Here is a 144168-nt window from a genome sequence, read left to right on the forward strand (position 1 = left end):
GTGTTATTGTTTAAACTTAAGACTTGGCTAGACTGATGAGAAATTTAATCCTTTGGCACAGGAGACCATAATTATCTTCCTAGATTAAACCACTCAATCCTGCCCGTTTTCTACCAATATCTCACTTTGTAAGCACACTAGCCAAATCACTTTGAACCTTTTGGAAAATCTCACTTACCAGGGGTCAATGCTCAAAACCAGAATAAGAGAGAAGGAAGAGAGGGGATACCAGCCATGGTCCATTGGATATACTCTTAGAACCATTAACAGAAGGTTTTTGGTACCAGCCAAAGGGGACAGTTGCTGTATAACAGAAAGTTAGGTAGGAAGGAGATAACTGCAAACTAGCGGAGGGATTGAAAGCAAAGCCAAGTTGTCATTCTAACATGAGCTGGAACAGAGGAAAGCAAAAGACCTGCAGGAGGTGTCACTACAGAGCAAACAGGGTTGCATGAGGCTTGGCACTCAAGGACCCAGCCTGATACTCTTCAGAGTATTGCCAGGTCCAATTACCACATGCCTTTCACACGTGGTTTGGTTGCTCTGAAGTGTCTGGGGGCTCATATGTTCCACAGAGAGCCTGCCCTGCACACTAGTGCCCTTAGCACTCCCATCCCACATTTCCTGTCAGGGTCATCCTCCAGAACAGTAGGCTGAACATTGGACTCACCCGGGGGCTTTTTTAACTTGACCAATGTCCAGACCCATGGTTGTAAAACACCACTCTCTGAGAACAAGCTTTTTCTTATGTTCCAGACTGAAGCCAGAGAGAAGGGAAAGAAACAGGAAGCATGGAAAGCACTTGCAGGGAGGTGGCAACCTTCTGCCCCAAAGCCCTTCTCTTTACATCCACCACCTCCTACCAGGCATGACCCTACAGATCATGACTCATCAGCCAGCAGGAAAGGGGCAGAACTCCAATCCAATTCCAGGAAGGGATTAAGGTCAAAGAGAACCCAAATCAGGGTGTGGACCTGAGTGCAACCCTGTTAAGTAGAGGACTATCAGGTAAAGAAGAGGACATATCCAGGAAACAAATGAAATGAAGTTCTGACCCGGGGCAGGCACCAGCACTGCCAAAAACAAGGCAAAAGGGTCAGACAGCAGCCTGCTGACTCTACTGTGGCTGCCAGACAGGCAGATTCCTTTCTGGCTTGGAATTCCGTTCCTGCAGTCCTCCATCCCCATGCCCCTCCTGTGCCATGATCTACCTGCTAAGAGTAGCTCTGTCTGTGCAGTCTCTAACTCTGTAACAAGGCTCCATCAGACAGATCATAACAGGAAAACCGTGGAACCCCAAACAGGGAAACTGAGCAGGTTTAACAGAAGTACCAGTTACAAAAGTTTGAAAAGGGTGAAGGGAAACCAAGGATGGTGCTGCTTCCTGTGTTGGAAGCATCAAGGGGAAGAAGCAGAACTGGGCCCAGAGAGCATAGCTCTAGGAAGCGACCTTCAGGTGGCAGCTGAGGATTCAGTACAGGGAATCTGCAAACTGCAGAGACTTGGGGGGGGGGGGGGGGGGGGAGAAGCTACTCTCATTCTGTTCTCTATGCCCCAAGAGTGACTGATCCTTCAACAAGGGTCTTTGAATGAGAACTGACCTGCATGGCCACCCACCCAACTGAGCCACAGAGCCTCATATATCCCACCCACCCTCAGCCCGTGTGTAACACAAGACAGAAATGGAAATTTGCTGTAATAACCTAAGGTTGGTTACCCAGCTCATTGGATCCCACCAGAAGGTTCTCAAGTGTGGAAGCCTATAGTCAGCCTCTGTGGTCAGAGCAGGGTTGTGGCAGTGAAGAGTGGGCCTGGAGGGGCACTCAGAGGCGTCCAGCGCAAAAGCCAGGGGTCCTCGTGTCTAGGCATCTGCCCTGGGCAGACATCTCAGTTAAAGGCCCGAGAGATTAGCTTGAGACAGAGCTGGCAGCAGGGTTCCAGGGTCACTGGGGGTCTTCCCAGGCACCTGCTCCTAGCTAAAATTCCCAGTAGCTCATTCTTCCTTGTAGCTCAGCACCTGCCCACAGAGATGTGTATAGAGCCAGGTGTTTCTGTCACATCAGTTTCAGAGGATCGATCATATTACACAGGATCCTCTGGATAACCTCTTAAAAAATAACTTGAACATTTTCCCCCATTGTCAAAATGTTTGTTAAGGTATTGGACAGGTACCTCAATTGGTTAGAATGTTCTCCGGTTAGCCAAGTTCAATCTCCGGTCAAGGCACATACAAGAATCAACCAATGAATGCATAAATAAGTGGAACAATAAATCTCTCTCTCTCTCTCTCAAATGAAGAAAAAAAATTTTTTTTTTTTTTTTAAAAAGAACGTTTGTTGAGCAGAGTGTGATATTGTTACAGGATCCAGGCAGCTGAGACTGGAAAGTTAAAAAAAAAAAAAAAAAAGGCCAGACAATGTGGACAATTTGTGCCAGCTTGTAAATAACAAGCCATTATCTTCCCCAGTCAAGGACAGGGGAAGTAAATGTTTAAAAACCTCCTGAATGAAATAATGCATAAAAGGGAGGGGAAAGAAAAAGAAAAGACAATTTTGCTCCCTAATCAGAGAAACCAGCAGACGCCAAGACTTGGCAGGATAAAGTTGCCAGGTGCTTCTCATGAATTCTGGGAAAACCACATCTCTGTAAAAAGGACCTTGAGAATTAATCGGTATCAAAATACTCAACAAAGGAATTTAAAAACCTATATACAGAAGGTTATATAACACCTTGAACCCTCAGCCAGCCTGCTCTTTAGATTAGCCGAGAGTACGTGATAAACCAGATGTATAGGTTTGCTTGCTTTGCTTTTTCAATAAAGGTGCATGCTTTAATTTTTTTTTAATTTTTTTTTTATTTTTATAAATTGGCTTTTCACAACACAGTCAGTCTTTCGTATAAATTCATTTATATGAGAAGTCAAGGATCGAGGTTGGGGTGTCCGGTAACACCTCTCTGGGGCTGCTGAGAAGTGCCTCTAACAGTATGACTCAGTTAGTTGTATGTGTTCTACCTTGAGTCTGAAGCCGTTAGCACTTATTCTCCTTCAATTTCACAGAAACCAAAATTGTTGAAAGGTTGGTCTCATATGTAGTAAACTATAGAACCCGAAGTTTTGTGGTCAGCCAGGATAGAAAAATCTAGTTTAACCCTGAAATGCGTTATCGGGTATAACTAATTCCTCCAATTTTCTCTTGATTTAAAGCTCTTGTTGGGTAATGTGGCCCTGCATAGATCTGAGAGACTGGCGAAATGCAGAGACTCACAGGTGTGTCCCCAAAAGACATTTTAGTAAATTAGATTTGTGCCTGGAATTTTCTGTGGTCATTATAGTTGGGCATTTCTAGCTCACATACAATTACTTTGTCCTTCAAAGTATAGCAGTCTCAGATTCATCCAAGTGCCTTCCATGAGGGGTTTAACCATAACTTCTTCAAATTTATACTTGTATTCAAAGTAAAAATATTTATTTCAATAAGTAATTTCTAGGTGTATATTAAATGAATGGATGGATGATTTTCTGAAGTGTTTTAATAAGACTTTGGTTCCATGTCCTGTTGTGTACTTTGAGCAATTCATCAAACTAAATACCTTACATGTACAATCTCCTTTAATCCCACAATAGCCCCTGAGGTAGATGTAGATGTTATTTATCCTCATGTTAATGAGAGATACTAGCTAATGTTCAGATATGCTAAGTGATTTGCCTGAGTCAACTTTCATAATATATCCAGAATTTAATCATTTGTCACCTCTCGAGTGACCATTATAGTATATTTCATCCATGGTCACATCCCGTCTCTTCTGCTGTTGCTAGTCTGCTTCCACTAGTCTCAGCATTCCAGAACTTTCCACCTCGTGTGGTGTGAAAGTCTTATAGGTAGGTGAATATACAATCCTCTCAGGCTCTTATTTGGGAGCCAGAACCCCCAGGCCAGTCTGGATTTGAGTTGCCTCTTCTATTGTACTTACTCCAGACAGGTATGTAAATGTTATTTTCTATGAGTGCTAAGTGAAAAAGTTTGGCAGAAACTGATTTATGCAATCATGTAGAAAATTTAACTTCTCAGGTGTATTACTGATAAACAAGATAAGAAGGGTATATAAAAGATAAGTTAGAAATTAAAAGATGTTTTAAAAGTCTCAGACAGCTGCCCTAGCCGGTTTGCTCAGTTGATAGAGTGTCAGCCTGCAGACTGAAGAGTCCCAGTTTTAGTCAAGGGCACATGCCTGGGTTGCAGGCTCAATCCCCAGCTGGAGGCAGTCAATCGTTGATTCTCTCTTATCATTGAAGTTTCTATCTCTCTCTCCCTCTCCTTTACTCTCTGAAATCAATAAAAATATATATATTTTTAAAGTCTCAGATAGTTAAATCTTCTTAGGTATAAAATGGAATAACATTTAATTACATACATTGCAAAAAACTAACAAAGCTTATAATAATTAAAATAATGTGGTATTGGCACAAAAATAGACAAATAGATCAGACTAGTTTGTTGGTTTTTAAAAATATATATTTTTATTGATTTCAGAGAGGAAGGGAGAGGGAGAGAGATAGAAACATCAATGATGAGAGAGAATCATTGATTGGCTGCCTCCTGCATGCCCCATATTGGGGATGGAGCCTACAACCTGGGCATGTACCCTGATGGGTGATCAAACCATGACCTCCTGGTTCATAGGTCAACACAACCACGAGGCACACCAGCCAGGCTGATTAGATTAGATTTTCCTTTCTATTTTTTGAGGCAAATTTCAAGTTTACAATACATTATTTTAACAATGGTCACCATGCTGTTCATTAGATTCCCAGAACTTATTCATTTTACAACTGAAAGTTTATACATTTTGACCAGCATCCCCTGCCCTGAGACCCCATTTTCCCATTCCCATCTCCTGGCAACCATCATTCTACTCTCTGTTTCTATGAATTTGAGTATTTTAGGTTCCACATGTAGGTGAGATCATGCTGCATTTGTCTTTCTTTATTCGGCTTATTTTACTTAGCATAATGTCCTCTGAGTTCATCCATGTGTTGCATATGGCAGGATTTCTTCTTTTTAAAGTGTGTATGTGGGAAGTGCCCGGCTAGCTCAGTCGGTAGAGCATGAGACTCTTAAAGTGTGTATGTGTGTGTGTGTGTGTGTGTGTGTGTGTGTGTGTGTGTGTTGTTTCCTTTGCAGAAAGTTTAAACTTTGATTTGATTTTCACAGAAACTGTTTTTTCCCCCTTTCCCTCTCCCTTTCTCTCTCTAAAATCAATAAAAACATATTTAAAATTATCTCATAAAAAAAATAGGTCTAGCAGTTCCGAATGATTTTACTAAGCTAAGAGCCCATGCTCAGTCAGCAGATTCTAAAAGCACAAAAACTTCTTTTAAGAACCTCTCATACCAGACTTAGCTAGGTGAATCATGGGTCCTGTTATAACCCAGTAACTACTCAAGCTTCATTTGATCAACAGTTCAGAGCTAAATCCGATAAACTGAGCGTTAGTAAGGACAATAAGTTCAGCAGATTGAAACATACCGAATATGTTTAAAACTATGCATTCATGATCATGCAAAAAATCTTATTTGATTACCTTTGAAAGGTGCTAGAGAACCAACTGATTATTCTGAAAAGTGGGAAAGAGCAAGAGTCAAGAATTTATCCTGCCTTTATAACATAGACCCTGCTACTGGGTGACTAAAGAGCAGACGAGAGAAAGTTTCTCTTGATATAATGTGCCAACAAATAAATGAAAAAGAAATTATAGAATTGGAAAACAGAATTTTGCATATGTAGTGAATTAAGGATCTAAACATTAAGCATCAATGGCTGCTAACAATTCAAAGCATGTGCTACTTGGTGCACGATACCGTCTGTGAAGCAGACTTCATTCTAAAAAATCAAGCTTGATTTTTATTATCTTTTAGACCCACCTATCAATTATAGGAAATATAGAGGACAGAGATGCATGCTTGGATAGCAAAGCTATAAATAAAAGGAGTGATTAATGTAAAGGTTAGGACTGGCTATTCTTAGTGGGGTCTTGCACTTGTGTTTGAGAGGGAGCTAATGGAGAGCTCATGGGATGGATGGCAAGGTTCTATATCCTTCCATGGGTGGTGGCTAAAGGGACTTTTTATTTATAATTCATTAAGTGGTACATTTGTTTTTTGTATGTGTTAATTTAGCAATAAAAACACTTTAAAATATCATTAAGTCCAGCCCTGGCTGGTGTGGCTCAGTGGTAGAACATCAGCCTGCATAGCGAAGGGTCATGGGTTTGATTACAGTCAAGAATATCTGGATGAAAGGTTCATTCCCCAGCCCTGGTTGGGGCATGTGTGGGAGGCAACCAATCGATGTGTCTCTCTCACATCAATGTTTCTCTATCTCTCTCTGCCTATCTCTCTCCCTCCCTCCCTCCCTTCCTCCCTCCTACTCTTTATCTCAAAAAAAGAAAAAGAAAAAAAAAAAAGAGTAATTAAACCTGAAAAAGGTTATGGCAGACTGAGATTTGCAGTGACATGTACCAAGAACAAGACCAAAAATCAGTTCCAGAAGGGCAGGGCAGAGAAAGAGAACACGGTAGACAGAAACATCATGTGCAAGGCTGCTTCCAGGAAACACAGCAGCTCAGTCACTAGCTGGAAGGTAACATCCACACTCTCCAGCTAAAGCTCTAGGACTGAAAGAGGACAGAGGAATTCTGGGAATCCTTGAGCTAGAGAGAAATTGGTGCTCTATTGGCTGGCCAGGTTCCCTGTTGGCTGCCCTTCAACTATTTTCCACTCTCTTCTCTTTTTTTCTCTTGTTTCTGAGGCAGCTATTCTAGTCTCCAGGGGAAAGTCCTTCCTTCTATTAATTTTGCCATTTTCCCTAAATACTTTAATTTATTTTTAGTCTTTGAGTTTTTAGGAACCAAATCAAGAAATAGATGCTTTATTTTTTTTATTTTTTAAAAATATATTTTATTGATTTTTTTTTACAGAGAGGAAGGGAGAGAGATAGAGAGCTAGAAACGTCGATGAGAGAGAAACATCCACCAGCTGCCTCTTGCACACCCCCTACCAGGAATGTGCCCTCAACCATTGTACATGCCCTTGACCGGAATCAAACCTGGGACCCTTCAGTCCGCAGACCGACGCTCCACCACTAAGCCAAACCGGTTTCGGCAAGAAATAGATGCTTTAGACGCAGGGGTCTTCAAACTACGGCCCGCGGGCCACATGCGGCCCGCAGAGGAGTCTGATCCGGCCGCCAGGTTTTTTGGGCAGTGAGTGCAGCCAAGGTGTTACAGTAGGAATTAGTAGTTCATATAGTCTGGCCCTCCAGCTCTCTGAGGGACCATGATCTGGCCCCCACTTTAAAAAGTTTGAGGACCCCTGCGTGAGTGTGTTGGGTAATTTGGGGACGGAGTAAGAAGAGAAGGGAAAAATATATGGGAAATAGCAAACAAAAGAAAGAATTTAAATAAAAATTTTAAATACGATTCCAGTGTATTTTGGTTTAAATTAGTGTATTAGCCATCATGTTTGTCTTTCTATTTCAGTAGTCCTAATTTTTGCAGGATACCTCAAGGATATTTTTGTGTTTCTCCAGCCAACAAGTAGCAATGCTTCGTTCTTTTCCCTGGAGTCATTGGATGTATGTTCTTTGGTGTGTGTGACTCATTGTAACCTTATCACTGTTGTTAGTGTGGTTTTAGTCATGCTTTCTTTTTATCACAGCAATGATTATAACAGGAAAATGGCACTGCTTTATAAAAACCTGGGAGGCTGGTGTGATAGAAAAAATTATAAAATGTTTTCTTTTCTTGTACTTATGCTCTTTACAATATTACTTTACAATCACTCTTATAAAGAGGTAGGATCTATTTATCCACCCCTGAATCTGTACTGGCCTATGACTTGCCTAAACTTCAGAAGTCTCCATTCTGGTTCTATCTAAGCCTAAGCCTCAGAAGTCGTATACATTTCTGCTCTCTCTCTTGCTTCTCTGCCTTCACCATGGAAGCATGCTGGAACTAGCCGGTTGGAGGATGAGACACATGGAGCAGAGCATTTATTCCCAGCCAAAGGCTATCCCAGATCAGGCAAAGGCCAGTCAACCACTCAATAGGTGAGTCCCAGCTATGACAGAAGCCCTGCAAAGATCAGCCAAACCATCCTTCCTACCCATAGACTTAAAATAAATGGTTGTTCTAAGCCACTAAGTTTGGTGATTGTTTGTTATATAGCACTAGAGACCCTGTGTATGAAATTTGTGTACGAGGGTGTGTGTCCCTCTGTCCAGCCTGCACCTTCTCCAATCTGGGACCCCTCAAGGGATGTCCGACTGCCTGTTTAGGGCTGATCCTGGTAGAATTGGGCCTAAATGGGCAGTTGGACATCCCTCTCACAATCCAGGACTGCTGGCTCCCAAATGCTCGCCTGCTTGCTTTCCTGATTGCCCCTAACCACTTCTGCCTGCCAGCCTAATCACCCCCTAACCACTCCTCTGCCAGCCTGATTGATGCCTAACTGCTCCCCTACCAGCCTGATTGCTCTTAACTGCCCTCCCCTGCTAGCCTGGTCCTCCCTAACTTCCCTCCCCTGCAGGCCTGGTCACCTTTAACTGCACTCCCCTGAATGCCTGCCCCTCCCCCAAATGCCCTCCCCTGCAGGCCTGGTCCCCCCCAACTGCTGTCCCCTGCTTGCCTGGTGCCCCCCAACTGCCCTTCCCTGCAGGCCTGGTCACCCCTAACTTCCCTCCCCTGCACACTTGATCACCCCCAACTGCCCTCCCTTGCAGGTCTGGTCCCTCCCAACTTCCCTCCCTTGCTGGCCATCTTGTGGCAGCCATCTTGTGTCCACAAGGGGGCAGCCATCTTTGACCACATGGGGGCAGCCATATTGTGTGTTGGAGTGATTTGCATATTACTCTTTTATTAGATAGGATTATTGTGACAATAGATAAGTGCTTCAACTGAGTTTTTTAGTATCTTACAAGGTTCCTAGTTTGGGACATTTGTTTTTAAAGCTCACCCACACCAGTATCTTGCTTCAAATCCCTTAGACTGAGTTGAGAGATTAGAGTGTGTCAGTCGGTCCCCGTCTGCCCAAGAGATAAGGACTCTGGAGACAGACCAGGCCAGGGGGAAAAAGTTTAAAAAAAATAGTCAGTCGTAACTCAGTGCCGGGAATTCCTTTGGGGTGGGGCATGCAGACCTCCCTCCGGATCTGGCTGGGAAATTGGGGTCATAAAAACCGCAGCATCCTGCACTCCTATTTGGAGTCAGAACAGACATTCTGTTTGAAGCAAAACAGGTCAGGTTGTGTAAATCACCTAAGGAATAGCTAAGGACGGCCAGTTGTTTGTCCTGAGGGGCCAATCAGGGAGTGACAGACCAACAGTGGGATGGGATGGGAAAAAGAGGTATAAGAGGAGGGACTGCCCCTCCATCGGGGCTCTTGCCTGGGTGTTTGCCGGCTGCTGCGTCAGCCAAGGTTTGAGCCCGGATTCGAATCTGTAATAAATTCTTGCATGCTTAATCAAATTGGCTCCGGTGGTTCATCTCTTGGGGACTTGCTTTGTAACATAGAGCACTCCACCTCAGGGTAGGAGTATAGGAGCCAGTACCCTGAGATTCCCTTTGGTCTTGTGAGTTGGGAGGATCTTATCCATTTGAAATATGGCAAAACACTGTAAGTCTTTCCTTAAAGCCCCAAAGTTTAATAATTCACCTCTGTTCTTTTCTCTTTGGTCTGAGAAAGTGAAGTTGTGAAGTTGCTTAAGTAAAGTGAAGTTGCTTATTTTTAGCAGAAACACCAAAGTGGATGCTGGAATCACAGACCCTAGTTTGAAATCACTTTATAACAATCTATTGTTTTCTTTTTCCTACTAATTTGGGTGCTCTTAAAGAAAGAAGTCCATTCTTCTGTGTCCCCAGAACCCAAAACAATGTGTAGCATAGAGAAGATACTTAGTAAATGTAAAAGGATTAATGAATCAATGAATTTGGATTATCAAGACATTCAGATCCAGCTATGAAAAGTTGTATAGAGTGGAAAAGGAGAGTGTGGGTTTTCAGAGATCAAGGATAGTGGGACTAGCTCACAAACGGTACAAAGAGTATATGGTCTTTGATCTTAATAGTAATTCAAATTTGAAGTATAATGATTTATTATATGTATAATAAACCCAACACTGAGACCCATTAAAGTATGGTTATCAACCTTTTTAATGCCACGACCCTTTAATACAGTTCCTCATGTTGTGATGTCCCCCAAACAAAATTATTTTCGTTGCGACTTCATAACTGTAATTTTGCTACTGTTAATGAATGGTGATGTAAATATCTGTGTTTTCCAATGGTCTTAGGCTCTACGGAAGAGGTTCTCAACCTGTGTGCTGTGACTGCTAGCAGGGTCGCCTAAGACTATCGGAAAACACAGATATTTACATTACAATTCATAACAGTAGCAAAATTACTGTTATAGCAACAAAAATAATTTTATGGTCACCACAACATGAGGAACTGTATTAAAGGATCAAGGCATTAGAAAGGTTGAGAACCACTGCAAAGCATTGGGCTTTAAGAAAATGGTGGTAATGATTCAGAAAGAGAATAATAGTAGTTAATGTTTATTGAGTGGTTAGACATTATTTTAAATACTTTGTAAACATTAACTAATTTAAATGCTTTGTAAGTATTAACTCAGTTGATTTCTTATAAGGTATGTGCTGTTGAGTCAGCTTTGCCTCCTGGAGACCTTGTGAATGAATGATGTTCACAATGTCCTGTTCTCAACAGCCCTGCTCAGCTCATGTAGATTTTTGTCTATGGCTTTTTCTATGAAGTTAATCCACTTAATATTTTTGTCTTCCCCATATTTTTCATAGCATTATTGTCTTTTCTAAAGAATCCTGCCTTCTCATGATATGTCCATATTATGACAGCTTCAGGTTTTTCATTTTGTTTCCAGTGATGTTTCAGGCTTAATTTGCTCTAGGACCCACTTTTTATCTTTCTGGTTGGTAGTCCAGGATATCTGTAGAGCTCTCTTCCAACACCACATTTCAAATGAGTATTCTTTTATCCTATAAAGTAGTAATTATTATTATACCCATTTTCTAATAGATCAACTGAGACATGTAGAGTTAGTAATTTGCTCATTTATCTGCCACCAGTAAATCACAGAGACCCTGCTTTTTTCTATTAAAACTGGATTTTTGTTTCTGGATGATATATCTTATTCACTTTTAAAAATATATATATATTTTATTGATTTTTTTTGCCCCCTTCCTTCCCTCCCATACATACCATTCTTCCCCAGAGGGGTATGTATGGGAGGGGGGCACCTCACACCTCACTCTGCTTATTTTCTATTTAAACTGGATTTTTGTTTCTGGATGATATAGCTTATTCACTTCTTCCCCAGAGTTTTATGTCCATTGGTTGTACTTATATGCATGTATACTAGTCCTTCGGTTGATCTATTATCTCCCCCAGATCTCCCTCCCCTCCCCACTGTAAATTGACAGTCTGCTTGTTGCTTTACTGCCTCTATATCTATCTTTTGGCTCATCAGTTTATAATATTCTTTATTATCCATAAATGAGTGAGGTCATGTGGTGTTTCTCTTTCATTGATTGGCTTATTTCACTCAGCATGATGCTCTCCAATTCCATCCAGGTTGCTGCAAATGATGAGAATTCCTTCTTTTTTATGGCAGCATAGTATTCCATTGTGTAGATGTACCAAAGTTTTTGGATCCAATCATCTGCTGACGGGCACCTAGGCTCTTTCCAAATTCTGGCAATTGTATATTGTGCTGCTATGAACATAGGGGTGCATATATTCTTTCTGATTGGTGTTTCTAGTTTCTTGGGATATATTCCTAGGAGTGGGATTACTGGGTCAAATGGGAGTTCCATTTTCAGTTTTTTGAGGAAACTCCACACTGTTCTCCACAGTGGTTGCACCAGTCTGCATTCCCACTAGCAGTGCTCGAGGGTTCCTTTTTCTCCACAACCTCGCCAACACTTGTCGTTTGTTGATTTGTTGATGTTGGCCATTCTGATCTGACAGGTGTGAGATGGTACCGCATTGTTGTTTTGATTTGCATTTCTCGGATAATTAGAGACTTTGAGCATGTTTTCATGTGCCTCTTGGCCTTCCTTCTGTCTTCTTTTGAGAAGATTTTGTTTAGATCCATTGCCCATTTTTTAATTGGGTCATTTATCTTCCTTTTATTAAGTTGTGTAAGCTGTCTGTAGATGTTGGAGATTAAACCTTTATCAGTGATAACATTTGCAAATATATTCTCTCATACAGAGGGCTTTCTAGTTGTTTTGTTGATGGTTTCCTTTGCTGTAAAAAAGCTTTTTATTTTAATGTAGTCCCATTCGTTTATTTTCTCTTTAGCTTCCATTGCCCTATGGAAAGTATCAGTGAAGAAGTTCTTTTGGCATATGTCTGAGATTTTGCTGCCTGTGGATGCCTCTAGTATTTTTATGGTTTCCCGTCTTATGTTTAAGTCCTGTATTCATTTTGAGTTTATTTTTGTGTATGGTGTAAGTTGGTGATCCAGTTTCATTCTTTTGCATGTATTTGCCCAATTTTCCCAACACCATTTATTGAAGAGACTGTCTTGACTCCATTATATGTTCGTGCCTCCTTTGTCAAATATTAACTGAGCATAGTGATTTGGGTTGATATCTGGGTTCTCAGTGGGGTATTAAAATCTCCTACTATGATTGTATTGCTATTAATCTCTCCCTTAATGTCCTCCAGCAGTTTTTTTTTTGTTGTTGTTGTTTTTTTTTTTTAATGTATTTGGGTGCTCCTGTATTAGGTGCATATATATATTTATCAGGGTTATTTCTTCCTGTTAGATTGCTCCCTTTAGTATTATGAAGTGGCCCTCATTATCTCTTGTTATGTCCTTCACTCTGAGATCTAATTTGTCAGATATAAGTATTGCTACCCCAGCTTTTTTTTCATTTCCATTTGCCTGGAAAACCTTTTTCCATCCCTTCACCCTCAGTCTGTGTGCATCTTTTTTTCTTAGGTGGGTTTCTTGTAGACAACAGATGTATGGGTCTTGTTTTCTTATCCAATCTGTTACCCTATGTCTTTTGATTGGAGCATTTAAACCATTTACATTTAAAGTTATTAATGATAGGTACTCATTTGACGCCATTTTTATTCTATACTCCTGTGTTCCTTCTTCGCTTCCTATTTCTTTATTTTTACAGTAGACCCTTTAGCATTTCTTGCATTGCTGGTTTGGTGGAGATAAATTCCTTCAGTCTTTTTTTGTCTGTGAAGCTCCTGATTTCCCCTTCAATTTTGATTGATAGTCTTGCTGGGTACAGTATTCTTGGTTTCAGACCCTTCCTTTGCATGACTTTGTATATTTCATCCCATTCCCTTCTGGCCTGATAAGTTTCTGTTGAGAAATCAGTTGCTAGTCTGATGGGGGTTCCTTTGTATGTAACTTTCTGTCTCTCTCTGGCTGCTTTTAGGATTCTTACTTTGCCGTTGTTGTTTGCCAATTTAATTATAATATGCCTTGGCGTCTGTCTTCTGGGATTCATTTTGCTTGGGACTCTGCGAGCATCTTGGATTTGTGTGGGTTTTTTCTTCTCTATCTCAGGAAAGTTTTCTGTCATTATTTCTTGAAATACTTTTTCCATGTCTACCTCAGTTTCCTTTCCTTCTGGAACCCCTATTATTCGAATATTATTTTGTTTTGTATTGTCCCAAAGCTCCCGTAGGCTCTCCCCCTGCTTTTTAATCTTTTTTTTCTAGAAGCTGCTCTAATTGGGTATTTTTTTCCATCTTGTCTTCTAGCTCACTGATGCGGTCCTCTGCTTCATCTAGTCTACTCTTGATGCTTTCTATTGAGTTCTTCATGGTAGCGATGTCATTTTTTATTTCTTCTTGGTTCTTCTTCAATTCCTCTTGGTTCTTCTTCAATTCCTCATGGTTCTTCTTCAATTCCTCATGGTTCTTCCTCATTTCTTCTTGGTTATTGTCAAATTTCTCTTCCATTCTTTTTAGCCATCCTATGATCATTATTCTGAATTCTTACTCTGGTAGGCTGCTTGCCTCTGACTTGTTTACTTCCTTTTCTGGTGATGCCTGCTTTTCTTTCACGTGAGGGCTATTTTTTTTGTCTCCCCATGGTCTCTCTTTTCAGAATGTCTGCTTATGTGGTGTTTCTTCTCCTGCGTTGATTTAAAGGTACAAAATACAACACTACCAGGTACAACACAAGAGGCACTTAACAGGAATGTATTTACAATATCAATAACCTCTAATAAAGGTGACCACTAGAGAAAGGCAAATTAGGGGATAGGAGAGAAGGAAGAAAGGTAAAAATAAAATAAAGAAAAATTAAAAAAATAAATAAAATAAGTAACTAAAAAAAAAAGAGGGATAAAGAGATAGAAAAAGAAGAAAAAAAGTAATGACAAAATGAAGTTGGAAAACAGGAAAAAAAAGAAGAGAGAGAGAGAGAGAGAGAGAGAGAGAGAGAGAGAGAGAGAGAGAGAAGAAGAAGAAGAAGAAGAAGAAGAAGAAGAAGAAGAAGAAGAAGAAGACGACTAAAAGAGAATTGGGAAACAAACTATATATATGTGGAGAAAATTCCCATAGAACAACCACTAAACCCATCCAATGCCAGTAACAATACTTGGAGATTAATACAAACTACAATATCCACTATTATTAAGTAAGGCTATGATACACAGAAGTAAAAAACCAAACAAAAACAGAGGATTTTTAAAAAAATACAAAGCAACAATAACAACAGAGGAATAAGCATAACAATTTCACTAAAAAGCATAAAAATTCACAATAATCAATATTCACACAAACAATGAGAAAAGAATATAGGGGAGAACAGGTTTTTTTGTTTGTTTGTTTTTTAACTAGTTAATATAGTGCAGAGAGTGGTATTTATACACTTGGATCAGGGGTTGGAACTTAGGTCTATAAGTATAGTGAGAGCTTTAGCAGGGGGTATACAGAAAGAATAGAGGAAAAACTAAAACCGGAAAGGGATAGGATAATCAGGAGACTAAAAAGGGTAGAGTTTAGTAAGAGAGTGATGGTGTAAAGGTCGAGTTGAGATAGGGTTGAATGATGCTATAGTAGAGATTAAAATAGAATGAAGGTTACTCCCAATGTAAAATAAAGAAAAAATAAAATGGTACTGGAGAGGAAAAAAAAAAAAAGAAACAAACAAAAATTGCAAAATAGCAGTAGTAAGTGATGATAGAGATTGAAAAATGTAATAATTGAAAAGGTAAAATCAAGTAAGGAAAGAAGAAAAAAATTTGTTTCTTAAGTAAAAGATGTAAAAAATGAAAATTAAATAAAAGATGTAAAAAATGAAAATAAAATAAAGAATAGTAAAATTAGCATAAAAATGTCCAGTACTGGTCATTCACTTCCTCTGTTATTGTTTTTGGCATGCCTGTTTCTCAGACCAGACAGTCTTGTAGTTCCCAGCATTCCACTGCACCTCAGTTTTGTAAGTTAGTCCTTAATTTTAAGTAGGCTATATCTTAGTTATTTGTGTCCATTTATTTTTGATTAATTAAAAGTAAAAGTAAAAAAACAAAACGGCAGTTTGTAATTCAGCCCTTAGGTGTCAGTGTTTCCGGTTTGACCTCCCAGTCTTTTTGGTTGCTCTGGCCTTTCTCTATGGCTCTAGCTGGCAGAGTGCCCACTGGCTCCCAGATGATCTCTTCTGGCTCCGATCCTTTGTTTCCAGGAAGGCAATTTCCCCCTGCAATTTCCCAGATATGCCCAACTGGGCAGTCCTTCTCTAGTATTCAGAAGCAAGGGGGTTAAGGGGATCAGGCGCCAAGGTGTCCAGATGTTCCGCCCTTGGCGGGACAGCCGCAATTCTTAACAATCTGTCCCGTGTCCCCTGGCGTTTTAAAAAAGTCCCGCTTCTGGGGAAGATTATGCCAAACCCAGCACTGGGTCTCGCTGGGCAGGATTCTCGCTGCAGCCTTCTTTGGGCACAGCTCGGCGCGGCGGCTGTGCTCCGCGGCTACAGTGGAGGCGGGGCCTCGTGGGAGCTCCACGGCTACCTTCGGAACCCAGAACCCTCGCGCTATCCCCGCAAACTCTGACCTTTCCATGGGTGATTGAAGAACTCCCTTGAATCCACGTGTTTGCGCCGATTGGGGCGTCACAGCTGCTCGATGGTCTCCGCTGCTGTGGGTTTTCCAGGCCTCAGAGAAGATCCTCCTTTCCTGGTAAGATGGCGCAGCCTTCCCTCCGAGCCCGTAGCTCCGGGAGAGGTCGCCGCCGCCGCAGTGCTGGCCGCTTGGTCAGGAAATCCTGTCCAGCGGACCCTTCCTTCCCTTCCTTGAGAGTTCCGCTGCTCCTTAGCTGCCAATCAACATTCCTTGAGCGACTCAGACGCTGCTTTTATCTGTTCTGGGACCGGGGTCAGAACAAGTCCGTCTGTTCGGTCGCCATCTTGTCTCTCCTACCTCTTCTCAGCTTATTCACTTTTAACTCCCCGGTGTTAGCACAATGTCTGGTATTTGTTAAAATAAACAAACAAACAAACAAACAAACAAACAAAATGAAGAAAGAAAGAAAGAAAGAAAGAAAGAAAGAAAGAAAGAAAGAAAGGAAGAAAGAAAGAAGTAGGTGCAATGATGGTAGAGGTTTAAACGACCCTAAATTTTTCTTCACATTTGTTGATTTTCCATTTAAAACCAAGGATCTAGGCAATTAAATCTAAGAACTGAATGCAGTTCCTAGTCAAAGGCTTCCCTCCTCTCACAGACTGGCCTATGAACATAGGGAGGACTTGGCAAACCCTCAACTCAGCTGCTTAGAGAACACAATATAAGCTGAAGGTTTGAGTTGCCCTTACAAAGGCCATTTTACCCACTGATATATTATGACTCTTTCAACTTGACTACACCATTGCTGCCATAATTTTCTGGCCCCATTATCCCCTTCAATAAGAATGCTCCCAATATCAAGATGGTCTTCCAAATGGTCAATTCTTCCAGCAAGTGGAGTTATCTGGTTACTACAGTGCTATAGGGTTGGCTTGAGAGAGGATGTGGAAAGGGAATAGAAACAGTGACACATGAGCCCTGTCCTGTGCATGCCAGGAATAGCCTCCATGACTTCAGGGATCAAGGGTCTCAGGTTGCTTCTATTTGCTCTAAAGTAGGTGGGGTTATTTCCTGCTTTCTAAATTTCTACTATCTTTGGAGATTAACCCATTGGTACATGATTCAGGAAAAAAATAAAAAATCTTTAATCCTTTTTAACAATTTAGTTTAAGCCTTTTTCACTGTGCCCATACTTAGTAGGGCATGAGAAAGCCTTCATTTCACCTTCATCATTCATTTCTCCACTTGTCTAAATTATGTTCCTTATAGCAGGAAATGATATAATATTTTGTGTCTATACTCGGGAATTATTAAATCAATATGTGTCATGCAGGAACAAATTTCAACTTCCATCCCCTTTGTAGATAAAGGTAAGTCTTTTCATATTGAACTCAAGAATGTTGATTGTGTTAAAGCCATGCTAATCTATGGCCTTAGAAGAAAATTAACTTTTATAACTTATTGTATTGATTTCCATGCCCACCCCCACCTGGCAAGTACTCACTCATGGGGAAGAATAGAGGGAAACAGATACAGGTCCAGAATCTTTTTAAGAATTTTCAAGTTTCTTTAATTTAATTTTTTCATCCATTCATTTGTTCATTTAATAGATAATAACCATTTTCTATGTGCTATATTTTTCTGTGCCAGCTGGATCTGATTCAAGCTGCACATTGGTTCAGGTGAGCTCCCAGCACATGTTTTTTTTTTTGTTTGTTTGTTTTTTCCTTATGGTGTTGATAGAAGTGCAAAAGAGCAAGCCCAGTTGCATAAATATATTTCTGGTCTCTGCCTGTGTCAAGTCTACTAACGTCTCATTGACCAAAGCAAGTCATATAGCTAAGCTCAAGATCAAAAGACAGGTATATACACTCTGTCTTTAATGGGAGAAACTATCAATATAAAGTTACCTGGCAAAATGTATAAATACATGAATGAATAAATAATTGGCCACCGATATACAATCAATGACTCTGACAAAAGACATCATGATAAAGTTTTAAAAAGCTCAATGAACCCCAAACAGTATAGAAAACCTAAAAAGTGAAACTTAGGCAGGTCATAATAAAACTTTGGATAATAAGAACTAAGTGTTTTAATATCTAAGTTCCAATTATTATTATGGTATGGTGTGGGAAACAGATCAGGAGATAACTGCCAATGAAGATAATTATTACTCATAGTTCCCAAAAGAAGGAGGCATGCCATGCCATGTAGAGTCACATGGGGAAGCATCAGGGCCAGCCAGGAAGCAGAAAGTGTGAGGGGGAAATGTGGGCAAGAGTTTCTATGGTTTCCGTGAGAAGGAATGGGAAAGACTGTGGGAAGGAATTAGTAGGTTGGGATAGGCTACTTTGAATAATTTCAATGGGCTCTAGGATGTTGGAATGGTCTCCACCTGTCTAGTAAGTGTGGTGATTAGGGTAGAAAGATAGTGACTTGGTATTATGAGAGCCCAGAACAATTAAACCAATGGAACAGAAACAAGAACCCAGTCAGAGAGCCACACATATATGATGAACATCTGAACAATGATAAAGATGGTATGGCAAAGCAGTGGGTAAGTATGGTCTTTTCAATAAAGGTTGTTGGGACAATTGGATACCCTAATGGAAAAAAAGAAAAGGAAAATATAACCTTTACCTCACACTACATATAAAAATAAAATTTAGATGCTGTATAAATCTAAATATGAAAGATCATAATAAAGCTTCTGGAAGAAATTATATGGTAATGCTTTTGTAAACTTGGAGAAGAAAAAAATTTAAAGCAAGATATAAAGAGTACCAACTACAAAGAAATATTTTAAAATATTCAAATATTCCATCAAAATAAAGTTGAAAGATAAGCAATAAGTTGGGTGAAGATATATGCAATCTATATTACCAAAAACTTGTACTTAGAATATAATATATACCTATATTTGTACTTAGAATATATACAGAACCCTTAAAAATCAATAAAGAGAAGAAAACTTGAAAATTGGTCAAAAGATCAAACAGGTATTTTTATTAATTTTTTAAATTTTTAAAAATATTTTATTGATTTTTTACAGAGAGGAAGAGAGAGGAACAGAGAGTCAGAAACATCGATCAGCTGCCTCCTGCACACCCCCTACTGGGGATGTGCCCACAACCAAGTTACATGCCCTTGACCAGAATCTAACCTGGGACCTTTCAGTCTGCAGGCCAACGCTCTATCCACTGAGCCAAGCCGGTTTTGGCATCAAACAGGCATTTTTAAATGACCAATAAATATATGGTAAAGTGGTTTATTCATAATTGCTAAAGTCTGGAAATTACTCTAATAAAAACCAGTTAGTGAATGGAAAAACAAATTTTGGTAACTCTATACCATGGAATATTATTCAGCAATAGAAAGGAAAAAAAAAGAAAACTATGAAAATATGAAACAACATGGATAAATCTCAAAGCATTACACTAGGTAAAAGAAGCCAGCCACAAAATTCCACATGACAGAAGTTCTCTCAAAAGAAAGCACCTAAGCCAGAAACTCTTGAAAATATATTTTTCATGTGTTGAAAGAGAATAATTGCCAAACCAAAAAATTCCATGTCTAAAGAAAATATCCTTCAAAAAGAAAGACCAGATATGATGGTTAATTTTATGTGTCATCTTGAATGGCCACATTTGACTAAATATTTTTATGAGTGTCTGTGATAGTGTTTGTGGATGAGATTCACATGATAATCAGTAGACTGAGTAAAACAATTTGCCTTCCCAGATGCAAATGGGCCTCATCACCTGAAAACCTGAATAGAACAAGAAAGCCAATAAGAGGGAACTCTTCCTGCCTGACTGTTGAGCTGGGATACTGGTCTTTATCAGTCCTCTGAGTTGGGTTGAGCATTGGATCCTTTTGGATCTTGAGACTGTCAGCTTTCAAACTGGAACTTACTCCATCAGCTCTCTCAGTTCTCAGGCCTTCAGACTCAGACTAGAACTACACATCTGTTCTCTTAGGTGCCCAGTTGGCTGACCACAGATCTTGTGACTTTTCAGCCTCCATAATCATATGAGCTAATTTCTTATTATAAGTACTTTGTAGAACCCTACTTAATACACTGGATAAGAGCATTTTCAGATTAATAAAATCCTGGAGAATCTTTAATTGCTAAAGTACCGTATATACTAAAAAAACTTCTTCAAACAAACAAAAAAAATGAGCCCAGAGAAATTCACAGAGATGCAAAAATCCTTATTTCATGCATCACTGTAATGTCTATTTTCCTTCTTGTGTTTATAACATTTATTATTAAGTATAAAATACCAAAATAGAATAGAATATAAAATTATTAAATATAAAAATTAAATGGTTTTATATTTGGAACAACTGGATATCTTTGGGGAAAAAACTGAGCTTTGATTCCATGTCCCACTATGGATCATAGACCTAATTTTGAAAGTTAAAAGTATAAAGCTTCTATGGGTAAAAAACCACAAACAGTAGATTATCTTGAAAACTTCAGTGTAGGCAAAGATTCTTAGGTCATAATATTCAAATAAAATTAAAATATTAAAAAACTAGACATGACTAAAATTAAAATTTTCTGTTCATCAAAAGTTATCATTAAGACAATAAAAAATGAAATAAAAGGTATGCAGATTAGAGGAAGAAAGAAAACTACCCCTATCTTTATATGACATGATTGTGCATATAAAAAATCTAAAAGAACCTGCTTAAAAAAACACACATTAGAACTAATAAATGAGATCAGCAAGGTTGCAGGAAAATATACAAGTTACATAATCTGTATATACATACTAATAAACAAAAACCAATGTTATTTTTATATAGAAGCAATGAGAAAACAAAAAGGAAGCAATTCCATTTCTAAAAGCATTAAAGAGCATAAATTACTTAGAAATAAATTTAATGAGAAGCTGAAAAGTGATTATTAAAATTATAAAATATTGTTGAAAATTTTAAAGAAAATATAAAGAAATGGAAATATAGCCATCTTCATGTGTTATAAGGCTCAGTATTAAGATGCCACTATTCCTGCAAATTGAACTATAGCTTCAATACAATTCTTACCAAAACCTCAACTGACTCTTTGCAGGAAATGACAAGCCAATTCTAAAATTTTTATGGAACTACAAGGGATCCAAATTCTTTTTTCAATATTGAAAAAGAATTTAGTAGCCAGGAATAGATCCTCACATTTATAGTCAATTGAATTTCAACAAGGATGCCAAGACAACTTAATGGAAGAATGAATAGTCATTTCAACAAATGGTACTAGGACAACTGGATATTAATGAACAAAAGAATAAAGCTGGACTGCTATCTTATTCAATATACAAATATTGATTCAAATTGGTTATGGACTTGATCCCTAGTATAAGGTGTGCAGGAAGGCAGCTGATCAACCATTCTCTTTTATCATTGATGTTTCTACCTCTCTCTCCCGCTTCCTTCCTCTCTGAAACATATATTCTAAAAATAAATAAATAAAATAGATTGTGGTGAAGGTTGCACAAATTTGTGAATATACTAAAAACTATTGTATACTTTAAATGGGTCATTTATAAGGTATATAAATTCTATCTTAATAAAGCTGTTTCCTAAAGGAAAAGAAAATTATGTCACAGACAATGAAGTCACAAAGAGAAAACATTGCAGTACATATAGGGTGTCCCCCAAAAATGTATATACACTTTAACAGCTGATAGCTCAATTTTGAAAATGAAATGTATTTTAATAAACACCACTTTTATAATTACTCAAAGTGTGTGTATACACTTTGGAGGACACTCTATACTGGTTAAGACTTATGCTAAGAACAAAGAAAATTTACAAATCAATAATGAAAAGACAAGCAAACCAATAAAAATGTAAACAAACAAACAAATACTTGAAAAAGCAGTTTACCTCCTTGATTCACTTACTGATGGTGGGATTGTAAAATGCTATAATATTTGGAAATCTATTTGGCAGTTTTTAATAAAGTTAAACATGTAATTCTGTTTTGATACAGATTTTCCTCTATTATGTAAGTAGTGGAAATAATTGAGAAATAATGTTTATGTCTACAAAAAGATGTGTATATAAATAATTATAGCTGCTTTATTTACAATAATCCAAAAGTGGAAAATGCCTAAACATCATCAACAAGTAAATGAATAAAAAAAGTCATGGTTCATTCATAAAATGGGTTACTATTCAGCAATAAAAAGAAATAAATTACTGATGCATGTAGCAATAGGAATGAATTTCAAAAACTTGTGAAATAGGCAGCCAAACACAAATGAGAACATATTGTATGACTTCATTTTTTCTTTATTTTTTTGAAAATCACTTTTTTAAGTCTTTTTTTCAATTTAATGTTTTAAGTATTACAAATAGTAGTATATATGTCTCCTTTTTTTCCCATTGACCTTCCTCCAGCCTCCCCTACACCCTCCCCCAGAATATGCCTTTACACACACACACACACAGCCTGCCCCCAGTGTCTTGCGTCCATTGGTTATGCTTATATGCATGCATACAAGTCCTTCAGTTGATCTCTTACCTCCATCCCCTCAATCCTTCCCACCTTCCCACTGTAATTTGATAGTCTGTTCAATGCTTCTCTGCCTCTATCTTCTTGTTCATCAGGTTATAATGTTCTTTATTGTCCATAAATGAGTGGTATTTTTATTTTACTGACTGGTTTATTTCACGTAGCATAATGCTCTCCAGTTCCAACCATGCTGCTGCAAATGGTAAGAATTTCTTCTTTTTTATAGCAGCATAGTATTCCATTGTGTAGATGTACCATAGTTTTTGATACAATCATTTGCTGATGGGCACCTAGGCTGTTTCCAAATCTTAGCTATTGTAAATTGTGCTGCGATGAATATAGGGGTGCATATATCCTTTCTTATTTGTGTTCCTGTTTTCTTGGGATATATTCCTAGAAGTGGTATTACTGGGTCAAATGGAAGTTCCATTTTTAAATTTTTAAGGAAATGCAATACTGTTTTCTACAATGGCTATACCAGTCTGCATTTCCACCAGAAGTGCACGAGTGTTCCTTTTTCTCCACATCCTCTCCAGCATTCGTCATTTGTTGATTTGTTGATGATAGCCACTCTGACAGGTGTGAGGTGATACCTCCTTGTTGTTTTGATTTGCATCTCTCAGATGATTAGTGACTTTGAGCATGTTTTCATGTGTCTATTGGCTTTCTGAATAAAGGAAAATAAAGAGAAAAGAAAATGAAACCTTTAAAATAAGGTAAAATGATAGTAGTAATAATAATGATTAAAAATAAAAATATAATAATTAAAAAGGTAAAATCAAGTGAGAAAAAATTTTAAAATTTTAGTTTCTTAAGTAAAAGATAAAAAATAAAAATGTGCAGTAGTGAAGGTTATTCACTTCCTCTACTGTTCTGTTTGGTATACCTGTTTCCTGTCAGGTAGTCAAGACAGTATTGATGTTCCCTGAGTTCCACCGCTCCTCTGTGTTATAAGCCATAATCCTGTTTTCAAGCAGTCAGTATTTCTGTTTCTCAGCCTGCCTGTAGTTGTATTTACACAAGAGTCAATTTCTGATTTAACCCTTTGGTGGCAGAGTTTCTGTATTGACATCCTTGCCTATAGGTCCTCTCTGCCCAGTATTTAGATTTTGTTTTCCCTGCCACACTTAATACTGGTTTGGGGGAATGGACTGCAACAGAGCTGGTTTCCTGATCATTTCTCCCTGCTCTGATCACCAGGTTCCACAAAAACAACTTTTCCCCATAATCTCTGAGAGTTTTTTTAATTGGGTAAGCCCTATGTTCTGGGCATAGTAATCAAAAACAACGATTTAAAGAGGGGGAAAAAGCCAGAGCAAGCATGCGAACTTGTGCCTTTTCCCCTGGCACAACACAGCCAGTATACTGGTAAAACTTCAGGCTGTCTTTTTGTGTTCAGCCCAGTTATGGGTTGATTTCTAGAGTTCCCTTCTGCCAGCAGCCCTGTGGATCCCCTTCCACATTCACGGACCCTGCTGGCCCCAATGGCCACAGATTTTGTGGGACACAGACTTCCTTTGAACCTCTAGATCCCACAGCATCCGTTTCTCCCTCTAACCTGGATGGCAGACCTCACCTTTCCATGAGAAAGGTGCAGAGCTCATCTGAGTCTGCATTTTCACGCTGCTTGAGACCTGGTGTTCATGGGTTCCCAGCTGGTCTCTCTGGACATTGTGATTGTTGGGTCTCTGTTTCTTCCCGGTTGAAGATAAGGCTAGATTTCCGATCACATCCACTCTTCCCTTCAAGGTAGCGTGGTCTCTGCAGCAGAGCCAGTCCCTCTGGGAGCGATTTCAGCAGCAGTGGAGGCTGCCAGGTCAGGGGAACCCTGTCGGCAGTTCCTAATAGTCCCTTGGAATATAGCTGTACCTCGCTCCCCATATGTCCACACGCTCTCCTTTCATTCTCTCACTCACACACTGTCTTTCAGCCTGCCTTCCCATTGGCAGCCATCTTCAATCTCCATGACTTTATTTTTTTATATTGATTTTTTTTTATTGATTTTTTTACAGAGAGGAAGAGAGAGGGATAGAGAGTTAGAAACATCCATGAGAGAGGAACATCGATCAGCTGCCTCCTGCACACCCCCTACCGAGGATGTGCCCGCAACCAATGTACATGCCCTTGACCGGAATCGAACCTGCGACTTTTCAGTCCTCAGGCCGACACTCTATCCACTGAGCCAAACCAGTTTCGGCTCATTTTTAAAATGTTATTTAAGGACAAACAAAAGAAATCTATTGTGATAAAAATAGGTATTACAATAGAGATTGCTACTGGGGTGAATGTGGAGATGTATACTTAAGGTTGGTTTGTATATTTTATGATATGTAAAGTACACCTCAATAAAATATGGTTAGCCAAAAAACAAAATTAAAAACTAAAAGAAAAAAAATTATTGTATTAAAATTCAGTATAGTACTATTTTATTTAAGAAATAATTAGGAATCAATTTCCAGCATGACAGTGTGAGGAGCTCTGCTGAAAAAAAAGGGGGGGGGGGGCACATACAGAAATGGAATTTTTCAACTAGAATACGTGGTATTCCCCTGGGCAGACTGGTTCCTAGGGACCTAGGCTCTTGTTCAGTGGTGTCGAAGAACGAAAACCACTATGGAAGGTAGTATAGCAAAGGTGGAAATTTATTGAAGAACTAATACAGATTCTAACATGGAGAAGAGGAAAGAATCTCACAGCATAGACTCCCACGTGGTGAGGGAGAAAGAGTCCCACAGAACGGAATCCCATGTGGGGAGGGGGAAAAGTCCCACTGAGTTCCTTTTCCCTAGGACTAAGGCTTATAAAGCCTGCCGATCTTGTTGCCTTGATACTTCCTCTAATTGGTCACTATTTCCTTGGACTGGTTACTATAGTAACTTCTCAGCTCAAAGGTTGAACCTCACATGGGACGTGTAAAGTTTTCCTCCCCTCCTTCCTTATTGTTTTCCTATTCACTTTGCAGTTTCTTCTTTTTCTGAAAGAAGGACTTCCTTTTATTTTGTAAAGATAGACCTTTGGCTGTTTCCAGCCCCCTCATTCTGTGGAAATTTACCTGTTGCAGCATTTCAGCTTCCCTATTCTATGAATCTTCTGCTGCTCTGCAGCCCTGTGCTTCTTCCGTGGTCCTCTTAATTTCTAAAATTTCCTAAATCTGTCTTTTTCATCCTCCAAAATTACTATTTCTATCTAAACCTGACAAACTCACAGGGGGCCTGCATCATGGCCTTCCAAAGTTAGAGACCTAAAGTAACACATAGGATGCTCTGAAATTAAAGCTTCCTAACCAAAAGCTAGTCATGGCGGGTAGCCATGTGGTAGCCCAGTACCTTCCTTAACAAAGGCCAGTGATTACCATAGTGAGCCTGTCTATTGTCTTTTGCATCTACTATAGCAAACCTTTGCAATGTCTGAGTAATCCCCTTTTCCCAGACCCCTCATGGCACAATCTCCCACTAGAGCTCCTGACCAGGAAACCCTCATTGTTAGTTTGTTGCCCAAATACCATCTTTGTGATTCATAAATGTTAATTATTAACTATCCTGTACCCACTAATGTAAAAGAAGTATGTGTCTATCCGGTTTACTCTTTATCCAATCTCAGAGATTTTCCTACTTTGCTTTCTCCTGCCTCCCTAATCTACCACCAGTGGATTTCATGTAAACCTCCCCCCGCCTTACTTCTCTTCCTTTTATTATAATGTACAAAATGAAGTGCAAAAGTGATATTCTCTGGAACATTTTTCAATTCATTGAGATTTTGTTCCCCAGAAAATGTCGTCAGTTTGGCTCAAATAAACTCATAAAAGTTCTGTACAGGTTTGTGCATTTTTTATATCAACACTTCCATCTCAATAACACTGGCGAAAATTATTTTTTAAAAGAACAAAATATTTATAAATGTAAGGAACATTCAAACCTATGCCAGTGTCTTCTCATTCTTGAAAAGTCTTAGATCTCCCCTGTAGACAAAGGCAAGTTTTGGGGACAGGAGTAGATGTCCATTCACAGTCAGGTGCCTTTTTTTTTTTTTTTTTTTTTTAAATATATTTTATTGATTTTTTACAGAGAGGAAGAGAGGGATAGAGAGTTAGAAATATCGATGAGAGAAAAACATTGATCAGCTGCCTCCTACACATCCCCAGTGCAGGTACATGCCTTGGGCCGGAATCAAACCTGGGACCCTTGGTACATGCCCTTGACCAGAACCAAAGGTACATGCCCTTGACTGGAATCAAACCTGGGACCCTTCAGTCCGCAGGCCAACACTCTATCTACTGAGCCAAATCGGTTTTGGCTCAGATGCTTTTTTTAAAATGAGAAAAGTGAATCCATGTGTTAACTACTTTGAGTTTGGCTGCTCATGGGTTAGTTAGTAATAGTTGGTAAGGTCCCCTCCAATAGTTCAAATCTCCTGGTTATAAGCCAGGATCTTTGAAATATTTGTCTCCCAGGAGTGCACTGTGAAATAAATCGGTTACTAATTTATCAATTTCCTTAAGCTGGCTAATAAGCTGTTGCCAATAATGTAGAATGTCTGCTTTTCAGAAGGAAAATAGGTGGGCAACTTTGGGGACTTATAGCCTAGTTCAGTATCTAGTTAAACAGTAACCTTACTTCCCCATTCTAACTGACTTCGGAAGAGCTACAAAGCCCACCCCGAGGGGCCCACCACAAGAAGACATATATATCAAAGCCTGCCCACGTTGGCAGTTCAGGCTTTGGATCAGAGTCCCCTTGGACTAGCAGCACTGCATAATAAAGGTTTACTTTCCTGATTCCTCTGGGTGCTGGCTGTCATTTCCTGGGCCATTTGCCACAACACTTTTTAGCAAAGATAGTTCATTTGCTACTTCATCCAGATACATAGGGTGGCCAGTGACTGTTTCATAAAAAGTTTATGTTTACCAAAAGGAGATCTCAGGTTGAGGAGTCCTATAGGGAGAGCTTTCATCCAAAGGAGATAAAAGGCTTTTGAAATCTCAGCTAGCTGAATATTTATTATACCATTGGTACATTTCACCAATCCAGAGGCCTGGGAGTGATAAAAATGCTGTAGAACATGCCAAATGTTACAGATAGATTTTATTTTCCCAGTGAAATGGGTACATGGGCCACTATGCAATTTAGAGGGAATTCCCCAATTGGAAATTATTTTTTCTAATAACAATTTACCAACTATTAAGGCAAGGGAATGCTTCAATCCAGTGAGAAAACATACAACTCATAACTGATATATATTTGTATCCCTGAAAAGGTGGTATTTGGTTTAAGTCCAATTGCCATATCTCAAAAGGACCTAAAGAAAGTGGAAAATGTCCTTGGGACACATGAAGTGGTTTTCATGGGATATATTTTGAACAGATAGGACATTTGCTGTATACTTTATGAGCAACAGTAGGAGAAGATTTCCAATAATATTGTTGACTCCATGAAATTATATTTTCAGGAACCCAATGTGTTAGCTCATGCACACTTTAAAGGGAGTTGGGCCCCTATAGGTAAAATAGGTTTCTGATTGGGTTCAAGTCATATCTGTTTCTTTGGGTCAAAGGTTTTCCCCTTTTGTTGCTATATCCTCTTTTCTTCCCCATAGCTGTCTGTTGAAACTGCAAAAGATAATATTTTATAGTTGATAGAAAGCAAAGAACATTCTCCGATCTGGATAACTTGACTGTTCAATGCCATCTGCCTAAGTGCACCGTTGGCAAAATGATTTCCTTTTTGCTTCCATAGTGGTACCTTTAGAATGTCCTGGAATTTCAATAATTGCCAATTGTTTTGGTTGCTTTATAGCATTTAATAATTCTGCTACCAGTTTACCATTTTTTATGGATTGCCCTGAGGATGTTAAAAAGCCCACTGCTTCCATAACATTCCAAAGTTATAAGCTATATCAAATGCTTAGCGACTATCAGTATATTATTGGCTTCTTGATCTTTGGCCAATTGACACAGCAATTAGTTCAGCTTGCTGGGAAGATTTTATTTCAGGTAGATAAGAACTTTTAATTGTGTCCACCATGGAAGTTTTTGCATATCTAATTCAGTAATGTTCCTGTTCATCTTTTATAAGACCCGTCTGTAAACTGAATTAAGTCATTATCAATAGCAGTTTCCTGTAAATCATCCCTAGGAACAAGAAGATGGTTAGTAAGCTAAACATAATTGTGGTTATCTTCATCCTATAAAGTGGGTAACAAAGTTGCAGGGTTAAGACGATTACCCTGAGTTAAAGTAATATTACATGCAGAAAGCAGGAGCACTTCATAAGCAGTCAACTGACTGACAGAGAAATGTTGATTGTGATGAGATCTGGTGCACAACCAATGCATTGCAGTTTCTAAAGAGAGTTGCAGTCAAGGATTCAAGCAAGCTCCCTTTCCAGCCCTGCTCTTGTTATATACATCTGCATTCCTATTCCAGCATCTCTTTTTGGAGATCTCCTTATCAGGGACCCTGGAAGACACTTTTTTTTACTCTGCCACAGTATTCAGTATTTTCCCACTCCTGGCCCTCCTTCTTCTTTTCTCTCTGTTTTGACCCTACAGACTATAACTCTGTAGGAACCTTTTGTTTGGTGATCCCTCAGCAATGAGTCAACCTCACCCTCACACTATTCCATGGTGGAAATTGAAACGGAGGGAGTTGACACTTTCTCTGGTTTTGTTTTAGCCTCTTCCTTGTACTATTGTAGTAACTGATTAAAGACTTGACTGTTATTTTCATTTTGGCTGATTTTTAATCAGTTACTTCAACAGATGAAAACTCAGTTAGTTCTCTCCAGTTCAGTTGAGATCCTGTCAGAGAGAAGCATGTGGATTCCAAGATATTTTAAAAATAGAGTTGATGGGCTTGGCTATTGATTTGCATCAGGGTGGGATGGGTAGAGGACAGTTAGAGAAGATAAAATGACAAGGAAGCTAGCTGCCTAGGGTTTCTTTTTTGTTCAACTGAGTAGATGATGTTTCCACTCACTAGAACACAAAACAGGGAACAGGAGCAAAGCAGAAAGGAAATACTTCCAGTAGGGTCTGTGGTCATGTTCAGTTAATAGATATGTAAAAAGATATTTAGGGGAGAGATCTAGATTATAATGTAGATTTAAGAGCCATTGATTTATAAAAAGTAATTGTGGCTATGAACATGAATAAAATGGCCCTGGGAGAATATATAGAAGGAAAAGAAAAGATGGCCTGAGACTAAAGCCCACCATGACCTCTTCTTACAGCTAACCTCTTGGGGTTTTATAGATAGTTCTCTAATGATGTGTTTTTATATGATTCTATCAAAGCCCTTCTGACTTACTGATTAAAGTAGAGATAGCAGGTTATAATGGAGAGCCAACATTTAGAGTCAGCCCCATCATCCCTCTTCTCTGGCCTCCACATCCCCCACCTCTACCTCCACAAGCTGGAGGATGATGAACTCAACTAAGCATCTTACTCAAGGAGGAGGCATTGTGCCTCTGAAAAACTGCAGAATAATTTCTTGATTCTTTAAAAAAAAATTTTTTTAATTGGCAAACTGAACTGGGCAGAAGGTTAAATTCCTAAGCATCCAGAACCTTGGGAAATTGAGTGCTGCTGTGTATAACTTCAACCAGAAATGTTGATATTAAAGCATTTTTATAAAGATAGGATTTCCTGATTATTTAGTTTGTTTATATCATTACATCCCCCTTTTTTTGTTTAAAATTCACTTTTGAAACAAAAAACTGGCAAGAAGCCTGAGTAGAGTCTCTAATCTCTCTTCTACTTTCTATGTCCTCAGAAGGCAGCACAGACCTCAAAGCTCTATGAAAAGAACACAGGTGTTGAAATTAGGCAGTCTTGGGCTCAAATGTGAGCTGCATTAACCAGATATATGACCTCAGATCAACAACTTAACTTCAGTGATCATTAATTTTCTATCTGTGCATTGAGAACTTCATTAGCATCCTGATATCAATTAAATAAAATAATATGAATAAAGCCCAAAGTACATAATAGGTGCACAATAAATGGCAGCCAAAATGATATTAGAATATTATTTAGAAATATAAAAAATGAAATACGGATACGTGCTATAACATGGATGAACCTTGAAAACAATAAGTTAAGTGAAAGAAACAAGACCTAAAAGACCAAGTATGAGTGATCTTTTGTGTGAGTCCATTTATATGAAAAGTCCAGATTAGAAAACTCCATGGAGACAAAAAGTAAGTTAATGGTTGCTAGGGTCTGGGATAGGATTTAGAAAGAAATGAGTAATGACTTCTAATGGATACAGGGTTTCATTTGGGGTCATAAAATATTCTAAAATTGTGTGGTGATAGTCCCACAACTCTGTAAATACATTATAAATCATTGATTTGTATATGTATAAATAGGGGAATTATACATATTTGAATTATATTTCAATAAAGTTGTTATTTTATTTATAAATACTAGAGGCCAGGTACATGAAAATTCATGCACTGAAGGGGAGGATCCCTCAGCCCAGCCTGCCCCCTCTCACAGTCCGGGAGCCCTCAGGGGTGGGAGGTGACCCGGCAATCAGAGGAAGGCTTGAGACTGGCAAGAAGCCTGAGTAGAGTCTCTAATCTCTCTTCTACTTTCTATGTAGAAGAGAGATTGGCCGGCCTTGGCCGGCCCTGGTTACCTGAGCCTCAGGTGGCCCTGTGTGGCTGGGAAACCACCATCTGAGGCTTGTCTGTGCCTCAGGCCAGCCCGGGGTGGCTGGATAGCCACCATCAGAGGCTTGCCTATGCCTCGGGCTGCCCAGGGCAGCTGTGGGGTTGAGGGGCCTGGGTGACTCTGAAGGCAGGCGCGAGGAGCAGCCAGGCCTGCCTGGGGCAGCCTGGCCTTGCCACACCTGCCACCCCAGTGGGGCTGAGGGGACTGGGCACCGCCATCTTTGAAGGTGTAGTAGTCAATTAGCATATTCCCTCTTTTTGGCTGTAGGCGCCACCAAATTTGAGGGCAAGGCAGTCAATTAGCATATTCCCACCATCTTTGCAACAGCATGAGGGTCAATTAGCATATTCCCTCTTTATTAGATAGGATATTTTTACTGATTTCAGAGAGGAAGGGAGAGGGAGCAATAGGAAAATCAATGATGAGAGAGAATCATTGATCGGCTGCCTCCTGCATGCCTGCTAGTGGGGAATGAGCCCACTACCAAGGCATGTGCCCTTGTCTGGAATCGAACCCAGGATCCTTCATTCTGTAGGCTGACACTCTGAACCAAACCCTCTAGGGATAAAGTTGTTATTTTAAAATAATACAGCAATAGCAAGCACTCAAATGTCTTATTTCTTAAGTTACTGCCATTGCTACATCTCTTTTATTCCTCTTGGCCTAGATCCTGTGGTGATGATTTCCAGCATCGCTTGTCATCACATTCAAAGAACTGAGGGAGCTAAATTTCCTTTCTGGCTATCTTTTCAACTCTCAGATTGTCGAGCTTATTCTTTAAGCTCTCCAGAAGTATTAATTCCATAGATAATCCTTAGTAAATTAGTATAAGATGAAAATATTTACTTTAAATCTTTCTGCCATACCTACATATTTTCTTTGTTAATATCCACCATGACATACTAAATCATAGGAAATGTGAATTTTCTGTACAGATAAGTAAAATATAATTGATTCCATCTTCCACATGATGAAAACATCCACAGTGTATTTAGGTGGCCAAATTTTCTCTTCCAAATTGATATCTAATTCCCATGCTTACATAGGAACATCATTTTCTGAGTATGATTCTATATATACACTTTGAATTAAGTTGTCATAAACTAAGGGCTTTAATTATATTTTTTGGGGGGCATCATATTTCTCTTCTAAAAAGCATACTTTATGGAAGTCCCATTTATAACTTCCTATCAGTAACCACTTAATTTTCCCTGCATATCTTGCTTCTTATTAAATAGTCCATGTCTATTTTACTCTTGTTTTTGAGATAACCTTAACAAAAGCAAAAATCTCTGGAATATGTGCTCATGCATGCAAACCATTACGATGCTGGTTATGGTTATTTCACTAGGGAGGGTATCACACCACTGTTTCAAACCAGAAGTCCTGTTTTATTTCTAAATAAAGGCATTAAAAATAACTTTAGGACCTAGAGATCTCCATAGGAACTAGAGAAGATCTAGAGAAGATCAACTGAAATGATTATAAAGATAATTATACTAAAACAGACTTTCATTTAAAAACAAAAATACTGAAGATAACTAATTAATGCTTATAAAGTAGTTAGAAGCACATGCCATCAGACTATTCCACCCACAACTCTTCCCATTCCTTCCTTATTTCAGTTACATATCATCCTCCTCGTTGATCCTTCTTCATTTAATATTAGATACAGTCTTTCTGGCTAACAGTCTTTCTCTTCACCATTCATCTTATCATCCTTACTGATTATGCTAATATTTATTAAGGTAATCCAAGCAATTTATCTTCTAATCCACTGAATTATTCACTCTCCTAGTCATGTTTGAGATCAATTATTATATCATTAACACAATCTCTTTTTGAGCATACTGCTTTATGATCACCACCACCTTTCTTTCCAGCTTATCCTTAGTCCAAGTCTTTGACCTAACCAGCACCTTCAGCTCACTGATTTTACCACCTTTACACTATCACATCAATCATGCTCTCCCCTTTCTCTCATCTAGTTGTCAGACCATCATTAGTCATTTTCATCATTTCTTTGAATACGTCTTTATCTCCTTTGCTCCTATCTCCCTCCATCATTCTCACCCAACATAATCCTTTGTGTGTGTGTATAAAACATCTTTTTATCCAGTCATCTATTGATAGACTTTTAGATTGCTTCCATATCTTGGCTATTCTACCTAATAAAATAGAAACATGCAAATTAACTATACCTCTGCTATGCCCACAAGCCATGCCCACCAGCCAATCAGAGTGAGTATGCAAATTAACCCAACAAATATGGCAACGGCCAAAGAGCTAGAGCAAACAGGAGGCTTGGGTTGCCCCCAGTGATGGAGGAAGCCAAGCTTCTCGCCTGCCCTGGCCAGCCTTGGCCTCTGCTCAAGGCTACAAAGTTTCAATTATAGAAGATAAATAAATTCCGATACCAGGGCCTCCACTTGGGTCACCAGGGGGCGTGGCCAGCCTGCAAACCACCACATGACCCTTACCCAGGCCACCCCACACCCCAAGGGAACCCCCACCCTAATCAGAGACACCCTTCAGGACAAACCATCCGGCCCCCACTCGTGCACCAGGCCTCTATCCTATCTAATAAAAGAGTAATATGCAGGTTGACCATCACTCCAACACACAAGATGGCTGTCTCCATGTGGTCAAAGATGGTTGCCCCCATGTGGACACAAGTTGGCCACCACAAGATGGCCAGCAGGGAGGGACCAGGCCTGCAATGGAGGGCAGTTGAGAGGGACCAGGCCTGCAATGGAGGGCAGTTGGCGGGGAGGGGGCAGGTCTGTAGGGGAGAGCAGTTGGGGGGGGCAGGCCTGCAGAGGAGAGCAGTTGAGGGGGACCAGGCCTGCAGGGGAGGACAGTTAGGGGTGACCCGGCCTGCAGGAGAGGGCAGTTAGGGGCAATCAGACTGGCAGGGGAGTGTAACAGGGTATTAGGCTGGCAGGCAGAAGCAGTTAGGCGCAGTCAGGAAGGCAAGCAGGCAAGCAGTTGGGAGCCAACAGTCCTGGATTGTGAGAAGGATGTCCAGATTGGAAAGGGTACAGACTGGGCTGAGGGACAACCCCCCTCCCTCCCAGCCTATGCATGAATTTTGTGCACTGAGCCTCTAGTTACTAATAATGCTACAATAAACATAGGGGTGCATATGCCTTTTCAAATTAGTGTTTTTATTTTCTTCAGATAAATACCCAGAAGTGGAATTGTTGGATCATATGGCAGCTGTATTTTGGATTTTTTAATTTAAGATAAATCTTATTGTTCAGATTATTACAAAGAGTTGTTCCTCTCCCCCACCCCCCCATAGCTCCACTCTACCCTGTTCCCATCCCACCCCCTGCCCTTACCCTCCTCATCGTCCTCGTCCATAGGTGTAAGATTTTTGTTCAATCTCTTCCCACACCCCTACACCCTCTTCCCCCAGAGAATTCTCAGTCCACTCTCTTTCTATGCCCCTGATTCTATTGTATTTACCAGGTTATTCTTTTCTTCAGATTTTTTATTCACTTAATTTTTAGGTTCCCTTGATGATAGATTTGTATTGTTGTCACTTTGTTGTTCATAATTTTTATCTTTACCTTTTTCTTCTTCTTCTTAGAGAATACCCTTCAGCATTTCATATAATACTGGTTTGGTGGTGATGAACTCCTTTAGCTTTTCTTGTATGTGAAGCTCTTTATCCGACTTTCGATTCTGAATGATAGTTTTGCTGGGTAATCTTGATTGTAGTTTCTTGCTATTCATCCCTTTGTATATTTCTTGCCACTCCCTTCTGGCCTGCATAGTTTCTGTTGAGAAATCACCTGATAGTCATATGGGTGCTCCCTTGTAGACAACTAACTGTTTTTTATCTTACTGCCTTTAAGATTCTCTCTTTGTCTTTTGTTCTTGGCATTTTAATTATGATGTGTCTCACTGTGGTCCTCTTTGGCTTCCTTTTGTTTGGGGTTCTGTGCGCTTCCTAGACTTGTAAGTCTATTTCTTTCACCAGGTAGGAAAAGTTTTCTGTCATTATTTCTTCAAATATGTTTTCAATATCTTACTCTCTCTCTTCTTCTGGCACCCCCATAATTTAGATGTTGGTATGCTTGAAGTTGTCCCAGAGGCTCCTTACACTATCTATTTTTGGATTCCTTTTTCTTTTTTCTTTTTTTTATTTTCTGGTTGGGTGTTATTTGCTTCTTTGTATTTCAAATTTTTGACTTGATTCTTGGGGTCCTCTAGTCTTCTGTTGGATCTCTGTATATTATTCTTTATTTCAGTCAGTGTATGCTTAATTTCTGATTAGTCCATTTTCATATCCTTGAGGGTCTCACTAAATTTCTCGGAGGTTTCTAGAAGATTCTTGAGCAACTTTATAACTGTGGTTTTGAACTCTATATCCAATATTTTGCTTTCATCCATTTCTTTCACTTGTGACCTATTTCTTTGTCTTTGCAATTGGCTGCTTTCCTATGTTTGTTTCTATGTACGGGGTAGCTGTTAAGTCTCCTTGAGTTGATAGAGTGGCCTTGTGTGGTTGGTGTCCTATAGGGCCCACTGGCTCAGCCTCCGCAGTCACCTGAGGTGGAAGCTCTTGGTGCAACCTTTTGTGGGCTGTTTTCACAGTCTTGTTGTAGTTATCCCTTGATTGCTGTTGGTGATATCCAAGGAAATACAAGGTCAGCCATTGTCTGGGGCTGCCCAGCAGGAGCTACAGAGACATCTACAGATTTCTTGTCTTTGTATGGGATTTGGAAGTGCCCAGACAAGGCCTAGCTGTGAAGCAAGGCTGCTGCTGCCAAGCAGTGGGCCTTCTTTTGGAATCTCTGGTGCTCTCTGACACAGTTTGTTTTAGGGACAGGCCATTCATATGCAAAAGCCTCTGCTCAGAGCTTGGGTGGGGTTGCAAATTGGGTGGGGCAGGGTCTCTGGGTATCACCACGACAGAACAAACAGCAATGGCTGCCCTGAACCAGAAAAGTTCTTGGTTCTCCATGTCCCTTTCCCCTGTGCAGGAACAATGATCACTGTGAGCACTTCTAGGAGTAAGCCACCCTCGCATTCCTGTCCCAATTCCAGACAGTCCAGTTTCACCCCTTATGTGCCTGGGTCCCCCAAAGTCTCGCCCAGAACTGGAGTTCAGAGCAAGCGGGAGCTTGTATCTCCCGGTTTAAAAAGCAGCACATCCAGGTGCCAACACTTTCCAATCTCCGCACTTCTTACCAGTCTCAATGCGCTTTCTTCACCTCTCTAGTTGTGGAACTTCCACTCAGCCAGCTTTCCCGCAGTTCTGGGTGGTAGTTGTTCTACCTTTTAGTTGTGGTTTTGATGTGGTTGTGAGAGGCAGCAAGTATAGGTGATTACCTATACCACCATCTTGATTTCTCCAGATTTTATTTTGGATTTTTAAAGAAATCTCCATATTGTTTCCCATAGTAGCTGCACTAATTTATAATCCCATAAACAGTGCAGGAGGGTTCCCTTTTCTCCATATCCTTGCCAACACTTTTTATTTGTTGGTAAACTCCTAATGAGACTATTACTTTTTTAAAAATATTTTTTATTGATTTCAGAGAGGAAGGGAGAGGGAGAGAGATAGAAACATCAATAATGAGAAAGAATTGTTAATCGGCTGCCTCCTGCACACGCCCACTGGGGATCAAGCCTGCAACCCAAGCATGTCCCCTTGACCAGAATTGAACCCGTGACTCATCAGTCCACAGACCGACACTCTATCCACTATGCTAAACCAGCGAGGGTGAGTCAGTTACTTTTAATCATGTGGAAATTTCAATTCATTTTATTTTTAAAATTTAATTAAATTTAATTTTTTCCCTTTATCATTTATCCCCTCTATGCCCTCTTCCACCTCCTCTGAATCCATGCCCCCAATCTCCAAACTGTTGTCCAGGTCCATTAATTCTCTCCCTTTGTTTTATTTTTTGCTCAGTCCCTCCACCTCCTCAACATTCTCCCACCAGAGCTGTCTGCCTGCTCTCTATCTATGAGCTTGTCTCTAATTTGCTTAATAGCTCAGTTTGTTCATTAAAATCCACATATGAGTGAAATCATATAGTTCTTGTCTTTCTCTGACTGGCTTATCTCAGCATAATATTCTCCAGGTTCATACATACTATCACAAAGGATAAAATTTTCTTCCTTTTTAAAGCAGAGTAATATTCCACATATCCAATAATGGGCATTTGGGCTGCTTCCAAGTCCTGGATATTGTAAATAAGACTACAATGAACATACAGGAACATATATTCTTTTGAATTAGCATTTTGGGTTTCTTTGGATAAATTCCCAGAAGTGGAATCACTAGGTATAAGAGAGTTCAATTTTTAATTTTTTGAGGTAACTCCATACTGTTTCCCACAATGGCTGCACCAATCTGCATTCCCACCTACACAAGGGTTCCCTTTTCTCCATATCCTTGCCAACCCTTGTTGATTTATTAATGATAATCATTTTGACAGGTATGAGGTGATATCTGATTGTGGTTTTAATTTTTATTTTCTGATGATTAGTGACATTGAGCATCTTTTCATATATCTACTGGCCATCTGTACTAATATGTCCTCTTTGGAGCTATGCATGTTGAGATCTTTTACCCATTTTTAAATTGGTTGTTTTTTGTTTTGGTGTTGAGTTTTATAAGTTCTTTATAAATTTTGGATGTTAAACCCTTGTCAGATGTATCATTGGCAAATATGCTCTCCCATTTAGTGGGTTGTCTTTTAATTTTGTTGATGGTTTTCTTTACTGTGCAAAAACTCTTTAGTTTGATTTAGTCCCATTTGTTTTTGCTTGTTTGTTTATTTGTTTCTCTTGCCTAAGGAGATATATAAGAAAAAATATTGCTATGAGAAATGTCTAGGGTTTTTATGGTTTTGAGTCTAACATTTAAGTCTTTCATCCATTTGAGTTTATTTTTCTTTAACTATATTTTTTATTGATTCCAGAGAAGGGAGAGGGACACAGAGATAGAAACATCAGTGATGGGAGAGTATTATTGACTGGATGCCTCTTGCACACTCCCTACTGGGGATCAAGCCCACAACCTGGACATGTGCTCTGACCAGGTAGGAATCAAACTGTGACTCCTGGTTCATAGGTTGATGTTCAACCACAAGCCACACCAGGCTTGAGTTTATTCTTGTGTGCAGTGTAAAAAGATGGTTTCTTTTCTTTTCTTTTCTTTTCTTTTTTTTTTTTTTTTTTTTTTTTTGCACGTATCTGTCCAATTTTCCCAGCACCATTTTTTGAATAGACTATCTTTATTCCATTGTATGTTTTTGCCTCCTTTGTCAAATATTAGTTGACTATAAAGGTGTAGATTTACTTCTGGGGTCTCTGTTCTGTTCCATTGATTTATATGTCTGTTTTAATGCCAGTACCATGCTGTTTTGATTACTATGGCCTTGTACTATAGTTTGGTATCAGGTAGTCTGATTCCTCCAACTTAGTTCTTCTTTCTCAAGATTGCTGCTGCTATTCGGAGTCTTTTGAGGTTCTATAAAAAATTTTGAAAAAGTTGTTCTAGTTCTGTGAAATGCTCCATTAGTATCTCTGTAGATTACTTTGGGTAGCATGGACATTTTAATGACGTTAATTATTCCCATGAACATGGCATATGCCTCCACTTATTTGAATCTTCTTCAATTCTTTTCTTCAGTGTCTTATAATTTTCTAAGTAAATGTCTTTTACATCCTTGGCTAAATTAATTCCTAAGTATTTTATTCTTTTTGAAGCAATTGTGAATGGGATTTTTCTCCCCTTTCTGATAGTTCATTATTGGTGTATAAAAATGCAACTGATTTCTGGATATTTATTTTATATCCTACTACTTTACTGAATTCATTTATCAGTTCTAGTTGTGTGTTAGTTTGTTTTTGTTGTTGTTACATCTTTAAGGTTCTCTATATTCAATATCATGTCATCTGTAAATAATGACAGTTTTACTTCTTCCTTTCTAATTTGGATTTCTTTATTTTCTTCTTCTTGCCTGATTCCTGAGGCTAGGATTTCTAGTACCATAAGAATGGTGAAAGGGATATCCCTGACTTGTTCCTGATCTTCAGGGGAATGCTTGTAGTTTTTGCCTAATATGGGCACAAAGGATACATACTATTTGAATATGATGAGGTTCATTAAGGAGCTCACACCTTATAGATGCAATGGAAACCAAACGTTGCACTTCGCTGAAGTATCAATGGGAGCAGGAATGTCCATCAGTAATAACAATGGGACATAAAAACCACCATACTCAGTCGAAGAAAGACAAATACCATATGATTTCACTTATATGTGGAATCTAATGAACAAAATAAACAAAATAGAATCAGAATCAAAGATATAGAAAACAGATTGACAGCTGTCAGAGGAGAGGAGGCTTGGGGGCTGAATAAAAAAGATGAAGGGATTAAGCAAAAAACAAACTCATAGATATGAACAACAGTACAGTGATTACAAGAGGGAAAGGAGAATGAGGAGGAGGGCTTAATGATGACAAAAAGATTTGATGTTAGATGGTGAGCACACAATACAAGATACAGATGCTGTATTACAGAAGTGCACACTTGAAACCTATATAATTTTATTAACCACTTATTAACCAATGAAGAAAAAAGAAGCCACCACATTTATTTGTCAATATGGCTTTCAGGAGGACACAGCTATGATTCTCAACATTTTGCACCTCTCACAATTTTATTTTTGAGTCCCTCTGCATAGTTAAATCATCCAATAATAGCTTCAAGTCAAGCAAAAAAATTGATAACCTGATACCAGGTTTCAGGGTTGAACTTAGGTTTTTTTCTGTCTTGAATAAACTCAGGCTTCTATTGTTTTTAACCAAAGGAAGACTGACATTTAAGCAATGCTGGTTTCTGTGGAATTAAAGGAAAACAGGAAATCTAAGAGCTGGAAACTCAAGATGGAACATTTACAATAGATAGTTGAGAAGCACATTGTTTAAGTCATACCACATTCTGGCCATTAAATATTTTGACAATGAGGACAGAGCCTTTTCAAAGTAAATTTTCAAAGATATTAATTCCAGAGGATGTTATATGAGTTGGAAGAGAAATAGGGAAATTATATAATATAATCCTGTAAAATTAGTGGGTTGGAAGTAAGTGTTTCTATGGGTCAACACCTACATCTTTTTACACCTCCTATGAGCAAGTGCTGCACCCAGAGAATACAAAGAAAAATGAGGCACTCCTAGAGATTTCCTCCAGGAGGTGATGTCTGCCTTGGGGACCACCCAGTGACCCAAGGATCATGCCACCAGCTCTGACTCAGGCTAGATTCCTATCCTTCGAAGCGACATAACTACTGAAAGAAAAAGCCTAAAGAAGGGGACCTCCTGACCTTTGGGTTGTATGCCTCCTAGTGCCCCTCCAGGCCCACTCTCTACTACCTACAACCCTGCTTTGTGACTACAAAGGCTGATATTCTAGGCTTCCCCGCTTGTTTCCATTGCCTTCAGGTTTCTGGTGAGCTTTCACTAAGTGATGCTGTATAGCCAACAACCTTAGATTATGACAACAAATATCTGTTCCTGTCTTGTGTTACATAAGGACTGATTTTAAAATCTGCTGTCAAATATAAGTCATAAAGATTTACCCCTATATAATCTTCTAAGATTTTAATACTTTTAGTCCTTAAATTTAGGGTTTTGATCCTTTTTTATGTATTTTGTACATTGTGTGGTAGAGGTCCAACTTTATTCTTTTAATTGTGTATATCCATTGTCCCAGCCTAATCTGTGAAAAAGATTATTCCTTCCTCCATTGGATAGTCTTAGCACTGATGTCAAAAATCATCTCATCATATATGTGAGGAATTACTTATGAGCTCTCTATTCTATTCATTGTTCTATAAGTCTGTCTTTATGCCAGTATAACATTATGATTACTGTGCTTTGTAATAAGTTTTGAAATTTGAAAGTATGTGTCCTCCAATTTTGTTCTTTTTAAAGATTATTTTGCTATTCTGGGTCCTTTGCAATTATGCATAAATTTTAGAATCAGTTTGTCAGTTTCTATAAAGAAATTAGCTGAAATTCTTGTAGGGATTTTGTGCATCTATAGATCGTTTTGGGGAGTTGTGTCAACTTAATAATATTAAGCCCTTTAATTCACAAACATTGAATGTCTTTCCATTCATTTAGATCTTCTTTAATTTCTTTCAACATTTTGTAGTTTTCAGTGTATAATTATTACACCTCTTGTAGCCAAATTTATTCCTAAGAATTTTACTTATTTACTAGAGGCTAAGTGCATAAAATGTGTGCATGGGAGGGGATTCCTCAGCCCAGCCTTCAATCTCTCCAATCCAGGACCCCTTGGGGGATGTCCAACTGCTGGTTTAGGCCCTGCATGATCAGGCCTAAACTGGCAGTCAGAAATCCCTCCCACACTCCAGAACTACTGGCTTCTAACTGCTCACCTGCCTGTCTGCCTGATCGCCCCAAACCACTCCACCTGCGTGCCCAATGCCCCTAACTGCTCCCCTCCCTGCCTGATCACCCTTAACCTCTCTGACTGCCAGCGTGATCAACCCTAACTGTCCTCCCCTGCCAGCCTAGTCGCCCCTAACTACCCTCCTGGCCACTCCTAACCACCTCTGCCTCAGCCCCCACCACCATGGATTTGTCTTGAAGGATGTCCAGATGAATATTTTGGAAGATGTCCGGTCTAATTAGAATATTACCCTTTTATTAGTATAGATTTATTTCAGAGAGAGAGTGTGTAAGTGAGGAGGAGAGACACAGAAACATTGATGTGAGAGAGACACATCAATTGGTTGCCTCCCACATGGACCTGACCAGGGCCAGGGATTCAGCCTGAAACCGAGGTATGCGCCCTTGACTGTAATCAAATTCAGGACCCTTCAGTTACAGGCTGATGCTCTATCCACTGTACCAAACCAGCTAAGGCAGTATTTTATTCTTTATGACACTATTGTAAATACAAATTTTTTCTTGATTTTTATTTTTATTTATTGCTGTGATGTAGAAATACAACTGATTTTTATGTGCTGATCTTATAACCTACAACTTTGCTAAATTTATATATTAACTCTAATAACTTTTTGTGAAGTCTGAAATTTTCTACATATATGATCATGTATCTTGAAATAGAGATTTTACTTCTTTTCCAATTTAGAAGTCTTTTCTTTCTTTTCCTTGCCTGGTTGCACTGGCTAGAACTTCCAGTACAGTGTTGAATAGGAGTGGTGAAATAAAGCATCCCTGTCTTATTCCTGATCTTAAGAATAAAGCTTTCAGTCTTTCACTATTGAGTATAATGCTAATTGTGAGTTTTTCATAAATGCCCTCAGTTTTGTTAGAAAGTTTCCATCTACTCCTATTCTGGTGAATATTTGTATAATTAGTGGTAATTGGTTTTGTCAAAAGTGGTTTGATGGGTCTTTTTTTTTTTTCTTCTCATAAATCAAAATAACCATGTGATTTGTTTGCTTTTTCCTTCTTTCTATGAGTTTGATTTTCATACACTGAATCATTCTTGTATTCCTGGTATAAATGCCATGTAGTCATAATGTAGAATCTTAATATGTTGTTAAATATGTTTAGCTAGAATTTTGTTGAGAATATTGACATCTTTATCTATAAAGAATATTAATCTGAAGTTTTCCCTTCTTGTGATTTAAAAAAAATACATATTTTATTAATTTTTTACAGAGAGGAAGGGAGAGGATTAGAGAGTCAGAAACATTGATGAGAAACATCAATCAGCTGCATCCTGCACACTCTCTACTGGGTATTTGCCCATAACCAAGGTACATGCCCTAAACCAGAATCAAACATGGGACCCTTGAGTCAGCAGACCAACGCTCTGTCCCCCAAGCCAAACCGGGTAGGGCTTGTGATTTTTTTTAATATGACATTGACAGAGTATTTCTGGTCTCATAGAGTGATTTAGAGCGTTCCCATTTCTTCTATTTTTTGGAAGAGTTTAAGAAGAATTGGTATCAATTCTTCTTTGAATAATTAGTGAATTTCACCAGTGAAGCCATTTTATCTTGAATTTTTCTTTGTTATATGTATGTTCAGATTTTCTATTTCTCCCTCAGGCAATATTAGTAATTTGTCTATTTCATCTAGGTTATTTAATTTTTTCTCTTCTATTTGTAGTTCAAATAAACAGTTCTTTCTCCTTCCCTTCTTCCTCTCTTCCTTCCTTCTTCTAATTTTTTATTGAATTTGTTGGGATGACATCTGTAATAAAATTATGTAGATTTCAAGTATACAATTTTATGATACATCATCTGTGTCTTATACTGTGTGTTCGTTGATATATTATTGTTCATGGTATTCTCTTGTAATCCTTTCTACTTCTATAAGGTCTACAGCAATACACTCACTTTCATTTTGGGTTTTAATAATTTGAGTGTTCTCTCTCTCTCTCTCTCTCTCTCTCTCTCTCTCTCTCTTTTTTTCTTCTTGGTCTGTCAAGCTACAGTTTCATCACGTTTGTTGATTTTTTCAAATAATTAACTTTTGGTTCCAATGAGTCCCTATCTTGTTTTCTTCTCTTGTTTTCTTCTCTATTTTATTTATCTCAGTTCTTATCTTCATTATTTCCTTTCTTCTATTAGTTTTGGATTGAGGTTGCTCTTCTCTTTATAGTTTCTTAAGGTTTAAAGTTAAATTATTGGTTTGGGCTCTTCTTTTCTTGCATAGGCATTTACAAAATGTATTTCATAATTTTTGTCTTGTTACACTTTAATTTTCATTCATTCCAAATTATTTTCTAATTTCATTTGTAATTTATTTTTTAATATTAGTGTATTAATTTCCTCATATTTGTAAATTTTTCCATTTTTCTTCTGTTAATTCCTAGTTTTATTCCATCATGCATAGAGAAGAAACTTTGGGTGATTTTAAACTTTTTAACTTAATTAAGATTTGTTTTGTGGCCTAACATTCTCCTGGAGAATGTTCCATGTACACTTGAGAAAAAAATATGTATTCTACTGTTGTTGGGTGAAGTGTTCTAAAACTCTAGTTGCTCTATAGTGTTAAGTTCTATATTTCTTTCTCAAACTGTCTGTTGTTTTACTCATTATTGAAAGTGGGTGTTGAAATCTTTAGCTATTACTGTTGAATTGTCTGCTTTTCCCTTTAATTCTGTCAGTTTTTGCTTCACATACTTTTGGGCTCTGTTATTTAGTGTATTTGTTTATAATTATTAATTTTCTCAACAAATTGACCCTTTAATCAATATATAATACCAGTGGCCTGGTGTACAAAATTCATGCATGGGGGGTTACCTCAGCCCAGCCTGAACCCTCTCTAATCAGAAACCCCTTGGGGAATGTCCGACTGCTGGTTTAGGGGATCGGGCCTAAACTGGCAGTTGGACATCCCTCTCGCAATCTGAGATGGCTGGCTCCTAACTGCTCACCTGCCTGCCGGCCTAATCTCCCTAACTGCTCTCTGCTGCCAGCCTAATCATCCTAATTGCTCTCCCCTACTAGCCTGATCACCCCTAACCACCTCTGCCTCGGCCCCGCCACCATGGCTTTGTCCAAAAGGACGTCCAGAAAGTCGTCTAGAAGTTCTTTGGTCTAATTAGCATATTACACTTTTATTAGTATAGATTCTTACTCTCTTGTTATAATTTTTGCCTTATAGTCTACTCTGTCTGACTTTAGCACAGCCACACTATAAATCTCTTTTGGTTACTATTTGCATGGAATACTTTTTATTATCCTTTTACTTTCAACTTATCTGTGTCTTTAGATCTAAAGAAAGTTGTTTTCATCTGTTTAATTATTTTCATTTTTAAAAATTCTCACCAGAGGATATTTTTTCCATTGATTTTCATAGAGAATGGAAAGGAGGGAAGAGGGGGAGAGAGGGAGAGAGAGAAGGGAAAGAGAAAAATATACATATGAGAGGGACACATCAATTGGTTGCCTTCCACACTTACCCTGACCAGGGCTGGGAATCAAATCTGCATCCCAGATATATGCCCTTGACTGGAATGGAACCTGTGTCCCTTCAGTGCACAGGCCAACACTATAACCACTGAACTACACCAGCCAGGGCATATTCAGAACTTTTCATCATGCCAAACAAAAGCTTCGTACCCATTAAATAATGATTTCCTTAAACAACTACAGCCAAAATTAGAAAAGAAAAAAAAAAATTACTGTTCCACCCTGGTTGGTGTGGTTCAGTTGGTTGGAGCATTGTCCCATACACCAAAAGGTCATGGGTTCAATCTGGGTGGAGCACATACCTAGGTTTCAGGATCAATTCCTGGTTTGGGCGAGTTCTAGAGACAACCAATCAATGTTTCATTCTCACAACAATGTTTCTCTCTCTCTTTCTTCCTCTCTTTCTAAAAATCAATAAAGGCATGTTCTTGGGTGAGCATTAAAAAAAAAATTACTGTTCCAATTTTTGCAGAGTGGTTTTATATTGGGCATGCCTTCATAGCTTAGCTACATATTTTTTTTAACTATACAATAGCCTTAACTTCATGTTAGTATGGAGCCTGAGGGTCACCCAGAGGTGAAAGTGTAAGGTCTTCTCAGGCCTGCTCTAAGCAGGTGTCCAGCCTTAAGTATGAGCATAATATTTGGATTCCCCAGTTTACATGGGAACAAATGTTTTTACTCTCCCACATATCTCCTTTCTCAACTTCTTCCTTCCTAGAATTTAAAAAAATTTTGTTTGTTTATTGCTTTTTCTGATTTTTTTATCTCTTGCCCCAGACTGCTGCAGCAAATACTTTTGCCTCCAAATGCTTTCTGCAAACACTGCCTAGGAAGCCACTCCAGCCCTGGGAACACTTCCAATCAGATTAAACAAAAGCAAGCTTTTGCACCAGTCCTTTCAGGTGCAAAATAGCTTAGCTACATATTTTTTTAACTATACAATAGCCTTAACTTCATGTTAGTATGGAGCCTGAGGGTCACCCAGAAGTGAAAGTGTAAGGTCTTCTCAGGCCTGCTCTGAGCAGGTGTCCAGCCTTAAGTATGAGCATAATATTTGGATTCCCCAGTTTACATGGGAACAAATGTTTTTACTCTCCCACATATCTCCTTTCTCAACTTCTTCCTTCCTAGAATTTAAAAAAATTTTGTTTATTGCTTTTTCTGATTTTTTTTATCTCTTGCCCCAGACTGCTGCAGCAAATACTTTTGCCTCCAAATGCTTTCTGCAAACACTGCCTAGGAAGCCACTCCAGCCCTGGGAACACTTCCAATCAGATTAAACAAAAGCAAGCTTTTGCACCAGTCCTTTCAGGTACCCCCCAGACAGGTAAAAAAACACACACAACTACAGTTATCTGAGTATAATGTTCGATCATCTTGCTCCCTCTGGCACTAGCACCTGCATCAGGTGTGTAGGCTGCCATCTGCATGGCTGCAATTACTTTGGGAGATAAGGGATGGCAAGTTGGCAATTTAAAATAGCACAGCACTATCCCACTGCAATGCATCAGCTTCTTTCTTTACTAAGCGTTCTGTGGTTGTAAGTCTAGAATGCAGGGTTGTGAGACATTTATTCCAACAGTTTTTACCAGTTTATTAGTTGCCTTTGTGGAGGGATTCCCTACTCTGATATACTCAGTGACATAAATTGAAATAGTTTTACAACTTACTTTATGAACAAAAATATGTTTAATTTTATGAATGTTCCTCGTGTGCCTAAAGAGTATGTAAACTCCACTCTTAGATGCAGTATAATTTATAGATTTATATGATGCAATTTATTGATGGTATCATCCAAAATTTCTATATTCTTACTGTTTTCTCTGTCTAACAATCATCGTTAACATATATGTATTTTATTTCTCATTAGAATAATAGATATGTGTATTTCCTCTGTAATTCTGTTCATTTTTGTTTTATATACTTTGGACTGTGTTAATACGGTGTTGGTTAGCTTAGATATATTTCTTCCCAGTGAGTTGAATATTTTGTCATTATTCACTAAACTTCTTTATATTTAATGTTCCTTAATCTTAAAGCATAACTTGAATGGAACAATATCAGCTTTCTAATGATTAGGATTTGCCAGTATATATATATATATATATATATATTGTCTTTTAACTTAAAGATTTGTATATGTCTCTTAAAAACAGGATATAGATGGGCCTTTTCTTTGCCAGCCTAATATAAGTTCTTTGATCGGAGCATTTAATTTGTGTAATGAAATTAAAGATATATTGGATTAAATCAATCATATTTTGTATTTTCTCTTGTTTTGCCTTTCCTATGTTTTTTTCTCTCTCATTCCTTGATTTTTATTTTATAGATTATTTTTTCCTCATTGTATTTTTTCCTTCCAATAGCCTGGAGATTAGCTATGTGCTCAATCTTTATTATTTTGAAAAAAATCTCCTAGAAAATGCAATAGGCATGGTTAATGCATAAGAACCTAAAATTCAGTAATATTTTTATTCCCTTCCTGACCAACTCATAATCTTTGGGAACACTCATTCATATCATCACCTCTCCAGATGTATGGGCTACTTTCATCGTGTATTTGGCTTTACCTTGTTTTTCTTAATATTACAAAATATTATTAGCATTATTTACAGTTATAACATTACCTTCATATTCCACCATGAATCTCAGACTTAACACCTAGTGTCATATTTCTGTTTGAAATATGTCCTTTATAATTTCATGTTTTAAAGTCTGTTGGTAGCAAACTCTGTGTTAGCTTTTTTTTCTTTCTGAACAAAATAACATTACCAGATGTATCCATGGGTCAGCAAACTTTCAAATATCATCTGTCTACCTTTAATCTACCCTGAAAGGAGGCAGTTGGTAGGGCAGATTTAGTATTTGAGAATGAACCAGTAGTAGAGAAAGAACTACAATATATAAAAATCATAAAACATGACTAAAGTGATCATATTTCAGTGTTGATCCACTTTGGGAGAGACCTAATTATTAATAACATTCTTCATTTCAAAAGTTTTATGGTTTGGATAATAAGTTCCATGACCTCTTGAATCAAGCCCAAATGGAGCCATGCTTTCATTTCTATTTAACTCAAATTTCTAGGGATTTTCACTTCTGATGAAATGGAGATGTTTGTGGCAGTCCAATGATTTAACTTGAGAAGAAGCAGAATGAGTAGATAAAATACCAAAAGGAAAAAGAATTACAGGCAGGAGAAAGCTGCTAAAATCTTGGGCAAAAAAACAAAATTCCAAGGTAGAGGAACTGGTGCTTACAGCTGCTTCTTCTCCAGAGGCATTTGCTAATTCTGTGTGTGTGCAGCACGAGGCAGGGAATCTAAATTTTGTCTAAGAAGAAGCCTTGTTGTTTTATGGGGCTGGATAGACAAAACTGGAGGCTTAATGGGCCAAGCATTCATAAACCTCTTTGCATGCTAAGAGTTTTCTCCTTAAAATACTTACCAAATTATACAGCTGCATGAGGCAGATTCAAAAAATAAAATCATAAAGCCTCTTAAAAGCAGGGTTAAAGTTTGTTTTCCAGTGTTACTCTCCTTAGGAGACAGTGATTATAATGTATGACTACCAGGGGAAGATTTCATGGTTGTGGGGCTTGCTAAGCCTGCACGTATTTAACTAACAGCCCCAGCACAATGTCCTTCTAAGTACAACAGCAGTCTTTCTTCTGATGTGTGATCTTAGAATGCAGAAACAGCCCAAGTTTTTAAAAAGCATCTCTCAATCCTTTGTTTCCTGCTGTTATTATATTACAGATGCCAAAAGAGAGGGAGAGGGGGCATGTAACAGTAAAATTTCTCATGAGGTAAGAAGAGCTGGGATCTATAGTTCAGTATTCACTCTTGCAAGAAAAAGCAATATATTCTGTGAGATTTGGAGGATAAATGGAAATGGGGAGCAGAGAGGCAGGTCAGGTATGTTAAGATGCATGGAGTATCTGAGAACTTCCATTTGCAGATGAGCAGTATGTTACTGATATCCAAGTGAGTGTGACTATGCATCAAGGAATTTAGAAGAATAAGCTGATCACTTAGTGAAGGTTGCAAGTGAAGAAGCCAATTGCGGAAAGTGTAAATATAAATGGCCAAGAGTTTCAAAATAACAGCACTGAAGGTGAAGTTGTGAAGTTGAACTCTGAAGAAAGCCAAGTTGAAATTTGTAGGGGGCAGAGGAAGATTGTGAGCTGGATATGGGATGAGGATTTCATGTGAAATGATTCTGATGTGGGTTGTAAGTAAAACACACACACACACACACACACACACACACACTCACAACCAAACAAAACAAAAATGCAGAACATAAAATCTGTAATTGCTGTATTAATTTTAAGATGAATATGGGGAGAAAGCAGTGAATCTTAGATGTTGACAGGATTGATCCCTCTATTGGCTTTTTACATGTAATTCAAGACTAAATCTCATCCACTCAGATTTCGCCTCTGCGGCAATTTGGTTCTCTACCAAGTGTTGGGTAATAAATAGAGTCTGCAAGTTCTCTGAGAACAGAGCTGCAGCTTTTCAGGGAGAATTCAAAACAAGATCACAAGGTAAGAATAAAACCACTATTTTGATAGATTTTTGTCACATTTTCAAACTAAGATATTGGAAACATGAAGAACTGTTTTATATTTATATAGAATAAATGAGGCTAACTTGCTATTATTATTGCAAATAGCAATATAAATTGATTATGATAGTTGCTACCAACTTATAATACCACTTTGATTTCCTTTGGGTGATTTGGAAAATCAATTAATTGCTAAAATAGATTGTAATAGACTTTATAGTAAATGTTCCCTTCCCTCACCACAAAATTTCACAAAATAAGTTAGTGATTCTCCTAATGTTTATCCAAGACCAACTTACAATTGTTTAGGTGCCATTTCCTCAAAATCATCTGTTAAAAAACAAACCATTTGTGAGGGGAAAAAAGAAAAGGAATTGACATCCGAATAGGATAAATACAAAAGCTCATTAGTTTTGCTACTTTTCTTCATTTAAATTTTCCTTTAAAGTTTTGCTCTCTTTATTTCTTTCTATTTCATGGCATTTTTTTTTCTTCTTGTCTATTTTTCTGCCTTATCTTTCCATGCATGAATATATGCCTCCAGACTATTTCAATAATGAAAGTAAAGCAAGTCAGAAGCAGTCACTAAAGGAAACTGTTGTTAATTACTGAACATGCACTAACTGTAAGATATGTTTCCCACATTACCCCATTTGCTTCTTACAGTACCTCTGTGATAGAAATATTGTCTTTTCCCTTTATTAAATGTCTATTCAAAGTTTCCATCATTATCAAACATAAAATATATTAGTGAGATGACATTAAAACCTGACACCTATGTTCTTTAGGGCTACATTCATAGCTATATGAAAGAAAGAATGCCCTGCCAGGCACCATTCTTGTATGTAACTTTCATCTACCATTCCATTGGTATTGCCTGAACCAAGAGGAGTCCTCCCACAAAACTGGCTAGGTGCTTCACTTTTAAATCAGCACACTAGTCTACATCTAATTCCCCTTCACTTTATAAGTTGGATGATCGTCAAAATTTTTCCTAGTGCATCTGAGATATTTTGTACAAATGTTTTGCTCATTATGACTTGGATTTCCTAGGCAAAGATTCAAAATTTTTTTTATCCTTACCCAAGGACAAAATGTTTGTCATTTTGGCTCAAATAAATTCTTACAAAACTTATTTTCAGTGGTTTTATAATTCTCATAAAACTTATTTTCAGTGGTTTTGTGGGCACGGCAACCAATCATCATCATCATCATCTCTCTCTCTTTCTCTCTCTCTCAGTGGTTTTATAATTCTCATAAAACTTATTTTCAGTGGTTATGTGGGCACGGCAACCAATCATCATCATCATCATCATCATCATCATCATCATCATCTCTCTCTCTCTCACTCTCTCTCTTCTCTCTCTCTCTCTCTCCTTTCTCTGTCTCTCTCTCTCTGTCTCTCTGTCTCTCTCTCTCTCTCTCTCTCTCTCTCTCTCTCTCTCTCTCTCTCTCATACACACACACACACACAGAGAGAGAGAGAGAGAGAGAGAGAGAGAGAGAGAGAGAGAGAGACAGAGACAGACAGACAGACAGACAGACAGACATGATTGATTGCTGTGCCCACGTGCACTGACCAGGGATTAAATCTGCAACCCAGGTATGTATTTTGACCGGAAAGTGAACTGGCAACCTTTCAGTGCACCAGAAGATGCTCAACCAACTGAGCAGAGTTAACTCTGGCCAGGCTAAATATTTTCTTAAAGTGTTTGACAGAACTTCATTGTTGTTCATGTCTGCTGGGTTCAACTCTAAACTACTACTCAAATATCTTAGCCTGTTGGCTCTATCAATGGTGGTTATTTAAGAAATACGATTTAAGCAGTTCTATTTTCTTTATAAAGAGGAGATTATATGCTGTTTCCCATCTATATATGAATGCCCAAACCTGTAAATATTTTTTTTATTTATGAGAGAGAGAGAGAGAGAGAGAGAGAGAGAGAGAGAGAGATTGATTTGTTTTTCCACTTATGAATTCATTGGTTGATCCTTGTATGTGCCCTGACCACTGACAATAAGTTTTATAAGAATTTGTTTGAGCCAAAATGACAACAATGCCAGGAAGCAAGATCTCAAATGCTCCAAAGAATGAGTTTTGCAACTTCCTTTATAACTGTGGAATGAAGGAAGGAACATGAGGAAGATTACATGAAGGTGGAAGAAAGCAGGTGGAGATTGAATTACAGGATAGTTAACAAGATTATGTGCTCTCCTGAGAGTAGTTACACCTTGAGAGGGGTATTACTTCTGGCATTTCAAAGGTGTGCTAACCTAGATGCACAAGAACAATGGACAGGACTTGTTAAAAACCTGTCCTGAGATGAGACTACCCACCATGGCCTGAGATGAGACTACCCACCATGACCAGCTCAGTGAGGAATTTATAATCACATCACCCTGTGAAGTTACTTTTAGTTCCATTTAGTATAGTTCTCTTTTTTTTTTTCCACACCCCTTTGTTCTTTCACTTGGGGCTTATTACATCAAAACATGAATTTTTCTCTACCTTGAATTTATTAGTTCTAAAGTTTTCCCTCCTGAGGTTTTATTTTTTTCCATTATCATGTATACATTTTTATGTATTATTTGTCCACATTTTTTAACAATCCTTTTTAAACAATACTTCATCAGTAGTCAACATGATTGGTTCATAGCAGTAAATTAGTGGTAGTAGTAGTATTAAGTTTCCTTGAGTAAGATTTCTTTATAATCTTTTTAAAAGTTTCAGTCACAGACATAGATGCCAACATTCATTCTAAAATAGTTTGGTGATTATCTTCAGCTTCCTCCTTTTTTTTTTTTTTTCATAGTGGAAAGGAGAAGGAGAGAGAGATAGAAACATCAATGATGAGAGAGAATCATCAATTGATCAGCTACCTCCAGCATATCCCACACTGCGGATTGAGCTCACAGTCCAGGCATATGCCCTGACTGGGAATCAATCTGTGTCCTCCTGGTTCATAGGTCAACAACACTCAAACACTAAGCTATGCTGGCTGGGCTTCAGCTTCCTCTTTTTAAAAAATGTATTATCTATCCCAGTGGTCGGCAAACTCATTAGTCAACAGAGCCAAATATTAACAGTACAAACATTGAAATTTGAGAGCCAAATTTTTTAAACTTAAACTTTTTCTAACGCCACTTCTTCAAAACAGACTCACCCAGGCTGTGATATTTTGTGGAAGAGCCACACTCAAGGGGCCAAAGAGCTGTATGTGGCTCTCAAGCCACAGTTTGCCAACCATGGATCTATCCTATCTAATAAAGATGGAATATGCTAATTGACCATCACTCCATCACAAAGATGGCTGCACCCACAACTGAGGCCAAGTTCCCATAAGGAGTCTTAACGAGCAATCAGCAGGGACCTAAGGCTACGCCCTCCCCTGCCCCCGTGGGGCTTGACAGGGGACCTCAGGCTGTGCCCCCCACCCAGCAGAGCTTGACAGGTGATCTAAGGCCAGGCCTCTCACCCCAGTGCCAGGCCAGGGGACCTGAGGCCACACCCCCTGCCCAGTGGGGCTTGACAAGGGACCCGAGGCTGCAACACTCTCCTGGTGCAGGGCCAGGAGACCTGAGGCTGTGCCCCCCTGCCTGGCGGGGCTTGACAGAAGACCTCAGGCCATGCCTCCCACACAGCAAGGGCTTGACAGGGGATCTCAGGTTGTGTCTTCCACTTGGCGGGGCTTGATGGAGGCCCTCAAGGTATGCCCTCCTCCCTGGTCTGGGCTGGGGGACCTAGGGCCACGCCCCCTGTCCTGGCACCAGGCCAGGGGATCTGAGGCTATGCCTCCTCCCTGGCAGGGCTTGAAAAAGGTGGGATTGGACAGGTCTGGATTTAGCCCAATGGGGTGGGGCTGGCCGGGGCTGGGTCTCATGTGATTTGAGGTGCATGTGGGTGGGTAGGAACTTGACTCTGGGTCCCATGGTATGCCCCAGACTCTGACAGGAGGAAGGTTTTCATATACATTTTACTAATTTTCTTTCATCTCTGACACTTCTATTATAGAGAGAGGGCAAATAGCAATATCAAATTATTTCCTCTAATTAATCCCCTTTTAATGTGCATGAATTTCATGCATTGGTCACTAGTGTATATATATGCCTAATATGCAAATTGCCCCCCTGGGAGTTTGATCGGAAGACTGGGAGTTCCTCTATGACCTGCACTGATGACCAGGGGATGGCGTGGAATGAAGGGAGGCCTTGGACAGCTCCTGGAAGAAAGGCTCCAGCCAGCACCTGGAAGGCCCTGATTGGCCCTGATCACCAGACAGGCCTAGGGATCCTACTCATGCACGAATTTCATGCACTGGGCCTCTAGTGACTTATATAAGATCCATATTACCTGAATGTATATGTAACATTCTTTTATCAAAAAAGGGTGACTTACTCAAGAGCCATATGGTTTGTGAAACCATATTTTAATTGTCACTATGTGGTGGTTGTTAGGATAAAGTAGATGTCATTAACTCAAAGGAGCATGAGCTATTTTACTAAGAAATTTTGGAGAGTTCCGTGCCTAAGACATGGCATGTAATGCTAACATCTGGCTAACCAATTATTATTAACCTTTATTATGTCATGTGGAAAGATTTCTCCTTGGTACTAGACTCAGCATTAGAAACATTGAAGTCATTTGCATTGTGAGTGCCAGTGTGAGTAGGGGGGGAGATATTGTTTATAAATCCTTATATCTTTTAATTCATTATAGTATAAAATTAGCTAGAAGTCCATTTTTTTTAAGTACCATCCAATTGTTTTTGACAAATGTTCCTAAAAGAGTATCTGGATTTAGATTTAGAGATTCTCCCTACTATCTACATAGAATCTCGCAGTGACTACTATAACCTCTAGGGTTGTAGTTCATTGTTAGTTCCAGATAACTTTTATGCCTTCAGTATGTAAGACCTCTTCTTGGCAAAGGAAGAGACACCAGTTACATTCTTTTGCTCTGGATTGTTGAGTTAATCAGGAAGAGGTCATATCTGGTCAGAGGAAAATGAAGTCTTATCTTGGAGATAAACAAGACATAGAAGACTGTATTTAGCAATTTTTCCATTTTAGTAGTTTTTACCTCAAACTCAGCTACTAGCTTACCAAGGCTGAATCCCATGTAAAAACTATTACATCAGCTGAAGTAGGCAAGGTGGGAGACAAAGGCTTGTCATACCATGGTGGACAAGTTTCTAGACCTCTGAGCTGTATTTTCTGTTCAATCACATGGAAGCTCTGTTTAATCTTTTATTAAGTATCCAGAGTGTGGATTGTGACTTAGTTTATTCCGGTCAATAGCCATCTATGAGTGGAAAACTTCCATACTCTTAATTTTTAAATGTCTTCTGAAAATCAAATTCACTATTACCTAATGCTCTATGTGGTAGTTGTTTCATAGAATAAAGAAGTTGCAGTTTATTACTGAGTGGTGATCATATTTTTTATTGTGAAAAAAAAAAATCTCATGGCTCATCCAGGGGTAATGTTCAAAATAGTTAATAACTGGTATGTATGAGCTTAGATAAATGAAAGAGAAACCAGTCACATGGAGCATGTGTCCATTTCCTGTCTGACCATTTTGCAGTCAGCTCAATTCATTCTTCCTTTTAAAATATTTTTTTAATTTTTCAATTATACTTAGCATGAAATATTATATTAGTTTCAGATGCACAACCCAACAATTAGACGATTTATATAATTTAAAAGTGATGACCCTGAAAAATCTAGTACCCTTCTGACACCAAACCTAGTTATTACTATATTATTGACTATATACCTTATGCTATTCTTTACATCCCCATGATCATTCTGTAACCATAAATTTTTACTTCTTAATCCCTTCACCTTTTTCATCCCTCCCCCAAACCTCTCTCACTTGGCAATGGTCAAAATGTTCTCTGTATCTATGAGTCTGTTTTTGTTCTGCTTGCTTATGTAGTTTTTTAGAATCCATATATAAGTGAAATTATATGACATTTGTCTTTCTCTGTACACTTATTTCACCCAGCACAATACCCTCTAAGTCCATTCATGTTATTGGGGATGGCAAAATTGCATTCTTTTTTTTTTTTAATGGGTAAAAAATGGGCACAAATCATGACTCCACAACTTAAGGACTTGTCACAAAGTAAACAAACCTAAGTAATTGTATAAAGAAACAGAAGAATACGGAATTTCAGAAGCCTCTTCATGCTACTCTATCTTGAGAATAGCCACTGTTATACATTCTAATATCCTATATTTAATTTGCTGCTATGGTTTCTTAACTATTTATAATTGAATTCATAAATTATATACCCTTCTGTGTCTGGCCTCTTTCACTCAAAATTAGGTTTCCGAGTTTCATCTGTGTTGTTGTACATAGAAGTAACTTGTTTATTCTCATTACTATTTAAAATTCCTCTAAATAAATGAGCCATAATGTATTTGTTATACTGTAGATTGATATTTGTGTTGTTTACAGCTTAAAGTGATATGAATAAGATGCTATAAGCAATTCCTTATATGTATTTGGAGATATTTTTATGTCTTTCTATTGGGTATGCACCTTGAGGTAGAATTGTTGGGCCAAAAGCATGCATATGTTCAGCTTTAGTGGATACTACCCAATTATTTTCTAAAGTGGTTGTAGCAATTTATACTCTCATCAGCCATGTACACAAATTCCAGTTATCCTGAATCCTTGCAAACTAGTATTTTCTGTTTTCCTAAATTAGCCATTTTGATAGGTGGGCATTGTGGTCCTCTTCAACTTTAATGCATACATTAAAGTTGAAGGAATATATTATGTCAGATTCAGACAACTAGTACTAATTCCCCATACTTGAGTTACATAGCAAACACACTTTAGAAGAAAAAAATCTTTTCTGGGATTATGATTTTGGAGCTGAGGCACTCCTTTGTTGTGTCCCCTCCTAGTTGCAAGGCAACATTAAGTAGAGAAGAAAACATGCCATTATATTGCATTTGGATTTCAAAATAATAGCCAGGAACCACATTTTTAAAAACTATACTATCTATAATAATAAAAGGGTAATATGCTAATTAGACCCGATGTCATTTCGGACGTCCTTCCTGATGAATCCAGGCCCAGTTCCCAGGTGCCTGCCCGCAGCTTAAGGAGGGAAGCCCGGGTCCTGGGTGCCAGAGAGAAGTCAGTGCCAGAGAGAAACCAGTGCCAGCAGCAAGGGTAAGGAAGACCTGCCTACTCTTGCACAAATTTGCATGCATCAGGCCTCTAATAATAGAATAAAAAGGATAATCTCTTAATCCCATGTTCGGAAATTGAGTTTTTTTACATTTTTACTACAACATAGATTAAAAATTTAGTATCACAAGCATTTGATAACTTGATCATCTAGAGCAGTGGTTCTCAACCTTTTTAATGCCATGACCCTTTAATATAGTTTGTCATGTTGTGGTGAACCCCACAACATGAGGAACTGTAGGGTCTTAGAGCCTAAGACCAGCGAAAAACACAGATATTTACATTATGATTCATTAACAGTAACAAAATTACAGTTGTAAAGTAGCCACAAAAATAATTTTATGGTTGGGGTCACCACAACATGAGGAATTGTGTTAAAGGGTCGAGGCATTAAAAAGGTTGAGAACCACTGCTCTAGAAGATCAAGTTACCAAATGTTTGTGATACATCACACAAGGTAGATACTTTGTTAAATTATATGTTATTTGAACAATGTTTTAATTAAGAAAATGAACAAGAGTGGATTATTTTTAGCTCATAATGATTCAACAATAACTTGACTAAATTTTTAATCTATGTTGTAGTCAAAGTGTAAAAAAAACAGAGATGGTACATTTTGATATGTCAGCATTGCCTACCCTTGCAAGTTGTCTTCTTTTGTGGATCCAGGTGTAAACATTTAGAGATCAAAACAAGCCATGTCTAAAGCAGTGAAATGAATTAAAATAGATTAGATTTTATCTAATATTGAGTTCTGATTTATTACTTATGACTCAGATATACACGCATGCTTGTTCCTTGTCTATCTCTCACCAAAGCCTTTGTCCAGGTGGAGATTTTGCCCCCACCCTTTGTTCCGTTGCCACCTTCTTCTGTAGCAGAATGCTGTGCCAGAACTATTTGCTATGACTCAGTTTTAATCACATCTTCTAAAACCTTTCTCTATCTGCATGTTCTCTTACAAGCTAGAAGGAAACAAATCAAAGCAACAACTCCTAACCCATCCAAAAAAAGTGAGCAGTTTTATTGGTTCCCAGAGATGGCACACTGCATTGTGTAAGAATGTTTTCAAACAGCTATTAAATTCCATATATGAAAATAAGGACAATGCCAAAAATTTTCCTGATTAACTGAAACTATTCCCTGTACTTTCTTCACTTTTTGTTTCTCTTTGCTGTTAATTAGTATTTTATTTTTTAATAAATCTTTATTGTTCAGTTTATTACAGTTTTTACCCCCCATAGCTCCTCTCCACCTGATTCCCACCCCACCCATGTCCTTACCATCCCCACCGCCCCCACCCCGAAATGTCCTCAGTCATAGGTGTAAATTGTGCAATCTCTTCCTGCTGTACACCACACCCACTTCCCCACCCCCACCAGAATTGTCAGCGCACTCCCTTTCTATGCCCCTGATTCTATTATAGTCACCAGTTTATTTTGTTCATCAGGTTTTTTTATTCATTTGATTTTTAAATTCATTTGTTGATAGATATGTATTTGATGTCACTTTGTTGTTCATAATTTTTATCTTTACCTTTTTCTTCTTCCTCCTCTTTTTAAAGAATGCCCTTCAGCATTTCATATAATACTGGTTTTGGTGGTGGTGAACTCCTTTAGTTTTTTTTGTTTTGTTTTTATCTGTAAAGCTAAAACTGACCTTTATCTGACCTTCAATTCTAAATGATAGCTTTGCTGGAGAGGTAATCTTGGTTGCAGGTTCTTCCTAGTCATCATTTTGAATATTTCTTGCCACTCTCTTCTGGCCTGAATAGTTTCTGTTGAGAAATCACCTGATAGTCGTATGGGTGCTCCCTTGTAGACAACTAACTGTTTTTTATCTTACTGCTTTTAAGATTCTCTCTTTGTCTTTTGTTCTTGGCATTTTAATTATGATGTGTCTCGCTGTGGTCCTCTTTGGCTTCCTTTTGTTTGGGGTTCTGTGCACTTCCTGGACTTGTAAGTCTATTTCTTTCACCAGGTAGGAAAAGTTTTCTGTCATTATTTCTTCAAATATGTTTTCAATATCTTACTCTCTCTTCTTCTGGCACCCCCATAATTATGATGTTGATACACTTGAAGTTGTCCCAGAGGCTCCTTACACTATCTTCATATTTTTGGATTCTTTTTGCTTTTTGCTTTTCCCAGTTGGGTGTTATTTGCTTCTTTGTATTTCAAATTTTTGACTTGATTCTTGGTGTCCTCTAGTCTTCTGTTGGATCTCTGTATATTATTCTTTATTTCAGTTAGTGTATGCTTAATTTCTGATTGGTCCTTTTTCATATCTTTGAGGTTCTCACTAAATTTTTTAGAAATTTATAGATGATTATTTAGTAACCTTATAATTATGGCTTTGAACTCTATATTCAGTAGTTTGCTTTCCTCCATGTCTTTCATTTGTGACACGTTTGTCTCCACATTTTGACTGCTTCCCTGTGTTGATAGAGTGTCCTTGTGTGCTAGGTGTCCTATAGAGCCCAGTGGCTCAGCCTCCCCAATTACCTGAGGTGGACATTCTTGGTGCACCCCTTTGTTGGCTGTGTGCACAGACTTGTTTAGTTAAACCTTATTGCTGTTGGTAACACTGGGAGGAATTGACTTACTGGTCAATTGGCTGTTAGGACCAGCTGTCTCTACAATGAGAGAACTACTGTGCTGAAGACACTCTTATGGGGCAGGACTTGCTTCAGTGGGGCTTTGGTGCTCACTGAGTCTAACCCTTGAGTGTGTTGCTTATGGGTGTGAAGAGTGTAGTCTGGATGATCTCACACTGATCAGTGGGTACACTGGCTCTTGGATCTCCAAGGAGGTGCAAAGTCAGCCACTGCCTGATGCCACTCAGCAGGAGCTACAAAGAGACCTGCAGATTCTTCCTCTTTGTTTGGGGTTTGAAAGTGCCCAGATGAGGCCCAGCTGTGACACAATGCAAGCTGCTACTGTCAGGCCTTAGGCCTTTTTTTTTTTTTTTTTTTTTTTTTTTTTTTAACTCTTTAGAGCTCTCTGACCCAGCTGCAGTTTGTTAAGTTTTAGGATGCAAGAGAAACAGGCATTCATATGCAAAAGCTTCTGTGCACAGCTTGGGTCATATTGTAAATTGGATGGAGTGGGGTCTCAGGGAATCACCAGGGCGGAGCAAATAGCAATGGCTGCCAATCTGACCTCTCTTGGAGAGGTCCTTGGGTCTACGTGTCCCTCAGCCCTGGGCAGGAACAATGATCACTGCGAACACCTCCAATAGAAAGCTGCCCTCGAGTTCCTGCCTGATGCCAGACAGTCCAGTTTTTCCCCGTACAAGTCTGGGTCCCCAGAGTCTCGCCTGGAACTTGTGTTCAGAGAATCGAGAGCTTGTATATCCCTCCTGATTAAAGAAAAACAAGAGCACACCCAGTTGCCAGCCTGTTTCACACACCTCCATACCTCTGCACTTCTGCACCTCCGCACCTCCTACCATGCTCAATGAACTTTTTTATTTCCTTCTAGTTGTAGAACTTCGACTCAACCAGGTTTCCCATAGTTCTGGATGATATTTGTTTTGTCTTTTAGTTGGAGTTTTGATGTGGTTATGAGAGGCAGCAAGTACCGGTGTTCCCCTATACCGCCATCTTGGTTGTCCTAACTAGTATTTTAAAGAAACAGTATCCCCCTAGCTGATTTGGCTCAGTGGACATTGACTTGCAGACTGAGGGGTCCTGGTTTGATTCTGGCCAGGGGCATGTGGCCAAGTTGCGGGCTCCATCCCCAGTGGGAGAGGGGGTGGGGGGTATGCAGGAAATAGATGATCAATGATTCTTTCTCATCATTGATGTTTCTCTCTCTCCCTCTCCCTTCTTCTATGAAATCAATAACAATATATTAAAAAAGAAGAAACAGTAGCAAGATACAGAAGAAAAAGCAGTCACAGGTACCCTTTGAGTTGGGAAACCTGAGTTCTGGTCTTGACTCCACCCTATACCCACTCAATAACTTCGACTTCGAATAAGATCTGCTCTGAATGTCACTTCCCTCATCTGTAAAATAAGGAATTTTAAGTCAGCTGTGCAGGTTTTTTTTTTAATGTGTATATATATATTTTTAATCCTCACCCAAGGATATTGATTTTAGAGAGGGAGGAAGGGAGGGAGAAAGGAAGAGAGAGAGAGAGATGAGAGAGGAACATCAATCAATTGCCTCCCGCACATGCCCCAAGCAGGAATTGAACCCACAACCTACGTATGTTCCCTAATAGGGAATTGAACATGCCACCATTCAGTGTACAGGACAGTGCTCCAATCAACTGCACCACACCAGCCAAACATATTAAAATTAGTTTATTTATATATCATCTTTTAAATTTTTTTTAATTCCAGAGATAAAAGGAGAGGGAGAGAGAGATAGAAACATCAATGATGAGAGAGAATCATTGGTCAGCTGCTTCCTGCACGCCCCCACTGGGAATGGAACCCACAACCCATGTATGGTGCCCTTAACTGGAATCGAACCTGGGACCCTTCAGTCCACAGGCTGATACTTTATCCACTGAGCCAAACCAGCACAGTGGTTCTCAACCTTTCTAATGCCACAACCCTTTAATACAGTTCCTCATGTTGTGGTGACCCTCAACGAAAATTATTTTTGTTGCTACTTCATAACTGTAATTTTGCTACAGTTAATGAATTGTAATGTAAATATCTGTGTTTTCCAATGGTCTTAGGATCTACAGCAGTGGTTCTCAACCTGAGAACAAAGGGCTGAGGCATAGCTTGCACATTTCTCCAAGGGTGGTATATTTTGGGTGGGCAAGGGGCTGGTACAGCTGCTTGTGTAGAAGTGGCCCAGGAAAAAAACTGAGTCTATACAAGAGCACAAGAAAGAGAGTCAAAAGATGGGAAGACTCTGGCTTTCTACAGCCTCCTCATTTTTGAGCTAAGAAGACTGAGACCTGCAGAGATATGGGTCTAAGCTTGGGAATGGCAGGGGGCTGAGAGGGGTAGGTGTCAACCATTCTACCTCTGCGTCTTCAAAATCACTAGAGACAGTCCAACACACAGCTGATTCTCCCAAGTATGTGAGGCATGAGGAGGGGCACTGAAGGAGAATAGAACAACACATTGGAATGAATAATTAAAATGTTTTAATCTAAAATGTTTAATGACACTAAAACTACAGGGCCATAGGCCAAATAGAAGATCAGCTTCTTTAATGTTTTAGAAAGAACAATGACCCAAGAATGAGAAGACCTGGGTTCTATAGGTGACTAAGTTGTTTCCAAATTGCTAGCTGTCCAGCAGAGGAAGTAGAGAAACAAACATGGTTGAATATAAATAAGAAACTAAGAAAGGAAGCAATAAATCTGCCTGATTGTTGGTGGATGAGGAGACAAAGGCATTTGAATTTGGCTCCAAGGTTTAGCTAGCAGCTTTTTAAGCAAAGAGGACGAGGTATCTATAACAAGAGGAACAGCTTAAACAAAGTTGTGAGCATGTAAAGGTGTGTGATGAATTGAGGAACAGAGTGCAGTCCAGTGGTTCAAAAATGTACAGGGTGTGGGTCGTTCCAAGACGGCTGACAGGTAAACACCTAGCCACAGCCACACACAATAATTTCTTTTCTTTTTTTTTTAAATATATTTTATTGATTTTGTACAGAGAGGAAGGGAGAGAGATAGAGAGAAACATCAATGAGAGAGAGTCATCGATCAGCTGCCTCTTGCACACTCCCCACTGGGGATATGCCCGCAGCCAAGGTACATGCCCTTGACCAGAATCGAACCCCGGACCCTTCAGTCCCCAAGCCGACGCTCTATCCATTGAGCCGGTTCCGGCTGCACACAACAATTTCAATAAAATACAACTAAAATATAAAATGGACATTACCCAGAACTACAGGAAAGTCGACTGACTGGAAATTCTACAACGAGAAGCAAGGAGAAAACCAGAAGGAAGCACGGAGGAGCTGTAAAAGCCTAAGGTACAGAGACACGCGGAGCGCGCGCGGAGAGGACGGAGCCGGAGAGGAGGGAGGCTGAGTGCCTGGCTGGTGTTCCCTAGCGGGAAGGAGATAAACGCTCCGACTGTGCTGGGCCCCAATTCTGACTGCTCTGAACCCCAGTTCTAGGCCAGACCCCGGGGACCCAGGCTCATCCATAGGGAGCTGGGCTGTAAGGCGGAACCCCGGGGGAGTGGCAAAAGGAGGTCCCGGAGGCGCACACATTGCGCTCAGAGAAGGGACGGCTGGCTGTGCCGTGGGATTGCCCTGGCGGGAAGGAGACAGGGACTCCAAACTGCTCTGAACACTACCTACAACTCCACTTCCAACTGAACTGAACCCCAATACCGGGCTCATTGGGGGAGAGCATAGACTGTTTGGCAGCAGGTGAAAATCGAGGGCACCTTTCTCTCAGAGGCGCTTGCAACGAGTACTGAAGGACCCTGAGACCCAGGAGCCGCATAGGGCGGGGCTGACGGAAGCCAAGGCTGTAGGCTCCACCCTGAAACCTCGCCCCATCCAAGCAGAACACAGACTTTTAAGGCTACCAACTCAGGAAAACTGCGAAAATGCCGAGACAAAATAGATCACAAACGAAAGAAATGGAGGACAAAAAGCGACTGGATATAGAGTTCAAATCTACGCTTATAAGGTTTTTCAAGAATTTCCTAGAAAAGATGGATAAGACCTATGAGGATATGAAAAGGGATCAACTAGAATTAATAAGGAATCAACAAGAAATAATAAGGGATCAACAAGAAATAAAGAATACATTGACTGAAATAAAAAATATTATACAGAGTCCTAAAAACAGAATGGAAGATCGCAAGAATCAAGTCAGAGTTGGAACATAAAGAGCCAGAAGACACTCCTCCGCAGAAGCTAGAAGGCAAGAGAATACAGAAAATTGAAGATAATGTAAGAAACCTCTGGGACAACTTCAAGCGAACCAACATCAGAATTATGGGGGTTCCAGAAGATGAGAGAGAGCAAGATATCGAAAACATACTGAAAGAAATAGTGACAGAAAACTTCCCCCACCTGGTGAAAGAATTAGACTTACAAGTCCAGGAAGCGCACAGATCTCCAAACAAAAGGAATCCAAAGAGGACCACACCAAGACAAATCATAATTCAAATTCCAAGAGCAAAAGACAAAGAGAGAATATTAAAAGCAGCAAGAGCAAAGAAGGTAGTTACCTATAAAGGAGCACCTATACCACATGTGTCAAACACAAGGCCCGCGGGCCAAATCCAGCCCGCCAGGCCTTGCAATGTGGCCCGCACCGCGCTGTCATCACTGCACTCTGCTGTCAGTTTATGACATTGTCAGTTTATGACTGTTCAGTAAACCATTCGGCCCGCGATTTAGGCTGGATTTTAGATTTTGGCCCCTTCTCTGATTGAGTTCGACACCCCTAACCTATACGATTGTCAGCTGATTTCTCAACAGCAAAGATAATCTATCCAGCAAAGCTATCACTCAGAATGGGTCAGATAAAGAGCTTCACTAATAAAAAAAAAAAAGCTAAAGGAGTTCATCACCACCAAACCAGAATTATATGAATTGCTGAAGGGGGTTCTTTCAGAAGAGAAAGTAAATAAAGATAAAAATTATGAACAACAAATACGTAACTATCAACAAGTGAATCTAAAAACCAAGGAAATTTTTTAAAAAATCTGATGAACAATATTAACTGTTGAATATAATAGAATCAGAGGTATGGAAGGGGAGTGAACTGATGATTCTTGGGGAAAAGGGGAGAGGGGGATGTGGGAAGAGACTGAACATAAACTGTGCACCTATGGATGAGGACAATGGGGAGTGGGGAAAGGACAGAGGGTGGGGTGGGAACCTGGTGGAGGAGAGAAATGGTGGGGGGGGGGAGGAGAAGGAACATTTATAATAATATGAACAATAAAAATTTATTTAAAAAAATGTACAGGGTGTGGAGAGAGGGGCTGTGTGAGGCTAGAAAGACTGAAGGGGCAGGTAGTTTCAGTGTATAAAAATGATTAGATCAGACTGCATCCAGGAAAACTGTGGAAAAGCATAGAAGTGCTGTATAAATGCTAAGGGTTTTTCACCTTGGAGATGTTAAAGTCATTTTCCCTAAAAATTCATACTATCCCTCCTCTCCTCTCACAAGGTGTTGGCTTGAGTCATAGAATGATTCACCAGATTCATTTATTCAGTATTCCCTTTCTCTAGGAGAATGTTTTCTCTTAGGTCCAGGTAAGTGACACATAGGAACTTTCAGAGTGGTGAAGAGTGGGGGGACAGGAAGTGATTCAGATTGGGTAAGAAGAGTGCTATCTCACTTCCCCAAACTTCAGCCTCCCCTTCTTCCACATCACTTGTTCTGATCTGTCCCAAGAAAGAAGTCAAGCCACTACACCAAGGGAGCAGAGAATCAGTGTGAGCACCCTCCTTTCTCACCCTGTCCTTTCTGCTCCCATGCAAAATCTCCCAGAATGAAGTCATATAGTATGGCCAAGCTTAATCATGCATCCCATTTCCTCTCTCTCCTACCAGCCAGGACCAAACAGGCAGACATTTAATCTCATCTCTAAAATGGAGACAATCAGCTTTGCCAGCGTGGTTCAGTTGATTGGAGTGTCGTCTGGTACACTGAAAGGTGGTGGGTTCAATTTCCGGTCAGGGCACATATTCAGGTTGTGGGTTCAATTGCTCAACTTTTTTTAGGCGAAGTATCTATAGTAAGAGGAACAGCTTGAACAAACCTGTGAAGATGTGAAAGTGTGATATCAATCCCTGGAACCAAGAGGCGACCAGTTGGATACCAGTCAGAGCTCAGAGCACATGTTCAGGTTGCAGGCCAATTAATGATGTGTGTGTGTTTGGGGGGCTGGGGGGGGGGTAGGGAGAAGATGGGGGTGGAGGCAGCCAATTGATATTTCTCTTTCATTGATGTTTCTATCTCTCTATTCCTCTCCCTTCCTCTCTCTCTAAAAATTCAATAAGACAGCTTTTGTTGTTGTTGTTTTGTTGTTGTTAATCCTCACCAGAGTATATTTTTCCATTAATTTTTTTTTAGGGAGAATGTAAGGTAAGGAAGGAAAAGATAGGGAGAGAGAAACACTGATGTGAGAGAGACACATCTGGTAGCTACCTGCATGCACCCTGACCAGGGCCTGGGATCTAGCCTGCAAGCGAGGTATGTGCCCTTGACCAGAATTGAGGTGGATGGTCTATCCACCGAGCAAAACTGGCTAGACCAAATAGGAGATTTTTATAAAAAAGAAAATGGAGACAATAGTACTCAAATACCAGGGTCATGGTGACAATTACAAATCATGTATATAAAGCATCTGGCCTGCAGAAGAGACACAAGACACTCTAATTGTATCACCATTATTATCATCACCAAAAACGCCATTATTTAGAACTTGAATTAATGCAGACTCTTTGATTGTTTCATTTCTTCCCCATTACTATCCTTACATAGCAGCCAGAGCACTCTTAAAAACCTCCCATATTACTTCTTTGGCTTCCCATTGCACTTTGAATAAAACCAAGCTCCTTCTCCTCATCTCCAGGATGCAGCGTTCCTCCCTTTCCCTTTTATTTCCACCTTCATTACATTATACTCTCCCCATTGCCCACCTGCTTCAGCCACACAGGCCCTCTCAGTTCCCTAAACATTACACGGTCTGTCAGGTCCTTTGCGCTTGAGATTTTCTCTGCCCAGAGAGTAACCTCTGTCACCTCCTTTCCATATGTTCTCACACCCTTCGGTTACAGCTTAAAGCCACCTTCTGTAGCCATTCCACTCCTTCATGTTTTTTACCAGCCTAATCCTTATTTATCACTGTTCGTAAGTGATTTGTTTTGTGATTATTTGTTCAATATCTGCCTCCCCCAAAGGAAATAAGCTCTAGGAGGGCAGGAAAGAGTTAGCTATGTAACCCCAGCACCTAGCCCAACCTGAGACAAGTGTTCGTGTTATTCTTGTTGTTATAACAAGGCAGCACTCGGTGCTATAGTACAAATACCAATCCAGCATCATTTGTGACCTCAGGACCTCAGGGAGATTAGGATTTCCAACAATGATTACTAGTTACGTTCCTTTCAAAGGACTTCACTACTTACTAGGGCAGTGATTTTCAACCTTTTTCATTTCATGGAACACATAAACTAATTACTAAAATTCTGGAGCACACCAAGAAAATATTTTTTTGCTGATCTGACAAAAAAAAAATATATGGGTATAATTTTTATTTATTCACTCCTAATGGCTATTGTTGTGTTGGCTGTTGTCATTTTTTTCTTTCTTTTTAAATCCTCACCTGAGATGTTTCCATTGATTTTAGAGAGAGAGGAAGGAAAACAGAGAAAAAACATCAGTATGAGGGAGAAACATTGATTGGTTGCCTCCTGTACACACCCCTACTGGGGATCAAACCCTGCTACCCAGGTATGTGCCCTGATGGGGAATTGAACCTCCAACCTTTTTTGGTGCATGGGTCAGTGCTTCAACCAACTGAGTCACCTGACTAGGAATAATGTCATTTTTTTAATTTGACAGTTTAATGGAAAAAAGGTCAGTGTCCCAGACTAAAAAGTTAAGCATTGCATGTTATAAAAATTCTTGCAGCATACATGTTGAAAATCACTATACTAGGGCATCAAAGGTTGAACTTTCAATTTTCTGTAATGTTCAAATTTTCCATAACAACATGTATTTTTTTAAGAACATGTATTTTTAATTAAAAAAAAAACAACTTGTAAACCCTGTATTTTAACAACAAGGTACCTCACAGGAAAAAAAAAAAAAAAGATTAAATGCATTTATTTTAAAAATAAAATTCACAGTAAGATAAGAAAGACCAACAATGGCCATGGCAGCATGGCTCAGTGGTTGAGCGACATCAACTTATGAACCAGGAGGTCAAGGTTCAATTCCCAATCAGGGCATATGCCTGGTTGTGGGCTTGATCCTCAGTGTGGGGCATTCAGGAGGCAGCCAATCAATGATTGTCTCTCATCATTGATGTTTCTATTTCTCCCCCTCTCCCTTTCTCTCTGAAATCAATAAAAATATATTTTTAAAAACACTGACCGACTTAACATATTTATGGGTATTTTAAAGGACAGAAATTGCTAAACAAAGAGCATTGTCTGATGTGTAAAAGAAGTTTAGTGATTCAATAAGTGATTTTCCATTTGGTCAAATGTAGATAATATGACAAAGTGAAATGTTTAGTGTCCCTTGGGTTAAGGCTGATGGAATACATAGTCCCTGGCAAATAATGAGCACTTAATATTTGTTAAATGTAAGTTTCTGGAAGCAGTTTCCAGTCAAAGAGGTAACCACACATGTAACTTTGGAAAGGACTATATCCCCATATATTTTTCTTGTTGCTCAGGGGTGTATTACCAATTACAATTTCTATTTACAATTTCATTTCTATTTAATTTTGATAAATTAAAATCTTCTTTTGGGTTTAAAAAATAATAATTTAAATGTATGTCATCTCCTCTGTAATATTCCCCTCCCACACAAATGCATACTCCTTACCCACTCCTTCCTCTTTTCTTAAAAAGCTCCTATTTCCTGTGATTATCTAAAATGTGATTTTCCCTTGGTGATACCATTATTCTCAAAACCCACTCCCTTTCCTTGTATGCTCATCTCCCAGGGCCAATAGAGAGAGTGACACATTTCTCATTTTCCACTGCCCTTGCTAATTCCAGCCCTGGGCCCAAGGACTTATGTTCATTTCTTTCTATTCTAGTCATCAGGGACCCTGATGTTCTTTTCTATTCCATGTTAATTCTGCTGTCATCACCCTTGATAACTTACTTTAGTGCCTGTCTTGATGACTTGCTCTTCTACCTGTATTCTGTCAAAATACCATTCTCTCTTTTTTTGTTTCCCTTTCACTATTGCACTTCTTGAAAAAGTCTCATTTCCTCCTTCTTCAGACTGTGCCGTCCACTGTGGTTTCTTGGAGAGCCCCTCATGCTGAAAGGACTTTGTCCAAGGTCTCTCATCTCCAGCGGGGTCTCTAGTGCTCCTCACCAAATATTCATTTTTGAGAAGTTCTTCTCCCTTAGCCTTCATAATAGGACCTTTCTTTTTTTTTCCTGCTTTTCTTTTTGATCTTTTTCCTACTTTTATTAATCCTCACCAAGATATTTTCTATTGATTTTTAGAGATAGTAGAAGGGTTGGGGAGAGACAGAGAGAAAGAAACATCAATGTGAGAGAGACACTTCAATTGGTTGCCTCCCACATGTGCCCCAACCTGGGCTGGGGATCAAGCCTGCAACCAAGGTATGTCCCCTGACCAGAATCAAACCCCGCCCTTCAGTCCACATGCTGACGCCCTATCAACTGACCCAAACTGGATAGGATTGGTCTTTGTTTCTAATTCTTCTCTTATCTCTTAAATGTTATATTTCTTATAGTTCCATCCAGAACAAGCATGTCAAACTGAAAGGCTAACACAGGCCAAATAAACAAGGTTTAAGTTTATGTGGGCAGCAAAAAAACCCAAAAGCTTCAATTTTCATAGAAATGTAGGTTTATTTCGATAGAGATGTGCTGAATACAGAGGGCTAAAATAAATGAGTAATTATTAATATAAAAGAACATTTTAATAAAAATTAATATTTTTCTTGGACATTAACTTACCAGACACTGAATAACTGCACAAATTAATAAGTGTAATGCAAATAAACCTATATTTCTTGTTCTCTGAAAGTGAAATATTTTCTGTTGCTCACACCAAACAAGTCAGTATAAGACTAATGGCATGGTAATCAGCTGCTAAAATATTCACTGCTACGGTAGTAGTGGAGAGAAATGGTGCGCCTGCGTGTAAAGCACGTAAGGGAAATGAATTGCAACACGATTATAGTAATCAGTCATTAGCGAATGTTGTAGTTCTTTATTAATAATTATGTATAACAGGATATTATAAAAATTAAGTTACAAAATTTTTATTAAAGCATTTCTTGCATACCGTTATATTGGCTGGGCCACAAAAATATTCCTTGTGGACTGCATGAGGACCTTGGGCTACAAGTTTGACATGCTTAATCTAGAAAAACTATGCTTTCTCTTCCTGCTCCACACTCAGTTAATACAATCTCATTTATTCCTACACTATCTTCAGTTCTTATGCTTTCACAATGAAGAAGAAATGCACATAACTAAATCTGGCCTCCTGCTCCCATAATTTAATTTCAGCTCCCTGCCAAAATGTCCATATAATTGTTCTTCAAGAATCTCAAATGTCATCTGTCCCACATATACTCATTACCTGTCCCTGCCAATGAACTCCACACCTGAGTTTCCTACCCTGAACCACTGGCACCACTTTAACTTCCCTTCATCTCCCCCAGTTCTGAGCTGATACACCCACATCCAAAAAGTGCTGTGGAGGCTCTCTGGCAGACACAACCCAGAATTGGGAGTGAAACTTAGATTGTAACCTTACCTACCCATTAGGGATTGTGTGATTTAGTGGAGGTGGAACAGAGATCTCTGGGACCCTTTTTAGTGAGACAGACTAGTAAACCAGGACAAGTGGAATAGGGAAACTGAGACAGATAGTTAAACAACCAAGTGGTTTACAGCCATTCTAGTAAATTGCAAAATCCTAACTCCTCTACCCAAGGACACTTAAGAGTAAATGACTACCATCAACAAATCAACAAATGACAAGTGCTGGGTAGGATGTGGAGAAAAGGGAACCTTATACACTGCTGGTGTGAATGCAACTGGTGCAACCATTATGAAAAATAGTATGAAGTTTCCTCAAAAAATTAAATATGGAACTGCTATTTGACCCATTGACCCCATGTCTAAGGATATATCCTAAGAAACCCCAAACACCAATCAGAAAGAATGTATGCATTCCTATGTTCAATTTACAATAGCTAAGATCTGGAAACAGACCAAGCATCCATCAATAAATGAGTGGATCAAAAAGCTGCGGTACATTTACACCATGGAATACTTTGCAGCAGTAAAAAAGAAGAATCTCTTACCCTTTGAGACAGTATGGAGGGACCTGGAGAGCATTATGCTAAGCGAAATAAGCTAGTCAGAACAAGACAAGTATCACATGATCTCACTTATATGTGTAATCTAATGAACAAAATAAACTGATGAACAAAATAGATCTAGAGACATAGAAGCATAGAACAGACTGTGGAATCTCAGAAGGAAGGCAAGGGAAGGGCAGGCTAAAAGGAGTCAATGGGGGGGGGGGAGGTGTGAAGGGGACATATGTAATACTTTCAGCAATAAAGATTTAATTTTAAGAAAAAGAGTAGAGATCAACCAAAGGACTTGTATGCATGCATATAAGCATAACCAATGGACACAGACACCAGGGGGTGAGAGCATGAGCGGGGAAGGGAGGAGGGAGGCGGGCGGAGGGAGGCAATGGGGGGATAAGGACAGGATACATATGTAATACCTTAATCAATAATAAAAAAAAAGAACAACAAAATGTGTAACAACTAAAAAAGAGCAAAAGGTTTACACTTCTCCTCAACCAGAGGGTAAATAGCTTAAATCACCCTACTCAAGGGAGATAGATAGCAAAAATTCAATTAGTGCCATTTGCCAACCACACCCAAGGACTGATAAAATTAAGGGAATAAATCTCATTTTGGTGTATCTACATAAAGCTGTTGAATATTTTATTGAGATTCTCCTCTAAGACCTTGCCTAAACTCCCAGCCTTTAAATCCCTCAAGATGCAGGACCCCGAGCATGAAGAGCATGCTCTTTTTCCCAGGAGCATGCTCATGCCTTTCCATTTTCCTTCTTCTCTCCTCACAAACTCTCTTAAACTCTAAGGGAACTCATGAAACTTGCAATCAGGGGAGCCATGGGCAGTGGCAGTTTGTCCCAGGCTAACCCCCTGAACCTGTTTCCATGGCCCTTCTTTCTCTGACTTTCCCGTGAGCTGACAGATGCCCCACCTCGACTCACTTCTTTACCGTGACTTTCATTTCTCAAGTGAGCCAAAGCAGCCCCGCCCAAGCTCCCTCCTGTTTCTTCTTCTGTCCTACACCCTTCCTTGTTTCACTGTCCCCACTTTAATAAGCATACTCTCAAAATCATCTGGATTTGTGCTGTGAAATCTTTTCTGCACAAATCAAGAACCACACACTACTGGTGCCGGCTCTGGGCCTGTTTTATGTCTGGTAACACTAGGACTGTATAAAATGCTTGCAGCTCTCATCACCTTCATTCCCTCCTTATCAGTCTCACTAACATTGCCCTGGCCTGTCCTCACTACTTTTTGTCAAGCTATTTTAATGCCCTCCTAACTGGCCTAAAGTTACATTCATAAAACACATTTTTCATTATATCTCACTTGCTTTAAAAACCTTTAAAAGATTCCAGTTGGCTATAGGATAAAATTCAAAGTTCATATTGTTGTACTCACAGGCCTCTACTTTCTGTCCCCTGCATAACATGAAATTTACCTTTGTCTAAATTGGATCACATATGTAATTAGGATAAGCACTTAGGGAGTAAAAAAGAATCTAACCCATTCTCTTTTTTATATATATATTTTATTTATTTATTTCAGAGAGGAAGGGAAAGGGAGAGAGAAAGAGAGAGAAATATCAATGATGAGAGAGAATCATTGATGGGCCGTCTCCTGTATGCCCCACACTGGGGAACAAGCCTAAAGACCATGCATGTGCCCTGACCAAGAATAGAACTGTGACCTCTTGGTTCATAGGTTGATGTTCAACCACACAGTTATGCCAGCCAGGCCTAACCTATTCTTTACACTAAATGTAATAGTTAGACAAAAATTTAGATTTTAAATAGTAAGCTATAAGAGTTTTAGAAAATGTCATAATCCTATCTAATTATAAGGGAATATGCTGCCGAAGCCGGTTTGGCTCGGTGGTAGAGTGTCGGTCTGCGGACTGAAAGGTCCCAGGTTCGATTCTGGTCAAGGGCATGTACATTGGTTGCGGGCACATCCCCAGTGGGGGATGTGCAAGAGGCAGCTGGCCGATGTTTCTCTCTCATCGACGTTTCTGGCTCTCTATCTCTCTCCCTTCCTCTCTGTTAAAAATCAGTAAAATATATATATATATTTTTAAAAACGGAATATGCTAATTGACCCTCATGCCCATTGCAAAGATGGTAGTGCTCAGAGCCAATAAAGAGAGAATATGCCAATTGCTCCACCCTCAAAGATGGCAGCACCAGTCCCCTCAGCCCTGCCTGGGCAGGCACGCAGCAAGGCCAGGCCCACCCCAAGGTGGGCCCAGCCGCTCCATGCACCTACCTCTGGAGACTCCCAGTCACCTCAGCTCCCCAGCCATTAAGGGCCAGCCCGTGGCACAGGCAAGCCTCAAATGGCAGCTTCCCAGCCGCCCAGGGCTGGCCAGAGGAGCAAGCAAGCCCAACCACCTAGGGCCGCCCGGGGCTCAGGTGGCCAGAGCTTGCAGAGGCCTGCACTGCCGACAGTGACAACAGCAGAGGTGTGATGGGGCATCACCTTCCCATCATCACCAGGTCGCCTCCCACCCCTGAGGGCTCCTGGACTATGAGAGGGGGCAGGCCAGGCTGAGGGATCCCCCTCCAGTCCATGAATTTTCATGCACAGGGCCTCTACTTTATTTATAATCTTTGAAGAGAGGAGGGAATTTTTTAGAAGCAGGACACAAAATCTAAAATTTCTAAAAGAAAACATTAATTAAATTTTACCTCAGAATATTTGAAAAATGTGTGGGAAAAAATACCATTAACAATGTCTAAAGATAAATTGTAGTGGAAAAAAAATTTCAACACATATCATAGGCAAAAATTTAATCTCTTAATTTACAAAGAATTCATATAAATCAATAATTATTTAAATTGACAACAAATATATTTTTAAAAAGATCCTCAAACTCACTAAATAATAAAGTAATTTGAAACTGTGAAGTATTGTCCTCTCTTTAGAAAGACAAACATTTTAAAGGTGATAACACTCATTGCTGCTAAGGCAGTAGAGAAAAAAGCATGAGCCTGGATTGTTGAAATAATTATAAATCAATACAAACTACTGGAAGTTAATTGGGTAATATCTATTAAACTATTAATAGAAGATGCATTTACCTTATGGTACAGCAATTCTCCTGCTAGGATTTATTATTTACCTCTCATCAATGACAAATTCTAATTTATGCTACCAATTAACTTACAAAGATTTACTAAGAATCAGAAACACACACACACACACACACACACACAGCTGTCAGTTGCAACATTGGTGATGTTAGGGAAAAAAAAAAAAAAAAAAAGAAGGGGTAAAGGGGACAGGAAGAGATTAACCAAAGAACTATATGCATATATGTATAATCCAAGGGGCCTGAGGTGGGGCAGGAGCTGGGTAGAGGAGTCAAAAATGGGTAAAATGGAAGACAACTGAAATACTGTTAAAAATTAAAAAAAAAATTTTAAAGAGAAGAAAAGAAAAACTAGAAACAGCCAAAGTGTTAATCAATAAACGATTAGTTTTGGCATACTTATATGATTGAATACTATTTATAATGCTTCCTGTAAAATAATATTTCTGACATCTCAAGTATTCATACTGTTAATTGGAAAATGAGAAAAGTCAGCTTACAAAATATTTGTAGTGTGATTCTACTTTTTTTTATAAAAAATAGATATGCACAGTATTTCTACATTGAAAGAAAGCTTCAGAATCTATAGCATATATGTTTTCTTGTCAATTACACATTTTCTAAGTACATATACATAAATTTTATAAACAGAAAAAAATACTTCACAAGTTTTAAACTTTGTAGAAAAGAGAAAGGCAATTAAATAATCTGTTCCTTTAAATTCTGTAATTCAATAATCACTAACTAGAGTCCATATCATAGAAGCTTGATAACATTAATGATTAACTGAGAAGACTCGTTGAAAGTACGGCAACTAAAATTATGTAAAAGCTCTGTTTAGGATTTTGCTGTGGGAACAAAACATTCTTATTCATTCTAACCTACTCAACTGGCTCTATTTGCATTGCATCATTCATCAAATGCTGTCACTTGATATTGCTTAATCCAAGTGTATGTATATAAGTAGAGTTGGGATATAACTGCCTCAACTACTACCAAGTGTTAACAACAGGAAACCTCATCATTTGAAACCAGCCCTGCATGTTTATAACAGGTGAGTATCATAAACTGTGCAAAAATATTTGCCATAAGTTATTGGCAAAGCAGCACAAAAAAATGTTTATATTGTGATATAGTCTGAAATATTTTTATTTAAAAATAGGAGAGTAAAGAGTAAACTTTAAGTCTGAAAAAATAGTGAAAGGAGTGATGGTATTTTTTTTTTAAAGTAAAAGATTTGTAGGTTGTTTAAAGAGAATGCTTTGTTTTTTAGAATAGGATTTTCTGATTCTTGGTAAATCTTTGTAATTTCATTGGTAGCATAAATTCCTAACAGTAGAATTGCAGTAGAATGTTTCCTGACTATGCTTTTGACTTATCATATGATTCTTAAAAAACAGCCAGCTTTCTCTGTGTTAGTGACTCAAGCATAAGTGTAGTATTGCAGTTTCTAATATACCTTGCTTAACTCTGCAGAGGTTTAGAGCAGAGTTCCTCCAAGTATGTTCTCTTAAACTAGTCCATGGGGGTATTAATAGAGCAAGTTATTATTTACAAAATCAAATAATTACTGAAAATAGTTAAACAAAGATACCATGATTCTTCAATGAAGGACTGTCAGCACCTTAACTATACTAATGTAAGTTCTGACTTCCCAAGAGATGGAATATAGATTGGGACATTTTGCAGATTTATTTGAAAATGCAACATTTTATGTTTGTTTGCTTTTTAATGTGTATCCAGGGGAATTATTTTTATAGGGCATAATGATCCATGGATAAAAGAGAAAAAAAATCAGCACTGCAATTTTCATGTTATCAGTAAAGAAGTATTCCTGAATGCCTACTATGTGCAGTTACCATTTGACTTATTTTCTGTACAATTTAAAGTTTAACTACAATAAGGTTACTGACCTGCACTATCCCATGTTATGATTAAAAATTAACTACCATATTCAAAAATTTATTATTTCAAAGAAGTTGGACAACCAGCTAAGCGTTTGAAGTTAAATTCCCAGTTCTGATTCTTTTATTCCTACATTTGGATGGGGAAGAAAAGGAGACAGGGTAGGGAAGCTCTGGCGTAACAGATAAATTCTGGTCCCAGTTCAACTTTTGTGATCCTGAGCAAGGCACCCAATTTTTCAGTTTTACTTGGCCCACTCATCTATAAAGTTAGGAGCTCAGTAAAATGATGTCTAAGGCTCTATACTTCTAAGTGTTCTTGATTAGTGAAGGTGAGAAAATCAGAGAAAGAAGATAAGGATTTATGTGAGGCCCTCAAGCTCTGTGAGGATAATATTCATTCTCAGGGGCAGAAGAGGGAGTCCTCAACTGTCCTACCATTAAAGGATTTTGTTCATGAAACTGTCTGAATATAGTATGGCTGCATGGAATATTCTCCTACCATCTAGACAAGAAAGTTTTAGCCTATTTGGGGTTGGCCAGGGACAAAAATAAAGGTGCTTGAAGTTTATCTTCCAATGAGTCCTTTGACCCAAGAACTCAATGCTGCTTCCTTGCCCTACCAGAAAAGCTGAGCAATATGAAGAGATTTCAATGGTACCCAATCCAATAATTTGGATTTTATTTTGTTTAACCTAGAAAATAAAAGGCAATGCTTAATAAAGGAAGCAATAATTTCTAGTAGAATTCAGCAATGTCAGAGAGATTTTAACACTAGAGAAGAAGTCCCATTTTCCCCACAAACCACAGCATCACTTGTCTTACCTTGATGATGAAGCCAGGTTGCAGAACCCTACTGAAAGAATATGGAGCTTTCTGAAATTTATGTCAGCGAACTCCAGGGTCTTTCAGTAGAGTACTGCAGTCCACCGATGATCAAATATTAAATTGGGGACTGGAAGATGGTGATTTTTCTAATTTTGTCATTTGTTCTGTAATAAATAAATTCCTCATTCACTCTTTCTTGATAAATTCTATGTACTAGTGGGTTTGTTTGTTTTTTGTTTGTTTTTTCATCAAATGCCTTATAGTCAATTACCATCATGATTCCTTTTGATGTCAAATTGTCCCAAATTTGGCCAGCAGGAGAATCTTCATGCTTCCTTTTGACATAACCTCACTAGTTTTTGAATGATTCACTGCCCTCTGGCACAACAACATATTCCATGTTCACTTCTACTTTCCCAGCCCACATTTAGAGTCCCAGTTCCCTTTAGTGAAAAAAGTACTTAGAAACTAAGATATAGATATACCAATATTACTGATTCAAATTTAACATCATAGGAATTTCTTCTTGGATTCTTTTATTTTATATTTGTCATTTCTCCTATAGTGAAAATCCTCTATCCAATGTCTACTTATTTGCTGTATTGTAAGGTATAACAAATGGTCTCAGAATTCCAATACCAATATTACCATCAACAAAACCACTAAGTAAAGTTTAAGATTTCTTTGCAGTTCTTTTTGTCTTATATTCCAGCATAGATACATACTCAGAAAACTATGTTCAAATTTTACTAAAAGAATTATTTTCTCTTCGTGGTGTGTTATCAATTGTATATTGACTTAACCACAGTTATTTCTGTTTGTTTTAAAGTTGAGACAATTGAACTAATACTATATTTAATCCAACAGAAGCCTGAAAAAAAGGACCTGAAATGAAGTGTTCAACTGCTAAAGTTCCCCCTGCAAAAATGAACAACTCAGCAGGAAAAGTCTCAGTAAAATCTCCCAGGTTGAGAAGTAAGGAATTAAGCATTTCTGATTACTTTACACACTATTTTTATCTGTTATCAAATCTTTATTATCAAATGTTCATACATTCTACTTTATCAAAAGTTACTAAGAATACAAGAGCTGAAATTGAAAGGGATGGCTCATAAGTGTGCAGTACAGCAGCATTTGGTTTTAAACAGACTACATATGGCCAACTTTTATTTGATACATCACAGGACAGGAATGGTTCAGATAATTTAAACCTGCTTATAGTAATAAACATAGTTATAGCCCTTCATATCAATCCCTTCTTTCCACCATACCCCCTACCACCAAATCCCAAAAAACTTTCCCCCAATTAATTAACAAAATTTAAATTGACCCATTTTCATTCAACAAACATTTATTAAGACCTTTGGTGTATCAAGCTTGTGGTCTTAACTTGCAATTTTTGATAAATGAGAGAATATGAGTGAAGATATTTGAATAATCCAACCCCCAAAGGAAGCAGATTTGACCAAACAATGCTCAATTCTATTCAGTTACAAACTCAAAGGGTTTGTACTAAATTGAAGGGTAAAAAGAACCAAGTAGAAGCCATAGCTTTCGGATGAAAGGGCTATATACTTCTTTGATCCTTATATTACCTATCCTAGGCAATAATTATACAGTTTTATACTTATGTTTTTTCATCATAAGGAACAGTTATGCAAAAGAGTTAAGAGAGCCCTGGTGGGCTAGAGCCAAAACAGAGGATGAGGAATGATGGTGGAGACTACATATCCTATGTAATATAGTAGGCTCCTCTCCATTTTGGGCTCCTCTCCATTTCCCTGAACATCTCTCAGGCTAGAAGAGAAAGCAGTGTTAAAGTACATCATTTCTATTCTCCCTAAGGCTCTGGCTCACCCACAGTGTTCTTTAGTAACCAGGGAAAAAACTAATTTGGCTGTGATTTCTAAATGGCCAGGAAATCACAGTTGTTAGGTTTTTTTGTGTTGTTGTGTTTTTTGTTTTTTGTGTTTTTTTTTTTATCTGAGTCTGAGTCAAACTGCTCTATGTAGAAACAGTGACTCAGTGGAAATGACTCTGCACCCCAAATTCCCTCTTAATAAATAATGTATTGTCTTTGTACCTCAGGAGATGTAGACTCTTTAAGATACTGGAATAAGGGAGCAGGCTGGAGTTTACAGCAGAGTTAGTGGCACTGATACAGAAGTTAAAATGTAACTTCTTCTTTAAGGTTGCAGTGGCTTATTTACAACATTTAGAAAAACAATAATGAAAGTATCCCCAAATCACTTATATTAATATCATATTATTTTAATTGTCCCTTAGCATATCTTCCTTATCAATAATATTGGCTCTATTTAACACTAAAATTGTCATAATTTATTAGTAAACACTCCTGGCCCCAAACCTGAGAGCTGTGAGGTGTGTAGCAGGTATAAACCACTTCTCAAAATCCAGGGTGCAATAAATGTCACATTTTTCCAAAGAAAATGCTCTGAGCCCTCAAGCAAAAAAATTAAAATTAAAATTAAAACTAATTTTAATTACTTTTCCTTTCTTGATCTAACATGATCTGACACAATCCACAGCTCATAATGCCACAAAACTCATTATCTAACCACTATAGGTATCCACACAGTCAGGTTCCCTATGAGTTCTAGTCACCACCACGCCATTTCATTTTTAGTGCCAAGGAGATACAGGAACACTTCATGAGCTCGGGGAAAGCCCCTCCTAAAAATCATCCCATTCCAAGTTTACAGGAGGCTACTCCCCAAAGTCAGTCTATTCTCCTCTGCTACTTCCTCTTCTCCCCCATCCATCAATTCTTTGCCTTCCCTGACAATCCAGCTTTTTGGATGCATACAGCCAGAGGTCACAATATAGAGAGCCTTGAGAGATTCACCCAGCAGAAGTATTTTATTTGGCCTGAATGCTATTATTGATGTTTTTTAATTGAGGCAACAATTATAGATTAGGATTTTGTATAAAAATCTGAATTGTGATTTTGAAAAAAAAAATCTGAGTAGTAGTTTGTGGACAGTAGAGAATCATTGGAAATGTTTAATTGGGGGGAAATACAAGATATTTTTATTTTAGACAAGTCACACTGGTGGTGGTGTGAAGAGAGACTGAGGGGAAATGCGTAGAAACTAAGACTTGTCAGAAGTTTACTACATTCATCTAGAGGACTAATAATGAGGGCCTGACCTAAAACAACAGAAAGTAAAGGAAGGACTAAACTTCACATACTGTCAGAAGGTGAAATCATGAAGACTTAGTGACATATAAAAGAAATTAAGAGAGAAAGAAGGAAAAATGGATGTTTCTCAACTTACTGATTTAAGAATTGGGCAGACAATGGTAGACAGTGGTGCTGTTTTTCAAGATAGTGAATTCAGGAAGAATATATTGGGGGTAGGAAAGGGTACAAAAATTATTATTGTGAATATAATTTTAATTTGGAGGAGGTATAGATCATCCAGGTAGAGGTATCCAGAGTTAAGGAGGCTTTATATGGATAGAGATGTTTTATGGTAGCTGAAGTCAAAATGCCTTGTGGAGAAAGAGCAACAGATATAAAACTAAGGAGAGAGAATAAAGGTAGAGTTACAGTTTGAGGAGTCATCAATATATAAAAAGATGACTGAAGTTGTTGAAGCAAGCAAGATTGCTCAGAAATAAAAGTCTAGAGTGAGAGGAAAAGGCAAAGGGCAAAATTCTGAAGAACACCAATATTTAGGATCAAGGTAAAGAAGAAAGAACAGAGAGACCAAGACGGACTGATCAGAGAGGAACAAGAAGAATCTAAGGAAACTGTTGACCTGACAATAAGGGAAGAAGGATGTGGTCCCTAAAGTCAAATGCCACAGACAGGTAAAAGGTAGTAAGCAATGAGAAGACACCATGGTGAAAAGTGTTTGGGGAAGAAATGAAAGATGAAGTGATTTGCTTCTATAGATCCTGTCAGCCGTAGTCTGGGTCTCCAAGTGGCAAAATTACAGGCAGATTTCCAAGCCCCTCCCCATTTACTTCCCAGAAATGCCTGAGAATTTCAACATGCTGATGCTATGGTGAAATTAGTTATTTTCTTAAAAAGCTATAATAAGACACTGCCCTCACACAGCAAATATGATGGAGATTGAGAAAGTGGCAACAGCCCTTACGTAAGCTTGACCTGGGCCTTTGACCCCAATGGAGCACTCTCTCCTACACTGTGCCAGGGCCATGTCAGCTATGTGCTTTCCTCCTGAGAACACAACCCATATACCCCATTTCCAGCTGCCCTGAACACCAAAGTATATCTTCTTTCAAATATTCCATGTAAAGTATCTTTAACACAACTATAATCACCCCCAATGAATTACAGCCATTGTTTGTCCCACTAGATGCTAGCCTGTACATCCATATCTTTAGCCTGACTCTTCTTGTACATCCACAATACTTTAATATCTTGATCCTCACTTCTAACTACCCAAGACCCATATTCCACTCCCCACAGAGTCCACTCTGAATATAAGACATGTCTGTCATGTCCCTATGGGATACTGATAAGCATATAAGGAATGAGAATACTTGCGGTATCATCTTATACCTTTTAGCTCTGAAGAGAAAACTGACACAGTAAATAAAATATTGTATTAAATTAGTTATCAGGAGACCAAGTTCAATGCTGGCTCTGGCACAGCTTTGTAAATTATCTTTGTTAACTCTAAAAACATTATATTAATGTGCAATACCATAGTTGATATTTCTGAATTTGAAGCAATGTTAAGGAATTCCAGGGTGGGTATGAGTACAATTAAGTGATCTTGCCCTGTTCAGACAGTTGAAGATTCTTAAAGGTAGATGCCCATCTAAATTGGAGGCAAAATATAGATAATTCAAAATGGTAGCTAACAAATGTTTATTCTACTTGAGTTTAAAAAGCATACTAGTAATGCAAATATTAGAGAATAAAAAAAATCATAAAATGGATCCCAAAGTCACAAGTAATTATTTTCATTTTCTGAAATTGCTTGATAACTCATTTACTTACTATAATGTTGAGAGTTGAGCTCCTTTGACTCAGGTGTTACAACTTTCTTTTCTACTTGACACTGAAAGTCTTTTTATAATTTCAAAGTAGCAATTTTTTTATTTTAGACTTTAATTTTTCTTTGGTTAATTAAATTAAATTCTAATAAAATTAGAATTACTGGATAATTAATATTTTTAATTCAAATGATTTAATTTGAGCTTATATTTTGTTAGTCCCTAAAATTGTACTGTAATATTTTCTTAGACAGAGGCAGATGGAAAGAATATATTTTAAATATATATATATATATAATTACATATATAATTGATTTCAGAAAGGAAGGAAGAAGTAGAAAGAGATAAAAACATCAGTGATGAGAATCATTGATCGGCTGTCTCCTGTATGCCCCCTACTGGGGATCAAGCCTGCAACCCGGGCATGTGCCCTGACCAGGAATTGAGCTGTGACCTCCAGATTCATAGGCCAATGCTCAACCACTGAACCACACCAGTTGGGTGTAAAAAGTATCTTTGATATTAGATACACTTGAGTCACAACTTCTCACCAGACCTATAACTTTGGTAAGTGTCATGACTCCTAGATCATCATCTGTAAAATGAGAAGGATAATACCTGCTTTGCTTGCTATATTATTATGAAGGATTACATGACATAGTAGGTAAAATTACTGGCACAATTATTTGGGTTGATTCACTGCAGACACTTAGTAAATGACAGCTATTTTTAAAATCAATAACCAGAAAAGATTACAAACTTTATATGATATAAGAATCTCCCCTCAGTGAAGCAAAGAATAATATATGTTGGATGTAGGTCCATACTCCCTTATATGGAATTCTGAAAAACAAATTTTTTTTCTAAAGACCTAAAGTCTTTTATAACTCTTTTGACAGCAAAATATGACCTAAATTCACTTAACAGTTAAAGCCTGAGCTGAATCACCATGAGGTCTTTATTCCACCTTATATACAATTTTCCATATTCCACTACAATATTATTAATTTTTTATTTGGGTTATTGCCCTAGTCCCTGCTGGGAGTGCTAAATATATGTTCCACATGACAATTCTAATATCTAAAAAACTCTAAATCTTGAAACACAAATGACCCAAAAGTTTCTAACAAAATACCATGGATCTGCAGTTTCTTTCTTGGTCTGCTACACTCAGGGTTTATTAAAAAATGAAAGTGGATGAATGCCCAGACAATGTAGCTCAGTGGTTGAGTGTTGACCAGTGAACCAGGAGGTCACAGTTCGATTTCTAGACAGGGCACATGCCAGGTTGTGGGCTCGATACCCAGTGTAGGGTGTGTAAGAGGCATTTAATCAATGATTCTCTCTCATCATTGATATTTCTCTCTCTCTCTCCCTCTCCCTTCCTCTCTAAAACCAATAAAAATATATTTTAGAAAAAGAAAAAGAAAATGAATGGAATGAAACAATATCACTTTTTGTTTGTTTGTTTATTTAGAATCCCAACAGAAGGGCGAAGAAATTTGCCAGGTTTACTTTATGCAGCTACGCTCTGGCCTTATCATAGAAAAAAAGGCTTGTTACTTTAGGAAAGAAACCACCAAAAGGCATTCTCCAAACTCAGGTAAGGGAAAACTACAATTCCTGGTAATTCTTTAATATAGTGATGAGCATCTTTTTGCCTTCAATTTCTACATCTAGGTATGTAAATTTTTTCCCTCACACAAATTTTCCTTCTGGGAAAGAGTAAAGATAATAAATTCTTTTAAGCCATTTTTAAAAAGGCTTATAAAGAGTTTTTAATATAATGGGAGGAATATTTATGTTATAATGTTAAGTGAAAACAGAGGACATAAAATAATATATATAGGTATACCTCGAGAATATGCGAGTTTAGTTCCAGACCACCACAATCAAGTAAGTTGTAATCCTTCACTGGTAGAGGGCCTTGCCTTCAATTTGTAAGAAATGCAACATCTGTAAAACACAATAAAGCAAAGTGCAATAAAGTGAGGTATGCCTGTATATTAACAATATCTCTTAGGTGATTTTTTTTTTTCATTTAAAGGAAGTACAATAAACTAAAATGTTCATAGCGGTTGCCTTTTGGGTGCTGAGACATGGGTAACTAGTTTTTTCCCACCTGGACTCCAGTGGGTGGTGCCCTTTTGGAGTGTAAGAGGGCCAAGAGGTATTGAGCTCTTCCAACCATGGGGTGGCCAAAGTCCTGGGGTCAGTCACCACTGTCAGCAAGCAGCCATGACTGTGACTCTTCAAGTGGGGTAGAGAGAGTGGGGAGGGGATCTGGGCAGAGTGAGCACTTATAGTCCACTCCTAACTCCATCTGTCTTGCAGCTGAAGATTACAATGAGCAAAATCGGCTACTCGCTACCTATCAGACACGCCTGGAACAATTTGGACAATCGACAAGGGGCTTTGCCTTTAGTGCCCAAGGAAATACTAGAACAAGGGATGAATCATCAAGAATCCTAGGTGTGACTGGTTACAGGGGTGGTGTGGGTGAGAGGAGGGAGGTAGGAAGCAGCCCCAAGTCTATGTCTTCAAGAATATTATAAACTTTTGTCCATTTTCTGCTGATGTGCCCATTAGGTGGTTATCTAAAATAAGTGCAGGGCAACTGCTCTAACAATGCATATACATTCTATAGTTAGCACTCCATTGTTATTTTGAAATGTCTGCTATGGATTGGAATTCCATATACATTATTCCCTGGGAAAATACATTATTCTTTGTAGGGGAGGGGGAACCCAATACATTATTCCCCAAAATTTCAACATTTTGACAATAAAAAAGAAGGGGCTATTAAGTCTTTTAAGTATAATTTCAACTAAATAGTTTAAATAGTTGTTAAAATTATTTTAAGTTGCATCACCAACTGAGCAAATTAAGTCCAAATTGACTGTGACTATCAAGAAGTGAAGAGATCACTGAGAAACTTGACTAGGAATTGCAGTTGCCATTTCAAGTATTATTCCTGACATAAATGTCTTAAATTCCCAGAAAAATACTGAAATTGTTCCCTAAGTATTTTTAATTCATTTTACTTTAGAAGTTTACATACAAATTCAACATTTAACATACTCATTAATATTTTGTATATTTTTCTTAGCATAATTCTATAATGTAAAGAAAATATAATATTTTCTTCTCCAGGACCCATATAGATAGTTTCTAAATCTACTTCAGTTTACAACATTGAAATATTATAATTTTCCATGTATGTTGGAACATTTTAAAAAGTTGGGAGTACTGCTCTCAGTGTCTCTGTTATTTTGCCAGAGGTCAGAAGGGGCCCACAACGGTGTTTTCCAGGACTATTGCAAGTCTCAGAACAACTCCACACCTTACAGATGGGTATTTATTTATCCATGTCTATTTAAATTCTGTCCCTTCTTACCTACAATTCCTTAGTCCATGGGGAACCAGGAAGCTGGGGTTTCCTCAGCAATGCCTGTCACTTTTCCAGTTTCTTTCTTCCCACCAAAACCTCCCATAAATATACTCGCATGGCCTCCCACAGCCTTTATGCAATAAATTGGTGCCTTTAATCCCATTCAGGTGGTACAGTTCAGCTTTGAGCTATATTAAACTTGCACCAAAGGTTTTTATCCATCCAACAGCAACGGACAAAGTACAGCTCAAATAACTATAATAAAAAGCCTTTGGGGAGGCATTTTTTTTAAATGCTAAATGATTGTTTATGAGAACAAGTTTTTGCATTCTTAATGACAAGATTTTTACTTGTTACAGAGCGTTGCGTTTCCCTGAGCACATACAATGATCAACCCATTACTTTTGTTTTTTCGGATGGAGGTTACGAGATCTATATTGAAGACTTGAGGGGAAAAGATGAGAAAGGTAGAATATTTCCTTTTGTCTATAATAATATAGTGATTACTAATAAGTAAAAAAATAAATTTACCAAACCATTAATAATGGATTAACTCAGATATGGAAAATGGATCTTATGTTGTGTGCGAACTGTGATGAGTTGGCAATAGATGCTTGAATATCACTGTGTTGAGGAGGATTACAAAGCTTAGTAAGCGTTCATCAGGAGGAAAGAACACTGACATTGAGAAGTGGTGTCTGTTGTGAAAGATGGAAGGAGGACCATATATATTTGATATTGCTAAATTACTTACTAGATCTATCTAATCTTATCAATGTCACCAAAGTAAATCCTCAAATATGAGTATGTCTGCCTTAGCTGGGTGGCTCAGCTGTTTAGAGCTTCGTTCTATACACCAAAATGTTGTGGGAGGTGGGAGAAGGAGGAAAGAAGTGGGGAGGGGTTCCTGATCAGGACACATACGTAGGTTGTAGATTCTTCCTCAGTTGGGGTATGGAAGGCAACTGATTGATGGTTCTCTCTTATATCAATGTTTCTTTTCTCCCTCTCTCTCTGTCTCAAATCAATAAACATATCCTTGGGTGAGGATTAAAATATATATATATATATATATATATATATATATATATATATATACACACATATATATATACATACAAGTGCTATGAACAATATTTTAAGTATTTTATGGGGAATTCATCAGAATATACCATTATTTTGATTTTATGCATTCTCTTTCAGACAAAGTTTTATTTCATTACTATAACCCACAGTCACCTGCAAGTGAAACAGGTAATTTGAATAGATATAATGTTTGAATTCTTGAATTTGACAAAAAATAGATCCAAAAATGCTCCATGTAGAAAGGGAGGCTGTCTCTGAAGGTTCTCTCCAGCCAAGCTCATAGTGAAATCTTAAGATTCTTAGAGGATTTACTCCATTCCAACCATTTTGCATTTTTATAGGATAAATGTTTAGCTACATTTAAGAGACCCAGAATAATGGGTGCTAAGCTACACAAACTTTAATTCTGTCTAAACTAGGGCTGAGATGGGAGCTCTATTGAATAGGATGTCCATGAATTTAGCTCCTACTCTCTTTGTGGCTCTGCTAACACCTACATCAGGGGTGAGGAATCCTTTTCTTCCATGGGTCATTTGAGTATTTAAAACATCATTTGAGGGGCATACAAAATTATCAACCTAAAATTTAGTCTGCTATAATTGGTCAAACATTTAATTAACTCACCCCTAATGCCTTGTCAGGGCTAGATCAAATTATTTCTGGGGCTTATACTGCCTATCGACTGGACGTTCCCCACCCCTGATCTACATGTTTTAAGATTACTTTAGCCCTGGCCAGTTTTGCTTAGTGGTTACAATGTCAGCCTTCAGACTAAAAGGTCTTGGATTCAATTCATGTCAAGGGCACATACCTTGGTTGCAGGCTCGATCCCTGCCCTAGTCAGGGCATGTGTGGGAGACAACCAATCTATGTCTCTCTCACATCATTGTTTCTATCTCCCTATCTCTTCCCCTCCCTTCCACTCTCTCTAAAAATCAATGGGAAAAAAATATCCTCAAGTGAGGATTCACAACAACAAAAAATTATTTGCCCCCATGACAATATCCAATTAGATGGGCAGAGAAAGATGGGTATGTGAATTCTCTTTCCCTTTTAGGACACAACCTAGAAGTTACACCTGACATTCAACTCACCTCACATTGGTCAGAACTTAGTCACATTGCTACACTTAGCTACAAAAATATGTTCTATTATATCACAAGAAGAGGAGTTGAATGTTGGGGACAACTATCTGTGGCTTTACATGCAGACAGACAAACACTCAGAGAAATACTCATTAGAGTTCCAATTCTACAATTAGAAAGCATGTAAGAAAACTAACCTCTCTTCTTCAAGGGGCTTGGAATTATCCCCTACTTACTCAATGACTCTTTAGTTTCATTTAGGTATAAATTTCTAAGAGACATGTTGCTGAATGAAGTAGTTATTTTACATGACATTGTAAACTTGTTTTCTGGTTGTTAAGTTTGTTTAAGTTAAAATTAGTTACAATCTTTAACTTATAATTTACATTTTTTTAATTGCAAGGTGATGATGTTGATGGTCACAAATTAATGGTAAGGATAAGTCCTGCAAATAACAAAGACTTCTTGCTGCATGCCAACAACAAGGAGCACTCTGTGGAGGTAACAGAAATATGGACTTAACTATTGTGATTAATATCAATAGTTTGTATGGATTTGGGTGTTTGGATATTTTGAAGAAGGATTTTTGTTTGTGCTATTGTACAATAGTTACTACCAATATCTTGCTCTTGGAGCTACTTAAAGTCTGGTCTCTGCCAGCAGTATAGCCTCCCCTGGGAACATGTTAGAAATGTGGAATTTCATTGTCAAGGAGAAAGACCAAGCTGTAGTAGGAAAAACATCACTTTCATACTCAAAACAGAAATACTTTGCATGCCACATACGGTCAACTGCCATTTAGCATTTATGCTTGACACCCCATAGGATCTGAAAAAGGAACACTATATTTCTCAGATGCTCTTATAGGTAGGGTTTTTGTTGTATATAAAGAACTGGCATATGTATGCATTCACAAGAGATGTAAAATGTGAAAATAAAACAGTTTTTTTTTTCCAAAAGTTTTTTTGCAAAAAAAAATGTGGAATTTTAGGCTCCCTCACAACTGAATTAGAATCAGCATTTTAACAAATCTCCAGGAGATTCAAATGCACACTAAAGTTGGAGAAGCACTATTATATAGAATGATCTCAATCCTTCCTATTTGGCTTTAGGAAGTATTGTGTTCTTCTTGGAAGTGTTTCTTTGTAAGATACAGTTTTGTTATTTATAGAGTATAAATAACTTTATACTCTAGTCTAAGCCTACTAAAGGGAAGGTCATAAACATTTCCATATGCCAAGATTTATAGGTAGCATAACAATCTACATTCTATTCATAGGATTCACTGCATAGTCTTCTTCAGTTAGTAAATGGCAGTGTTATATTGGTCATGAAGAATTATAAACAGCCCAGCTGGCATGGTTCAGTAGTTGAGCATCGACCGATGAACCAGGAAATCACAGTTTGATTTCCTGTCAGGGCACATACCGGCTTCCCTCTGGCACCTGGGAATCGGGCTTCCCTCGCAGCCCTGGCTTCATCCAGAAGGATGTCATTCTAATTAGCATATTATGCTTTTATTATTATAGATTAAGTAACAAAGAAGCCAAAGGTGGAGACAAGTAAGAAAACATGAAAGTCTAATATAGAAGATAAATTATATACACAAAATTATAAAGCTAACTCATACAGCCATGTAAGGTATTAATATAAACACTGATGGTGCCGGGACCAGTTTGGCTCAGTGGATAGAGCGTCGGCCTGCGGACTGAAAGGTCCCGGGTTCGATTCCGGGCAAGGGCATGTACCTTGGTTGCGGGCACATCCCCAGGGGGTGTGCAAGAGGCAGCTGATCGATGATTCTCTCTCATTGATGTTTCTAACTCTCTATCTCTCTCTTCCTCTCTGTGAAAAATCAATAAAATATCTTTTTAAAAATAAAAAAAAAAAACACTGATGGTAACTAACATCTCCCTTAACAAAAAATTCTTGAGTATATATAACAGTGTTTGGCATATAATTACTCAGCAATAAGAGCTGACCCATACTGAGCTCTATTATATATCAAACACTATGCTAAATGTTATATAACTACTATATCATTTAATTCTCACAGTAACTATAGTAGAGTTACTGTATTGGTCAGGTATTGCTGTGTCATCATCCCAACACTTAGTGGCTTAAGATAATAATCATTTTTATCACTCACATATTTGTGGGTAAATTAGGGGTTGACTGATCTAGAAAACTAGGTAAGTTTTATAAAAAATAAAAAATAAAAATGAGGCCTGAGAAGTAAAGCAATGTGCCCAGATCTCAGACTTAATATGTGGCAAATCAGGGGTACAAATCCAGTACTATTGCATATAGATCCAGTCATTCTAAGCCATATATCTCTCAAAGTATATTATTAGTAAATCAAATCAAATTTTCCCACTTTGACCCTCTACGTCCACCCCTTCCATCCCCTGCTCATTAAGCAGATTTGCTAAAAACACCAAATTATAAGTAATTATTCCCCTTTATTTTCTAATACAGGGCTATGGAGTTGACTCTGGACTTCCTACTCACATTTTGGTTGCTTTCTCTCTTGTTTCCACAGCTACAAAAATATGAAGACTCGTTGCCAGACCAGACTTTATTTCTTCTTCATACAGAACGCGGGCCCTCATCATGTGTTTCCTTTGAATGTATGAACAATCCCGGACTGTTTATAGGAGTAGAGAATAACCATCTTAGTCTAATTAATTTAAAGGACAAAACTGACCATTTAATAAGAGAGAATATCAGATTTAAGCTCTCTTAAATGCAAGATGTTGGAAAGTTGTGAATCCTGGGTTGAGTAACCCCAAGAGCTACCATTGAAGAGATTGTAAAAAAAAAAAAAAAGAGAGAGAGAGAGAGAGAGAGAGAGAGAGAGAGAGAGAGAGAGGGATAACATTTAAGGGAAATGGAGAGTGCTTAACATGCTATGGAATGTTTTATGCATTTTATGTTAAAATTGTATATATTTGTAATCCTCAGTTCTGTTTTTTATTTCCCTCTGTATCACTGCATATTCAATACAAATATTCGTATATTAAATAGGGTATTGTTAAAGCAACCCGCCAATATTCTAAAGACATACAGACCTTTACTTTTTTCTACTTTCAGTCCAGAGAGAACTTTATATTTAGAGCTGAGATCTCTGGAAAGAAACAAGCTTTAGCTCAAGTCTCATTTTAGACATAGATCCATTTTAAAGAGCTACATATGGACAAACTTTTCCCAGGTTCCAAACAATGGGCTCAAACACAATAGCTGCTAGTAAAAAACAGATGCTGCATAGAGAGACTATTTCACAAATTCCAAATTAGTATATGCCCAAAACTTTAGGTGCCTACATGGCTAGGCAGGTTTATATATATATATATATATATATATATATATATATATATATATATATATATATATATATATATATATATAGTTAAGATAATTTCAAAATTAAGAAAAATAAATCCAGTACAGATTTGTGAAGTGGGTGATTTCACTACTAATTTTTCATTTTAAAAATTCTTATTTTTATAGACCAAGTTAACTATAAATAAAGCAAGGCATTCTTGCATTAGGAAGTGAAATAAATTTTAATTCAGACCTATAATTAGAATCATTAGGAATAAACTAAAACAGTTTTTTTGAAAAAGCACTAAGCCACAATTTAGGGTAGGGCATCCAAGGATCATGGTGGGGCCAAAAGTCCAAGATGAAACACAAAATCAATATTACACAATATTACAATTTCACTAACTGGCTAGCCCTCATGTTTGTGGCATACCATGTCATTCTGACCCAAACTTCCAGAGATCAATGACTTTTTATATACTTGTCAACTTGGATAAATTCCTCCTAACCCTTTGTTGTCCAACTTACAAATGACCCAACTTACAATGAAATATGTATTTGATTTCTATTTTACCTTCATTTCTTTTGACCAACTGTGTTCTTGATATACCTTTGGTATCCCAAGCTTAATTTCCAAATCACCTGACATATGAATGCCAGAACCTTTATTCTGCTTTGTCTAGCTGATATAAAATTTTACATAAATTTATTGATAGCAATATTTTTAAAACATTTTTGTGTTTTACTGTTACTAAGGTAGTAAAATAATTTATACTCAACCATAATAACATTTCCACTACTAATGGAATAATTTCTGCTTATCTTAAGGCATTAACAATTTCTACTACAATTTTTCATATGCTTAACACTGACAATAAATGATAAACATAATAATGGAATACATATGAAATATGACTTTTTCTCAAACTGTAGGCTCTTTGATTTCTAATTTGTTTAAATCTACTGGATATAGTATGGGAGGGGAATTGGTAAGATATGAACACATATAATACCTTAATAAAAAATGAAAGAAGAAAAAAAAAATCTACTGGATGTAATTGCTGGTGGAACATAAGATAAAAAGGTTGAGAACTGTAATATAGGGACAAACAAGTGTAGAACAATAAAACTTTGTTTCATTACTTTGCCAATAATTTTACTACTATAGAGATTTTTTTAAAAAAAAAAAGCAAAATCTATACCATCTCCTCTGCAAAAACTAAATATTGACTTTGTGCATTTTGTATGACATACTTAAAATTATTATTATTATTATTAAGTAACCAAATATATCCATTACATTATTTATATTCTTAAATAAACTATATTTTTCAAAAGTATGTAAAGCCATAATGATTTTTTTTCATAAAACAGTTCAATATTTGAAAATTCTTACGCATATCACAATACGGCAATATTGGAGTAGGTCATTTGTCTGATACTTTTGGTGATTCAAAAGTAAGTAGGATTTTCCAGAGTAGGAATTGTATCTTTCTTTACCTTTGTACTCCAAGTGCCCATCATGGTGATCAACACATGGCAGGAATTCAGTGACTTTAACCCAAGATCAATTAGCCAACATGTATCTGCATTTAACCTGAGACTTTAACCTGAGACTTCTGACTCCTTATTTAGATACCTTTCAACCTGGCTATCTTTTTTAAAAATATTTTTCCATCACCACTTTAGTAGGTGTTTTTTGACTAAAGTATTAAAATGTGTAGTGGCCTTTTGTCATTCACTTGCATGTGTTTTGATGGTCCACAACAAATTACTGGAAGCAGCCTGTCCATTTATTATATCAGAAATGACAATTATGTCAAAACTTATTTTCCTTTATTTTATGTATATTCTTTGGATCTTTTATGTATTTATTGAATAGCTTGAAATATTGTCAATTAAATTTTTTCTGAATGAGTAAAGTTACTTGGAAATGGAAAATAAAACAGAGTTGAAATTTGGGGGAATTGGGTATAAAATTGATAATTTAATTAGAGCATTAAAAGATTGATTCATAAAGTCTTAAAAGATTGATTCATAACCTCTACATCTGTGGCGCAAAACAAGCCAAAAATAATAATAATTTCAACTTGTACAATATATAGTAAAACTCCAATTCTGCAGTACACAGTTACACAAAGGTGAGAGAGATCAGTGTGCGTTTCTCCTTAGGGAAAGAAATCAGACTGAATTCTCTATCCCCATACCCTAGTGCTCATCCCTGTTCTATTCATATATCTATTCTCAAGGTCATGTTAAACAGGTTCCTTCTTCAGGGGTCAGGCAGAAGGGAGAAAATTTAGTTGTTCCAAATCTTAATAGCCAGGGTTGGGTCTAGGGAGCTAAGGAATCTGAGGAATGAATGAATGCAAGAGATAGAAGTGAAAGGCAATTGGTAGAGATAGAATCTATGATCTATTTCCTGTTAAGGTGCCAAGGTGATGAAACACTTGTCTGAGTCCAATTATAATCCCAGCTCAGAAGACACTCCTATAAAGAGAATGCATGAATCACTAACTAGCATATTAAGAACATAGGCTTGGTTTACTACTTAATAGTCTGTACAACTTCAGCAAATTATGTAAGTTCTCTCCATCTCTGTTTATTCTCTGTAAAATGAGGAGGTACCAAATGTTGTGGTAGCTTACCTAATATCCATTACTACCAATCCTATTTCCTTACCATCAGAACCTCATTTTTTTCTGGGAAGCAATTTGCCCAACTAAAAACACACTCCTTCCCAGACTCCCATGCAGTTGATGTGGTAACCATTTGACATTGTTCTGGACAATAAAATATAGATAAGATAATGGTTTAAGAAAAAAAATTTTAAAGAAGACATATTCAACTCACATGTCCCTTTTCACCCTCTCCCCTTCTTCCTACTTAGACCCTAGATATGGGGCTGTATGTTGAAGAGCCAACTTCTGATAAAGAGGTAAAGAGCATGGGGACAAAAGCCTACACATTAAAAATGGCAGGAGGGAAAGATGGACGCACTCTGAAGTAGTGAACAATGTTGGTATTCTGCCCAAATCCCATTGGATGCCTTTATACTGTATTCTTTTATAAAATTTCTATGGGTACCACACACCCACACCACTACCACCACCATCTTTTATGTGCTTTCAATATCCAGCACTTGCAGCTCTTCTTAGAAGGGTTGTTATTACGTACTGGTGCTGCTTACATAAAAAGGTTTAAGTTTTTGTAAGTCTGAATTCTTCCCATCAGCTTCGCAAGGTTTCTGAAAGCCCAGCTCCCTTGTCTTGGGTGAAAAAGTTCTGTCCTCATTTTTACTCAAAAATTCCCCTCCAGTGTTCAAAAATTCCTGTCTGCTATCCTTCAGCATTAGATCACCTTCTTGCTTAGATTCCTGTCCATTCTTGCCAAACCCAACTCCCTTTCTTGGGAATATTTCCTAGTAAATCACATGCTCATACTAGTAAATCCTTAACTCAGGGTCTGCTTCTAGGGAGTCTAATGCAAGACACCACATCACATATGACAGTTTTGTTGCCATACTAGTCTTGCAGAATCAACTGCAGACTTTCTTGTTAAAAGGGAAAAATAATCCCATGTGTGCTAAATTGGGTTGGGTTTTCTGTTGCCATGTGACATTTAAAGCAAACTTTGCCCATAGAAGAGATAATAGTAACACTGATAAGATGGGTACACTGATAAGAATTGTCTTGCACATAGCAACATTCAGTGAATATTAGCATAGAAAAGCAAGCAAACCTGATTGGTATTAAATGAGAAAAGTTTTTCTTAGTTTCAATCAGAAGATAAGAAGACACAAGGAAATCCCTCTATTACTTTAAGAAAAGTCACCCTGTAAGAGATAAAGTGGAGGAAAGAATCAGAATAGATGAGATCTTATAGACATGGAAGTACTCCAGCAAATGAATAGGTATACATTAGATTATACTTCTTAACCTATAGTTTTCAGATGTATCAAATACCACATTATAAATATTAAAAGATTTAATCATAAAAACAAAAAAGTATCTATATTCCTCGAAAAGTTCATTGTATATATAAAAATAGTCATGGGGATATAAAGTACATTATAGGGAATCCTATATAACAAAAGGCTAATATGCAAATAGACCAAACAGTGGAACAACTGGAACAACTAAACAACTGAACAACCAGTCACTATGACTGCACTGACCATCAGGGAACGTGCGCAGAATATGGCAGGCATTGGCCACAGAGGGATGGTGGAGCAGGTGAGCAGGTGTGCCAGACCAAGGCAGGGCAGCAGTCACTGTCATCAGGGCAAGCCTCTGATGGTTACTGAAAATTCTTTGCTCCCATGCCCCACAGTCCCACCCAGCGGTCACACCTGCTGCTGGTGCCAGCCCTGCTTATACCCACTGCTAGTACCAGAGCCGCCACTCGCATCTGCTGCTGGTGCCCGGCGTGGGTCCCAATTGCTTGGTGCCATCAGCAGGTGCAAACAGCCGCTGCTGGCCCTGATCACCCCTGAAGGCTTCTCCACCACCCCCTGCTTCTGAGGGGTGATCGGGACTTGTACCTGCTGACAGCACCAGTCCCACTCGCAACCGCTGCTGGTGCCGGTCCCAATAGCTCTGCACTGTCAGCGCGTGGGGGTGGCAGGGGTGGGAGCAGGGCTTCTGGTAGACAGAAGACTCGGGGCCGTGACAGGAGGGACTAGGTGGGGGATACAGAGACTCACCCCTGTGCCTACTGCAGCCTTGCTGTCCACAGTTCCTTTCAAGGTGCATGAATTCATACAGTGGGCCCTTAGTATAGTCAATAATCCTAATATATAAAAACCCTGGATCTGTCACATCTGCAACAACTGGGAGGCTCGACCATTCACCAGGCTGCATGTGCAGCAGTCTAGCAGGCTGAACTGCTGACCTCTCGGAGAGAGAGAGAGGTGGGGCTGATCAGCAGTAGCAGCAGCTGCTGGCGAGGCTGGGAGAGAGAATCAGGGTAATCAGACTCTGCTTCTGTCTCTCTTGCCAGCAGCCAAGCCTTTCTCTCTCTCTCTCTCTCTCTCTCTCTCTCTCTCTCTCTCTCTCTCTCTCTCTCTCTCTTTCTCTCTTCCCCTCCCCCCCAGAGGTCAGCAGTTCAGCCCCCTTGCCAGCAGCCTGGACCAAACACCAGGCTGCACAAACAGCAGGCGAGCAGCTGAACTTCTGACTTCTCAGAGAGAGACAGAGAGGCAGGGCTGATCAGCAGTGGCAGAGGCTGCTGGTGAGGCTGGGAAAGAGAAGCAGGATGATCAGACCCTGCTTCTCTCTCCCTCACCAGCAGCCAAGCCTCTCTCTCTTCCCCAGAGGTCAGTAGTTCAGCCACTCGCCAGCAACCTGGGGCGGCTGTTGATCAGACCCACCTTTATGATCAGGCTTGGAGATAGTAGGCCTGGAGATGCTGACTGGCATAGAAACTGACCAATCAGAACCAAATCTGGGGCAACTATGAGGAGCTAATAGCTGCCTAGGGGTGGAGCTTCTGACACTGACTGCCATAGAAACTGACCAATCAGAACCAAATTGGCCAGCAAAGAAGGACAGTTAGGGGTGATCAGGGTGGCAGAGGGCAGTTGGGCGCAACCAGGCTGGCAGGGGAGGGCAGTTGGGGGCAACCAGGCCAGCAGGGGAGGGCAGTTGGGGGCAATCAGGCCAGCAGAGGAGAAGTTAGGTGTTAATCAGGCCATCAGGGGAGTGGTTAGGGGGTGATCAGGCTGGCAGGCAAAAGCAGTTAGGGGCAATCAGACAGGCAGGCAGCAAGCAGTTAGGAGCCAGCAGTCCGGATTGTGAGAGAGAGTCCGACTGCTGGTTTAGGCCCCATCTCTACCAGCAATTGGACATCCCCCGAGGGGTCCCAGATTGGAGAGGGTGCAGACTGGGCTGAGGGGACAACGCCCCACTATAATACTAGAGGCCCCCCAAATTTTGTGCACTGGGTGGGCCTCTAGTATTATAATAACTATGTATGGTGCCATATGGGTACTAGACATTGGTGTGATAACTTTGTAAGGGGTATAAATGTCTAATCACTATGTTGTATACCTGAAACTAATATAATATAGTATATTAACTGTAATTGAAAATTAAATTTAAAATTTTTTTAAGATCATTGGATAAAAGTACAGATGTTTTAAAATACAGAAGTAGGATACACAAAAAAATTATGTACAGTAATTATTTATTATTATTACTTAATAGGTCCGAAAAATAATAGAGAAATCAATGAAACAAAAAGCTGAGTATTGGAGAAAACTCAATATAATTGAAGCCATTAGCAGGCTGATTAGAGGGAAAAAGAGATAATACAAATTAACAATATTAATAATAAGAGAGTTAGCACCCTAGTTGGTTTGACTCAGTGGATAGAGCATAGGCCTGCAAACTTAAAGGTCCCAGATTCGATTCCAGTCAAGGGCACATGATCTCCAGTGGAGGACTTGATTCTCTCTCATCATGGATGTTTCTATCTCTCTCTCCCTCTTCCTTCCTCTCTGAAATCAATAAAAATATATTTTTAAAAAACACAAATGTATTTAAAAAATAAGAGAGCATCACTATAGATTCTAAAAATATTAAAAGGGCCGAAACCGGTTTGGATCAGTGGTAGAGCGTCGGTCTGCAGACTGAAAGGTCCCGGGTTCGATTCCGGTCAAGGGCATGTACCTTGGTTGCGGGCACATCCCTGGTAGGGGGTGTGCAAGAGGCAGCTGGTCGATGTTTCTCCCTCATCGACGTTTCTGGCTCTCTATCTCTCTCCCTTCCTCTCTGTAAAATATCAATAAAATATATTTTTAAAAATATATATTAAAAGGATAAAAAGGGGACTATTAATGGATAATATTTTGGCAATTTTAATAAAAATAGACAAATTCCTTGAAAGATAAAAACTATCAAGAACTCATTCAAGAATAAACAGACAATATAAATAGACACATATGCATTTTTAATGTAAATTTGTAACTTAAAATCTTCTCATTTAAAAAACAAACAAACCAGTATTTATTGGTGAATTCTTCCCAACATTTAAGGAAAAGATAATACCCATTCTAAACACACTCTATCAAAACATTAAAGAGGCCCTAACTGGTTTGGCTCAGTGGATTGAGTGTCAGCCTGTGGACTGAAAGATCCCAGGTTCAATTCCGGTCAAGGGCATGTATCTTAGTTGCAGGTACATTCCCCGTAGGGGGTGTGCAGGAGGCAGCTGATCGATGTTTCTCTCTCATCGGTGTTTCTAACTCTTTATCCCTCTCCCTTTCTCTCTGTAAAAATTCAATAAAATATATAATTTTTTAAAAATATTAAAGAGGAGTGAATTCTATTGAACTCATTCTATGAGGCAATCATTACACTGACATCAAAACCAAAGACATTATAAGAAAACTACAGACTAATATTTTTCATGAACATAGACACAAGAACTATAAAAATTTTAGCAAATGAAGCCCAACAATATAGAAAAAGAATATATAATATGTATAAATGATATGTATATTAAAAGAATATAAAACCACAACAGAACTTTTATAGTGGGGTTTATACCAGAAATATAAGGTTGTTTACTATTCAAAAAATCAATTAATGTAATTTACCATTTGACAACATTATTCTCTCAATAGGAGCAGAAAAAGTAGTTGACAAAATCTAACATCTATTCCTGATAAAAATACTCAATAAACTAAGAATAGAAGGAAAGATTCTCAATCTGATAAAGGGCAGAGACTAAACCAAATTTATAGCTAATATCTAATTAATAGTGAAAGACTAGCAAAAGACTGAATAAGATCAAGAACAATAAAAGAATGTCTACTCTCACCACTTCTATCTAGTATTTTCCTAGAGATTCTAGTCATTGCTATAAGGCAAGACAAATAGGTAAATAAGAAGTAAGGTTTCGGAGAAGTGTCGGCGGAGAATCCAAGATGGCTGCTTGGGTAGGCACCTAGCCGCAGCCGCACGCAACAATTTCAATAAAATACAACTAAAATATAAAATGGACATTACCCAGAACTACAGGAAAGTTGACTGACTGGAAATTCTATAATACAACGAGAAGCAAGGAGAAAACCAGAAGGAAGTGCGGAAGAGCTGTAAAAGCCCAAGGTACGGAGACACGCGGCGCGCGCGCGGAGAGGACGGAGCCACAGAGGAGGGAGGCCGAGTGCCTGGCTGGCGTTCCCTAGCGGGAAGGAGATAAATACTCCGACTGTGCTGGGCCCCCAACTGCTCTGAACCCCCGTTCTAGGCCAGATCCCGGGGACCCAGGCTCATCCAGAGGGATCTGGGCTGTAAGGCGGAACCCGGGGAAGCGGCGAAAGGAGGTCCCAGAGGCGCGCACACTGCGCACAGAGAAGGGACGGCCGGCTGTGCCGTAGGACTGCCCTGGAGGGAAGGAGACAGGGGCTCCAGACTGCTCTGAACGCCATCTCCAACTCCACTTCCAACTGAACTGAACCCCAGTTTCGGGCCCATTGCGGGAGAGCCTAAACTGTTTGGTAGCAGGCGAAAATCGAGGGCACCTTTCTCTCAGAGGTGCTTGCAACAAGTACTGAAGGACCCTGAGTCTCAGGAGTCGCATAGGGCGGGACTGACAGAAGCCAAGGCTGTAGGTTCCACCCTGAAACTCCGCCCCATCAGAAAAGCTGCCTGCGAAAATGCCTAAACCAAATAGATCACAAACGAAAGAAATGGAGGACAAAACGCGACTGGATATAGAGTTCAAAACCACACTTATAAGGTTTTTCAAGAGTATCCTAGAAAAGGCCGATAAAATAAATGAGACCTATGAGGATATGAAAAGGGATCAACAAGAAATAAAGAATACATTGTCTGAAATAAAAAATATTATACAGAGTCCTAAAAACAGAATAGAAGATCGCAAGAATCAAGTCAAAGATTTGGAACATAAAGAGCCAGAAGACACTTCTCTGCAGAAGCTAGAAGGCAAGAGAATACAGAAAATTGAAGATAATGTAAGAAACCTCTGGGACAACTTCAAACGATCCAACATCAGAATCATGGGGGTCCCAGAAGATAAGAGAGAGCAAGATATCGAAAACATACTGAAAGAAATAGTGACAGAAAACTTCCCCCACCTGGGGAAAGAATTGGACTTACAAGTCCAGGAAGCACACAGAACTCCAAATAAGAGGAATCCAAAGAGGACCACACCAAGACAAATCATAATTAAGATTCCAAGAGCAAAGGACAAAGAGAGAATATTAAAAGCAGCAAGAGCTAAGCAGGTGGTTACCTATAAAGGAGCACCTATACGATTGTCAGCTGATTTCTCAACAGAAACCATGCAGGCCAGACGGGAATGGCAAGAAATATTCAAGGTGATGAATAGCAAGAACCTACAGCCAAAAATACTCTACCCAGCAAAGCTATCACTCAGAATCGAAGGTCAGATAAAGAGCTTCACTAATAAAAAAAAAGCTAAAGGAGTTCATCACCACCAAACCAGAATTATATGAATTGCTGAAGGGGGTTCTTTCAGAAGAGAAAGTAAATAAAGATAAAAATTATGAACAACAAATACGTAACTATCAACAAGTGAATCTAAAAACCAAGGAAATTAAAAAAAAAAAAAATCTGATGAACAATATTAACTGTTGAATATAATAGAATCAGAGACACAGGGAGAAGGCAGCCATCTACAAGCCAAGGAGAGAGCCCTCACCAGAAACCAATCCTACTGGCAACTTGATCTTGGACTCTGAACCTCAGAACTGTGAGAAAATAAAATTCCATTTTTTAAGCCAAAAAAAAAAGAAGTAAGGTTTCTTTTATTTCAAAACAACATGAACATCTATGTAGAAAATTTGATGGAATCTATAAAGAAGCTGATAAAACTAATAAATGAGTTTAGCAAGAATACAAGATGCTACAAAATTAATACACAAAAATCAATTATATTTCTATATAATAACAAAAGGCAATTGGAAGTTAAAATGTTTAAATACCATTTATAGTTCAATTACAATTTTTAAAATATTTAGCAACACATCTGACAAAAATGTCCAAGACTTGAACACTGAAAACTACCAAATATAACTTTCAGAAATCAAAGAGAAGCAAATAAATGGAGAGACATAGTCTGTTCATGGGCCAGAAGACCCAATATGGTTAAGATATCCATATTCCCCAAGTTGATATATAGGTTTGGTGCAATCCCAATTAAAATTCTAAGCTGATTTTAAAACTTATATGGAAATTCAAAAGGTCTAGAATAGCCAATACAAATTTTTAAAAGATACTAGCTGTCTCTACTATTTACTTTCAAAATCTATAATAATAAAAGAGTAATATGCTAATTAGACCAGACATCCTCCTGGACGACCTTCTGGACAAACGTGGGGCTGCAAGGGAAGCCCAGGTCACAGGCACCTGCCAGCGACCAGAGGGAAGCCTGGCCAGAGGGAAGCCCGGGTCCCGGGTGCCAGAGGGAAGCCAGTACCGGCAGCTAGAGGAAGGAAGGCCTACTCTTGCACAAATTTCACGCATCGGGTCTCTAGTTTACTATAAAGCTACATTTATGTAGACAATGTGGGATTTCCATAAAGATAGACAAATACATGAGTGGCACAACCTAGAGAGTTTAGAAATAGACTCAATGATATATAACAACTGATGATTTACAAAGGTGAAAAGGCAATTTAATTTTTAAAAAATAGTCTTTTCATCAAAGGATGATGAAACAATTGTATCTGCATGAAAAAAGCAACAAAGCAAACAAAACAAAAATCCGAACTTCAATTCATACCTTGCTCCCTATATAAAAATTAACTCAAGATGGATCACAGACCTAAAAAGTAACACCTAAAACCATAAATCTTCTAGATAAAAACATAGGAGAAAATCTTTGTAATATTCATTTAGGAAAATATTTTTTTATATATGACATCAAAAATATAATCCATATGTTTGGCTCAGTGAATAGAGCGTCGGCCGATGGACTAAAAGGTCCCAGGTTTGATTCCAGTCAAGGGCATGTACCTTGATTGCAGGCACATCCCCAGTAGAAGGTGTGCAGAAGGCAGCAGATCGATGTTTCTCACTCTCTATCCTACTCCCTTCCTCTCTGTAAAAAAAGCAATAACACATATATATATATTTTTTCCAATAATATATTTTTTCAAAATAAATTCCAATTTATTTTCTTATGGAATATATTCCATAAGAAAAAATTAAAATAATATATTTTATAATATAAGAAAATATAATATAATAAAATAATATAAGAAAATTATATAAGAAATATAATATAATAAAATAAAATAATATAAGAAAAAATAATAATATATTTTTTCAAAATAAATTCCAATTTATTTTCTTATGGAATATATTCCATAAGAAAAAATTTAAAAATTCTACTTTTATAAAGACACTGTTTAAAAAGTAAAAAAGACAAGCCACAGACTGTGAGAAAATACAAGAGTGGACAAAAGTAGATTTATAGTTGTTCATAAGGAAAATAATAATTAATAAAAAATATAATAATAAATTCATGTACTCATAACTATAAACCTACTTTTGCCTACCCCTGTATTTTCAAAATATAGCTGATGAAAGACTTGTATTTATCCAGAAAGACTTTATGATCCAGAATACATGAAGAACTCTCAAAACTCAATAATAATAAAAACCCAACATTTTAAATAGAACAAAATATTTGCATAAGATACCTCATCAAAGAAGATATATGAATGACAACCTCGTGAAAAGATGCTCATCATTCTAATTCGTTAAGAAATGTAAGTTAAAACTACAATGAGAAACTACTTCACACCTACTAGAATGACTCTAATCAAAAGACAAAGAATAAAAAGCATTGATAAGGATACAGAAGAACTGAAACTCTCATACATTAATGGTGGAAATGTAAACTTGTACAACTATTTTAGAAAATAGTTTGACAGTCTTTTTTAAAAATTCCCTAAGTCCAGTCGGTGTGGCTGGCTCAGGGGTTGATCATTCACCTATGAACCAAGAGGTCAAGTTCGATTCCCAGTCAGGGCACATGCTCAGGCTGTAGGCTCCATTTTCTTTTTTCCATTTTTAATTAAATCTTTATTGTTGAAAATATTACATATGTCCTCTTTTCCCCCTCTTAGCCTGCCCCCATGCCCTGCTCCAGGCCTTCACAGCCTGTTGTCTGTGTCCATGGGTTACGCTTATACACATACAAGTTCTTTGGTTGAGCTCTTCCTGTCCACCCACCCATTTCCATCTTCCCTCTGAGATTTGACACTCTGTTCCATGCTTCTATGTCTCTTGATCTATTTTGTTCAGTTTATTTTGTTCATTAGATTCTACATATGAGTGAGATCATGTGTTATTTGTCTTTCTCGAACTGGCTTATTTCACTTAGCATTATACTCTCCAGGTTCCTCAATGCTGTCTCATAGGGTAAGAGATTCTCCTTTTTTTTACTGTTGCACAGTATTCCATGGTAAATGTTCCACAGCTTTTTTATTCACTCATCCATTGATGGGTAGGTCGACTGTTTACAGATCTTAGTTATTGTATATTGAGCTGCAATTAACAGAGAGCATATATATTTTTTCAAATTGGTGTTTTGGGTTTCTTAGATACATTCCTAGAAGTGGGATCACTGGGTCAATATTTAATATTTTTTGAGGAAACTTCATACTGTTTTCCATAATGGCAGCACCAGTCTGCATTCCCACCAGCAGTGCACAAGGGTTCCCTTGTCTCCCCAGCACTTGTTATTTGTTCATTTGTTGACAGTAGCCATTCTGACAGGTGTGAGATGATACCTTATTGTCATTTTTAATTTGCATCTCTCTGATGATCAGTGGTTTTGAGCATTTTTTTATGTCTCTTGACCATCTGTATGTCCTTTTTGGAAAACTGTCTATTTAGGTCTTTTGCCCATTTTTTAATTGCAGTTTGTCTTCCTTTTATTAAGTTGTATGAGTTCTTTATGTATTTTAGATATTAACCCTTTATCAGATGTATCATTGCCAAATATGTTCTCCCATACAGTGGGCTCCCTTTTCGTTTTGTTGATGGTTTCTTTTGCTATACAGAAGATTTTTATTTTGATGTAGTCCCATTTGTTTATTTTCTTCTTATTTCCTTTGCCCTAGGAGATGTATCCATAAACATATCACTATGAGGATAGCTGAGATTTTACTGCTGCTGGTTTCTTCTAGAATTGTTATGGTTTCACGACTTACATTTAAGTCTTTTATCCATTTTGAGTTTATTCTTGTGTATGATGTAAATTGGTGGTATAGTTTCATTTTTTTGCATGTATTTGTCCAGTTTTCCCAGAACTATTTATTGAAGACACTGTCTTGACTTCACTGTATGTTCTTATCTCCTTTGTCAAATATTAATTGAGCATAATGGCTTGGGTCAATTTCTGGGATCTCTGTTCTGTTCCATTGATCTTTATGACTGTTCTTGTGACAGTACCAGGCTGTTTTGAGTACAATGGCTCGGGGGTATAATTTGATATCTGGTATTGTGATTCTTCCAACTTTTGTTCTTCTTTCTCAAGATTACTGAGGCTATTTGGGGTCTTTTTTGGTTCCATATAAATTTTTGGAATGTTTGTTCTAGAACTGTGTACTACGTTCTTAATATTTAATAGGTATTGATCTATAGATTACTTTGGGTAGTATGGACATTTTAATGATGTTGATTATACCAATTCATAAACAAAGCATATTCTTCCACCTGTTTATATCTTCCTCTATTTCTTTTTTTAACGTCCTGTAGTTTTCTGAGTACAGGTCTTTACCTCCTTGGTTAAGTTTATTCCTAAGTACTTTTTTTGTTGCAATGGTAAGTGGGAATATTTTTTCAGTTTCTCTTCCTGAGAGTTTACTATTGGTATATAAAAATGCCATCAATTTCTGGGTATTAATTTTATATCCTGCTACTGGAGTCTTTAGGATTTTCTATGTACAATATCATATTATCTGCAAATAATGACAGTTTTACTTCCTCCTTTCCAATTTGGATGCCTCTTATGTGTGTGTTTTTCTTGTCAGATCATGTAGCTGTACTTTCAGTAGTATCTATAATAATAAAACATAATATGCTAATTAGACCAGACTAATTAGCATTTCTGGATAAAGTTGGAGCTGCAAGGGAAGCCCGGGTCCTGGGTACCAGAGGGAAGCCAGTGCTGACAGCCAGGGGAAGGAAAGCCTACTTTTGCACGAATTTCATGCATCAGGCCTCTAGTGTTAAGAGTGTGAATACAGACATCTCTGTCTTGTCCCATTCCTAAGGGAAACACTTTTAGTTTTTGTCTATTGGGTATGATGTTGGGTGTAGATTTGTCATATATGGCCTTTATTATGTTGAGGTACGATCCCTCTATTCTCACTTGGCTGAGAGTTTTTATCAAAAGGTACACCACATTAATTTAGATTTGGGCATATTGCCATTTGACCTGTCTTAACTTACAGTGACTCCATATTGGATTTTCAAAAGGTGTCCAAAAAGTCTGCTCTACTCTTGCTCTATACACATGCATTTATAAAAACCCACAGTACTGTGCAACTCAAAAGAGTGAACTCTAATGTCAACTATGGATTTATGTTTCAATATTCGTTTTTCAATTATAACAAATGTAACATATTAATGCAAAATGCTACTAAGAGAGGAAGCTGGCCAGAACCGGTTTGGCTCAGTGGATAGAGCATCAGCCTGCGGACTGAAGGGTCCCAGGTTTGATTCTGGTCAAGGGGCATCTACCTTGATTGCGGGCACATCCCCAGTGGGGGGGGTGCTGGAGGCAGCTGATTGATATTTCTCGCTCATTGATATTCTTGCTCATCAATGTTCCTAGCTCTTTATCCCTCTCCCATCCTCTCTATAAAAAAATCAATAAAATACATATATACATGGCCTTGACCGGAATCGAACCTAGGACCCTTCAGTCTGCAGGCTGATGCTCTATCCACTGAGCCAACCCGGTTTTGGCCCTCCCATAGATCTTTAAAGCTAAACTCTACTTCCCCCAGGAAACTTTTGTTTGTGGACTCAGAAGACAAGGCAAAAAGCAAATCAGGAAAGGCATCTACACATCTTACCCCTTATTCTCCTCTTCATCGTGCATCTTTTTGCTCTCCACCCAAATCAAGGCCTTAGTTAACAGCTACTTTGCCCAAAGGTCAAACTATCCAGTGAAGCTACTGAACAGTCATTAAAAAAAAGAAGAAGAAGAAGAAGAAGAAGAAGAAGAAGAAGAAGAAGAAGAAGAAGAAGAAGAAGAAGAAGAAGAAGAAGAAGAAGAAGAGAAGAAAAGAAAAGAACTCTCTCTCCCTGGCCAGATGGGATTGGTTAGACTAGAGCATTGTCCTAGATACCAAAAGCTTGCGGGTTCGATTGCCAGTCAGGGATTTGATCCCAGTTGAGAAATGTAGAAAAGGCAACTGATTAGATGTTGCTCTCTCACATTGCCTTGTCTTCTGATGTCTGTCTGTCTCTCTCTCTCTCTCTCTCTCTCTCTCTCTCTCTCTCTCTCTCTCTTTCTCTCTCTCTCTTTCTTCTGCCCTCTTCCTCTCTCTCCCCCTTCCTCTCTCTAAAAATTATCAAGAAACATATCCTCAGGTGAGAAATAAAAAGTATAAGTTGTTCTGTTTTTTTGTAAAAATTAGCAGATTCCAAAATTTTATGAAAAGGTCCCTATTATATCAATCCAATACTTTCATTTTTGTTGTAGCAACTCCTAATAAAAGAGAGTTGTTCAAATAAACATTGTTATGTTAGATATTTTCAAAAAAAAGAACGTCTGATTAAAGAAAGGTCACTAGACCCTTGACTGACAGTGAACTGGTTGAGTAGTTTCCCAGAATAAGTTTTCATAACACGAACATTTATCAGAAAACTAACTAATAATCTTAGTAATGTTCATTTCTTTCCAGAAATAGGCTGTGAATTATATCATGTAGATAAGTTCTATTCCAGGTTTGGGAGAATTTTAATTATTTTTAATCAATAGATTTTATTTTTTAGAATATTTAGATTTACAAAAAAAAAAAAAACTGAGAAGATAGTACATAGGATTTTTAATAACACAGACCCATATTCTCCAGTATTTATATCTTACATTAGTATGGTATATTTGTTATAGTTTATGAATCAATGTTGACAAATTATTATTAACTAAGGCCATAACTTATTCACATTTCCTTCATTTTTTGTTTTGTTTTGTTTTTATTTTTTAAATTCTCACCCAAGGATATGTTTTTATTGACTTTAGAGAGAGAGGAAGGAAGAGAAAAACATCTATGTGAAAGAGAAACATCAATCTGCTTGCCTCCCATACACACCGCAATCAGGGATTGAACTCACAACCTAAGTACATGCTCTGACTGTGGATTGAAACTGCAACCTTTTGGCCAGGTCTATGTGGCTCAGTGGTTGAGTACTGACCCATAAATCCGGAGGTCATGGCTCAATTCCTGGTCAGGGCACATGCCTGGGTTAGGGGCTTGATCCCCAGTAGGGGATGTGCAGGAGGCAATTAATAATTCTCTCTCATCATTGATGCTTCTGTCTCCCTCTCCCTTCCTCTCTCTGAAATCAATAACAAATATTTTTTTAAAAATAAACTGCAACATTTTGGTGTATGGAACAATGCTCCAACCAACTGAGCCCCCCAGGGAGGGCAGATTTTCTTAGTTTTCTTACCTAATGTTATTTTTATGTTCCAAGACTTCTTCTAAGATACCACATTACATTTAGTTGTCGTTTCTCCTCTTGGCTATAATAGTTTCTCAGACTTTCCTTGTTTTTTATAACCTTGGTGGTTTTGAGGAGTACTACTTCAAGTATATTGTAGGATGTTCCTCTATTGGAATTTGCCTGATGTTTTTCTTATAATTAAACTAGACTTATTGTACTCTGAGAAAAAAAAATCACAGAAGTTAAGTTTCATTTTTCTAATTTCATATTATACTATCAACATGAGGTATGACTTTGATCACTTGGCTGAGATAGTGTTTGCCAGGTTTCTCCACTGTGAAGTCACTCTTTATTTTCCCCCTTTTCTGTACTGTACTCTTTGAAAGGAAGGCATTGTGTGCAGATCACATTTAAGGAATGGGGAATTATGATCCACCTTTTTTAGTGTGAAATATCTACATAATTTATTTGAAATACTTCTACATAAGAGAATTTGTCTATTCTCCCCATTAGGTAAGTCTCTTAACTCATTCATTCAACATATAATATAATTAATAAGCATCAACAATATGCTAGATATCAGGATAATTTCCTCATCTGCAAAATAAATGAATTAAACTGGAGAATTCCAATAATTCTATGATCCAAATTAAGTCCATAATCTGTAAATACTGTGGTCTTATACCAACTTCACAATTCTTACTCTTGGCACAAAAATTGTATTTGTTGTTCTCAGGATTTAGCTTTAAAACAAATACTTATATGACCCAACAAACCTTGATGGTTTTATTGAACAGGTCAAAGCTTAACGAATTTTTGCCTCGACCAATAAAAATTTCAGGGGAAAGGGACATGTATTGCTCTGCACCCTGAAAGCTAGCACAAGATTGAGGAAGTTGGAGGCATTCCATGGTAGGTAGTTTCACCTGAAGTACAAATGAGTACTTATAATAATGGTTATTATCCAAAAGCCCTTCTTCTCTACTTTCACCTTTTTACAAAGAATTCAGGCCCTGAAACCTTTGGACCTCTCCATTAGATTAAAGATATAAAAATGAATTATTGAAGAGATGTTTTGCCCTGGCCAGTGTTTCACAATGATTAGAGCATCAGCCCGCACACCAAAGGGTCTCGGGTTTGATTCAAAGTCAAGGGCATGTACCTGAGTTGCAGGTTCCCTCACTTTTCCTGGTCAAGGTGTGTGCAGAAGGCAACTAATTGATATTTCTCCATCACTTCTCTCTCTCTCTCTCTCTCCTCTCTCTCTCTCTCTCTCTCTCTCTCTCTCTCTCTCTCTCTCTCTCTCTCTCTCTCTCCCTTTCTCCCTCTCTTTCTCCCCCCTCCTCCCTCTCTCTCTTCCACTCTCTCTCTGAAAAGCAATGGAAAAAAATATCCTCGAGTGATGATTAACAACAAAAAAAGATATGTTTTTAGGAAAGCTGTTGCCAGGCTATGAATATCCACCCACTTTGACATCCCACATATCCTTACCTAATGAGTTTTTGAATGTGTTCTCTGAAGTAGTTAAACAAAGGCAGGAATCCAACTGATAGCTGAGAAAGCTTAAATGGAATGTGAACTGGGGTGTGACTCCTGCCTGGGAAATCTAGAGGGTGAGAAATGGGCTGAATAAATGCTTTAGCAGCAGGGTCATGAAAACATGGCTGCATAAAGATGGGCCTGCATTCTCAAAAACTGTCTAAGTAAGATGTAAGTTATCCCTGAGGTTCAAGGGTAGGAAATGGAGAGAGGCCAGTGAGGCTCAGTTGGCTTGATCATCATCCGGTGCACAGAAGACTCACTGGTTTGATTCCCAGTCAGGGCACATATCCAGGTTGCGGATTTGACCATTAGGGAGCATGCAGGAGGCAGCCCATCGATGTGTTTCTCTCACAGCAATGTTTCTCTCTCCTTCTTCTTCTCCCTTCCTTTCTCACTAGAATCAATGAAAATCATATCCTTGGGGGAGGGTTGTTTTTTTGTTGTTTTTTTTTAAGTCCCTGGAATATATTGCCAGATATTGAAGGGTAGGAGATGGAGTTGCAAGAGTTTAGAGTAATAGAGATGCATCCTCCAGGACAAAGGAGATACAGAACACAGATGCAGGGAACCTCTGAAAAGTATATAAAAACACTATTCCAGAGATTCACTTTTCACCATCTTCTAAGCCCAGAGGTCACCATGTGCTAAAAAAATAAAAAAAAATTTAAAAAAACTGTCTTTACCTCTCTTTCACCTTCAACCATGACTATGAGTGAAACAGCTTTTGAATGGGAGGAACTGTGACAGAAAACACGATGAAAGAAGAAGGGCCAAGTCTTCATTTTCCAAGACGTCAGGTTCAGAGTTTGAATATTCTACTTAGTGAATTAAGACATTTTTTTCTGGCTAAAAGTTTATTCCCTACTGGAAAGCCATGAGAGTAGCCTAGGTTTTTGTCCAGGAAAAAGGAAGGGGTAATCCCACTGAGTAAATTTTAAAGAGATGGTGGGAGACAAAAATAAATGAATTTGGTCAAAATCCACAAGTCTTATTTGGTCAATACATTATATAAGGCTCTAACAAGCAACATCAGTCTCAGTAGGAAGCTGTAATATGAACACTCTGGATACCACTGCCCACCCAAACCCACTTTCATCAGCATGGAATGATGTTTCTATTTAAGTAACAGTAACTGGACTCCTCCAACAGGCAGTCCCTCCTTCTCTTCTCCTACAGTCTTATAGAAAAAAATCAAGCTTACTCTTAAGTATTAGAATCAGTTTAGCCTTTAGAATAGAGGGTTAACTATTGGGAAGTGAGAACCATTTTTGCAATCTTTGAATCCACCAATACTAGTCCCTTCCTTTATGTTTTTGGTCATATAGAAAGTCAACTGTGATGTCATCACATTAAAAAATAATAAATATTTTGGTATATTTTTCTAGGCATTCATTTATATTTTTCTATAAAACAAGCAAAATATAAACTAAAATGTACAAACTTTACATGTATACAGCATATGTATGTAAATATATAACAAATTATACACACATATGATGAACAGAAATGTTAGTTCATATTTATATGTAATTTTCACACAAAAATTTTATCACATCGCTATTATTTTATAAGACTTCTAAATGTTTACAGTGTACTACTAATATTTTTCTTTATTGCGTGTTCTGCTACTATAAAACTTTATCTACATTGTGAAATATAATAAAGTGCACAAAGTATAAATGCAGAGCTTAATGAACTATCATAGGAAGAACACAAATGTGACCCCTCCCCTTCCAATTCAAGAACATAAGCAGCACTCTTTAATACAACACATGCACATGCACACACTCACGTATATACATTCCTTCCTAATCACTACCTGATGTCCCCTCGGTAGGAACCATGCTCCTGACTTTGATAGAACTATCTTTCTCTTTTTTCTAACAAAATGATATACTTTAACTTTTCTGGTTTTGAATATATAATGTTCAAACTACTATAATATTCAGTGAGTATTTTGCTGTTTGATTTCTTAAATTGAAAATTATGTCTTAAAACTTCATCTATGTTCTTTTATGTATCTGTGGTCAATTCAGTGTTATATATTATTAATTATAGATTATCCATTCTACTTTTAGTGACCATTTAACCTCACTGTAAACTTCCTTCACTGTAAAATTCTGCTGTGAACTTCCTTGTACATGTGATTCTTTTACATGTGCCCTGGTGAACATAACATGTATTTTTCTGGGATTTCTAGTAGGGGGATTGTGAGATAGGTTAAATTTTAGCTTTATTAGATTCTGTTAAACTTATTTTTCAAAACAATGATTCCAATTTATGCTCTTCCCCACACAGTAGTAGATTACAGCTCCCATTGCTCTATGGCTTCACCATCCTTTGTACTGTCAGATTTTAGCTTTTGCCAATCTGGTGAATGTGTATCTTTATCTTAACATTTTAATTTGTATTTCTTTAATTGCTAATGAAGTAGGGGCCCTTTTCATATATTTACTGGACATTTGGGTTCCATTTTTTCAGAAATGTTTGCTTAGATCTTTCCCATTTTCCTAGCAAGTTATCATTTTCTTACTGGATGGGTGAATGATATAGAGAGATTTTAGGTATTCTTTGCAACTTTTATGTGAGTCTAAAATGTTTTCAAAATGTGCCGGGACCGGTTTGGCTCAATGGATAGAGCGTCGGCTTGGGGACTGAAAAGTCCCGAGTTCGATTCCGGTCAAGGGCATGTACCTTGGTTGCGGGCATATCCCCAGTAGGGGGTGTGCAAGAGGCAGCTGATCGATGACTCTCTCTCATCGATGTTTCTGACTCTCTATCTCTCTCCCTTCCTCTCTGTACAAAAATCAATAAAATATATATTAAAAAAATAAATAAATAAATAAAATGTTTTCAAAATGAATAATTTGAAAAATAAAAAACTCTGCTAAGATAAAAAAAATATGTATCTACTATTATTATTGCTAAGTTTCTGAAAATTTTATCCTTCATTTAAACTTTCTATTCTAAACTAAGCTGTTTTTTCCAATTGTTTGACATATAAACATGCAGTTAATTATAAAATAATAAGACCCAGCCTTAATTTGCCCCCATCCTTAAGAAATTTAATAAGACCTCTCATTTTTCATATGTGCTTTGTATAGATATGGGAAGGAAGAATTTGGGCTTTAAAAAGTTTTAAATATTTACCAAGGTTAATGGATGATAAATCCAGCCCTTAAGACAAAGTTTGTCTTGTGGTTCTGCACAATCTATAATTTGTTATTCAAATTACATCCTCTACCTCAGGATAAAATAACCATGAAATCTTACCCAAACCACAAATAGTAAAACCCAACTTTGAGAAACAGATCAGTCACTGATTTAAAAGTGTGTGTGAGTGTGTGTGAGTGTGTGTGAGTGTGTGTGAGTGTGTGTGAGTGTGTGTGTGTGTGTGTGAGAGAGAGAGAGGGAGAGAGAGAGAGAGAGAGAGAGAGAGAGAGAGAGAGAGAGAGAGAGAGAAAGTCATCAAAAAAAAGCAAAGCATTTTAACTATCTTCAAGACTTCTGTACTCCTCTCATGTACTGCCATGCGCTATTCTTCCTTCACTCTTATTAGATGGTATTATAATTGTCTGTTTACTTCTCTGTGTGAACAGGCACCATGCCATTCTTATTTAACATTTTATCACTAGCAGCCAGCAGAATGTGATAATAAGACAGATACTCAACAATATTTTTTGACAAGCTCATGGCAGAAGAATCTCAACACTGAGGTGAAGAAGATATGGACATCATACAGGAATCTCAAGAGTCCCTAAGCAAGATCAATCCAAAGAAGATTACTCTGTGACACATTAAATAAAAATGTTAAAAATCAAAGACAAGGAGAAAAGTAGGAATTTTATTTCTACATTAACAAAATACCTGAAATATCTGAAAGAGAATAAAGATGGCATCAAAAACAATAAAATACTTAGGAATAAATTAACCAAAGAAATGAAAGATACATACATTGAACTGTTAAGATATTGATGAAAAAATTGAAGAAGACACAATTGGAAAGACACTCTGAGTTCATGTATCAGAAAAATTAATATTATTGAAATGGTCATACTACCCAAAGCCATCTACAGAGTCAATACAATCCCTATAAAAAATGCAATGACATTTTTCATAGAAACAGAAAAAACAATGCTAAAATCTGTGTGAAAGTACAAAAGATGTGGAATAGCCAAAATAATACTGAAAAAAACAAAGGTGGGGGCATCATATTTCTTGGTTTCAAACTATATTACAAAGCTAGAATAATCAAAACAGTATGGTATTGACATAAAAATAGACATAAAATCAAGAGCCCAGAAATAAATTCATTCATAAATGGTCAATTAATATTTGATAAGGGAGCCCAAAATACTCAATGGTGAAAGGCCAGTCTTTTTCTTTTTCTTTTTCTTTTTTTAATAATTATTTATTGTTGGAAGTATTACATATGTTCCCCTTTTCCCCCTATTTTTCTTCCAATCCCGTGTGCCCTCCCCCCCACCCAGGCCTTCAGCACCCTACAGTCTTTTCAATTAATTTTGTTGGGAAAACTGGACATTTATATACAAAAGAATGAAATTAGATGTCTATCTTGCACCACTCAGAAAAATTAAGGAATTAAGTGTAAGACCTGAAACTGTATAACTCTTAGAAGAAAACATAGGAAAACGTTCTTTAACATTGGTCTTGGCAATTTTTTTTTCAGCATATGATATTTTATCATCCCAGATCACTTGCTTCATGATTTCTCCTATACAGTAGGTCCTTGCGTTACATCGGAGATTCATTCCTACAGTGTGAAGAATCCGCCTACACAAGCACTGTGTCACTCACATGGAGCACATACACAGCAGTAATAAAGTGAAACAGAAAAAAAAAAATTTAAAAGAAAGATAACAATTCCTGACTTTTACTTGTGGTAAATAAATAATAAAAAACATACAGCACACATATACATACATCAAAATGATGGAACTTTTTTTTATAAATAAATGGAAGGTGGTGACGTAACCACGAAATGACGTATGTAACTCGAGGACTGTCTGTAATTATGAGGCCTGTTATCTTATAGGGAGCCTATCAGGCAGCACTGAAGAATGGACATTGATGAGGCCAAGATTCCAGGGACAAGGCCCAGGTAGGTATTTCACAACACAACTTCTCTTTACTATATGGGCATAAATTGCACCTGAACTGTTTTTTACTAATAATACTTATGCTATCAAATGCGTGGATTTTTTTTTAAGACTAGTTAATGCTTCAACTCTCTGGATATCAACCAGGTGTCTTGCAATTCAATTCTGACACTAATTACCCAGACTCCACAGGTTTAAGGCTTCTGTCCTACAAAATCGCCCCCATTTCAGATGCCATTCACAAGTCCCAGGTTGTTAATGGTACTTTGACTGGCTATAGTTTTGGAGGTTCCCATGCCCTTCCTTGGGTTCAAAAATTCTCTGGAACAATTCACAAAACTCAGGTAAACATTTTACTTTCTATTTTCAGTTAATCATAAAGTATACAACTCAGAAACAGCCAAATGGAAAGCATGTATACAGGCAAGGCATGGAGGAAGTGGCACAGAACTTCAATGTCCTATAAAGCCACACCAATCTTTCCAAAAACCTCTATGTGTTCACCAACCTGGAAACTTCAAACTCTATCATTTAGGAATCTTAATGGAGGTTTCATATGTAGGCTGATTGAGTAAATTAGTGGCCATTGGCAATTAACCCAATTACCATCCACAGAGGTAAAGAGTGGGGAGTAGGGATAGGACTAAAAGTTCTAATCCTCTAACACTGCCTTTCATAGTCTTTCTGTCTATCTGAAGCTATCTATAAGGTCCCCAACCACCAGTCATCTCATTAGCATACCAGAGACACTCTTAGCACTCCAATGATTCCAAGGTTTTAGAAGCTATGTGCCAGGAACTGCTAATAAAGACCAAATATGATTTTATATCACAGCATTTTAACTCCTACCTCAGTCATGCCATCTCTGCAAACTCTTGGCCTCAGGGGCTAATCTAATGATCAGAGTAGATAATTTTAGAAATTCATTATTAAAATTTGAAAAATACATATAAAGACATTATTGAGAGGTCAGTTGCAGCATTTTATTTTTAAAAAATATTGCAATAGTATAAAAGCAGTCTTGGGGTATAAAAAACAAGGTTCACTCATAGACCTTCTAAGTCCCAGGAATAAATCATTAAACATTCTGAGTTTTGTTCTTCTCACCTAGTTTGTAAAATGAGAGATTACCCATTATCCTTTATAATTTTTTTGTTATGTCTCAAATAAGAAAATATATGTTGTTAACCCAAAAATAAAAGCCATAGCCCTTGCCAGGTGTCTCAGTTGGTTGGAGCATTGTCTGGTTTACCCAAAAAGGTGGTGGGTTAGGTCTCAGGTTTCATCCCACATCGGGCACATATGGGAAGTGACCAATGATGTTTTTCTCTCACAGCGATATTTCTCTTTCTCTCTCCCTCCCCCCCCTTTCTCTCTCTAAAATCAATAAACATATCCTTGGGTGAGGGTTAAAAATAAATAAATAGTCTCTGGGGGTAGGGGGAAGGGAAGCCACAATTGTGCTATTCACTAATAAACATCATGTGAAGTGTTTAAAAAAAAAAAAAAAAAAAAAAAAGGAAAGACAACAAATTTTGTTTGAGATCAAAGGATTGTATTCCAGGAAGCACTGATTCAGGCAGAAACCCAATAGCATTCCTATTTCAGGGTGTAGGCAAGGAGTTTTTATGAGATAAGAAAGGGAAATAATTACATAATTTAAAAACGGAATTTCTATTGGCATTAACAAGCTAAATTACTCTTTAGCAACATAGCTGGTTATTGATTCTACTTTCCTGTTATTTTTTTTGTAAGACAATGTTGATTTGGTCCAATCTAAAAGTTATTCTGCCCAGTTCACACATTCCTAACATTCAAAGAGTAAGATGTGCAAAACAATTCCTTTGAAATGGCAGTTCTAGTTCTATTTTTAAAGGACTCCACTTATGTCAATTTTTCACAATGTGAAGGTGCTTGGCTAATTATATAAAGTGTTTTATGAAAATATTACAAAAAGGACAAGATTTTATATTTGCTTTTCAGAAAATTGTTTCATTTAAACAAACAATTCTATTAGAAAAGAAGCTCTTTCAATACATTTCCTGCTATTTATACCACTTTGATATTGCTATATGAAATTGCACCTTTAGCATATTTATCTCACCTTAGCTTTGAAAATTAGAGTCACCAGCCAACTCTACCTAGCTGTAAATGCTTTCCAAAACCATGTGCTTTAAAATGCTGAGCAACATTCATAACCGATTAAAAAACGTTTTAATCCTTATCAGAGGATATGTTTTTATTGATTTTTAGAGAGAATGAAAGGGAGAAAGACATCGATATGAGAGAGAAACATTGATGGGTTGCCTCCCAAATGAGCTCCAGCCTAGGTATGTGCCTTGATCAGAAACAGAATCGGCAACTTTTTAGTGTATAGAAGAATGCACCAACCAACTGAGCCACCTAGCTTGGGCCTATTGAAAATTTTTTAAATATGATTTTATTGCAGAGTGGTTAAAATATGAATGGGAGCTATACATAGAAAATTGTTATATATTTATTTATAAAATACTATGAAATATTTTTATATTTATATAAAACTTTATATATTTGTATAAAGTATTGATTTATGTTATTTATTTAATATATTCATATAATAAATTTTTATTGTATTAATATAAAAATATTATAGGAGATCTGGCTGGCCTTTGTCCCTAGTTTCTGGGAGGCACCTTTCAAATCCTTGAAAGTTTCCTGCATGGTAAGAATCTTTTTGACTCATGGTATAATAAACCTTAAACCACACTTGATAGTTTATGCTAATAAGATGACTCATTGTGAACCCCTATAAGTTTATGATAAGGGGATGATTCAGAATGGGAAATGGCTACATCAGAAAGACCTATCATGCAATTAGAGGGTTGGGTCTTTGAGCCATATCATACAAGCATGACCTCCAGGAAAGGAGTAAACTAGATATTGAGTTCAACCTTCTGGCCAATGATTCAATCAGTCATGCATAAATAATGAAACCCCAATAAATTTTGAACACCAAAGCTCAGGTGAATAACCCTGGTTAGATTGTGGGAGGGTGGGGTTTGAGGGAGGAGGATATGTTTCAAGACCACCAATGGATGCCTGAAACTAAGGATAGTGCTGAATCCTATATATACATACATTTTTTTCCTATACATACATACATATGTTTTTTTCCTATACATATATACATATGGATAAAGTTTAATTTATAAAGTAGGCATAGTAGGAAACTAACAACAATAACTAATAATAAAATTGAACAATTATAACAAAATGCTGTAATAAAAACTGTGAATGTGGACTCTTTCTCCCTCAAAATCTCTGACAACAGATGTGATCATCAAGAGAGCTGCTAATGGCATGAAGGGTGTGCAGCTGGATAAAGGAATGACTCATGTCCTAAACAGCATGAAGGGGGACACTGAGATTTCATCACACTACTCAGAACAGTTCACAATTTAAAATATCTGTATTGTTTATACCTAAGATTTTAACTTAATATTTTCAAACAGCTTTGACTGAAACAGCAGAAAACTACATCACAGATAAGAGGGGACTACTGTACTCTGGGAATTGTTACACATGAATAAGCTGACTATTGGGGAGAGGACATGAAAGCTTTGCATTTGAGACCTTCCAAGACTTTCCCCTATGGTCTTATTTTTTTGGTGTGTCCTAATTTGTGTCTTGTTTTTCACTTTTTGCTATAATAAAATTGTTATGGTAAATATAGCACTTACCTGAGTTTTGTGAATTGTTCTGGAGAATTAAGAAAACTGAGGGGATAGCCCAACCGATGTAGCTCAGTCGTTAAGTGTCAACCTATAAACCAGGACGTCTTGGTTTGATTCCAGGCCAGAGCATGTACTGAGGTTGTGGACTTGATCCCCAGTGTGGGATGGCAGAAGGCAGTCAATCAGTTATTCTCTCTCATCATTGATGTTTCTATCTTTCTCTCCCTTCCTCTATAAAATCAATAAAAATTATTTTTTTAAAAACTGAGGAGATAGTGGAAACCCCCAAATTTGTAGCCAATTGGTCAGAAGTGCAGATGTCCTGGAATCCCTGGAGGTTGTGGCTGATGTCTTAAGTGAGGACAGACTGTGTCCTTAATTTTGAAGTTGACCTAACAAAAGATAGTATCAGAATTACATTGTAGGGCCCTACCCATCCTACCTGCCTACTCAATCCTCTTTCCTACCCCTCTCTTAGAAAAATGATGGAATCATTTGAAATTTATGATATCATTTGAAATTATAGAATCTTTGAAGCAAGAATGTCTATTCTTACCTCCACAACTTTCCAGGAGGCAGTATAAGAAGATGATAAAGATATTGGGCTCTAAAATCAAAACACATGAGTTCAAAATCTACCTTTGCTATTCCCCTGATTATATGAGTTTGAGCAAGTTATTTAACTTCTCAAAGTTTTACTTTCTTCACCTGCAATATGGAAATAATAAAAGTAGCAATCTCTTTGCACTAATTAAATAAAATAATGCTTAGTGCTGTACCTAAAATATATTAAGAATTCAGTAAATGAGAAACCAAGATGGCGACATAGGTAAGCACCTAAACTGCTGCCTCACACAACAATTTCAAAACTACAACTAAAAGACAGAACGGACATCATTCAGAACCACAGGAAAGCTGGCTGAATGGAAATTCTACAACTAGAAGGGAAGAGAAAAGCTCTTGGAGAATCAGAGGAGCTGCAAAGGGCTGAGACATGGAGAAACGCATGCAGAGAGGAAGGGCAGCTGAGTGCCTGGCTGGCTTTCTCTGGTGGAAGGGGGAAGGAAACCCTCAACTGCACTGAACCCCAGTTCTGACTACATTGAACCCCAGTTCTGGGGGGAAACCCATGGACCCAGGCTCATACAGAGGAAGTCTGGACTGTCAGGTAGAGAGAAAGACACATGGAGACTCAGAAACTCGGGGGAGCCATGGCAGGCAAGGGTCTAGAGGCGCACATAGGCGAGTGCACGCAGAGAAGACTGACTGCGGAGGTTGCCGCAGGCTTTCCCCAGCGGAAGGGAGTCAGAAGTTCCTGGATGCACTGAACCCCAGTTCCAACTGCACTGAACCCCAGTTTTGGGCGAGCTCCTAGAGACCCACGCTCTAAAGAGGGGAATCTGGACTGTCAGGCAGAAACTCAGGGGAGCCGCGGAAGACAGAGGTCTGGAGGCACATGTGCAAGGGCAGGGCTGATGGGAAGCCAAGATTGTCTGCTCAGTCCTGAGACTCCACCCTCTCCAACCTGAGCACAGAGGCTTTTGCAATTTTTCAAGTCTGGTCCTATAAGGCTGTCTCCAGTACAGAAGGTCTCCCAGCATAGCACAGCTGATATTCACAGCCCATTGGCCTGGAGGTCAATTCCTCCCAGTGATACCAACAACAATCAAGACTTAACTACAACAAGATTGTTCACACAGTCCACAAAGGGGTGCACCAAGAGTGTCCACTTCAGGTAACTGGGGAGGCTGACCCACTGGGCAATATAGAAAACCTAGCACATAAAGCTACCTTACCAACTCAGGGAAGCAGCAAAAATGGGGAGACAAATAAACAGATCACAAATGGAAAAAATGGAGGAAAACAAATGACTGGGTATAGAATTCAAAACCATGGTTATAAGGTTTTTCAAGAATTTCCTAGAAAAGGCCAATAAATTTAGCAAGACCCTCAAGGATATGAAAAAGGACCAACTAGAAATTACCATATTTTCCGGCATATAAAACGACCCCCTAATTTTACAGTTAAAACGTAGGTTTAGCCCTATATTCGCTGTATAAGACTACCCCCCACTTCAAAGAAAAGACTTACTTTGCCGTCAAGATCTTCAGGTAATTTTTGTGCAATTTTGGTCTTTTGCTTCCGATTTTCGGTTAACTTTTTTTTCATTTCAAAGGTCGTCTTATATGCCGGAAAATACAGTAAACATACACTGACTGAAATAAAAAATATACAGAGACCCAACAGCAGACTGGAGGAATGCTAGAATCAAGTCAAATATTTGAAATACAAAGAAGCAAAAAACACCTAGCCAAGAGAGAAAAAAAAAAAAGAATCCAAAAATATGAAGATAGCGTAAGAAGCCTCTGGGATAACTTCAAGCATACCAACATCTGAATTATGGGGGGGCCCAGAAGAAGAGCAAGAGCAAGATACTGAAAACCTATTTGAAGAAATAATGACTGAAAACTGCCCCCACCTGGTGAAAGAAATAGACTTACAAGTCCAGGAAGCACACAGAATCCCAAACAAAAAGAATCCAAAGAGGACCACACCAAGACATGTCATAATTAAAATGCCAAGGGCAAAAGACAGAGAATATTAAAAGCAGCAAGAGAAAAACAGTTAGTTACCTACAAGTGAGCACCCATATGATTGTCAGCTGATTTCTAAACAGAAACTATGCAGGCCAGAAGGGAGTGGCAATAAATATTCAAAGTGATAAATAGCAAGAACTATAACCAAGATTACTCTACCCAGCAAAGTTATCATTCAGAATGGAAGGTCAGATAAAGAGCTTCAGAGATAAGAAAAAGCTAAAGAAGTTCATCAACACCAAACCAGTATTATATGAAATGCTGTAATGTATTCTTTAAGAAGAAAAGGAAGAAGAAAGTAAATATAAAAATTATGAACAATAAATACATATCAACAAGTGAATCCAAAAATCAAGTGAATTAAAAATCTTAGGAACAGAATAAACTGAAGAATATAATAGAATCAGGGGCATAGAAAAGGAATGGACTGATAATTCTCAAGTGGAATGGGATACAGGTGCAGGAAGAACCAGACAAAAATTGTTCACCTATAGATGAGGACGGGGGGGGGGGCAGGTAAGGGCAGAGGGTGGGGTGGGAACCTGGTGGAGGGGAGCAATGGGGGGTGGGGAGGTGAAACAATTGTAACAATCTGAACAAGATTTATTAAATAAATAAATAAACTGTAAAAAAAAGAATTCAGTGAATGTTAGCTGTTTCTTTGTCATTATTATGAAACATGAAAAAAAAACAAAGAAGCTAAGAATTTTGTTTACAGGCATACAGCTGGCTAGAAGAAGAGATGTGCCTGGAGCACAGGTCTCCTTACTTTGATACTTCCATTTCATTATTCTGTCTTTATATCATGATGCTTCTTTCCTGTAGCTTCCTCATTGTTCCTCTATCTAAAACATTGATTCCTACCAGTCTACTTTTTTTTAAATTAAATTATTATCTGTGTACATATTTTAACATTGCTCCCTCCCCTTCCAAACATACCCTCCCTCCCCTAGAATTTGGAAACAGCCTAGGTGCCCATCAGCAGATGATTGGATCAAAAAACTATGGTACATCTACACAATGGAATACTATGCTGCCATAAAAAAGAAGGAATTCTCATCATTTGCAGCAACCTGGATAGAATTGGAGAACATCATGCTGAGTAAAATAAGCCAGTCTACTTTTTTCGCACACTTAAAATATCCTCTTGTTTCTTTTCCATCAATGTCATTTTTATGCTTCCTTCAAAATCCAGCTGTCTCCACCTTTTTACTGGTAAGCCTTTATGGGCTACTCTAGTCAATTGTGGTGAAAAGGTTGATTATATTCAGCCTAGTATTGTATGTATGCATAATTTATCTATCTATAATTTATTACACAAAGTTGTATATAGCCAAGGGCATGTGTTCTACCTGTTAGGTGTTTGTTTGTTTGTTTGTTTGTTTGTTTTTTATCTTCCTGCTGGACACAGAGTAATCTATAATTAGGATAAGTTAAACATTATTCTGTTCTTATTTGTAGATTCATCCCTGGATTACAACAAATTTTTGTCAAAACACATTTTTCAGAGAATATGTCAAATCTCAACATTCTTGGTTCTATATCTCTATACTCCTAAACAGCTATTAATGGCATCATTAATGATTGAGATCTGGGTAACTTTTTTCAAGCATTCCACATTAGTGATGCTAAATTCTCACACTGGGCAAATTGAGTTCTTCTTTATACATGGAGAGTATAAAGGAGAGAATAGTGATGGATAAGGCTTAAAAGCTAGGCATGACATATCATTTGGAGCTTTATAAGTCATACTAGAGACCTGGTGAATGAATATTCATGCAAGAATGGGCCTTCCTTACCTTGGCTGCTGGCACTGCCTTCGCTTGGGCCAGAGCCGCCTTTCTGCCTTCCCATACTGCCCAGAGGCCCAGAGCAGCTGGGGTGGTCTGGAAGGCCTGTGTTGTCACCATGGCAATGACACAAGCATCCTGCCCCGCCCCTGGCCACTTGGCACCTGTATATGCAAATTAACCCGCTGTCTTTGTTGGGTTAATTTGCATATTCACTCCTGATTGGCTGGTGGATGTCGCAAAGGTATGGTCAATTTACATTTTACTTTTTTATTAGTGTAGACTAAAGATTTTGGATTTATTCTGTGTGCAAAGGACATCCACCAAGCTTTGAAGCAGGAAGATTATTAATCTAACAAATTGGAAGGGGAATGAAAACAGAAAGGGATAGACTAGTTCGAGAGCTATTGCAGTAATCCAGGTTTTTAAAAAGCGATTCTTTGAATTAGGGTGATGGTGACAGAGATGAACTGAATATATTACAGTAGGTAGCTAGTTAGATATTAATGAAAGAGAAGGGAGCCAGACATCTAATTAAGCTAGATTAACTAGGAAACTACAGCTTCACAGACAACACAGGGGACAGTTGCATCCCCTACCAAAAGGATGTTAATTGTCAAGCAGGCAGTAAACACTGGCGTTCCAATCTCCCTGATAACCAGCCCATTCACCTGGATTGAGTTGGAGGAAGGGATAAACAATAAAGGGGAAATTTCTTTACTGGACACATTCACAAGACGGCACAAGGGGAAGTCCTTCTACTAAGTGCCATGTGCAGTAGAAGCCATGATGATGAAGCATAACTTTAAAGCCTGCACCGTAGGAGCCAAAATGGCAACCATAAAGGGAGAGAGTCTACCTGAGAAAAAGATCAGATACGATGAAAGGATGAAACCCCAAGATTCAGGAAAGGGATTGAATAGGGGAAGGCCAGCACAACCCCTGAAGAATTAGGAAGAACATTGGTTAATTTGAAAGGAAGCTTACCCCTTCTCAAACCCAAAGATACAATCAAAACTTAACAAAGGCCCCAGGTGCATTCTCATTCTGTAGCAGCCCCATTGGCCTGGATGTGGCAGCTGCCAGGTTGTTGTTGCCTAACATGACAACCTAAAATATCAGCAATATTTTCTTTCCCTAGAATATGAAATATAAATCTCCTCCTCTGCCCCAACTCTCCCTTTTTTCCCAAAGGGCTTCCTTAATTTTTTTCTTTATCTTAGAAAAAACAAATAAATAAAAACCAGAAAATAGTTCCTACCTGAATGATGGATGAGAAAAGCTAAATAACATTAAAATAGTCCAATGATGCTGGTAAAAGTAGGCTTTTAAAGGCACTATTGAATATGCTCAGAACTGTGAACCACAGAGAGAAAACATTCACCCTGGCACTGCTGCCTTCACCAGAAAACCATTATAATTTGATTGATGGGGAACAAACAGTTCCTATAGCAGTAGTTGTATTCATTACTTCTGTAGGCTTAGCTATAGGAAAAGATAATCTATTCAGGCAATCAGCCTGTTACTATTACAAAAACAACTGACCACACCCTCTGCATGACTCTCGTGATCTCATTTTATTACAGTGCATTTCAGCTTCATAATTCATATAAAGTAGGTGTGCAACTTAGAGACTGCCAAATTGATTTCCAAGTTGGCCTTGAAATTGTTTTTTTTTTAAATCTTTTCTTGCAAACACCCACCCTAGACTTTCCAGAATGCAATTCAATTTAGCAAATTGTTCCTCTCTTTAGCCAATTGTTAACACTATACTCTTTATCCCTAAAGAATTGTGAATTATTTTTTGCCCTAACCAGTTTCCTCGGTGGATAGAGCGTCAGCCTGAGGACTCAAGGATCCCAGGTTTGATTCCAATCAAGGACATGTACCTTGGTTGCTGGCCCATCCCCAATAGAGAGTGTGCAGGAGGCAGCTGATCGATGTTTCTCTCTCATTGATGTTTATAACTCTCTATTCCTCTCCCTTCCTCTCTGTAAAAATAATCAATAAAGTATATTTTTTAATAATTGTGAATTATTTTTAAAGTGAAAGGAGAAAAAATGAATGCAATGGACCCGGTTACTACTTCTTGGGTTTAAGAAATAATTTGAGATAGGGTGGAGGGTGGAGGATTGAGGGGGGGAAAAAAGAGGAAAAGCAGTGTGGTGATTGCAGGGAGGCAGTAGAGGAGGGTAAAGGGGATATAAATGGTAATGACAGATTTGATTTGGGGTGGTGAACACAAAATAGTATAGAGTTGATGTGTGTGGAATTGTGCACCTGAAACCTGTATAATTTTGTGTGTCGCCCCAATAAATTGAATAAAAAGGAGAAAAAAAGAAATAATTTGAATTATTTTGAATCTTCCTTTTAAATGGTATGAAGACACTGTTCATGAACTATTCAACACTTGAGACAGTAATAAATACCATCCTTCTTCCCTGTTCATAAACAATGTGAACTAAAGGGGCCACATGCTAACCTGACAAGCTCAGGAAAGGCCTGCATTGCACTCTTGCAAACTCAGAAACCCAAAGTAACCACAAAGGATGGTCTGAAATTAAACTTTAACCAAAAGCAGTTGTGGTGGGTAGTTAGGTCCTAGGCTGGTAACTTCACTGACAAGGTCAACCTTTACCTTAATTGAGCCTATCTTTTTGCATCTATGATGACATATCCTTGAAATGTCTGGGTAACTTGTAACTTCCCTTTTTCCAGACCCCTTGGGATCCTTCATTGTATGCCTACTATTGTTATCATGTTAATTGTTGACTGTTGACTATTCTGCACCCACCTAAGTGTGTGTCTATCATTTTACTTTTTTTCCTTTCTCTTTTTCCTTTATTGATTAAGGTATTTTATATGTGTCCTTATCCCCCCATTGTCCCACACACACACACACCCTGCTCGTGCCCTCAACCCCCTCCTAGTGTCTGTGTTCATTGGTTATGCTTATATGCACGCATATAAGTCCTTTGGTTGATCTCTTCCCTTTCCTTCTACCTTCTCCAGCCTTCCCTCTGAGGGTTGACGGTCTGATCAATGCTTCTCCGTCTCTGGATCTGTTTTTGTTCATCAGTTTATTCATTATATTCTACAAATGAGTGAGATTATGTGATATTTATGTTTCTCTGACTTATTTCGCTTAGCATAATGCTCTCCAGGTCCATCCATACTGTTGCAAATGGTAGGAGTTCCTTCCTTTTTACAGCAGTATAATATTCCATTGTGCAGATGTACCACAGTTTTTTAATCCACTCATCTGCTGATGGGCATTTAGGCTGTTTCCAAATCTTAGCTATTGTAAATTGTGCTGTTATGAACTTAGGGGTGCATATATCCTTTCTGATTGGTGTTTCTGGTTTCTTGGGATATATTCCTAGGAGTGGGATTACTAGGTCAAATGGGAGTTGCATTTTCAGTTTTTTGAGGAAACTCCATACTGTGCACCAGTCTGCATTCCCACCAGAAGTGCACAAGGGTTCCTTTTTCTCCACATCCTCGCCAGCACTTGTCATTTGCTGAAGACAGCCATTCTGACAGGTGTCAGATGGTACCTCATTGTCATTTTGATTTACATCTCTCAGATGATTGGTGACTTTGAGCATGTTTTCATATGTCTCTTTGCCTTCTCATGTCCTCTTTCAAAAAGTATCTATTTAGGTCCATTGCCCATTTTTGATTGGGTTATTTATCTTCCTTTTGTTAAATTGTATGAGTTCCCTGTCAGCATTGGAGATTAAACCCTTATCAGAGATGACATTAGCAAACATGTTCTCCCATGCAGTGGACTTTCTTGTTGTTTGGTTGATGGTTTCTTTTGCTGCGAAAAAGCTTTTTATTTTGATTTAGTCCCATTTGTTTATTTTCTTTTTAGTTTCCATTACCCTAGGAACTGTATTGGTGAAGATGTTGCTTTGGAATATGTCTGAGATTTTGCTGCCTGTGGATTCCGCTAAGATTTTTATGGTTTCCAGTCTTACGTTTAAGTCCTTTATTTTTGTGTATGATGTAAATTGGTGGTCTAATTTCAATTTTTGCATGTATCTGTCCAATTTTCCCAACACCATTTATTGAAAAGACAGTCTTGCCTCCATTGTATGCTCTTGCCTCCTTTGACAAATATTAATTGGGTCAATTTCTGGGTTCTCTATTCTATTCCATTGATCTATATGTCTGTTCTTGTGCCAGTATCAGGCAGTTTTGAGAACAGTGGCTTTGTAATATAGCTTGATATCTGGAATTGAGATCCCTCCTACTTTGTTCTTCTTTCTCAGGATTGCTGCAGCTATTTTTTTATTCCATATGAATTTTTGGAGAGTTATTTCTAGGTCTGTGAAATATGCTCTTGGTATTTTAGTGAGGAGTGCATTGAATCGATAGATTGCTTTGGGTAGTATGGACATTTTAATGATGTTGATTCTACCAATCCATGAGCATGGTATGTTCTTCCATCTGTTTACAGTTTCCTCTATCTCTTTTTTCAGTGTCCTGTAGTTTTCTGGGTACAGGTCTTTTACCTCCTTAGTTAAATTTATTCCTAGGTATCTTAATTTTTTTGGTGCAATGGTAAATGGGATTATTTTTAATCTCTCTTTCTGTTAGTCACTATTGGTGTATAAAAATGCCATAGATTTCTGGGTATTACTTTTGTATCCTGCTCTATTGCCGAATTCATTTATTAAGTCTAATAATTTTTGATTGAATCTTTAGCGTTTTCTATGAACAGCATCATGTCATCTGTGAATAAAGACAGTTTTACTTCTTTTCCAATTTGGATACATTTTATTTCTTCTTGTTGTCTAATTAGACAAGTGCGATGGCTAGCACTTCCAGTACTATGTCACACAGGAGTGGTGAAAGTGGGCACCCCTGTCTTGTTCCTGTTCTTAGATGAAATTGTTTTAGTTTTTGCCCACTGAGTATGATGTTGGCTGTAAGTTTGTCATATAAGGCTTTTATTATGTTGAGGTATGATCTCTCTATTCCCACTTAGCTGATAGTTTTTATCAAAAGGGTGTTGGATTTTGTCAAATGCTTTTTCTGCATCAATTGATAGACGATGTTATTTTTATCTCTAATTTGCTTATGTAATGTATCACGTTTATTGATTTGCAGACTTTCTACCATCCTTGGATCCCTGGGATAAATCCTATGTAATGCTAGATTTGCTAGAATTTTGTTGAGGATTTTGGCATCTATGTTCATGAGGGATATTGGCCTATAATTCTCTTTCTTTGCATTGTTTTTATCAAATGATATGATGATGATGAAAGTATCATTTTACTTTTTATCCAATAACAGGGGTTCACACCCCCCTTCACTTTGCTTTCTACTGCCTCTCTCATTTATCACCAGTGGATTTCATGCAACCCATCTACGTCCCCAATATATAAAAATAGATAAAAAAAAAAAAAACCTGCATTCTCTGCAGAGTTATCTCAGTCCATTGAGGTTCTGCTTCCCAGCAATTGCCAACAGTTTGGCTCAAATAAACTCACAAAAATTCTTTACAGGCTTCAATGCTTTTATGTTAGCAACAGTAAAACCTATAGTTGTCAATGGACATTTCAGTCATTTTCTGTTTTTTGCTATTACAAACTGCACTGCTATGAACATACCTATACTTCCTTCACATGTCTCCCAGTACAAATATGTAAGGATTTCTCTAGGAGTGAGACTGATGAACCATGGGGTATTTTTATTTTTATTTTTTCTAAAGTGATTATACCAAGTTATCTTCCCACCCACAGTATATATGTTCCTCCTGCTTATATGATAACCAACACTATTTATTGTTAGAGATTTTTTATTTTTTGCCAGTCTCATGGGTTAAGTTATGATTTTTTATTTTGTTTTGTTAATCCTCATCAGATGGTATTTTTTCCATTGATTTTTAGAGATGGAAGGAGGGAGGGAGAGACAAAGAAACATTGATGTGAGAGAGACACATCGATTAGTTACCTCCCACAGGAGCCCCAACTGGGCCAGAGATCGAACATGCAACCCAAGTGTGTGCCCTTGACTAGGAATCAAATCCAAGACCCTTCGGTGCATGGGTGGATGCTCTAATCACTGGACACACTGGCCAGGGATATGTTCATGGTTTTAATTTGCATTTCCTAAATTACTAATGAGGTAGAATATTTTTAATAGCTTAATTGGCTCTTCAGCTTTATTTTTCTGTGAAATACCTCATCAAGTTTTTGTCCATTTTTCTATTGAATTTTTTTCTAACTGATGTGTACAAGTAATATATATCCTGGATAATGGATATTTTATCAGTTGCAAATGGCTTTTCCTAGTTTGTGCCTTGTATCCTCATATTATGTCTTAGTAAACAAAAATTTTAATATAGTTGAATTTATAAATATTTTCCTTCATGGTTTTTCCTTTTGGATCTTATTGAAGAAATCCTTCCATATGCCAAGTCATTAAAATATTTTTTCTATATTGCTTCTAACAATGTCATAAATTTGCTTTTCATTTTCCCAGCATCATGCATTCATTCTTTCCCTCACTGATTTGCTTTAAGTTTCTATATACCATATATAGAACTACTTCTTATCTCTCTATTCGGTTCCATTTTTGTCTGTCTTTGAACTAACAGCTTTATAAATATTGATATCTAATATTCTGGTAAAACAAGTCTCCAATCTTATACTTCTTCAGGATTTGCTTATCTTTTCTTAGTCCTTTGCATTTCCACCTGAATTTTAGAATTAGCTCATTAAGTTTAAATATAGAATTGAAATTTTTATTGGAATTGCACTGAATCTGTAGATCCCTTGGGAAAAGTAAATTCTTTATAATAATATGTCTTCTAACCCAGGAATATGCTATATTTCTCTATTTAGGTCTTTTCTAAAGATTTTAATAAAGTTTCATAATTTCTGCCATAAAGTACTTCAATGCTTCTTGTTAGGTTTATTCCTATAACTTAATATTTCTTACGCTATTGTAAATTTTATTAAATCATACCAACTGTTGCTATTGTATAGAAATGTAGTGACTTTTTAGTATATATTGTGCCCAAAAGGCATGCTAAATTTTCTTATTAATTCAAATAAGTTACCTATTGACTAATTTTTTATCTTGATACATTTTATTCTTTTTTTCTTGCCATATCACAGTGACTAGAACCTTCAATACAATGTTGAAAGAAAGCAGATGGTAGATTCTCTCCTCTTGTTCCTGATCTTAAAGGGAATGCTTTTAACATTTCAAAATTGAGTTTGCCAGTATTTAAGTTGAAGAAACTGTGCTGCTGAGAAGTAAAGCAGTTGCTTGAGATCATAAGGCCTTTAAGTGATAAACCCAGAATTCAACACTGATCAAAGACCCATGTTCTTTTATTTTTTTTAATATTAAAATATTTTTATTAGCATTATATTGAGCCAAAATCAAATTGCTGAAAGACACACAATACAGATCATTATGTGAAGTTTATGAACATGTGAAACAGTAGTAGAACACATACATATACTGAGAAGGTAGAAAGACATGCATGGGAATGAGCAACAACAAATTCAGGAGAGTGGCGCTGGAGGGGAAACTATAGAGGTCGGGGGTAAATGGCACAGGGAAGTTCTTCTTGATGTGTTTTTTTTTTTTTAATTTAAATTCTTTATTGTTTAAAGTATTGCATGTCTCCTGTTTTCCCCCTTGACCTCTCCCTACCATCCTCACCCCTCAGCACATGCCCTCTCCTTTCCCCGCTGTGTCCATTGTTATGCTTATGTGTATGCATATCAGTCCTTTGGTTGATCTCTTACCCCCTCAGCCGGGCCTTCCCTCATAGATTGGACAATCTGTTCAATGCTTCTGACTCTGGTTCTATTTTTGTTCACCAGTTCATGTTGTTCCTTATATGGCACAAATGAGTGAAATCATGTGATATTTATATTTCTCCAACTGGCTTATTTCGCTTAGCATAATGCTCTCTTGTTTCATCCATGCTGTTGCAAATGGTAAGAATTTCTTCTCACCGAAACCGGTTTGGCTCAGTGGTAGAGCGTTGGTCTGCGGACTGAAGGGTCCCGGGTTGGATTCCGGTCAAGGGCATGTGCGTTGGTTGTGGGCACATCCCCGGTAGGGGGTGTGCAAGAGGCAGCTAGTCGATGTTTCTCTCTCATCGACGTTTCTAGCTCTCTATCTCTCTCCCTTCCTCTCTGTAAAAAATCAATAAAAAATACATTTTTTTTAAAAGTGGTTACTTCATTAAAAAAAAAAAAGAAAGAATTTCTTCTCTTTTATGCAGCTTAGTATTCCATTGTGTAGATGTACCATAGTTTCTAATCCACTCATCTGCTGATGGGCACTTAAGAGTTTCCAAATCTTAGCTATGGTAAATTGTGCTGCTATGAACATAGGGGTATAAATATATATATACATTTGTTCTGATTGATGTTTCTCTTTTCTTGGGATATATTCCTAGAAGTGGATTACTGGAAGACCCTTTTTTTTTTAATCAATTTGTCAATGGAGAAAAAATGTTAGCTAGTGAGACTTAAAATAGGCAGAGGCAAGAGAGTCCATTTGTATTTAAGAAGATCTAAACTACTACAAACATAGAAAAACTAATTGTATTGGACAAAAGGCTGTTCCTAAAGTGTAAACAAAAGTTTTTATTGGTAGTTCATCTCAGGATAAAATCTCACAACAGGAAATGAACCTAAAGCAGTCATATTATAGTGCAAAAAATTAAAATTTAAAAGCTATCAAGACTACATTATAAAATTTTCAAAAGCCTCCTAATATTTAAATCAAAAAAGGGGGAAAGTAGAAGAATATCATGTAAGGAAAAATATCCTGAAATTATATCATGTAAGGAAAAATATCCTGAAAATATATGCTGACGATGCCTTGCCATAATAGCGGTCAGCAGCTGTGTATCATCACTGCAGGTTGCTCAGGACCAAACCAGAGAGGGTTGGACCTGCATTACCACCATTTGCCCACCATCCAGAACTGAAATATCATTGCTGACATGTACATATAAGGAAATGTTTGACATTAAAATTGGGTCTCAAAAGAACTAGTGGCCCAGAAAAAAACTCTCTACAGACTGATTCATATGCCTTTCAGCATAACAATTATTGCTTGTCTCATTTTTTATTCTTATAAGTATATTTTCAGTAGGATATGATCTCACTCATTTAGGGGAAATGGTGAACAATATAGGCTGATGAATAAGAACAGACCCAGAGATAAGGAGCCATGGGTCAGGCTGTTGGACCTCAAAGGGAGGGTGGGGGTAAAAGGGAGAGATCAACCAAAGGACGTATGTGCATACATATGAGCCTAACCAGTGGTCAAGGACAATAGGGGAGTGGGGGCATGAATGGGGGGTGGGAGATTGGAATGGGGGGCTGAGGACAAATATGTGATACCTTAATCAATAAAGAAATTTAAATAAATAAATAAACTACAATAAACACACACACACACACACACACACACACACACACACACACTTTGAACTTTGCTAAAACTTCAGAAAATCCTGGGACTCATTCAGAAGGGTCAGCATATATATGATCCTTCCTTAAAACTGTCAGATGGCTCTCACTGCTCACAAGGATAAAGTCCCAATTCCCAGCAGGCTATCCTTCTAGATTTACTTCTAGCAATCCTATTCCCAAATACCTTCAACCCTGAACAATTCGTCATTCTCCAAACTTGTTATATATTTTCACTAAAGGCCCAGTGCACAGAATTCATGCATGGGTAGGGTCGCTAGGCTTGGCAGGTGATCAGGACTAATCTGTGGGGTGATCAGGCCCCCGCTCAGACCTGCCTTGGCTGGCCTGGCGCTGCCCACCCACTGGCCCCACTCCCCACTGCTGCAGCCACTGGTCGGGTCTACAGGCTGGGGGCAACTCCTGCATTGAACATCTTCCCTCTGGTGGTCAGTGCACGTCATAGCAACCGATCATTCTGCCAGTCATTCAGCTGGTCGATTTGCATATTATGATTTTATATAAATAGATGCTACTGTGACAAAATATTCAGTTCTTCCCCCTGTTGCACAATTAAGATTCTTAACCATTCATTTAGTCTAACAACAAATAATACGTAAGCACTAAGGATATAATGGTACAGAAAACAGAATTAGTCCATTCATTTGTCAGGCGTTCAGAGAAGAGAAAGTTGCAGGGGAGAAATAGAAGAAAGAATAGTAATGTTATAACTGTCTTTCCATTTGTTTTAATTGAGTTTTTAATTTGTAAGCTGTGAAGTCCCCTATCTTATCCCTTTGCTTCTTTTAGTAGTCACAATTCTCGAAAGAAACAGAACCAAAATCCCAACAACATTTTCATGCTGACCTCCCTTAGAAGTTCCTAATGCATGCATGAATCAGTCTGTCAATCTTGCTGCAGCTAAGGAGGGGGAAAAACAACTTTATGGAGCAATGTATTTATTTTCTTTCTTAGGAGATGGTAAATATTAAGTTGTCTAAGGGTTTTGTTCACTTATTTCAAGCCCAAAAGGGCTCACATAGACTTCCCACATTAAAAGAAATTTAATTTTAAATCTGGATTAATCGAAATAATAGAAAATGATTATTTAAAGTCCTATGAAATAAAAATATGGAAAAAATCATATTGAATGCAAAACAAGAGGGATGCTGGAGACATAAGTGTGTATTTTTCTAAATCTCTCCTCCACGCAGATGAAAAAAATAAATATCAAATAACAAAATATATCCTTTTTATAAGATCATATAAGACAGTTTCTTTAGGATGGGCATAAAGCTCAGTTTATCCATGGAGTCTATGAAGCAGCATAAGATAAGACTGCAAATATACACATCTGAATACACCTTGGTTTAGTTGAATAGTCCACCATCAGAAGAGTATACACTGCCATCTAGTGGTTCTTTTAGGGGAAAAAAAACAAAACACATTTGTTTCCTTCACAATGTTTCATCTAGATAGGCAATCTGGTATATATAAATAAGTCATTTTGATTTGAAGGAAAATATGCTAAGAGCAATAAAACACACACCTTTCTATACAGTAGACCATAGTGGACAGATCATTAAATTAAAAGTCTGAGATCTGGAAAAAGAGTATTCCGGGCGGCATAGGTAAACACCTAACTGCAGCCTCACACACAATTTCAAAAAATACAACTAAAATACAAAATGAACATTTCCCAGAACTATAGGAAAGTCGACTGACTGGAAATTCTACCATGAGAAGGAAAGAGAAAACCAGAAGGAAAATCAGAGGAGCTGTAAAAGCCTAAGGTACGAGACATTGTTGCGCGCGCGCGCGGAGAGGATGGAGCCGGAGAGGAGGGGGAGGCTGAGTGCCTGGCTGCGTTCCCTAGCTGGAAGAAGATAAAAGCTCCAGACTGTGCTGAACCCCAGTTTCAACAGCACTGAACCCCAGTTCTGGGCGAGACCCTGGGGACCCAGACACATAAGGAGGGAGTCTGTGCTGTAAAGCAAAACCTTAGGGGAGCGGTAAAAGACAGTCCGGAGGCATGCACATTGTGCGCAGAGGACGGACTGTTGACTCTGCTGCTAGATTGCCCTAGCGGGAAGGAGACAAAGGCTCCGGACTGTGCTGAACCCCAGTTCCAACTGCACTGAACCCCAGTTCTAGGCCAGACCCTGGGGACCCAGGCTCATACGGAGGGAGCCTGGGCTGTAAGGTGGAAACTTAGGGGAGCGGTGAAAGGAAGTCCCGGATGTGCCCACACTGCACGCAGAGAACGGACAGGACAGTTGACTGTGCAGCTGGATTGCCCTAGCGGGAAAGAGACAAAACCTCCAGACTGCTCTGAACCCCACTTCCAACCTCACTTCCAACTGAACTGAACCCCAGCTCTGGGCTCATTGGCAGAGAGCCTAGACTGTTTGGTAGCAGGCGAAACTCGAGGGCACCTTTCTCTCAAAGGTGCGTGCAGCGAATACCGAAGGACACATAAGAACACTGAGACTCAGGAGCCTCATAGGGCGGGGCTGACGGAAGCCAAGGCTGTAGGCTCCACCCTGAAACTCCGCCCCATCCAAGCTGAACACAGAGACTTTTAAGGCTACCAACTCAGGGAAGCTGCGAAAATGCTGAGACAAGGAAACCTATCACAAACAAAAGAAATGGAGGACAAAAAGCAACTGAATATAGGGTTCAAAACCACGCTTATAAGGTTTTTCAAGAATTTCCTAGAAAAGGCCGATAAAATAAACGAGACCTATGAGGATATGAAAAGGGGTCAACTAGAAATAATAAGGGATCAACTAGAAATAATAAAGGATTAACAAGAAATAATAAGGGATCAACAAGAAATAAAGAATACATTGTCTGAAATAAAAAAATATTATACAGAGTCCTAAAAACAGAATGGAAGATTGCAAGAATCAAGTCAAAGATTTGGGACATAAAGAGCCAGAAGACACTCCTCCGCAGAAGCAAGAAGACAAGAGAATCCAGAAAGTTGAAGATAATGTAAGAAACCTCTGGAAAACTTCAAGCAAACCAACATCAGAATTATGGGGGTCTCAGAAGAAGAGAGAGAGCAAGATACCAAAAACATACTGGAAGAAATGGTGACAGAAAACTTCCCCCACCTGGTGAAAGAATTAGACTTACAAGTCCTGGAAGTGCACAGAACCCCAAACAAAAGGAATCCAAAGAGGACCACACCAAGACACATCATAATTAAATTCCCAAGAGCAAAAGACAAAGAGAGAATATTAAAAGCAGCAAGAGAAAAGCAGGTAGTTACCTATAAAGAAGCACCCATTTGATTGTCAGCTGATTTCTCAACAGAAACTATGTAGGCCAGGTGGGAATGGCAAGAAATATTCAAGGTGATCAATAGCAAGAACCTACAGACAAAAATAATCTACCCAGCAAAGCTATCACTCAGAATCGAAGGCCAGATAAAGAGCTTCACTAATAAAAAAAAAAAGCTAAAGGATTTCATCACTGCCAAACCAGAATTATATGAATTACTTAAGGGGGTTCTTTAGGAAGAGAAAGAAAATAAAGATAAAAATTATGAACAACAAATACGTAACTATCAACAAGTGAATCTAAAAACCAAGGGAATTTTTAAAAATCTGGTGAATATAATAGAATCAGAGGTATTGAAGGGGAGTGAACTGACGATTCTCGGGGAAAAGGGGAGTGGGGGGTGTGGGAAGAGACTGAACATAAACTGTGCACCTATGGATGAGGACAATGGGGGGGTGGGGAAAGGGCAGAGGATGGGATGGGAACCTGGTGGAGGGGAGCAATGGAGGGGGGAAAAAATGAGGAACATTAGTAATAATATGAACAATAAAGATTTATTAAAAAATAAAATAAAATCCATAACCCTCATATAATAAGGGGGGGGGGGAATCAAAAAATAAAAATAAAACTGATACTATCTTTGTCAAAAAAAATAATAATAAATTAAAAAATAAAATAAAATATGCTGCATATATGCTTTATGTTTCCAGGAGCACAATATAAAATGTATTTGTTACTATGGGTCACAGACAAAAAATGTTGGAAAGTCTCTAAGATTCCTATAGGCTCTAAATTCCATGTTTCTATGAATTGTGGCCATGAGTCCTGACTCACAATTCTGATAAGGGTTTGAATTTGATTAATTTATATCTGATATCTGATAGACTGGTCTGCTGACCAGCGGGATGGCTTTGATTTTCTCTTACAGTAACTTAAAGACTCTAGTCTGGCCAACGTGGCTCAGTGATTGAGTGTGGACCTATGAACCTGGAGGTCATGGATCAATTCCCCATCAGGGTACATGCTCAGGTTGTAGGCTTAATACCTAGTGTGGGTATTAAGATTAAGATTGATATTTCTATCTCTCTGAAATCAATTTTTAAAAGATTCTTGACAAAAATATTTGCCTACTTTTATTATGTGTTCTGTTTTATTTTCTTTCTCTAGAGACCTCTACCAATTTTTCTAATGCAATATTTCTCAAAATAATGGTCCAGGAATCAAATGCCTTGAGAATGCTTGTTTAAAAATACAAATTTTTATTTCCCTATCCCACTGTTATACCTACTGAATCAGAACCTTGAGGCAAGGAGTCCAGTAATTTGCACTAATCTCAATCAATTTGCACAGATCTCTAATACCTACAGAGAATTAGGCCAATGGAAGCCCCAGAAATTTCCAGATATAAAATCTATAATATCTAACATACCACCTGAGAACAATTTGATTTTTAATGTATTAGACTATACTTAACAGATATTAGACAAAATTTCTCATATGCACAGTTATGCTTGATACTTTTAAACAAAGACCAAATCCTTTTTCTTCAAAATTCCCAAATAAATACTTATGAATATTAGTGGTTACATACATCCTTACTATTCAAAGTATAATCCCTATACCATCAACATTAGCATTGCCTAGGAGATTATTAGAAATAGACTCTCAAAGCCTACCCTAGAATCTGAATCATCTGCATTTTAACAAAATTCCCCTAAGTTAACATATGGACACTACATTTTAAGAAGTGCTACATTATAAATAGTTGGACCCCAAGGAGGTCCCAGATTGTGAGAGGGTATAAACCAGGATGATACATGGCTTTTGTTAAAGCCACCTAATCTATGGTATTTTGTTAAATCAGCACAAACTAAGACAATGTAATGTTCTCTTTCTTTTCTAACACTCCTCCTGCCTGTGTTGGAAAGCTCAGAGCAACATACTGGAGAAAGGAAGTGGAGGAGAGGAAGAGAGAGAGAGATAATTTTTTAGATAGAATCACAAATCTCCATGTAGTTATTAAAGGTTCTGCACTAAATGAAGTGTTACAGGTGGAGAGACTGAGGAATATCTGATATCAGCATGGAATCCTTGACACAAGAAAATGAGCAAATCAACTCCAGAAGAATCTGACACAGAAAAAGATAAAGGCCAGCATAAACTAGTAAGATATTAGAATAAGACTATAATGGCATTCCTGTTATTGGCAATCCCATTTCAACAAAGCAGATATTATTTTGTCTGGATGTTCACATGTCACACAAACCCCATAATTTCTGTCATAATATTTTAGAAAAAGCTGAGTCTATTTGGGAGAGCTACCTAGACAGAAAGGGCACAATTTAAAGACTTAAGGCCTGGGGCGAGGTGGGGAGGGGCGGGGAGGAATGGCAGTGGAATAGAAAGATGAGTCCCAAGCCTTGTCCTGGAACAGAAAGAAAGAACAGCTGAGGGTCACACAGGGAGTATTTTTTGGTGAGTTAAGGGACAGCTATATTCCAGGAGAAGGTGGGGTACTGCTGGTTAGGGTTCCCCTGACTGGGCAGCCCCCACTTCTCCTGGGTTCCCTTTCAGAGCAACTGGCTCAGACGTGAAGACCATGCCATCTTGAAGGGGAAAGTGAATCTTATCAGAAGCATGAAAAGAAACAACTATGGTAACCACTGAACAGCTGCAAGTTCCAGAACACCAGTCCCTAATTGGCGCAAACATGTGGATTCAGAGGAGCTCTACACTCCACCACGGAAAGGAGAGAGAGAACTACATAACCAGACATCCGGAGAAGAGAGAACATGGGGAGACAAAGAAACAGCCCACATATGAAAGAAAAGCAGGCATCACCGAAAAGAAAGTAAACAAAATAAAGGCAAGCAACCTATGAGAAAAAGAATTCAGAGAAATGGTCATAAGGTGGCTGAAAAGAATAAAAGACAAATTCAACAATATGAATAAGAACGAAGATGAAATGAAAAATGACATCGCTGCTGTAAAGAACTCAATTGAAAGCATCAAGAGTAGACTAGAACAGTGTTTCCCAAAGTGTGGTACGTGTACCCCCAAAGGTACGGGAAGAGTTTGGTGGGGGTACGCATTGCACCAGAGTTTGGTGGATATATGCACAGCACTGTGCTTAGCTGCACCTAATTCTACATTCTCATGAGTATGAGGGGTACTCAGCGTTACGAAAATTATAGAAGGGGTACACATATGTCAAAAGTTTGGGAAACACTGGACTAGAAGAAGCAGAGGACCGCATCAGTGAGCTAGAAGACAAGGTGGGGAAAAATACCCAATTAGAGCACTTCTAGAAAAACAAATAAAAAAGCAGGAGGAGCCGAAACCAGTTTGGCTCAATGGATAGAGAGTTGGCCTGCAGACTGAAAGGTCCCGAGTTCGATTCCGGTCAAGGGCATGAACCTTGGTTGCAGGATGTGCAAGAGGCAAATGATCAATGATTCTCTCTCATCGATGTTTCTAACTCTCTATCCCTCTCACTTCCTCTCTGTAAAAAAATCAATAAAATATATTAAAAAAAAAAAAAAAAAAAAAAAGCAGGAGGAAATCCTAAGGGAACTTTGGGACAACACAAAACAAAACAACATCCACATAATAGCGGTACTATTATAGAAACTGAGCAAGGAATAGAAAACCTGTTTGAAAACATAAGGACAGATGACTTCCCTGATATAGGGAAGAAAAAACCCACACTAATCCAAGAAGCTCACAGAGTCCCAAACAAAATGAACCCCAAAAGACCGGTACCAAGGCACATTATAATTAAATTGGCAAACACCAACAACAAAGTAAGAATCATTGATATTTCTATCTTCTACCTCTCTCTTCTTCTCTGAAATCAATAAAAAAAATATTTTTTTTAAAATGGAGGGAAAAAAAGATTTAAAGTGGCAATACATATCTATCAGCAATTAAATCTAAATAGCAAACCAATAAGCATTACAGAAATAGACAAATAGGTATAGAAAACATTTTGACGGTTGCCAGATGGGAGGGGAGTTGGGAGGATGGGTGAAAAAGGTGATGGGATTAAGAAGTACAAATTGGTTGTTAAAGAATAGTCATGGGAATGTAAAGTACAGCATAGGGGATATAGTTAATAATATTCTAATAACTATGTATGGTGTCAGATGGGCACAAAATTTATTGGGATGATCATTTAGTAAGTTATATACTAGTAATGTCCAATCAGGTTGTACACTGAAATTACTATAATAATGAAAGTCAATTGTAATTTAAAAATAAAGAATTAATTTAGTTAGTTATTTAGAAAAGCAAGCAAGAATTTACTGACCACAACAAAAACACAATTAGAATAGTGAAATACAAAGAAGGGCATAGAAGAAGCAACAGGAGAGTCTAGGCTGGGCTGCTTTGACTTTCTGAGAAGTCAGAAAAAAGAGTGCCTCAAAGACAGATTCAGAGGATTAACCTGGGATAAGATGCCACTGCCCATTGGTCCCCTGGTTGCAAGTCTTGTGAGGTTCCTTGGAGTTTAGGAGATACGGGCCTGTGGGGGAAGTAGAGGAGAAAGCTATGCTTCATGGATTTTAAATATAAAATACAAAATATAATAAGACTAGAGGCCCGGTGTATGAGTTCATGTACTGCAGGGGTGGATCGCTCAGCCTGGCCAACCATGGTTAACTGAGCCTCAGGCAGCCTTAAGCAGCTGGGCAACTGCCATCCAAGGCTTGCCTTCACCTCAGGCCAACCCTGGGTGGCTGGGTGGCTGAGGGCGGGTCCAGCCACATTGTGCACCTGCCATCTTCCTCTCCCCCTTCCTAACACCCTCCCACAACCACCACTGGCTGGGCTGAAAGGACTGTGGGACTCCAGCAGCAGACACAAGGAGCAGCTGAACCCACCTGATGGGAGGTCCGGCCACATTACACACCTTCCAAACCCTTTCTTCCCCCCAACCCTGGCTCAGGGCTGAAAGGACTGGGGACTCTGGCGGGGCTGAGGGGACTGGGTGCCACCATCTTGTGGCTATGGGCGCTGCCATCTTTTGTGATGGCGTGATGGTCAATGTGCATATTCCCTCTTTATTAGATAGGATACTTAACCATTTGTACACCATAAGCGTCTATAGACACAAGGGGCAGATCTTTTATAATTAATTCAAAATATCGTATCAGTTAACTGGTTAAAATCAAAAGTTGTTTTGTTTTTTTAAAGTATGTAACAAAGGTCCTGGCTGGATTGCTCAGTTGGTTGGAGCATCGTCATACACCAAAAGGTTGTGGGTTCAATTCCTGGTTAGGGAACATACCTAGGATGTGAATTTGATCCCAGTAGGGGGCATGTACTAGAAGTAACCAATTGCTGTTTCTTTTCCTTCTTCCTCTCTCTGTGAAAATCAATAAACCTATTCTCTGGTAAGGATTTTTTTTTATAAAGTATGTAACAAAGTAATTTGATTTTTACTTCCCATCACCACCCATCCCCTGAGGTATTTATTGGTGAGATGTTGAACAGAATAGCAGCTGATGTCAGAAAAACACAAACAGGAAACCAAACAAGAGGTTTTCTTTCCCATCCCAGAAGATTTATGGTACTCCAAACAAAAAGGATGGATTTTATCTTATTGATCTTGGAGAAAGTCTTCTGGAATCTAGCCAAAAGTCCCTGAAGGCAAATGAAAATAATATGAATTTAACCATCTCATTCTTTATCAGAAAGATTTTAAATGTTCAGTCCTGACAATTCTAAGTGGTATTTCCATGTTTCCTGTTCATTACAGTTACTACTATACAAAATTGACCTTTTATACAGTTTTTCCAGGCACCAAGTGCAATATGGGATTTTATTCAGTTATATATTAGACTTTGAAAAACCAACTCTGACTAGATCCTGAAACAATAGGATTAGACATTTCCATTATTGTTAGCTCAAGAAGAAGCCCCAGCCCAGCCAGTATGGCTCAGTGGCTGAGAGGCAACCTATGAACCAGGAGGTCATGGTTCAATTCCCAATCAGGGCTCATGCCCAAGTTGTGGGCTTGATCTCCAGTAGGGGACATGCAGGAGGCAGCCAATCAATGATTCTCTCTCATCATTGATGTTTCTATCTTTCTCTCACTCTCCCTTCCTCCCTGAAATTAATAAAAATATGTTTTTTTTAAATGGTGACAGATGTTAACCAGATTTATTACGGTGATCATTTCATAATATATACAAATATATTGACTTATTTCACCTGAAATTAACATGTTATATGTCAATTATACCTAAATTTAAATAAATAAATAAATAAATAAATAATTCCCAAAACAGGCAAAACTAAATAATGCATTATTTATAGATACATACATAGGTGTTAAAAACTTACAAAGAAGAGAAGAAATGATCTCCCCAAAATTTGGAGTAGAAGTTAACTGGGGGGGGGGGGGAGGGGGGGGGGTAGTAGAAAGAGAAGGACATGAAGTGAATTTCAAAAACATGGGAATTATTTCTAACTTGAGTGGTGAGTTCCTAGTTATTTACATTTACAATTTTTAAAGGTACATATTTACTTTTGTACACATGATTTATTTCAGTTTTAAGAAAAGTGTAAACATGAGCTTTATAAAAAAAATAAATTAAAAATTTAAAAAAAAAACCTTAAGTAGCCCTGAGTTTATAGATTAATCTCCTAAATTTTTTACTTAACAACTATGTGACCTCAGACAAGTTATTCTCTATGCATCTTGGTTTCCTAATCTTCAAAAATGGGGAAGTTGGGTCTCACAGAGGGTAACAGTATTTCTAATACCTACCTTTCAGGAATATTATTAGGCTTAAATAAAATAAAATGTGAAAGCACTAGAACAATTCATGGCACATGATAAGCAATCAATAAACATTAGACATTTCCATTATTTTATTATAGAAGATATTAAATAAATGCTAATTTCCTTGTCTTTTCATTCAGAAAGGAAAGAGAAACTCCACAGTCCTTTCTGAATTCCAATAGAAGAATCAAGCAGTCATTACTGTTTGTAGTTTGCTGCATTACTACAGTGTTTCTTCAATTCTAAAATGCTTATTATGTGAAATTTTAATGCTTCTAAAATTAAGATTACATCTTAAAATCAATGTGCAATTTGGTATAAGTTTTCTTCCTAGAAATCTTTTATTAAAAAGATATCTTACAATTGATTGTGTCTCAGAATTGAGAAAATGAAATAATTGTGCTGTCACTATAGCAGGCATGACAGTTTTAAACAAGAATAGCTATGCAGCCGAAATCAGTTTGGCTCAGTGGATGTGGACTGAAGGGTCCCAGGTTCAATCCTGGTCAGGGGCATGTACGTTGGTTGTGGCCACATCCCCACTGGGAGGTGTGCGGGAGGCAGCTGATCGATGTTTCTAACTCTCTATCCCTCTCCCTTTCTCTTTGTAACAAATCAATAAAATATATTTTTTTTAACAACAAACAAAAAGGAATAGCTATGCAACCAGAGAGTTCAGGCCTCAGGTTTTTTGTGTTACAGCAAAATACCACAATTGTCATAACCTTGATAAAAACATGAATTTTCTATTAGTAGTCTGATTTTCCCCAGACCTCTGCAGAGTTAAACTTCTTTGGCCCCCACATTTTGCTGGTTCTAAACCTTCAGTGTCAAGCTTCAGGATTTAACACTCCACCTTCAAGTCTCCCCAGTTACTCCTGGGAGTCCTCTATGCTCAGGCCAGCCCTTCCATGTGCTTCTGCTCTACATTATGCCCATTCACTTGAGGGAGGGTGTATCGACCACTACTCAAAATCTAAACTTGCTCCAGATAAATTTTCCTGCTAAATGTTTCTGCTTCGTTAAAGGTCAAGTAATGTGGGTCCCCTGCAGACATGTTAGCAACAGTCTAGTCTTTGTTGAAATTGCATGTAATTCAGGAAGTGTCAGAGAGGAGCGTGATAGTGAAAAGCAAGTTTCAATCTTGTCTTTTTTTAAATCCCCTGCTCCCTTTTAAGGCACCCTCTGAATTTCTAGATCCTGACTAGAGAAATAAGCTAAGCCCTACGTTCCTTGACAGGACACAGATGACCTACATCCATCAGCACATAACTGATCAAGTCTTTTCTGGCTCCTGTACCAGCTTTGTCTACTTTCTTCTCTTAGATGATTCCCCACTATTACCACTAGGACTTATATTCCAACAGGCTATCCTCCAAAATGTAAAAAGATCAAGACTTCTAGGAAGTTCTCCCCCATTTTCCTCATCCAAATGAAAAAAGAAAGTAAGAACAACTTCCATTATGAAATTTCCCCTAAAGTTTGTCCATATTTTCCTAAATAGAGCCCAGGGGCTTTAATATGTAGTTCAAGGGCTTCCTTGTACTTCATCTTCAGTTTTAAGAGCAGTTTCTAATTCAGTCTGAGAGAATTTATGGAACCACTAGCTTTTCTGCAAGCATCAAAAGAAAAGTCCATTCTTCTAGAACAAAACACAGTGTTTAAGGAGCCCTTACAACCTTTTGCAGGCATTTATATATACAGCCCATCATGTTTACAACAAGAAGAATCTTCATTTTTAATCTAGGGAAGTCGACATCTTTTGATAATTTTCCTTTCCCTCCTCTCCATGTCTTCATCTCCCTGTCATTCCTCTTCTTCTACCTCTGAGGATCTGTTCACACAAAATTACAAACCCCTTCATCCTGTACGTAGCAACTCATTTAAATGAACACTTGGAGGCAGGAAGACACTAATTCTTCAGATTTAACCAGATTTTGAACTTAAATTGATTCCCCTGGGGACTCCTACCACAATTATATATACCACCAAAAAGAGTGAATAACATTACTAAGCTCCAATTTAATATTCTGATAGTATCTTTGAGCTTCAGAGAGAAAAATCCTATTCTATAATATACCTAATCATTAAAAACAAAAACAAAACAAAAAAAAAAACAAAACGCTAATTGGTCCATATAGGAGGACTGCTGCAAGGAAATGTCATCCTGGTCCTAAACGAAGATCAACTTAATTACTGAAATATGAGGATTGCTAGCAATAATACAATGGTCATAATCTTCAAAAAACATGAATTTTCTATTAGTATCTATAAACTGCTACAAATATTCCAGTTCATGCTGAAGAATATCTATAGGAGGTGACTCACTGCATATATTTTTTTTAAATATATTTTATTGATTTTGTACAGAGAGGAAGGGAGAGAGATAGAGAGTTAGAAACATCGATGAGAG

At 38.1% G+C, this 144168-nt stretch overlaps 1 protein-coding gene across 6 annotated transcripts; it reads left to right on the plus strand.

The window, feature by feature from the left end:
• Positions 1–49783: 49783 nt before the first annotated feature.
• Positions 49784–91946, plus strand: IL33 (interleukin 33). Of its 6 annotated transcripts, XM_084899592.1 has the most exons (11): positions 49807–49843; positions 66092–66211; positions 75110–75213; positions 77759–77866; positions 83364–83489; positions 84221–84358; positions 85166–85240; positions 85637–85744; positions 86481–86531; positions 87852–87949; positions 89991–90780. In XM_084899592.1, the coding sequence occupies exons 4-11, from the start codon at positions 77782–77784 to the stop codon at positions 90192–90194; spliced, it is 885 nt and encodes a 294-aa protein (XP_084755718.1). In that variant the 5' UTR covers positions 49807–49843; positions 66092–66211; positions 75110–75213; positions 77759–77781; the 3' UTR covers positions 90195–90780. The 6 variants fall into 6 exon arrangements, with proteins under 6 accessions (XP_084755720.1, XP_084755721.1, XP_084755718.1 ...); XM_084899594.1 differs by lacking the exons at positions 66092–66211; positions 75110–75213 and having other exon boundaries at positions 49784–49843; positions 89991–90203; positions 90285–91946; XM_084899596.1 differs by lacking the exon at positions 85166–85240.
• Positions 91947–144168: the final 52222 nt, after the last annotated feature.

Source organism: Pipistrellus hanaki (genome assembly GCF_964339955.1).
Source record: "Pipistrellus hanaki genome assembly, chromosome: 11".
NCBI lineage: Eukaryota > Metazoa > Chordata > Mammalia > Chiroptera > Vespertilionidae > Pipistrellus > Pipistrellus hanaki.

Bases quoted from the DNA above. Each gene is read 5' to 3' on its own strand.
- IL33 (XM_084899594.1), top strand. From the start codon at position 77,782: ATGAAGTGTTCAACTGCTAAAGTTCCCCCTGCAAAAATGAACAACTCA. The intron at 77,867-83,363 runs GTAAGGAATTAA...TTGTTTATTTAG, and splicing joins AAAATCTCCCAGGTTGAGAA to AATCCCAACAGAAGGGCGAA. The intron at 85,745-86,480 runs GTAGAATATTTC...ATTCTCTTTCAG, and splicing joins GAGGGGAAAAGATGAGAAAG to ACAAAGTTTTATTTCATTAC.